General features: G+C 41.2%; 4 protein-coding genes across 5 annotated transcripts in view; 1 reads left to right on the top strand and 3 right to left on the bottom strand.

Annotated features, from left to right (window-relative positions):
* The window catches only part of camk2d1 (calcium/calmodulin-dependent protein kinase (CaM kinase) II delta 1), a 48,412-nt gene extending 46,687 nt beyond the window's left edge, over nt 1-1,725 (bottom strand). Inside the window, exon 1 of the mRNA XM_069721856.1 lies at nt 1,647-1,725. Coding sequence (XP_069577957.1) covers nt 1,647-1,708 — 62 coding nt within the window. The 5' untranslated portion in view covers nt 1,709-1,725. The remainder of the gene's footprint in view (nt 1-1,646) is intronic.
* Nucleotides 1,726-21,942: 20,217 nt separating this feature from the next.
* arsj (arylsulfatase family, member J) lies at nt 21,943-46,070 on the bottom strand. Its single transcript, XM_069721876.1, has 2 exons — nt 45,302-46,070; nt 21,943-23,937 (listed from the first exon to the last, which is right to left on the bottom strand). The coding sequence occupies exons 1-2, from the start codon at nt 45,604-45,606 to the stop codon at nt 22,539-22,541; spliced, it is 1,704 nt and encodes a 567-aa protein (XP_069577977.1). The 5' UTR covers nt 45,607-46,070; the 3' UTR covers nt 21,943-22,538.
* Nucleotides 46,071-76,478: 30,408 nt separating this feature from the next.
* On the top strand, nt 76,479-80,999 carry mad2l1 (MAD2 mitotic arrest deficient-like 1 (yeast)). The gene is made up of 5 exons (XM_069721858.1): nt 76,479-76,652; nt 77,684-77,830; nt 79,125-79,245; nt 80,403-80,506; nt 80,672-80,999. The coding sequence occupies exons 1-5, from the start codon at nt 76,589-76,591 to the stop codon at nt 80,842-80,844; spliced, it is 609 nt and encodes a 202-aa protein (XP_069577959.1). The 5' UTR covers nt 76,479-76,588; the 3' UTR covers nt 80,845-80,999.
* A 5,075-nt stretch (nt 81,000-86,074) lies between these two features.
* Nucleotides 86,075-143,429, bottom strand: pde5ab (phosphodiesterase 5A, cGMP-specific, b). Of its 2 annotated transcripts, none has more exons than XM_069721860.1 (22): nt 143,123-143,429; nt 138,309-138,822; nt 136,171-136,344; nt 130,845-130,934; nt 129,255-129,326; nt 128,829-128,918; nt 128,608-128,745; nt 119,096-119,163; nt 110,717-110,825; nt 110,477-110,561; nt 108,653-108,828; nt 104,282-104,332; nt 102,419-102,565; nt 98,189-98,314; nt 96,997-97,091; nt 96,679-96,766; nt 93,034-93,134; nt 91,615-91,692; nt 90,421-90,484; nt 87,448-87,522; nt 86,407-86,490; nt 86,075-86,329 (listed from the first exon to the last, which is right to left on the bottom strand). In XM_069721860.1, the coding sequence occupies exons 1-22, from the start codon at nt 143,218-143,220 to the stop codon at nt 86,210-86,212; spliced, it is 2,643 nt and encodes an 880-aa protein (XP_069577961.1). In that variant the 5' UTR covers nt 143,221-143,429; the 3' UTR covers nt 86,075-86,209. The 2 variants fall into 2 exon arrangements, with proteins under 2 accessions (XP_069577961.1, XP_069577960.1); XM_069721859.1 differs by having other exon boundaries at nt 104,273-104,332; nt 143,123-143,428.
* Nucleotides 143,430-144,179: the final 750 nt, after the last annotated feature.

Here is a 144,179-nt window from a genome sequence, read left to right as displayed (position 1 = left end):
TTTTCTGCGAGAAAAAGAGGCTTTGGCGTAGGAGTTCTTCCTTTCTTCGGCTGGCTGCGGTCATCCCGGTTAAACCTAATTACTGCAGATTGGATGGTCTGAATGACACAGTGTGGAAAGCAGCACAAAGTCTTGTGTGGCATTTTGTGGGAGCAATTCGGAAAATGGGCAAACACTAACCATTGGTGGTTTTTTTTTTTTAATTATCTTTTAAGGCCCATTTTGCGGCTGCTGGCTGAAAGCGTTCTCTTTCCATACCGGATCATTTTCAAAAGCCGCGGTACCCGTTACTCACCTGGATGCACAATGATAGCGTGGTGGATTGCGAGTGGTGCGAATGGACCAGGTCAGTTAGGCCACAGAATGTGTTTCGTTTTGTTTTGTTCTTTTAAAAATGAAGCCTGGGTTCCGAAAGTGCCCAACACGTCCCTTTAACACGGACATCCGTGAAAGGCGCAGGTCCCGTTTCGGGCTGCTTCTGAAATCCCTTCTGAACAGAACAGATTTGAACGATCAGCGTGACACTTTGATTGTACTTTTAAAACGCGCTCGGATGTCTTTTCTTGAAAAAAAATAGACAGACCCTCTTTAAGGGTTTACTCTGCCAGCTGAAAGGTACTCACCCTGGGATGTAAAGTACGCGAGCGATTGCACCCCTAGGGTCGGGCAAGACAGGAGAGCCACACCTTTTCAAACCTCACAGGGTTGTTGGTTTTTTGTTTTGTTTTTTTATTATCTGCCAAAGGCAGAATTCGACTGCGCCGTTTAACCGTGCCGCACAAGTAGCTGAAAACATACGGTCTCCGTCGCAGGAGAACCAAAATCGCTTTTATTTTGAAAGCGCCGTTGCGCGCACGAACCACAAACAGAACAGAAGAAGGGCCGTCGTCTAAAGCCGTTTGCATTTTTGTACAAACGGACAACGGAAAAGTGCGCGAACACTGCCCACTTTTCTTTTTTTCTTTTTTTTAACGTAACACATCAGTGTCACTTACAGTAAACCCGAGTTCACTTAACTATTTCCGACTGAGAGCGACGCGGTTGACCCACCTGTCCCAACACCCAAATTCCCTTCCCAAATTTCTGCTATTTTAAGTTGTTGTTTTTTCTCTCTCTCTCTCAGGTCGCCGGAGATTAATGTCGGGTGGAGCATAATTTAGACCCACTGACAAATTATCACGAGTCTTTCTAAAACAAAACAAAAAGAAACTTTTTTTTTTCCAATCGGTTCGTCGGGCGTTATGGAGACAGTCGGCCTCCGAAATTACGCACCGGCGGGCGGGGTAAACGAGTAGGGAGAGCCGATTGGAAAAAAAAAAAAAAAAAAGTTCAGATAGACGCGGCGGCGTAGAAAGAATGAAACATTAAAACCCGGGGTTAAATATAAAGATCCGGCGTTATTTTCGCGCTTGCTGTAATTTGTTAATAACCAGGAAAAAAAAAACAACAAAAAAAAAAACGGGAGGAATGTTGAACGGGATTTTCGCAGAAGTCCTGCCCGCACGCTTTCATCGAAAGGTGGGAGCAGGTAAGGCGGAGGTATCGGTGCAGGTTTCGGTCAATATAAACAGCAAGAGTATAAAAAAAAAAAAAAAAGCGGCGGGCAATTTAAGCTCCACTAACAATCAAAAAGGAAGACAACTTACTTCCCCAGCTCCTCGTACAGCTGGTACTCATCGGTAAACCTGGTGCAGGTTGTTGAAGCCATGTTAAGGGTGAGCAAAGGGAGACTCGGGGAAAACAAACACACAAAAAAACTCGGGAGCCTCGGCCGCTGTTAATACTCTCCGCAAATCCTTCCTTCTCCCCCCCACCCCCTGTGTTCAAAAGTGCCACTTGTCGCCTTTCAGAGAACCAAAAAAAATATATATATATATATATATATATATATATATATAAAAGCAAAGTCAGGTTCGGGTTCGGAATGAGTCCCGGATGTTGCGGAAGCTCGGCTTCGCTTCTTCCCTGCTCCTGTTCGCGCACACCGGTTAGTCCTGGACTTCTCAGGGACGTCGCGACCCGCCGTTGTGTTTGTCTCCCCCACTGACACTTACATTAAGTCGATCGCAGTCAAGACAGACTTAATGTACGATGTTGTACATCCGGTGGTGAAACTTCACAACGAAATCCTATTTGACGAGCGTTTAATAAACGCCGCCCTGATTGTCGATGTATTTTGGTTATTTGAAATGTATTTTAATGAAAAATAATTATTGATTAGGATAATAATAACAAAATATTATTTCATGTGTTTTAAGATGCTATTCCAATGTAATCTATTTTTTTTTTTTATCCTCGTTTTTATTTCATTCTAAAATTCATTAAGACACCTGAAGTTAAAATAGTTTCGCTAATTTTAATTTTTTTATTTTTTTATTTTTCCAAGTAATTGAAAATAGAAAAAAAAAACTGAAAGAAATAATCCAAATAAGATTCTGCTCCTCGTGGAGTAACGTTATTTGTTTTAATATCAGAATGTATCTTTTATCTTAAACTGTTGTTTTCACACGCAGCTAATCTTAACTGGTGAAACATAGATTATCATTCATTCATTCATCGTTATGAACAAACATTTATACACCTGTCAATGTGATCAAATAGTCAAAAGCAATCTCACACTCTGGGTCATTGAAACACGTTAAGTTCTTTGTTTTATTTTGGAGATAAAATAGCTTCACATCCGGTTATGTCTTGAAACGCGATATCCGTCTTGATAAAGGTGGATTTCTTCTGAGCGCTTCCTTGTTTAAAATGCTGCACAGGAACTCCATCTAGAGGCAGCACGGTTGCCCAGCCACAGTGCTTCTGCTCTGATGAACACAAGATGCAAAACAGAGTTCTGTATTTGGTTTTGCTGAATGGTCTACAGTGTAGACTTTACACTATGGTGTAGCTACATGCAAAATATAAAGAAAAAAAGAAATAAAAAAAGAAAAGAAAAGGAAACTCTTCTCAAGATTATTTTTCTGCAAAACGATCCCTTTCAAATGGCAAAATAAAACTACGCTGTTTCCATTGCTTTTACACCCAGTAGACATTGTATTGACTTCAGCTTCTCATGTGGTTTTGATTGTTTTGACTGACGAAAATGTACCTTTATTTCTAATAACTACAAGGGGACTTCATGCCCTACAGTTTGACAACCACAGAGTTGTGAAACTGACACTATCTTTTTGGGGATATTTTTCTTACCACACAGAATGTAATTCAATACTCATTTTAGGCTCATTTCAGTGAAAGTATGATTTTTGTCAGTACATCTCTGCTGTACTAATTAATCAATGTGACATGCAACTATATCATGTACTGATCACTGAACAGCCCAAGAAGACCAGAGCCTCAGAGGCTGTAAATATGTCTTTAAAAGTCAAAGAGCTCGGTAAACAGAACACCGATAATCCCAAAGACATACAAAATATCTCAAACTGGGTTTCTAATCCATCCATACCTGGTCTCAAAGCAGTAAAAAAAAAAAAATAATAATAATAATAATAATAATAATAGAAGGAATAAACAATTAGAAAACAACAACAAAAATAATTTATAACTTAAGTCTTTGCTAAAATCGACACTTTCAGTTCCATTATATGTCAGTGAGCTTCATAGCAACTAAAAGTTATGACTAATATTCCTCTCTACAGCATTCAAGATGAAATATTAAAGACCTTTTAACAGAGGGAACTGAATTTATTGCTTTGTAAGTTTTTTATTATTATTATTTATTTTAAGACATGTAGATACCCTCCTCAGAGGTATTTAAATGTATACAAAATCTTATTAACTAAGCATTTAACTCAGAAAACATGAAAGTACATTTTCCGCTTTTAATGACTAAAAGTACGATATCATCAGTTTTGTCATGCTTCTGTCTTTTAGTTTTTTTTAGGGTTTCCTATATTATTTTGAAATTACTTACCTCTTGGGTCTGTCCTGGTTACTTCCTGCCCTTGTGTTGTTGTTTTTTCCTGCCAGTTCTTGTGCTCCCCTGTCGCTATAGTTACCAATCAGCAGTCATTTATTTCTGTGTCAGATCGTCACATAACTGTATTCTACTATTCTGCCTGCTACTTGTGTTCAGATCGTGTAACATATTTTCCAGAGTGCTGTTGATGGGCTATTGCCCACATTGCAATGCACGGTGGAGTTGGGGAACAATGTGAAAACACATAGTATATAGTATATAGTATATAGTATATAGTATATAGTATAGCCAGGGCGATGCGGCTAAGTTTGATGTTTCGCCGTGACAGAGGAAGTTGATGTTTAAGGTCAAACGATGCTCCAAACCTCATGAAACTTGCGTCAGGCACCAACTTTCATGAGTTTTTGAAGATGTTAAAGCTGCCAAAAAAAAAAGCCTTTAAAAAAAAAAAAGAAGAAGAATAAGGAACAAGATCGAGAAAAAAAATAAAACTTCAAGCGGGAATATGCCGACCTTCGCGTGCTGCACGGCAGGGAGCCGGCGGCCCCGACCCGACGTGAAGCTGCGAGGGACCGCATACCACCACTTGCAGTTTTAATTTACACTTGTATCTCTCTATTGCATTGACATGCTGCGGGACGTGTTTATCAAATATCTGCTGGGCACTGTGGGTGGGACTCCGCTTACAAATGAGTCATCACTTTCTTTAGGTTACTACAGAATTAATCTTTTATTAATGAACAAAGCATTTTGAGATGAACTTCGTTGCAGTTGTGAGTTGCAGTAATACTGTGTCAATATTGTGTCAACAACAATTTATTTTAAAAAAAAACAAAAAAAAACTATACTGCAAGCCCCATTTTACATTTGGAGGTAAAGGTAGTTTTAATAGAGTTATGCTGTTTAGTCCATTGGTTTCCAACCAAGCGGTAGTTTCCTCCAAAGGGTCACAAAATAAATCTGAGCGGTCTTGAGATGATAATTTTGCATCCTTTGACCTCAAGTTGTTGTTATTTAAATGAAACCATGTGAGAAATTAAGAGGGGAAATCAACCCCAACAAACATCACAGGGATGCCAAGTACACAGGACCCTGCTTTTTTGTAAAATGGTTGGTTTGTGGTGCGCACACACACACACACACACACACACACACACACACACACACACTGGGGACATACTTGCTGTATTATAGGTCAGTCATTAGTTGGAAGCCACTGGATAATCAAAGTAATTAGGTCATGGTAGTTTTAAAATTGGAACAAATTTTGACGCTTTCAGCAAAACCAAATAAAGCAAAAGAACCTCTAAAAAAACACAAATTAATAAGACACCCTGAAAAAAAATCCACAATCCTTCCAGCACAGAACTCGTACATGCGTGTCTCAGTGTCCAGATCAGGTTCACCTTGCAGAGTCGCTGTTAACTGGATCTCTATTAATCCCTATTTAGCCTATAATCAGGTCTTATCCACCAACAAGGAGGTGGTGTTGTAAAGCAAACCACTGGCTCTGGATTCACTGTTATGGATTGTGTGTGTGTGTGTGTGTGTGTGTGTGTGTGTGTGTGTGTGTGTGTGTGTGTGTGTGTGTGTGTGTGTGTGTGTGTGTGTGTGTGTGTGTGTGTGTGTGTGTGTGTGTGTGTGTGTGTGTGTACATATCTTTGTGAGGACCAGTGTTAGGTTTAGGTTAGGGTAAAGGTTAGTTTTATGTACTGTAATTATTTAGGGTTGGGGTAAAAGGACCATGCATGCATATTGTTAATAAATAACTTCACAAAGATAGCCATAAACATGTTTGTGTGTGTGTGTGTGTGTGTGTGTGTGTGTGTGTGTGTGTGTGTGTGTGTGTGTGTGTGTGTGTGTGTGTGTGTGTGTGTGTGTGTGTGTGTGTGTGTGTGTGTGTGTGTGTGTGTGCGTGTTCACCATCATCATCATTAGTTGACTCACTGCTGTCTGCAGTGTGGTGATGAAGAATGACTTGAGGGTTGCATGTTGTTAGAGAAAAAACCTTAAGCTATCTAAATCTATTTGCATTTGTATCATCACCATGACGATGAGCTATTTTTAGAAGCACTCGATTGACTCCATAGTGGGGATTGTGATGCTGTCTGCTGCCCTCCAGTGACAAGATATCATCATTAACCATTGACATTGTCTGAGGCTTTTCCCTTAAGTTCGAGGTTTGGAGGTTTTCATTTACAGATGGAGGCCCAGAATGAAAACAGAAAAAAATAAATAAAAAAAAAAAAAATTACAGACTATCAATCAGAGTTTTGCAGGGACTCCCACCAGTGCTTATTCACTGAATATACGGTGTGAGAGCACTTTAATAATTCTAATTAAAGAGTAACATGAGTTTTCCTTTTACAATTACTTCACTTGTTTTGTATCTTTTGATCACTCATCTGGAATTTTGTATTGTTATTAATAAACCGTCAAGAGTAATATTTGGACATGAGGTCCTAAAAGTGCTCAGAATAAGAGGAAAGTTTGAACATGTGACAACCATGTGAATTTCATTGGCTGAAGACAAGATGATGTTTGTCAAAAGCTCCAAAACAAGCAAATAAGGGGTCTTGGTCCTATTTCTGAGATTTCTATATGCAAAACACTTTTTTTTTTACTCATGGACTGAAATCGTTTGAAGCCACAGAAAGTGATTTTGTCAGAAACCAAGGTTTATCTACAAACCTAACAAAGTTGGAGACTGCTTCCAGGCCCCAGTATAGAGGGGCCCTAAAATGTTCCAGGTTGTATGTCAGATGGTTTTGATAATTTGGTTGATTGCATGTGTATTACAATTAAAACCACAAAACTGTCAGATGTAGTGAGTAGTGAAAGCTTATGTCGTGGCTGTGTCAATGTCTGATTTTAGTTGTGTTGAATGAAATTAGCACATATTGCCACTTATGATACACCAATGCCACTTTCTAATAATAATAATAACCTTTATTTCTATAGCACCTTTCATAGGAGAAATGCAGCTCAAAGTGCTTTAAAGCAAGACAATTACATACAGTGTTTCACATAAAAACAGATATAAAGGAACATTTAAAAATATGAAAATATATAGAAAAGAAATAAGATGCATAAGAACAGATCAAATGTTTTATATTTAAACACAATAGAGTTGAAATATAATAAGCAATATGCATTTTAAAGGTGCAGTAGTTCAAAGTGCAGGAGAGCTTCAAGAGTAGCTAGATAAAGGCCAAAGTAAAGAGATATGTTTTGAGCTTTCTTTTAAAAGTATTAACTGAGCTAGCTTCCCTGATATCTAACAGGTAGTTTGTTCCACAGCTTTGGAGCAGAACTGACAAAAGCTGAATCCCCAATTTTCATTCAGCTGTTGCTGGGAACCTCCAATAAACCAGCAGGAGATGATCTCAGTATTCCGGAAGGCTCATAGTTGACCAGAGAGTTAGAGATGTAACTCGGTCCAAGCCCATTAAGAATTAATTAATTAATTTCTGTCGTATTAAATTTGGTGGAGTTGCAGTTGAAAACAGGTTCAATACTGCCCGATTGTTATTCACTGATATTTACTCTCTAATTTACAGATCGGTTCAGGCGGAAATTAAGAAAGTTTTTCAAATTTCTCTCTGGCCTGGTGATGAAGACTTATTGTACTTCAAACTTCTCCCTCGGTTATCCATGTAGAAACCAATGTTGTTCATTTTGGCTTCACAGTTGTGACTGACTGACTGAATTCGGGAATGTGTTTTTTATGGAAATTCAAAAGAAGCTGCTGCAGGTCAGACCAGGTTTAGCTCATCCCCCAACACACAGTGTTGGTAGGTAGGTTACTTAAAACTATTGACTGCATCGAGGTTTGCACCCATTTCACCTACATCCAACATACAGACTGCGAGAAATGAGTGAGTGAACTGCCTCAAAGCAATTAAGAAGTGGAAAATCATTGACTGGCCGAGTCAATCATTCCATTTGCTGAAGATCAGACTAAATGCAGAGAGAGAAGAGCTGAAGGTGTCTGCATCACGAAGGGTGATACAAAGCCTGTCCTGATGTATGTGGGTTTAAGTCTTCAGGCAGTTATTGACTGCAAAGGATTTTTCACAAAGTGTAAAAGGTGATTACTTTTGAAATGCCATGTTAAGAAGGATATATCTGTCACTCTGTTCTTTCTATAATGATGTAAACATACCTCAATTGTAGAAAAGACCTGGCACTTTAATGTCAGATCTATTACTTTATTTCAAATTAAATGTACTAAAGCACAGAGCCTGATGGACAGGACATTCACAACTGTCTGAATACTTTTAGAGTGCACTGTATATAAATACCAGGCTTTTTAAAATTCTCTCACTAACATTAGTATTATGTCTGGAGGTGACAGGGACCTACTGCACAGAGGATGGTTTGCCCAGCAGGCACATTTTCCCCAGGGGCCACTAAACAGGTTACTTCAGTCATGTCAAGGATGCCCTTTAGAGTCAATCTAGTTCAGACTTTATTATTTTTGAATCTTTGAAGAGCAAAATTAAAATGCTACAATAAAGAAACCGAAGACAACTATCCCGTTTCATCATCTAAATACTGTGGACCACCAGTTAGACATGAGGTCCCACTAGTAATGGGCCACTGGGGGTACAGTGATGGTCTAACAGACCACAGATTTAATAGAAACTACAGTCAAAAATACACAAATGACTTTATATTATCTAAAATATATTACATTATTTTATCAAATTATCTAATATTGTGATGCAAATATCATCCTGGTTGGATAAAAAAAATTAAAAAATACCGTCCTTTTAAAGTGAGACTTGCACTAATAACCCATCAAAATGATGACATATTAAGTCAAAAATTGATGGTAAATAGATGACTTTGTTGGAAAAGAGGGTAAAAGTCTCTACTTTACATTCTGTGTGCTAAATGGTCTGATTTGCCAAGAAATCAGGTGGATTACCTTATTGTACAAAACCAGAAGAGGGCAATGTTCTCCAGTTTAAGATAAACTGTCTCGGGCAGCAGGTGAAAGAGAGAACCCCTGGTGGGGAACACGTCCATATTCTGTTTTACTGTCTGTCTAGTTGAGTGAAGGAAGAGGGGAACACTGTGAAAGGGATGGAAACAGGTTCCTTTACACTTCCCTTACAAACCATCTGTTGTTACTGCTTCATTACAAGCTAGCCTTTTTAAGTGGTTTAAAAGTTGTAACTAATGACTTTATTAATATCTAATAAACAGTTTACTAGTGTTTTACTTGACAGAAGCTAAAGATGCTCTTCTTCTTAATCTTCTTTTTGTTTTTGTTTGTCAAAAAGTGTCCAAAGTCCCATCCACCCTAAACCATGTTTTGCTGGAGTATACAATAACGTTAACATTTTGGTAAAGAAAATTAAAAAAAAATTGAAACTCAGTTTAAACAGAAATGACCTGATAAAATTGAGTTTGCCATCCAACACAATTGCATATGCAGGAGTGTGAGATACACTCCGGCAGTATAAACCTCTTCTCCAGCCTTCCCTGCCTTACAGGTGGTCTCACATCACTCAGTGGCATTAAACACAACATAGCATCAGGACTGCGATTTTTTTTTTACTGTAACATACAGCTGGACATTTTTCCTCACTTAGTCTTGGCATGAGCTGCAAGCAGAACATGGAGTTCACACGAAGAGATGATCCAACATTCCCATCTGGTGGTGTGAGAGGCATGAACAGAAGGTTGACGTGAAAACACCCGGTAGGCCAAAGGAGAGAGCTGCAGTCGAGCTATTCTTCCACGGTGGAGTCCTGTAACACACAGCTACTGTCTGACACGTATGAGGATTTCGATAGCCAATAACAACAGCAATACCAGGGACTTTTTCCACAGTAAAATGAACATATGCGTTTGTTTATAATGTCTAACTGTGTATGACAACTGTGTGTATTGATTGTGACCTGATAATGTGCAGACTATGAATGCACATTTCTAATCCAGTCTGTCTAAAATATAATGTTTTTGGTTACGCTCTCAGGGAAATATTTGGTTATGAAGGAATACGGTTGATAATAATCAGAAGTTCACTAATTATTATCTTAAAGGCTTACAAACACTGCAGAAAACAAGAAAAAACCTTCACAGATGTGGTCTTATTTTCATAGTTTGATTCATTATTGGAGTGCCATCTCTCTGGTGCAGTCCTATTGGTTGTTTTCTCCTAAATCCTTATGAAGTCACATCTTTGCTTGATCTCATTAAGTTTTTACGACAGAGTATCAGGGCCGCATTGAAAAAAAAAAAAAAATGAAAGGAGGACGTTTTTTTTTTTTTTTTTTTTAAATGTGGCCTTTCGACAATAAAGTGAAAATGTCGAAAATAAAGTTGAAATTAGATTTTGTGAATAAAGTGGAATATTGTGAAGTAAGTCAAAATGTTGAGGAGCAAAGGAAGCATGTTTGGACCTCTGCTGCCTCTCAGATGCTCACCCGAGCTCCAAACCTTCAGGATCAAACAACTTGATATATTGTCTTATTTGTGATACAATCTCTTCAAAGTCCTAATACTTATTACCAAACTGTATTTATGCGCAAAAAGAGCCATAATATTCTTGTTACTAAAACTAAATCTGAAATACAATTGCACAAGTTCATCTCCACTAGGCATCTTGTATCACATGCACAAAGCAAGTAGTTTGGATTCATCTCCAAAATCCTACTTTAATCTTGGAATGTAATTTTATTCATTTCAACTTTATGCTCAACATTTCCACTTTTTTGTCGAAATTTTCATTTTCATTTTTCTCAAAATAGTATTTTGACTATATTCTTGAAATTCCCACTTTATTATTGACATTTAGATTTTTTTTTTTTTTTTCTGAAAACTAAACTCCTCTTCTCATCTTATTATTTTTCCCCCTTAAAGTGGCCCTAATGCTCCATTTTACATTTTACATCCAGGTTAAGGAAACATAGTTCGGAAAGGACCAGGACGCAATTACGTTAGCCTCTGCTAATGTCTGTACAGTCCAACCCTGCTGCTTAGATATTTCTTATATGCAATCAATATGTTTAAGGGAATTACGACATTATTGTGTTTTCTATCAATGTAATAATGAAAAGTTGGTATTTATTTATTTCCCAAGTTGCAAATACGTTGGTACATTGGCCGTTACTAATTATATTTTTCTTCATCAAAATATCCAACCTTTCCATACATTATTCACTTGTGACTACAGCAATATCTAATGTTTTTATGGTTGCGTTTAAGCGCTCACAACAATTACTTAAGCTTAGGAAGAGACAGTGGTCTTCTTTTTAATGGCAAACTTAACCAAATGTCTTTTATTGAACCACAGATGGGGTCTGGATGTAAACCCTGGTCTTTGGTGTAAGATTTGTGCATTTGTTACATCTACCATCCCTCTACCACCCCTGTTGACTCCAATGGACTTCACAAGTGTGGTACTCCATTCATATTTAAAAAAAAAAGTTGCCTCTGAGCATAATCCACAGTGAATGTTTCAATTAGTAAATGAGGCAGGGTTCACCCTATCACAGGGCCAACACAATAGAGACAGATGGAAACAAAGACCATTCCCACCTAAGGGCAATTTGTAGAACTACCAATTAACCCGAGACACATGTCTTTGGATGGTGGGAGGAAGCCAGAGTACCCAGAGAGAACATGCAGGCTCTGCACAGAAAGGCCCGGGCCTGGATTTGAACCGGGAACCTTTTTGCTGTGAGATGACCATGCTAACCACTGCACCACCCTAGGAAATGCATGTTATCAGTCAAATCATCACATCAGAGCCCATGATTGGCCAGTTATTTCCACCTTTAAAAAACAAAACAAAACAAAACCTAAAACCCCAATATTATTAGTTTTTAGTATAGTTCTTTTCTTCAATGTACAAACACGCACGCGCACGCACACACACACACACACACACACACACCCATTACCACACATTCCATATTCCTCCAAGAAGAAAAAAAAAGTGGAAAGGTGATCCTGAGGGTGAAGTCATGACATCATGAAACTGCAACACAGCATTGTCCAACCTTCCATTGCCTGTGATTTCCCTCACACACCCCGGCAAGTGACAGGTGGGGAGGTTTAAAGTCTGAAATACGTCCAGTCTTTTTTCTTCATTACTGGCAGCAGAGAAAAAGAAGGAGGAGACCTTGAAAGGCCTGTGGAGGACTGAGGAGGACTGGGGAAGACTGGGTTTCTGTCAGTGCAGCCAGCAGCTGAGTGACTTGGAGAGATGCCAAATGGGAGGAACAGAAAGAAACAATTCCTCTTCTTTATCCGGCCTGACCTCTCTGCAAGTACAACGAGAATCTTGCTCTTCCTCTTACTTTATCCTATTTATTTATTTATTTTTTTCATTTTCTTTGGCTGTTTTTCCCATCTGACCTTCTGCTCAATTTAACCCCCATCTGATGTGCGCATCATTTTGTTGTTATGACAACAAATACTTTTTTGCTTTATTACAGCATTTGTTGAGTTTTGGCCATTATTTCCATCCCTTTTAATATAATTAGATTCATAAATAGATTTGCTACTCCAATACTTTTCTTGTTCTGATTGTTCCCTGTCATGAGTCTCTGTCAGAGCGGTGTCTCCGTGAACTCCGTCCGTCTCCGGCGGAAGTTGGTGAAACAATCCGCCGTGAAACGGTCCCTGCAGACATGGCTGTTGGTGTTAATCCTAAAGTCTCTTTTAGCGAGGCTCTTCATGAAATCAATCCACCTCTTTTTCCTTTCTTCGTCAGTTGGACATTTAAACAGCGATGCAGCGCTTGCTTTGGAGGTTCTTGCTTCCAGGAAAGATGCACTTGCGGGTGGAGGGACACCTCCTTTAGCAGCCGGCTGATGTACAATCAACAATCTGACCACGGCAGGAGTAGCGGCTGATGTCGAGTCGGATGACCTCTTGTGCAAATGAGCTCCAGGCTTTTATAGCGTTTCACCGTGTGAGAGGAGGAGCCAACGCAGAAGGTTATATAAACCATCTGCGATCTGACGTAGCTAGGTTGCCGTGACGTAGATAGGTTGGCTTTTAGCTCCGCCTTAAAAAAACCTGAGCTGAAGACGGATGAGAAACTGTTCAACGGTCTAACCCCACATTTCAGTGCGACAAAGTTTTCTGGCTTTGCACATGCTTTCAGCAACTCATTTCGCACGTATATAATGTGCTGAGAAGCAAATCTTGGAATTTGCTTTACAGCATCTTTAAGAGAAACTAAATTCTCAAAAGAAGTACTGCGAACTGTGCAGTGGGGGCCTATAGAACAGTTTAATAGGATTGGGCTTCTTTAATTTAATGCAACACTGCGGCACAGCAAAATGAGTGCGGTAGGAGACATGTTGAAATTAAATTCATTGGAGTATTCTTAGCTTGTCATTTTAAGAACTGTAAATTTTTTTATGGACTAAAACATAGAAGACACCAAAGCAGAGAATTTTCTCTGAATCCTAAAACACATCTGGGTGGGACATTTAACAGTTCGTAACCTCTTTTACAGTTTCATTCTTCAACTTGTAAAACAGATTTTAGATAAGCACTGTATAAATAAACCTGATTATAATTGCCATTCAAATACCGAGTGAACTGTGTATTGTTCTTTTTTTTTTTTTCCGCACATCTCGTGTTCCCATGTGCGTTTCTTCACTTGGATTGTGTGTGTTATAAGGGCACTAGGATTTATGCATCAATCAATCGCGCTCCGGTGACGCGACCTAAGGTTTAAACCAGGTTGAAGAGAAGGTGAAGGTGCAGCTGTGGAGCGTCAACTCCAACTTCATCTGACACACAGGCCCCTGAACCTCCCCACTCCAAAGCAGACACGTAGAGAAGGGGCTTCATTTGTTACCGCCCCTTTCCTGACCCGGCAGACAAGTTTTCTTCAGCTGATGCTATGATGCTGCATTCAAACAGGCTGCCAAACTGATGTTGTCTAACAGTTAACTGCTGAAGTCTGGGAGCACGAGGACGAGGCTGAAAACATGGCCAACAAAGCAGGAAGCAGAAGCAGTTAGATGGTCAGACACAACAGAGATTAAACCGAATTGGACAAATTTAGGCGACTGAAAAATAAAAAAAATAAAAAGTCATCCAAATGTATATTCCCAAAAATTCATCATTAATGGGATTTGTTCAATCATTTTCACCTATTTGCCTTTTTCCCGCTTTTGAGAAGTGAACAGTAAGTAGGTGAAAAATCTGGGGGAAAAAAAGGAAAACAACAAAGAAGTGTGAAGACTGATTGTACAACACAGATACAGTACATAACAGCATACTCAGAAAATAGAAGAGAAAAAAAGAAGAAATCTCAAATTCTGAAATTTATTATACACAACTGATGACATCAGCTTATCATTAAAGCCAGGGCGGGATTCGATACCTTAATTGCTGCATAGTATTAATGAATTAAATTAAAAGTAAAAGAGCGAAACAGCAATTTGGACAGTTAATACAATACTGTCCACTCAGCAGGTGTCGTATGAGCCCATGTTTCCACTCTCATGCTCACTGTTTAAACATTAACGAAACAAGGACCTGATTGTGTTTATTCGAATAATGAGAAAGAACAAGATGAACTGAACATTACATCAGCGTCAATTAGTGAGGAAATTAGTGTTCTGTCTGCACCCAATGTCCTAACATCTAGTGTTTCTGATCGGACTGGTCCTTCATGGTCTCGGCCGTAAGACATATTTACACCAGGGAGAGGACCCAAAAGCACCATGAACAAAGGATGGAGGTACCAAGTAAACAAAAGGGTTTAATTAACAAAAGTAGGAGCTTTTAAAATAATAAAAAAAAAAAAACAAGCAAGCAAAACAAGAGATGTACTGTTTCATGAACAGGTAAACAAACTTAGAAAATAAGGTTGCTTATTCAGGCAGCTGGGAACGTCCTAGATGAGAGCGTTCACAAACAAAGAACATGTGCTGTTTATTCCTACTTGCAAACTTGATAGGCTAAGCTTGACTGGCTATTTTATTTTAGGTATATTATATTTTAGGTATATTATATTTTAGGTATATTTTATTTTAGGTATATTACTTCCTTTCACCACAAGCACTGTCAAGTGGAGTCAAACCGACTTCTTGTAGCTCTCAAAAACCTCCCAGAGGGACATTTCCAGTTTGACAGGCGATTAATCTGGACGGGTATGACATACAGGAAACATGCTGGAAAAGGGAAACGCTGGAAACAGAAGGGGTCATGATTGGGACCGTGAACTGTAAGTGAGATAGTAGTTCGTACTTCGTACTTAAATTCCAAGTTTATTTCAACCAGGCGTGTTTTCCATTAATGTGGCTTTGCATTCTCCGCCTTTGTTGTAGAAATTTTGTGAAATGAAGATTTATATAAAACCGCATGAATTTTTTTTTCCGATTAGATTAGATTAAACTTGATTATCATTGTACCAATTACAGATACAAAGCCATGCATATGCAGTTAACATCTAACTAGAAGTGCAAAGACATTGTTATTTACAGATAAGTGATGCTATTTGTCATAATATTTACAGTGGTGTACATACACCCAGGTGAGTATTGACATTTGTAGAGAGAAGAAGTGGGTATTTGGAGAGTGCATCTGTCGGTTTTATGTACTGTATGAACAAGCTATTTACATTTTGGTTGTATGTATGCAATGTTACTGAACAGTATACAACTACAAAGGCTTTTATGTCATACAGTAAACATTAACCCGAACATTTCCTAGCTCTCCCCTTACAGTTTTTGTCTCCACAGTGACACAAGTCCCCTCTCCAAATGAATGTTAATTTTGCTAAATATGGAAATATGCAAGTTTCCAAATATGTTCACTGTGACAAATACTTTGTTGCCCTCAAGTGGGCGAAAAAAGCAATTGAAGCAAATCTGAAGGTGTTGGAGACACATTCTGTTTCCTTTTATTTAAGTTGGATTTCCCATGCACAACTTTTAAATGTACAACATCGGGTCCCAAGCAGCACGCCCACAGAGTTGGAAGCCGAGTGGACGAACGGTTTGTGGAGCTATGCAAGGAACAAACAAACATACATACAGAGATTACTGAAATTAAATAGAACGATTTCATAGTGTGTTGCATCACAAGGGTTCAGTGATACAGTTGCTGCAGTGTGGCCCTCATGTGGCACAATAGAAAAACACTTCCTGGAAATATTTCAAAATGCTTGTTTTTGCTAGAGAGATAATGTTATTACTTACACATTTTGTCAAGTTATTTTTGGGTGTTTTCCGCCTTTGTTAGATATAGATGGTGAAAGACAGGCTGATAATGGCTGCTTTTACTTTTTCCACTATTTTTAATAGAATAGAATACCTTTATTGTCATTCACATATTCATGCAATGACATTATCTGTGCAGTGCCTAAAACGGTACATTTAACATTTCATACATCCACACTCACTCAAGCCTAATAAAACCAGGTCACATCCTGTCAAACACTATAAATATTGCACTTATGTCCCATTAATTATATTATCGTGTAACAGTTTGCATCTCTTTTGGGAAAATAAGTCATAAACACAAGTATTTGGTTTTCATCTGTGTCACACTGCGAGACTGAAGTTACACACATGACATAAACCCGCCTGCCTTATGTTTTATGGTTGAATGTACTGTTGTTGTTGATGGGCCCACAGGCCACTATTTGCCACTCACACTCTAAAAACATATATATTCTCTGTATCTCGTCCTAAGTGAAATCACACTGTGAACAGTTTCTAAAGTGAAGGGCCATACAGTAGGGCAGTTTTAGTCTTTATGTTTTATGGTGTCCATGTGAGCATTAAGACTTTGTTTTCTGTGCTTTAACTTATCAAACAAAAATATAAGGTGAATATTTTCCCACAGTTCTTTTACAATAATGTCATGATAGTTAAAGAATGAATTAGATGGTTGTTGGCTATTGTAAGCTGTTTTACAATCTTGAGAAGTCCGATCACATGATGACACTGCTCCACTGTTGCATCATCATTCTGGAGCTAAGACATCATAACACAAGCTGGTTGGAAGCCTGATTCTAGTTCACTGACAGATGGAATAATATTTATATATTCATACTATGTGAGTAATAACAGGACAAGTATGCTGTAAATAATGATATCGATCCCCAAATAATAAGGTTTTATTTCTGTGTGTATGTTGGAGGTACAATAGACCAGGTCCAACAAGAAGACCAGATTACAGTGCATCCAGAAAGTATTCACAGCGCTTCACTTTTTCCACATTTTGTTATGTTACAGCCTTATTCCAAAAATGGATGGATGAACAGCTTTTGCTCAATACTTTGTTGAAGCACCTTTGGCAGCAATTACAGCCTCAAGTATTTTTGAGTATGATGCACACCTATTTTTGTGCAGTTTTCTTTGCGCGTCGGTGCACAGCCATTTTCAGACCTCTCCAGAGATGTTCAATCGGGTTCAAGTCTGGGCTCTGGCTGGGCCTCTCGAGGACATTCACAGAGTTGTCCCGAAGCCATTCCTTTGTTATCTTGGCTGTGTGCTTCGGGTCGTTGTCCTGTTGGAAGATGAACCTTCGCCCCAGTCTGGAGGTCCAGAGCGCTCTGGAGCAGGTTTTCATCAAGGATGTCTCTGTACATTGCTGCATTCATCTTTCCCTCCATCCTGACTAGTCTCCCAGTTCCTGCCCCTGAAAAACATCCCCACAGCATGATGCTGCCACCACCATGCTTCACCGTAGAGATGGTATTGGCCAGGTGATGAGCGGTGCCTGGTTTCCTCCAGACATGACGCTTGGGATTCAGACCAAAGAGTTCAATCTTTGTTTCATCAGACCAGAGAATTTTGTTTCTCATGGTCTGACAGTCCTTCAGGTGCCTTTTGGTAAACTCCAGGTGGGCTGTCATGAGCCTTTTACTGAGGAGTGGCTTCCATCTGGTCACTCTACCATACAGGCCTGCTTGGTGGAGTGCTGCAGAGATGGTTGTCCTTCTGGAAGATTCTCCTCTCTTCACAGAGCAATGCTGGAGCTCTGTCAGAGTGACCATCGGGTTCTTGGTCACCTCCCTGACTAAGGCTCTTCTCCCCCGATTTCTCAGTTTGGCCGGGCGGCCAGCTCTAGGAAGAGTGCTGGTGGTTCCAAACTTCTTCCATTTACGGATGATGGAGGCCACTGTGCTCATTGGGACCTTCAATGCTGCAGAAGTTTTTCTGTACCCTTCCCCAGATCTGTGCCTCGATACAATCCTGTCTCGGAGGTCTACAGACAATTCCTTGGACTTCATGGCTTGGTTTGTGCTCTGATATGCACTGTCAACTGTGGGACCTTATATAGACTGGTGTGAGCCTTTTCAAATCAAAACTGAATTTACCACAGATGGACTCCAATCCAGTTGTAGAAACATCTCAAGGATGATCAGTGGAAACAGGATGCACCTGAGATCAATTTTGAGTCTCATGACAAAGGCTGTGAATACTTATGTACATGTGATTTTTTTTCATTTTTTATTTTTAATAGATTTGCAAAAATTTCCAAAACCCTTTTTTCACATTATCATTATGGGGTATTGCGTGTAGAGTTTTGAGGAAAAAAATTAATTTAATCAATTTTGGAATAAGGCTGTAACAACAAAATGTGGAAAAAGTGAAGCGCTGTGAATACTTTCCAGATGCACTGTATACAGGACTCTGATTTAGATTTTCTCTATGATGCCAACCTGCCACTATCTAACAATCTGCGTACCGCACTTCTGTGCTTAGAAAAAGTTGCTTTACAGTACAAAACATGGACAGAGACAAGGTTCTGATGCAGCAGCTCCAACACATGGTCTACATTTTAAGTGGTGTAAGGGTGGTGGCTGGCGTAAAGGAAAATGGTGCCAATTCTCCAGCGGCCTTTTGTTAACAATTATAATGACAATACAGTATAATATTCCTTTGCCAGTGAAATGTTGATGGTTTAAAATGTTAGATACAGCACAAAGTGTGAAACATGGAACAAGTCATGCTCCCCCACTGACTGTGTTGGATGGGAGTGTTGGTGAGTGATGTGGTGGGATGTTTTGACCTGAGTATACAGGATAGATTATCCTCTGCAGTGGACTATGAAAGGGGAAATTACCATCAGTGTTATGTGGTGAGGTGTAACGGGACCCAAACGCAGGCACACAGCCTCGGGTATAAGTTCAAAACACAGTCTTTATTGAACACAGGGGTACGGTACCTAAAGTCAAAGTCTTCCTAGCAGTGACTAGCAGGAACTCGCAGTATAGACCGACACCCGATGACTGCAGGGGCAGGGCAGATATAGTCTGGTGAGGTGATCAGTGGAATCAGCCACCTGCAGGTGGTGATTGGGGAGAGTGGTGGCAGCTGCTGAGACCAGTGAGGGGTGTGGTCATGGGAGGTGGCAGGAGGCGGGGAGAGGAGGACACAGAACACATGGGGACACAATAACAAACAGACAGGGAAAAGACAGAAAACATGAGGAGAGGTGATTGGGGACAAAACAGAGGAGCAAACAGTAGGAGCAGACAGGAATCCTGACAGACAGAAAGAAGAGTGATGGACAACAGAAGAGTTTTCTGAGGTGAACACGCCTGCAGGCCAACTTCTGCTCAGAGACGGACGACACAATGGTTTTGTGTTGGATCCTGGAGTTCCTATGAACGCAGCTGGGGTACCAACAAAACCCCACGGGTCTGGACTTGAGCAAAACCTTCAGAGGACTTCTACTGAGCAAAACGAGGAGTGAAAAGAGAGAAACTGAGCATGAACAAAGCATATAAAAAAAAAACCTCTTACAAGAATAATAATAGGGATGAAAAGAAAAGGAAGCAGTCTTAATGGCTGAGGGAATAAAGAGGAGAGGGTGAATACAGGCAAGCACTCAGCAAGATTAATGAAAGGAAGCAAGAAATAATACGATATTAAGGGAGTGGTCTGGGGGAAACGCACAATGAGGCCATATGTCACAAGCTAGATTAAGTGGGAATGCTGGACCACTGGTGCAGGCCAAGAGAGGTTTCAGTTGCGCATGGGTGAAATTGCTCATTACAGATAATCCCCATGTCTGGTGAGAGACCACAGAGGCTGCCCATTATGCTAATTCACTGTTCTATCTTCTCTCACACTTAAAATCTTCTCATGGGCCTCTATAAATGTCAAAGATGATCTAACTCACGTAGGTGGACCTGCAAGTACAATAGGAGGAATTATCCCGCATGTGCTGCTTGCACTGTGAACATGTCAACTCTTACACTTCTTCAAAAAACATGGATGTTGTCATTTTGACACGTTTTTTTTGTTGGACTTCCAATGACATCACATGACAGCAGCTGTCTCATATGGTTGTACAAGCACTTGAAAAAACTCTCAACTACCTCTTATGAATGGAATGTGACACTTTAGCCAAGTAGCTGGGGTGCTCAGCCCTGCGGTGAGTAATGCTCTGAGGCTGCTCTGCAAGCGTTAAATGGGTTTTGGAGTTTTGGGTGGTGTTCACAAGATATTCCGTGGATTCAGTATTAATTCCGATTCTTTTGGACAACAGCTGCTTGATATTTGTCTCGTTTTTCATCACTTGACTTTGGGAGAGATACTTTAGAGCCCAAGCCTTGCTGAGTCATGGTGTTTCACATGTAGGTCTTGGCAGCCAGGCGGTCAGTTCGTTCCAGTTGGCTCCACATAATTCGGCTAATTTTCACCTTGATCATACGAGAACTAAAACTATACATTTCACACGGTGCCATGGCTGAAAGGAAACCAACACAATCCAGCAAAGTCACACGGCCACACTTCAGTCACATCAAAGCTTTCTTACTATTCCATCCATCAGGTTTATTTTCTTATATCATTCTCAATGAGCACTAATGGGCATTCTTAATATGAGGTGGCAGGACGAGGAAGCATGATGTATTGCCTCTCGGCTAAGTTACAGGGAAAAAAAATACTCCAGCTTTTTCCCATAGGAGGGATGCTAATGCGTATAACTGAAAACAAATGTGAATTCCCAGAGAATCCAGGGTTTAAGTGCTCCTATCGCCCACAGGAAGGGAAAGTTAGCACGATGCAGCAAAATAAGAATGTGATGTTCTCTGCTGTAGCTCTTAATGCACAAGAGGGCATCCCGTGTTTTATAGTCAGGAATGAAAGAAAAAAAAACTCAGCAAGGTAAATTCGGTTCCCATGGGTAGGATCTAGCCTGTAGACACAAATCAAAGGTAAGAACCTGAGGAAAACCAGAACGATTAACCTAAATGGTTCTCACCTGTTTCAGATTTACAGAGGTTAAGTATCGAAAGAAACATTTTCTTTATCAGCAAATTCTGTTAACACAGAAAAAGTTGAGTCAGTGTCTGAATGATCTGAGGTCATAACTTGGCACTAAGTACAGTGCAGAGGCAGAGTAATTGAAGTCAGAGTGGATGGGAGGGATGTGCAGTGTGGCACTCTTTCCGTGCGAAGACCCTCTTTTGTTTAATTTGTATGTAACAACTTCCATCCCTTAGATTGGACAAGAGCCATGCAGTAGGCAACAGTAAATCTTTTAAGGGTACAATACATTTAGAAACCATGTTAGTGTCTTTAAAATAGCTAATTTGCCTGTAAAGTATGACAAACCTACGAATAAAACTCATGAACAGTTTAAGTCAGCCATCAGCATTTTGAGCTGGGGAATATGGGAGATTAAGTTCTGTTTCCATGGGTGCCAAGCAACAGATGCATATGGAAACATGCCTTTAAAGACAGTGAGCTATGTTCTCTCCTTGTGAATATAGTTCCATTTCTTTTTTTTTTCGCTCTTCCTCACAACGTCTTGTACAGTACACCATAACTGATGAGGCAGGCAACTTTTAAGGACTGCAGGAGAGCAATTAGATATTTATCAGCGGTGAGATCCAATTTTACTGTATTTTCCATGAATAAATGTGCTTAGTCGCCACGTGTCAGCTTCTAAACGTTTCCAGTTAAAAGAGTACTTATTGTCATCAGAATAAAGGAAATATGGCTACAATAAAATGCAAACCAGACAGAGCTTGAAAGATGGCAGGAGACAAAGAGCTTTGTGTCTGGGGCTTTTATTTTGTTAGTTTGTTTTACATTCAGGCTGGCCTGGTGCCGGACCAGACTTTATCTGAAAGACGGAACAAAATCTATTATTCTGAAGTTTAGACAGACTGTGCTTATAAAAACCAGCGTACATCAACTCACACATGACATAAAGCCTACATCTGTTTCCAAAATACTCTAGTGCTGCAATCCACAACATAATAGAACTATGTCTTACTTTATTTCTCTGTCACCAAAATTTATGGCAACTGTCAAGGGAGATTTATTTTCTGCTCTAAGGGAAACATGAATCTTAGACGAACAATCCAAGGGTGACAACAGTTCAAGCATGCAACAGAATCTAGAAAAATAAACATTCTTTAAATGCCCCTGACATTATCATGAGGTCTTAGTTGTGTCTGGGCATGGCAGTAGTCTTTGAACAAGTGATCTTTTCCTTATTCTCGAGGCATCCTCAAAGGCCCATCTGTATCTTTCATACAGTATATGCTGGAGTCAAGTTAAAACAACCTGGAGTTAAAACATCTAAAAAGACAATAATAGAAATATAATTGTCAATCCCTGAGAAAAGGTAACAAGTCTTTCACAAATGTGGTAGCCTACTCTTCTACTTTCCTCTTCAGCTTTCTGTTCTTTGATTTCTTTTTCCACCTTCTTTTACCAAGATGGTTGGTGTATAAGTTATCGTATCGCTCATCCTGCTCCTGCTCCTCCCTCTCATCTTTGTACCAGGGTCCCCACACGCCCCCGTTGTACTGAGGGTTAGAACGCAGGTCTTTAGCAGGGTAGCGTACTGGGACAGCAGTCTTGTTGTACTGTGATAGCCGCAGTAGCATCTTCTTCACGATATGCGGGTAACGCTGAGACAAGTCCACTCTCTCGTAAGGGTCAGCTGAGATGTTGAACAGCCAGATGGACTTACCACGGTCCCAGCGGACGCGCTCGTTATGCCAGCGATTGGTGAGTCGCTGGTTGGAGAACGTCTGCGGGGGCACCCAGTCACTGTAGCCAGGCACACCAGTTAGGAGCTTCCAGTGGCCCACCCGGAGCGCAGCCTGGACGGCTGTGTTCCACAGGCCATATCCAGCCTTCCATGAACCATTCTTGGCTTTGATGTAAATTGGGTCAATGTTATGAAGAATGTCCTGGCGAGGCGATGGGAGGCCTTCACTGATAGCCTCCCAGACGTCATACCCGTCCAGGCTTAGATCTTCGTCTAAAGTTCCCTCACCCAGGGTGACCAGTGTAGGGAACCAGTCGGTAATGTGGACCAATGACCGACATTTAGTCCCTTTGTTCACCAACAGGGGGCTGTGAACAAATCCCACTGCTCTGATGCCCCCCTCCCAGTAGGTAGCCTTACTCCCCCTCAAGGGCCAGTTGCTTCCACCAGCTAATGGCTGTCCACCATTGTCCGAGGAGTATATTATAACTGTGTTGTCATAGTAACCATAGCGTTTTAGCGCTAACGTGAGGTTGTGGATGGCTTCATCCAGGCAGGAAACCATGGCGGCGTATTTACGGCGGTGCAGGTTTGGAATGCCCTTGTAGCGATCGAGATAGCGGGCAGGAACTTGCAGCGGGGAATGAACCGCCTGGTAAGCTAAGTAGAGAAACAAGGGTTGTCTGTGAGGGTTGTGATTGGCTAAGATACTGATAGCCTTTCGAGTAAACATCACAGTAGAATACAACCCACGATCCTGTTCCCAAGCTGCCTCTTCCCCTTCATACAAGTCATAGCCACAGATACCAGGTCCTTCACATTTGTAGTGACTGTAATAATCCCCGCTTCCAAGCAAGGAGCCGAAGAAAGTGTCGAAGCCACGCTGCGTAGGAAGGCAGCCCCGTTTGTAGAAGCCCAGGTGCCACTTACCCACCATGTGGGTGGAGTAGCCAGCTTGCCTGAGCTTCTGGGGCAGGGTGACATTTTCCAGTGGCAGGCAGTTGGGCTGGGTAGCTCGAATGATGGAATGTTGAAGGCCCGTATGGATCTGATACCTACAAAAAAAAAAAAAAAAACGGATATCATCTCATTAGACACATTGTTGAAGACAAGATAATATTCAAAACAGTGACAGAAAGAACAAGGTCTTTATCATATGTTCAATTGATGTCCTTCTTCATTTCCACTTTTTCAATCAATGCTCAGCTACTGCAAATGCAATGTAACACTTCCAGCAGATTTTTCACATTTAAAGTCTTCCAGCTTACCTTTTACTGGCAGGCTTGGTATTTGAAATATCTGCAGTGAGGATTCAGTTTCATTTATGTCATCTTAATACTGATCAAGAAAAGTTCATGTGCAGAAAATCTGGATTTAATAGGTGTATTAAACCAGTATTTCTGTTAAAAACAGGAAGTCAGAGTGGGGAGTATGATATGACCCTGATGCTGTACTGGAATTATTGCTGTGGAAATCTACATGCTGAAAAATTGCTGAAAAGCCATCTTCTATATTGCTTGATCAAAATGTCAAAAGTCGCACAACCAGCTCACCAACTGGTCCAAATAGGATCATAGTGAGTTTATTTCTACAGTGTTCACATACGATTGTATGTGTATGGCATTTTAATAAAATAATCAAAACAATAATCGCTGCCAACATCATTTTATTGAGTTGAGGATTCTTCTTTTTCCCCCACAAAGGGCTCCTCTCACAGATTTTTTTTAAAAGGCAGTAAATCATCTAGTCCCAGACTACAGATTGATACATTATTCAGTGCAATTCTAATTACAGTGGACCCAGTTCAAAGCAAACACATCTGAGGTGACAGAAGAGGTCGTACAGACCAGCAAGCACAGGGTAATCTTCAACGGTCGAGCAGTGAAGTGAGAGGAGGTGGATGGATAATGGACCTGTCACTAAACACCAGACAGGAAACAAAGTTGTGAACTGGAGCTAATGATGCTGTGGCAGCCATCTTACGCAGCACTGTTGATAAATGAAGGACAGACACTTTTGAAAGGGATTTTGATATGGAGGGAAAATGTAAATTTGTACATTTACTATTACCATACTTGTTTTGTTATGATGGGGAGAATTTTATTCTTTTTTTTAAATTGGTGACATATTTGTCTTTGTTTGCTACTTGGCACAAAATAAGCATATTACATTATTTCTGCCCATATCTAATTGTTATGAGGTGGAGTTTATCTTTTTCCAGGACCCAAATGCAAGCACACAGACTCGAGGTATCAGTTCCAAAAATACTGTCTTTATTGTCCCAAAAAATAAACAAACAAAAACTACAAACCAAAAGGGTGGCACCGAGCGTGTCCACCTTACGTCCAGTCGGGAGGGCAACTCAACCGACAGCTCCTGCGGGGACACGGGTAACAGGGCAACCGGCAGACCAGCGGAAGGGACGGCGTCAACAATCCCCCTAGCCGGGAGGGCAACTCCACCGACTAGTGATTTTGACCGGGAATATCCGCAGGAGACACAGAGGCCGGAGGAACGGGAACAGGAACAGGACTGACCGGGAGCTGACGGGGAGCAGACGGAAGACGGACGGGCAGCAGACGGAAGACGGACGGGTGGCTAACAAAAACACACAATGAACCGACAACCAGAGTTGTGCAGGGGCAGGTTACATATAGTCTGGGGAGGTGATCAGGGAGATGCAGCACACCTGCAGGTGGTGATCAGGGATGAGTGGCTGCATCTGCTGGGACTGGTGAGGGGGCGTGGCCACGGGAGGTGAGTGGCGTGGCCACAGACAAAGACAGGGGACACAGGAGGAGAGGTGATCGGGGGCAAAATGGAGGACAAAACTGAACTCCTGACAGTACCCCCCCCTCAAAGGGAGCCTCTCGGCGACCAAAACTGGACCGGACCGGGTGGGAGGAGGGGGGACAGAGGACCACACTAACACAAGACCTGAGACAGGAAACCTAGGTGGACGGAAGAAGGCCACGGGGCAGGGAGGCCTGGGGTGACCGCGCCGGAGGACGGCCACGGGGCAGGTCAGGTTCAGGTGACCGCTCCGGAGGACGGCCACGGGGCAGGACGGACTGGGGTGACCGCGCCGGAGGACGGCCACGGGCCAGGACAGGTTCAGGTGACCGCTCCGGAGGACGGCCACGGGGCAGGGCGGACTGGGGTGACCGCTCCGGAGGACGGCCACGGGGCAGGGCGGACTGGGGTGACCGCTCCGGAGGACGGCCACGGGGCAGGACAGGTTCGGGGAATCTCTCCGCTCCGGCCACGGGGCAGGGCGGCCACGGGGCAGGACAGGTTCAGGGGATCTCTCCGGAGGACGGCCACGGGGCAGGGCAGACTGGGGTGACCGCTCCGGAGGACGGCCACGGGGCAGGACAGGTTCAGGGGATCTCTCCGGAGGACGGCCACGGGGCAGGACGGACTGGGGTGACCGCGCCGGAGGACGGCCACGGGGCAGGACAGGTTCGGGGGATCTCTCCGGAGGACGGCCATGGGGCAGGACGGGTTTGGGGGACCTCTCCGGAGGACGCCCACGGGGCAGGACGGGCTCGGGGGACCGCTCCGGAGGACAACGACGAGGCAGGGCTTCGACCACGAAGGAGGACGGAGCCGGAGGGACGACATTCCTGGAGGACGGAGCGGCGACCGCGTCGGAGGCCGGAGCGACGACCGAACAGGTGGACGGAGCAGGAGGCGAGGCGGCGTCCGCGCTTGAGGCCGGAGCCGGAGGCACGACCTCGCCGGAGGACGGGGCCGGAGGCGTGGCGCCAACCTCGCCGGAGGCCGGAGCGACGACCGAACAGGTGGACGGAGCAGGAGGCGGGGCGGCGTCCGTGCCTGAGGCCGGAGCCGGAGGCACGACCTCGCCGGAGGACGGGGCCGGAGGCGTGGCGCCAACCTCGCCGGAGGCCGGAGACGGAGCGATGACATCCCTGGAGGACGGAGCAGGAGGCGGGGCGGCGTCCTTGCCTGAGGCCGGAGCCGGAGGCACGACTTCGCCGGAGGCCGGAGGCGGGGCGCCGACCTCGCCGGAGGACGGAGACGGGGGCGTGGCGACGACCGTGCAGGAGGATGGAGCCGGAGGCGGGGCGTTGACCGCGCCGGAGGCAGCAGGGGCCGGTGGCGTGGCGACGACCGCATGGGAGGATGGAGCCGGAGGCGTGGCGACGACCACCCTGGAAGCAGCAGGAGCTGGAGGAGGGGCGTCGACCACCCTGGAGGACGGAGTCGGAGGCGTGGCGACGACCACGCCAGAGGACGGGGCCAGAGGCGTGGCGACGACCGCGCCGGAGAACGGAGACGGGGGCGTGGCGTCGACCGCGCCGGAGGCAGCAGGGGCCGGTGGCGGGGCGTCGACCACCCTGGAGGACGGAGTCGGAGGCGTGGCGACGACCACGCCAGAGGACGGGGCCAGAGACGTGGCGACGACCGCGCCGGAGAACGGAGACGGGGGCGTGGCGTCGACCACCCTGGAGGACGGAGTCGGAGGCGGGGCGACGACCACGCCAGAGGACGGGGCCAGAGGCGTGGCGACGACCGCGCCGGAGAACGGAGACGGGGGCGTGGCGTCGACCGCGCCGGAGGCAGCAGGGGCCGGTGGCGGGGCGTCGACCACCCTGGAGGACGGAGTCGGAGGCGTGGCGACGACCACGCCAGAGGACGGGGCCGGAGGCGTGGCGACGACCACGCCAGAGGACGGGGCCAGAGGCGTGGCGACGACCGCGCCGGAGAATGGAGACGGGGGCGTGGCGTCGACCGCGCCGGAGGCAGCAGGGGCCGGTGGCGGGGCGTCGACCACCCTGGAGGACGGAGTCGGAGGCGTGGCGACGACCACGCCAGAGGACGGGGCCAGAGACGTGGCGACGACCGCGCCGGAGAACGGAGACGGGGGCGTGGCGTCGACCACCCTGGAGGACGGAGTCGGAGGCGGGGCGACGATCACGCCAGAGGACGGGGCCAGAGGCGTGGCGACGACCGCGCCGGAGAACGGAGACGGGGGCGTGGCGTCGACCACCCTGGAGGACGGGGTCGGAAGCGTGGCGACGACCACGCCAGAGGACCGGGCCAGAGGCGTGGCGACGACCGCGCAGGAGAACGGAGACGGGGGCGTGGCGTCGACCGCGCCGTAGGCAGCAGGGGCCGGTGGCGTGGCGACGACCGCACAGGAGGACGGAGGAGGAGGCGGGGCGTCGACCCATCCGACGGCAGCAGGAGCTGGAGGCAGGACGTCGATGACCCGTCCAGCGACGGGGAACGAAGGAGCAGCATTACTGCCGCATAGGCCATGCTGCAGGTACTTGAGGGCCAACGCCCGGGCCCGGATGGCGTCCGGATCTCTCACCGGCGCTGCGGGGGTAGAGAGTTCGTAGTGGGGACCGACGGGGCTGTAGGCTCGCCCGTAGCGACCTACGGGGCTGTGAGCTCGCTCGTAGCGGCCGACGGGGCTGTAGGCTCGCTCGTAGCGACCGACGGGGCTGTGAGCTCGCTCGTAGCGGCCGACGGGGCTGTGAGCTCGCTCGTAGCGGCCGACGGGGCTGTGGGCTCGCTCGTAGCGGCCGACGGGGCTGTGGGCTCGCCCGTAGCGACCGACGGGGCTGCGGGCTCGCTCGTAGCGGCCGACGGGGCTGTGGGCTCGCCCGTAGCGACCGACGGGGCTGTGGGCTGTGGGCGCTCGTAGTGACCGACGGGGCTGTCGCTCGTAGCGGCCGACGGGGCTGTGGGCGCTCGTAGCGGCCGACGGGGCTGTGGGCTCGCCCGTAGCGACCGACGGGGCTTTGAGCTCGCTCGTAGCGACCGACGGGGCTTTGAGCTCGCTCGTAGCGGCCGACGGGGCTGTGGGCTCGCTCGTAGCGACGGACTGGACTGACGGCTACACGTCCAGAGATTAAGGGCGCAGCAGGACCGGATGGCCGGTGACCCCGGCGTCGCCGCCTCCTTCTGGGGGGGTCCCAGAAGGCCAGGCGGGTTCCCTCAAACCCAGTCCGGGGTTCAGCGGAAACCGTGTCATTCAGGCGGGCCTGATTGGAAAAATATTGAAATAAAGTCAGGTATTTTGGATTCGAGTCTGTGGCTGCTGGGTCCCTCCGTGGTCGGTTCATTCTGTTATGAGGTGGAGTTTATCTTTTTCCAGGACCCAAATGCAAGCACACAGACTCGAGGTATCAGTTCCAAAAATACTGTCTTTATTGTCCCAAAAAATAAACAAACAAAAACTACAAACCAAAAGGGTGGCACCGAGCGTGTCCACCTTACGTCCAGTCGGGAGGGCAACTCAACCGACAGCTCCTGCGGGGACACGGGTAACAGGGCAACCGGCAGACCAGCGGAAGGGACGGCGTCAACAATCCCCCTAGCCGGGAGGGCAACTCCACCGACTAGTGATTTTGACCGGGAATATCCGCAGGAGACACAGAGGCCGGAGGAACGGGAACAGGAACAGGACTGACCGGGAGCTGACGGGGAGCAGACGGAAGACGGACGGGCAGCAGACGGAAGACGGACGGGTGGCTAACAAAAACACACAATGAACCGACAACCAGAGTTGTGCAGGGGCAGGTTACATATAGTCTGGGGAGGTGATCAGGGAGATGCAGCACACCTGCAGGTGGTGATCAGGGATGAGTGGCTGCATCTGCTGGGACTGGTGAGGGGGCGTGGCCACGGGAGGTGAGTGGCGTGGCCACAGACAAAGACAGGGGACACAGGAGGAGAGGTGATCGGGGCAAAATGGAGGACAAAACTGAACTCCTGACACTAATAGAATCGTTAATGAGTTAAACCTCAGTGCAAACACTTTCCACCCACTGGAAATTCAAGAATCCCAATCCCATACCAACACATTGTCAGTTATTCTATAATTAAGATCACCAATGACAAACTTTGAAAAAAATGTCCAAACTCACATAACAGCTTCCCTGATAAGCTTGACAAAAGCAGTCAAAAACAAAATTACAATTGTAATATTATATAATGTAAAATATAAACATTTTAATAGATGAGTCTGCTAGACTACACCTCAAAGGAAAGCACTTTGCTTAATTTCTTAATGACCTAATGACTCTCAAAAAATTTATTTATTACTGGCTACTGAGCAGGCCTGGGTATTGAATCTAATCCAGTGAGACCATTTTGTTTGCTCATACAACCAAACGTCTGTGAAGTGTGGCATTACATTTTCATTGGTCTCACCAGTGCACCTGAAATGTAGACGCTCACATCCAGCAACTAGTGTGAAGACACCTTCTAGGTGCGTTTACTTAAGGACTGTCATGTGCCCTCTTGGATCGTTGAAACTGAGACCCGACCAGGAATCCTAATTTGGGAAAACATGCTTGTTTGTTTTCTGTCTAAGAGCTGGAATAGAAGATTGATTCCACTCCCACAGCTCTCTGCTCAATATAAGGCTAGTAAGCAAAGAGAGACGGTGTAAAATGTAAGATTTGTGCTTCTATGCTGCAGTAGATGAAACATTTGTGACCCAATGTTTTGATAAGTGAGCTTTAAAAGTGCTGTTAGGTGGATATTGTTAACTTCATACATAAACTGTCTGTGTCCCCTTGTTTTCAGGCTTTTTATTAAGATAAGCTAACAGGTAAAGAACAGGATGAGTATAATTGCCAAAACATCAAATTATATCTTTCAGTCTAATTGGGTCCTGTACTATTGTTATGAATGGTAAATGGTCGGCCCTCATATATCACCATAGCGATCTCATAGCGCTTTTACAGTTTTCCTCCCATTCACTCACTCACTCATACACACACACGACACACCTATAGCCGCTATTGGTGTGGGAATGTGTGAAAAGCTGCCATCCGGGGCATCTTGGGGTTCAGTGTCTTGTCCAGAGACACTTCAGCATGGGGGAATGAGGACTCAACCCAATGATTAGTGGGCAACCCACTCCACCATCTGAGCCATCATAGCAAAGTGGATCTAAGCTGGATGAGCTGGGGAGGTGGTAGTGATGGATCTGACTCAACCCCCAGGGACACTATGCTGGCCTCCCACCAATGGCTCAGATCATGTCATTATTATTGTAGAGGAGATATTCGTCTTTTTTGGGGAGCGTTAGTGGCTCTTTTCAAATTAAATGTTTGAGAATCTGTGATTTATCATGTTGCTAACAGTGCCTGTGTTCTGTTTGAGTAAACCACATTTTAGATCAAATGTAATTATCCCTGAGTCTTTTTGGACCAGGTCTGACTGTTCTCAGTCCTTTTGGCCTACCTTACGTATGTTTTGAATTACATCCAAACTTCTGGACTCGTACCTTTAATCAAATCAAACGTTTTCAGAGGAGATCCAGCTCTTGTCTAGTTATTGTAACTCCTGATGCAATTCATGAAAGCAGTGAGAAGCGGGATTATTGAAACATTTTTTTTGGCCTACAGAGAAGCAACCCAGCTGGTAGCATCTTTTAGATGAAAACATGATTTCATTTCTATGTGTGACTTCCTACGTCTGCTTTGAGGGAAAAAAAAGACCTGGGAGACAGGGAACTGACACAGACGGATGCTTCCTCACCTTCCTCCACTCCTTTCTGAGGTCGGTGGTGTTCAGTCGAACTGTCACCAGGGAGAGGCAGTGAAATTAAGTGTCTGGTTTAGGATTCCAGTAAGGAGGACTCGGTTGGAGCAGAACGTGGTCAGGCCCAGCAAGCCTCTACTCCCTATGGACAGGACAAGATTTACACCACCGTGTGGTGTGTGCAAAGTTCCAAACACAGCAATAAAGTAACTGATTTACAATCGTAATCCTACGCTCAACAAAAAACAGTACACTGAGAACATATCCCCAGACTGCAAGACAAGTCTACCAGTTGACGAGGCCATCAGCCTGTATTTGAACCATTTTATGAGGACTTTTATTTCAGTTTGTTGAAGTTGACTTAACCTTGTCATGAAGTAAAGAGATCTATGATACTATAATACGAATGGTCAATTTAAATGAAACAACAACAAAAACTTTGAAGTCACTGAACACACATCGCTGTGGTTCCACTCATAAAACAAAAAGACATAAACTTGATGTGTAAAAACACACTTCTGGTTGCTTAAAGTGCGAGTAGAACACAAGCAGTTATATGGTCCTTATTGGAGGCCGGACTAACTCAAATGGAAACATATGTGTGTGTGAGATGTGTGACTGAAAAAAGCATCTGAAACGCCTCCTGTCATTGTATTTTCTTTGGATATTGACAGTAAGAATCTGTCTATACACCAAAGTTTGAGTTTGGTGTCCAGTGCACAAAACTCCACCTGGTGTCATTTTTCAACAAATGCCTGGAACACTATTCCGTTTTTTCAGTATTTTCTTATCTTTAGAGCAATAAACTAAACCTGTTTTGGTAAAGACAATTTGTCCTCCCTCAAGACGAACTGTAAAACTTTGATGATTCTCAGACATCTAGCACCACCATCAGGTCAAACCTTCAAAAGTAATGACATTTTCTGACTGTTTTCTTTTTATAGTCAACAAATGAGAGCATGCTAACACGCTAAACACAAGCAGCAAGCATAGTAAACAGTTTACCTTCCACACAGCGTGTTGGCATTCTCATTGTGAGCATGTTAGCATACTGATGTTAACATTTAGCTTAAAGCAGCCTGAAAGAGTCTTTTAGTGTCACGGTCAACTGATCTGTTTGTAATGTGCTCCTGAAAGGTACATTTGAAGCAGTATTTTCAGTGCTTTAGTGAATTTCATCCCTCAGATTCAACTGTTCTGACATCTTTAAACTGCATTTCCCCCGTTATTTTCTTTTTATTTGATCATTTTAATATAAAGCATTCAGTAAACTTCACTACATATGAGTGCAGCCTGTAAGGCATTTGATGTGTGGTCGAGATGGAACTATCACTACCAATGGTTGTGCACATGTCTGAATAGTTCATGAGATTATGGGTGGCATACAAAGCCACAACAATACTCGAATACTGAATATGAAGAATACTGAATGATCATAGGTTGGATGACAGGCCGTTTCTGCATCTAGTTATTAAAGCCAAAAGACAATCTACTGACTCTACAGATGCAAAGAATTTAGTGCGTGTGGAGTGTGTCTGACAGCTCAGCCAATCACCACCCCTGCGGACCAGTTTCCTTAGGGAAACCCTGACCCCTCTCAGCACCACAGAGTTTCAGTGCTAGCTGCAGTTGGCCGAGAAGCTCTGAAAGATCATCAGGACAGAGCTGTTTTTGTTCTCTGGAGAAAAGAATTACACCGTCTTTCCTATATTGTGCTTTAAAAAAAAAAAAAAGTCATCCATGTTTGATGCCTTCAAAGCTTAGATATCAAATTAGGCAATTGTAATGTTTACAATTTGGCAAAACTCCCACAAAGTTTAAGCTGCTTCCCAGGACTTCTAAAATGTTTGACTTCACGGGATAATAACACTGCCCAATTCTGAATATGATACCTCTATTCAATGCATGTTTTTGAGGTCAGGTTGGTGAATTCAGAATGAGACCACACCGGCGCTGATGGGAGCCAAAGGAGTTTTGGTTTCAGATGGCAGTGGGAAGAATCTCTTGTCACTTGGTGGTCCGAGCAGAGGGAGCTCTGAAACCCAACTACAAACACGCATAGAGGGGATAGAGGAGGCATTGTTAGTCTGTCATTAGGCATTGAAATGTGAATGCAGTGAACTAAATAATGGATTGGAGAGAAGGGAATAAGTAAATGCAACATGTGTTTGTGGGTAAGACGACATCATCAAAAACAAGAAGTCAACCAAGCCTGGCAATAAAATGTGTTTCTTCAGAAAAAAGGCATAAAGAAACCCGTTTATCACAAAAATGACACATAATACACAATTACCTCAGTAAAGAGAGAGGACTTGTAAAACCTTGTTCTCCATAATATTACCAGAGTTTCCACAAGTACATGGTGAATATCGGCCTGTTATTTGCCCATAAATTTCATAAAATGTCTTATAATACGCTCGATTATCTTCAATCTACTTTTGTATTCATTTCATTTAAACAAGGGTAATTTTTCCACTTCTACCCTCCACTTATTTTTATTTCTCAAGGAGTTTTGCATTGAAGCCAAGTGAGCAAGGAAACTGAGAGAAAGAGGCCTCGTGGAAGTTAAAGGAGAAAAAAATGAAGGACATGATCCAGAAAGGGGGAAAAAAAAAAAAAAGAACAAAAATGGAGGGCACAGATACATGCAAATTTATCAAGATGTGTGTCTGTGTGTTAAGATACAACCCGTGAAGAGTTCCAACTCGGTGTTCACGTACCAAAAGGTTACAGCCGTGTAATGGGAATGTCACGCAAAATGCAGCCTGTGGCCCCTCCACAAATCAGTCAAACCAGCCTGAGGAAAGCGCTAAAAGGTGGAGCACAAAGACTTTAAAAGTATCCCTGCATAATTTCTCTTTGACATATGAGGGGGTTCACAAGAGAACTAAAACTTGACTTTGGAGGTTTTGGGACACTTGAAGGACACTTGAAGGTCTTTCGTATTTATGAGGCCTTTAAAATAATGACGGCAGTAGCTACTGCCCTCTGGAGGTCCTCCTTCCCTCTCTGTCACCCCTCCACATGGCCAACGTGACTGATTCATAGGTGCTTTTAAAACCAGGCAGGGAATGACGAGGCAGCCACAGCACAGGAGTCGAAGTTCTGGGGTCACATATCCCTGCATCCTTTATCGACTGTGGAGTCAAGACACGTACAGGCAGGAAAATACTTCGAGCAGGCAGTGGCTCACCTCCATATCTTATCACACTTGGAGCGCTGTTGCATTCGTGGAGTAAAATGCAGAGTTGTGCTCCCAAATGCTGCAGTAATCACGCTATCTCTGGTATATTTACACAACCACTGAGCCACAAGGCCAGCAAATCACACACATCATTACGCGCGATTCAACGAGCCAGGGGATCGCTCAAGTCCCACAAGACAAGTGCACTGGCCACTGCTGCAGCCACTGAGGTTGTGGAGGCTCCTGCTGCCCAGGCCGGGGCCTTCTCTTGTTTTTCTGCTCCACGTCCCCCTCACATATGGTTTAAATAAGCAGCCTCAGCCCAGCGCTCTGCATTCAATCAAAGTTAGTCCCGGAGTAGTTCATCTTACTTAGCTCTTCCTTTCAGCGGTCTCTTCATTTATTCGCTATCTCTGCAGTTTTACTCCTCCGTCGGCTTTTGTGCTCTGTGTAATGTGTTTTATTTGACTCTTAGAGGTAATGAACAAATTCTCTCCCGTAAAGACTTTCTATTTCAGAAATAAGAACCCCAATTTATGAAGAAATCTAGCTTATTAACAGATTAAACATTGACTTGCTCGGATCATTGTTGTGCAATTCAAGCTATAGTTCTAGAGTGTACAATGAAATCGGCTCCTGAAAGAGTGACAAGTCACTGAAACAACAAGAAAAGGGTAAGTGAGAGGCTCAGGTGAGGGTAAGTGTGGACAGATATAGTTTCAAGCAAATATACAACGCTGCTCCCATGGTACAGGACTCTACACTTAGATAGATGGATGGATGGATGGATGGATGGATGGATGGATGGATGGACCATAATCATTTGTACCAAACGTAACGAATCAGCTGTATACAAACAGCTGTGTTAAGTGAAGCTTTTACAGATAAAACCACCCATTTTTATCCGCATGTAAACATGTTGCATTTATTGCGGGCCTTATAAGAAGTGGTGCCAATTTTTTTTTTTTAAAGCTTTTTCAATGTGTCAAATTTTAAAAACATGTTTTAATAAAACAGCTTTGTCAGACCAATTCTTGATATCTGGTAAATACTAAGGTCTTCCACTTCTATAGTCCTCCACTGGTTTTCACATCATAATTGCACACAAGAAGACAGAGCATAAATCTACACGCACAGTATAAATATGTATCTCATAAGTTGTTTGTCAGTGAGCTCTGTGTTATTTGAAAATTTTTCACTGTGCTCTTAAATTTCTTTGTGTGTTCTTTGACGTTTTCATTTGGGAGTACATGCACGCCTGGGAAAACAGGTTAAAGAAGAGGTCTGTCCAGGTTTAGACCAGATTCAAATCCAAGGGTCTATAATATAAAGAGCCCAGTGTTCAAGAATGACAGAAGAGCTTTTTGGAATCCAGCCGATTTCCTTGCAAGTGGCCTGCTCTTAATTGTCCTGAGACCCCAGAGCACATTATTCAGCATTTGTTTGTTGATGGACAGTAGCTCATTCAGGGATGTAGGAGCCAGATAATAAAATGTAATTAAGTTTGAAATCAGGTTTTTCTTTGCTTGAGAAGAGTGTCTGCAGCTGTATCACCTGCGACCAATGGAAAAGCTGGGTGGGCTGACCATGAAGACAAGATTAAGACCATCTGTATGGTATATGTAACCCTTTCTGAAATGTAGGGAGAAATGTTAAACCAGCTCTAATTTGCTGGCATTACACCACAGCTGACCAAAAGTCAAATGAAAGGGTGGAAAGGCTTAGAGATCTAGCTGAAAGAGCTGAAAGATATGCTGGATTTGCCTGACATGGCTTACTAGACCTGGGACTGTCAATCTTCAAAGGAGTTCACTAAATTACAAAGGAGCTCCATCATCCCAAACAAGTGGAAAAACTTCAGAAATATTGGTTTTACCATGTCATGTGTACATTCCTCCAACATATTTAACATTTTTCAAATTGAGTGGCTGGCCTTGGAGCTCTCTCTGCCCCTGCCTTGGGCAATCCACTCATCTTGATCGGGAAGGATCAGTGCGGGGAGTGGGAGGGGGTTGGGGTGAAGGGGTTGAAGAGTGAACTTGAAAGAAAGCTCTGACTTTAAGCCTCTAATCTCATTAGTGCAGCTTATAGAAAACCAGACAAGATGACATTTTTCTGATGCCACGCTGGGGGCTGACAGCATGAAAATCTTTTCTCAAGCTCTTGTTACTGAAAGGTTAAAGTGATTTGCTATGGCTCCAACAGCAGCTGTGCACAACTGCTCCAATAAATCTGCCAGGTCTTCACTTTCTCTGGTTTGGTAACCCCATCAATTCATAAAGGTCACATTTCCATAAGTTTCTAAATACTGACTGAAACTGTTTTCCCTGATGGTTTACTTGTGACCAGAATCTTACCAAAGACCACATAATGTACAATACTGGATGACCCACCGGTGCTTCTCAAGCTGCGTTGTCAGTGCTCGGGAAGCCACCCAAAAATATACTGCCACAAAGTTAAAAACATGTCTTACTCAACTGACACGACAATAAAAGTATGTGCCAAAGCAACTATTAACTAGTTCCTATTTACTGTGTACACATAATGAGCCAAAACATTATCACCACTCACAGACAGCACATTGTCACGGTCTGGAACAGATTAGACATAAGTGAACAATCATTTCTCTGCGTCAACGTGAGCAGGACCTGAGACTTTGTCAAGGACATAATTATTCTGGTTAGACAATTGGACTGGAGCTTTTCCACAACACCAGGGCTTTGTGGGTTGCTCCCAGTCAGGAGTGGTTAGTACTTGTCGATAGGGGTCCAAAGAGGAACAAGACATGAAGCAGCCACAGTTTTTGAGGGATATGTTGGAAAAAGTCTGATCCACGATGGCTCTAAGTTGCGTATAAGACGTTATGGTCCTGCTGCTAACTTCTCGGTGCCACCTACTGTATCCCAGGGCCCTTTTAAGGGCACTATTTAAAGGGCCGACAACATAATAGGCAGTGATGGTCAGAATAATTTGGCACATCAAGGAATATGGAGCTTCATGTCTTAGATAACAAACCCTGTGCATAAACATGGTCCAGGATCAGTTTATTTACTCAGCACCAATTTGATTTGTAGGTCAAATCTGATAAAAAAAATTTGCAAGAAAAGGTTTATAGATAATACTGTACTGACTATATTATAAAAGACCTAAATCAGTTCTTCCAGGAAATCTTGCGATTGCAATAATTAACGCTGATTCAACGGATACCAACGGTGATATCAATACAAACGGGCTAATGGTTATTTTCCATTATTCAAGGATGTTGATGACATGCTATGATTTGATTGGTGTCATGCCAAGTGGCGACTGGCTTCCCTTGACATGGTCCTGACTAATCCCAATTTCTTTAACCAAAGGAAGCAAACTCAGCCTGCTCCCCCCCCCCCCAGACCGTAGACTTTATATAAAAGTGGACGCAGCTTCCTGCTCTGAAAAATGACGCAGATGCGGGAGTGCCTTAATCCTCAATACCACAGAGTACCGTTAGAGGTTGGCTCAAAAAAACCTCCACAGACAGAAATATGAAGTCAATAAATTTTGTGTTTTGTCCTAATCAGCAAAGGTTCGCATGTTAAACCATAAATAAGTATATTTATTTATGCAAAATATATTCAATAATGTTCAAAGCTTTAGTGTTTTTAAAATCATAACCAACAGTCAATGTGTTGTGCAGTTTTTAGTTTAGTCTTTATTTTATTATGTTTATACAGAGATCCAAAAAGTGATTTTTTTTTTTTTATTTTTTTTTTATTTAGGTTTAATTTTGTGGGTGTTAATTCAGAGTTGGATAACGGGTGAATTGGGGAAGGGTGAGGGTGATAAGCATAACTGGGAAAGGGTGGAGATGAGGGTGACAGGATATAGAGGTAATACGGGATGGGTGGAGATGAGGGTGACATGGTAAATAGGTAATACGGGATGGGTGGGGGTGACAGGGTAGGTAATACGGGATGGGTGGGGGTGATAGAGGGAAGGTAAAGAAGTCTTAGAGGACGGATGGGCATGGAGCAGGTAGAGGGAAAGGTGGAGGGGTAAGGGTGGAAAGAAGTGGGTAGGGGTGGAAGAAGAGTAAGGGATGATGAATGATGATTTAAGACAAGAGGTGTAATAGAGAGGGGGTGGAGAGTTGGGAAAAAGAGGGGAGGGCGGGGAAGCCACTACTGTCCAGCCTGAGCTCAACAAGCAGTGGCATCCTCCGCCTCACTGTCGTCGTCGTCGTCGTCGTCGTCGTCATCATATTTATTCTTGTGCATCCAGCCAAACAAACAACAGATGTTCCCCTTTTCTTTCCTCTTCTTCTTCTTCTTGTCTTTTGCTTTCTTTTTGGGTTCCTCTCTTTCTTTTTCGCTCTCCTTCTTCACCTCTGTCTGTCCAGCCTCCAGCTTTTCCTTTGCGTCTTCGAGATCTTTACTTTTTGCCTCCATTTTGATGTTTTTCTTCTCAAGCTCCTGATCTTTTTCTTCATTTTTTTTTTAAAATTTGCCTTCTTCACATCTTCGTTCTTCTCCTTCAAGTCCTTGTTTTTCTGCACCAGGATTTTCTTTGCTTCATCCAGTTCTTTATTCTTGTCCTCCAAGTCCTTGTTTGTCTGCAACAGGATTTTCTTTGCTTCATCCAGTTCTTTATTCTCGTCTTCGTCCAGTTCTTTGTTTTTCTGCACCAGGATTTTCTTTGTCTCGTCCAGTTCTTTATTCTTGTCCTCCAAGTCCTTTGTTTTTCTGCACCAGGTTTGTCTTTGTCTCATCCACTTCTATGTTCTTGTCATGCAGTTCCTTTTTGTTCCCCTCCAGTTCGTTCTTTGCCACCTCCAATTCTTTCTTTACATCCAGTTGTGTCTGTTCCTCTTTCTTCTTTTCCTTCTTCAATTCATCCTTTTCCTCGTTCAGTTTTTTAGATTCCTCCTTAATTTTTTTCCATTAACTCCTCCACTTTTTATTTTTGCCTCCTCAAGATCTTTGTTCTTCTCATTGACGTCTGGCTTTGCATCCTTCTTTTCTTCTTTCAGTGGAGGGGCTTTGTTCTCTGGAGCCACATATTTTGGCAGCCACAGGTCATCTCTCTGAAAGTTTTTGAGTTTCAGAGAGTCCCTCTCTTTCTTGAGTCTCAGGATTTCATTATCCTTTCAGCAGAGCTGCTCTTTCAGTTTACTAAGCTCCTGTTGGTGGCTGGTGGATTGGGTTTTGAACCGGCCTTGTCCAGCTTGTTTCTAGCAAGACGGCTTGTTACTGTCTTGTGAGAAACTTGAGGAGACAAACTTGTGGTCTTCACAAGTTTCTCCAGCTCGCCTATTCTATCTCTGGACTCATTCAGATCTTCTCTTTGATCCAGCAGATCTTGGATGTCCCTGTTTGATCTGTCGACTTCATGTCTTAAGCAGGAGACTTCGCAGACCATTTAGGTCTGTGGATGCAGTCTGCTGAGCAGTCTGGTGAAAATTCCTCATAAATTGGGCCATGGCACTGAGCTTTAAAAGAGTGTTGAGAAGTGAAGCAGTAGATGTTGGTGCTAGTCTGTAAGAAACTGAGGCTTTGTGCACAGATTTGTTGTTGTCTGTTGACTGTATGTGCTCCTGTCGTGGATCTCGCTTGACTGTAGATACTTGTGTGAAGTAGCTCTGTGTCTCGAAGTAATGACTTGGTGTGAGTCAGTGTGTTGACATTCTGAGAGACAAACACTGTGACATCACAATTGTAGAACCCTGATCAAATGATGTGCGGGTGGGGCAATTGTTGTGGGTGGAGCCGCACATGATGCCCCACCCACAAATCATTCTAAAACTGTGATGTCATATTTGTCGATTCTATTTCCTCCTATCAGAGAAATGCCCTGCCATTTGAGGCCACGCCCACAAAGAACAAGAGCAGACAGTTATACAATTATAATTTATTTATAATTATTTATTTATTCATAAAATTAACTATAATTGATCTTGTTTTCCCCTGAAAGGTATGAAAGTGACCATTCTTTCTTCATTTATTAATTTAACATTTGACGTGATTACTCGTATCGCGACTGTTTATTCATCCAATACTTTTTTTTAAACTGTGATCTCAGAGAGAGATGCAAAAAAAGATTGAACATGAGTTAAAAGTTCAATAAGGTATTTGGTTATAACGTGACAAAAACAGGTGTTTTAATGGCTTGAAACCAGATCCAAAATGGAGGCCACTATTGCAACCCATCCCAAGTCAGGACCGCCAAAGGGGTTGAAGGATACATCCAATGGTTTCATAAAATGATTAACAAGAAATGAGCGAAGAGGTGGATTCTGCTTCCGACACAGACACACACTTGCCCACACACACACACACACACACACACACACACACACACACACACACACACACACACACACACACACACACACACACACACACACACACACACACACACACACACACACACACACACACACACACACACACACACACACACACACACACACACTTTTCTCTTAGTATTCCTTCTTTATTATGAAGTACTGGATAGTTTCTCTCTCTATGCTTCTAACAACTATTCAAATCTCAAAAAGAAAAAAAAAAAAAAATCAATGAAGGGAAGAAATGTCTCAGTTAACCTGCGAGCAATTCATAGACATATATAACCTGACACGAAGCCAAAGCGTTACAGGCCAGCATGTCCCCTTTTAATGTATTAGACATGTACAGATTTTCATACATTTCAGACATCTTTTGGCTTATTGCTCCTGGCTTCACAACCACCTGAAGCCATAAGACCTATTGCCGTCTGACAGTCTGGTCACCTGCCTCTAAGCATATTCATTCTGGGTTATTTTACAGCATGTATAGATCCATCTTCATGACCATGAATGGGAAAACAGGTGTGGAAGCTGAATGTATGAATTATTTGAGCATAACTGAGCTGTCAAAGCTTCTCCCTGGTGCAAGTGATGACCTTCATATGGATCATTCATCAAGATCACATGTTATTTTTCAGAGTTTCTACATTGTATTATGTGGTCTCCTTAGGAACATTCGGAGTTACAATTTCTTCTCTACAATGAGAACAGTGACATTTATAGCTATGACAGCTGGCAGGAATGACACTATATCTACAATATAAAGCTTTTTAGTTGACACATTTTAAACACAGATTAAAGGATACTGTAAACATTATAGTGTCATACTGTGCAATCAAATATCCCATGTTGGCTATTTCATGCTGCAGATAACACTGGTTTTCCCCTAGTTTTCCCATGTTTCCTCATGTGGAAATTACTTTTCACTCCACAGTGCAGGCGTTGGTTTGTAGTTGAGGTGGAAGTGTTAGGGCAAGTCACTAATCTGTCTTTACCGGATTTGGATTTTATTTAATCCACGTTCATTTAATACCCGTTTTGCCCCACAAAAATATTCTTGCTGAAATTATTGATTGTAGACAACTGGCCTCAGTTACGTTTATGTTGACCCTATATTCTGCTGTAGGATTATTTACTATGTTATGGAGCGAGACAACCTGTCCATCGAAAGAGCAGACCATTGCGAAGATCTTCAGCAAGCATCAGAAAAGAAATTATAAAATCTGATACTTTGTAGTGAGCATGCAACTGGGTTCAGATGGAGGTGGTTACTTTGGTAACCAGTCTAAACAGTCTTTAAAAACTTAATCAGAGTCTTATGGAGCGCTTATGTTTTGGATTCGGTCCTTTACTGAGTCTCATATTTTGTCCTGACAAGTCTTTGCGAGTGTGCCAGAAGGACTTGAACTTTGTTGCTGGAGCTTTAGTGAGCATCCAGCTGACACAGACAGCTGATGTTTAAAAGCTAACAGACGGACGGATGCCTTTCTTTCAACTCAACCACACACACACTCCTTTGCAATCATCAATTGAGGAACACATGCCTGGAAAGATGAATTAATCTACACCTACATATCCACATGGATGGTAGTTGGGTTTCAGGCTCCATTTAGAGATTGGAGCAGTTTAAAAAGGGCAGAGAAACTGGGGGCTCTGATTGCACTTTTCTCATTATTTTCTCGGAGGCCTGCCAAAAAACTTTGGTGCCCAGGAAGCCTCCTTCTTTTTTTTTTTTTTTCAAGAAAGTGTAACAGATGGTGGAGCTGGTGGAGGAGAAGCCCTGTAGAGTTGCATGTACAAAGGGGAAAGCTGCTGTGAAACATTCTGTAAGAAAACTACTAAGCCGGACCATCTCTTTATAGGTTCCTGCTGCCCATTGAAACATTTAGTGGTTGCTAAGGCAACACTGCTGCTCCCTAATTTGGAAACACTTAAAAATTTGTTTGACAAAAAAAAAAATCTTAACTCAAGGCCCACTCAGTAGGTTGTCTGAGTCAGGGTCTTTTACCAGTTTTAAAGCTTCACATCCTATAATGTCTAGGCTACAATTTAGGGCCTTGTTTTTGTGTATTGTATATTTGTTAACATTTTGTCTAACTAGCACCATTAAAAGTATGCAGCATTAGCTTTTTCTGTTTGCTGTGTACACATGGCTGCACAGACAAATATCACTGGATTACTGTGATGTTGGAGAAGAAAATATTATGATTCTCAGGCTGTTTCTGAAGTTATATGAAGCAAAGTCCTGGATGTTTTAGTCACAATGGACATCATAAATCATGACATCACGTGAAAGTTTAGGTCATGCTGAATGGAAAAGTAGGTTCTTCATATGTAGTTTTTTTTTATGTTTAACAACCTGCAGTAAGGAAGCTCAGAGTTTGAGAACATCTAATGTGGAGCAGTACAATGTGTTTCATAGAAGAAAAAAAAAACCTCTCTTCTTTAAAGGTGGTGACTTGCAGTTTAAAGCCTTACAAAAAGCAGTTGACTGGACCTTGAGTTAAGATTTAAAAAAGTCACCTCATGTTGAACAGTTGGGTTTATGTGTGTAATATTGCAAGGTTGTTGCCTAACTATGTAAAGTGCCCTGAGATGACACATCGTTGAGATTTGGAAGATGGACACTTCTGCTCCTCTGCCACCTGTAGTTATTAGTGACAACTTCTGTGTGTAGTTTCACAGAGAAGTTTTAATGGATCATCAGGAAAATCTTGCTTCAGACATCCTCTACTGACTACGTTGATAACAGGATCATTAGGATGTCTAATACGACCATTCGACAACGACCACGGCCTGACGCTGAAGCTAGTGAAAGAAGGAGCTTAAAGTGTGATGCCACTGATGGCCACCAGGCGCTGGCTCCAATTGACGTCCCTTCAAAAATCAACTTCTCCATAGAAACACTTGCGTTTCAACACATCATTATGATCTTAACTTTTAAATCTGGGCCCTGGAATAAGTGTGCTGAGGGTCATTTTGGAAGTCATTCCTCTATTACTAAGATCTGAGGGCTTTAGAGGGCTTTGATGTCTTCTATGTGGCTAATGGAGCCAAACATAAGCTGCAACTTCAGACGTCTCCACTCAGCAGGTGACAGAGTGACCAACCACGTCGTGCATTCACTTTACAACATCTAATCAGAGCACCACAATGCAATGTCAGTAAAAATAAGGGAAAATCGGATGAGTTATTAGGAGTTGGAAAAAGTAAAGACAAACAAAGACAGTAGGTGCTTAGTTAACCAGTCTCTAAGGGGCAAAACACTGATTTCATGAGTACATTGTTATCTCAAGTTACAGCAAATAAAGCCAGGTACTACAGAAAAGATGACTCACACTGCAACCGGGCAATGACATAATCTATTTCAGATTTTAATTTTGTGTCCTATATGCATATATCCAACTACCAAGTTCCCAGTACAGCTTTGATCTTCATTACCGTAGCATTAAATTAAGCACCAAATTATACTTTCTCATATGGCCTGGACTTCTGGTGACTACCACATCACTGAGTTGAGCAATACACTTTACTCCGTGCCCTATGTTGAGTGGATATCCCTATTAACTGCATACCTTTCTCACTATAACTTTAAAACACAACAATAACCCACAACTAAAACTCTTCAATAGGGGAAAAAAAAAAACTACACCACCGAACGGCATTCTCGGTACACATTGAATTGTCATTGTTATATTGTAGTTGTTATTAAAATGTTGTTATTCTATGTACTCCTGACAGTTGAATAAGCCAATATAACCAATATAAAAGCTCAACCATGCACCTACGCCTGATCCTCCTTGCAGGATCACAGAAGGCGGGTGTCCTAATCCTCAATTTATCACAGGCCGAAAATACATTATTTATCACATAACTTTGCTCCAGTGCGTTTTAAAATGAAATATTTGGGGATGAATACACCTAAACTTGCATGATCAAATGTACCTGCGTTTTTTTGTTTGCATCCAGTTGAATGAACTTCCGGATATTGCTTTGCATTATTTTTTTTAACGGTTATTTTTTTAAATGTTTCAAAATAAAACCTTTTTTGAATGAACATTTTTGCAGCCTTCGCATTTTTAAAGCTGCATGCACGATTCACATATTAATGACTTTAATTAGACTTGAAGTGTAGACACATGACGAAACCACAACAACTGTCTCACCTGGCAATAAATAACACATCTGGATTTGAAGTAATCCTGATCACATGAAACGTCAGGTATAAAAGCTTGTACCGTTGCAGCTGATTAGCACAAAGCAAAGAGAGTCTTATAGTTTTTCCTTTCATTTAAAGACCCCTTCTGTACCTTTATACGGTAGTTTACCGACTAAATTCCAGAGAGACTGACAGGAGGACCAGACCAGGGGCTCTAATGCACTTTACCTGCCGGTCATGAGTTGGCTCCTGGACGGGCTGCACAGCGGCTGCACATAGTAATTCTCCAGTTTGACTCCCTGAGCTGCCAGCCGGTCCAGAGTCGGGGTTTTGATCTCGGAGCCGTGGTACCCAACATCCCGGAAGCCTTGATCGTCCACCAGGATAAAAACGATGTGCGGCCGAGAGCTCGACTTTTCAAACTCATTTCTCCGCAGCTCGGCGTTCCAGTTTTCCCACGACATCTGAACGCTCCACGTCTGAGAAACGATGAAGCTCAGGAATAAACTCACCGGGACCCACAAGATGAACATGTTTGGACAGTTTTAGAGCCACTGGAGCGGTTACTCTCGGTCCGTGTGACGGTGGGTTCGGCCGGCGGCGTGTTGCACATGTTCGGGGGGAACAGCAACATTTGGAAATCGGGTTTGCATTGTGTTCAGTCTGTTTTCTAACCACACAAGTCCTCTGACAGCTTCGCGGTTTGCGGGGGAAAAAAAAAAAAAAAAAAAAAAAAAAAAAATCAGAAGCGAGAACGCAGTCGGTGAATCCACGTGGAAAGAAAATACACCTCTCAAAACTGCTGTTTGACTTTTCACTCTGCAAAATGTTCACAGCATCATAGAAACACAAGCTCCTGAGGAGATTTGTCACTGCAGACAGTCACTCATTCTTCCGGTTGTGTAGTTTGTGTCAGATGACGTGCGGCAGTTGCAGAGCGCACACAGTGAAGCAGCTGGTTCACAGCAGATGTCCTCCATCCTGTCACTGCAGTACCTCCGGGCTCACAGCGGCACTGAGGACTGACTCCAAACTTCACGTCCTCTGAAGGAGGCTGGACCTGTCAGGGCTCCGTCACGGGCAGATCGTAACCCCCTCCTTCTTGGCTTTGGTGGAAGTGAGGTGTAGCTGCAACTAGATGCCAAAAAAAAAGGTTATATTTCGTCACGCTTCTCATGCTCAAATCACATTAGTTTAAAATTGTGGATTTAGGCGATTCCTTAAAATCTCCTTCCACTCAAACATTTGTTTTTGTCAATTTTACTGATCTTGGATGTTTGAGTTTTAAAGCTCAATGGGCTTGGGCAATTGCCATGTAAACGCATTGTGTTAACGTTAGCAAATAAATCCAGAAAACGATCGTGTCTTTTGAGATTGGAGTTGTGAATATAAAACAACTCATATAAAGAAAACTGCAGTTGCAGAATTCAGACTGTTGGGCAAATTAAGACCTGTGTTATAACGGAGGACAACATTTTCAAATGCATCACTTCTATTGACACTGCCATCGTGTTATTCTTACATTTGTCAGTAACGACATGTAAAATACATTTTTCCTACATCCCTTCAAGGCTATTTGACCAGTCATCAATCTCACACACTGACCGCATGCGTCATCACTGATTACCTTATAGATGGTGCTGGTCGAATGTCTTTACAGAACTAATCTGTTTTCACTGTAGCTCCTTGGAGAATTGAACAATTTGTTTTTCTTCTCTGGATTTACACTCCTGAATCTGGGCATTTGATTTATGTGTTGGCTCAGGAGAGCAGGCACAGAAATGACAAAAACAGAGCTTGAGAGATATATTTCCTGTTCTCCCTGCTGAAATATATATATACAGGGATTATTGATGCATTATGGTAAGGTTTCAAGGACAATACATTTCCCCCAAAAAACACAGGCAGCTTTTTAAGGACATTTTTGAGGATATACTCAGAAAAGAAGAAGCAGCAGGACTGTTTTATGACTTACGAATCCAATTAATGTTATTATCTAACTACCAGTTGTATTTCCCACGCATTTAGAAAGAACAAGCTGCTGCTCCATCATATTTAAGGCGGCAGGTTTGGATTGGACATCTATGGAGCACCTCTTTATAGAATATTCCTGGTGTGACTAGCAGTGCAGGGATCAGAGCAAACTGATTCCCTATGTGGAGTAATACAGCTCAGGGGAAGGACATCCACTACTGGACCTGGATAATCATGCTCTAAGCATGACCAGGATCTGGATTAATAGCAGAAATAACACGTAAATTGGCAAATTAGTGTATAAGAAAAAAAGTTCACAGCTTTGTGAACTAATGGTAGAGTACCATCAAAAAGGTTTATGTGTAGCGTGTGCAAATATTGAAACATCTTAAAAAGTCAATTTAGATCAAAAAGTAGTCTAATGAACATGTCTAAGTGTTTTTAAAACATTTTTTTTTTTTTTTTTTTAAATATCAGGCTATGTTTCATTCAAGGTGTTTGTTGACTGTCAGCTCTCAAACCTCGTGCTGATCTATAACTGACCGTGATCCCCGGCTGCTGCATAAAGAGGCCTGCTGTGAGCCGCTGAATTGGGCTGGAGGTGTCTGGGGTCCCGTACTTTGCTGCTGTGAGAGACCCTCACATGCTACAACTCTAGAGATCCTGGAAAGTGGATGCACCACAGCACATGCACCAAACACACCCAACAAGCCAGAGGTATGAAGACCTAAATACATTTTCTGGTTAGAAAACATAGTTTACTGATTGTAGCAAACAGCACGAAGGAGGGTGTCTCCAGCATGTCTACGCACGCTTCTTAGAATGGGCATCATTTCATGAGTCCTTACAGAGCACGGTGGATTCATTTCCTCCTACGTCTCTGGGACAGTAAATGAGTCAAATCCAGTTCACAAAATGAATGTTCAGCATTGCAAAAGAGGTATAATTTTCCTAGTCATGCTGTTACAAAGGGGTGGATATGACTCAGAAACAATTTGGCAAACTCCAAGATGTGACCTCAAGTTCTGACATCCCTCGGGAGGTGGGTGAGCTCATCATAAGTCACTACTCATTATTACAATGTGGTGGCACAGTATACAAGGAGCCAGGCATGAATTTAGTGTGAGTTTGTTCCTCAGAGCACCCCTGGAACCCCTCCCCTCCCCTCCCCTCCCCTCCCCTCCCTCCCTCCCTCCCTCTCTCTCTCTCCTTCCAAGAAACCCTTTGTTTTTTGGGATGGTTGCATAAAACAGCAGGAAAAATGCCCGCACAGGCTGGTGCCAGACCCCCACCCTACCGGTCTACCCACAAGACTCTTGGTAGAGGTAATGCTCTGGCTGCATACCTGAGAGCTGTCCTCCACTGTAAATGCTGTGTTTTTACTTCGATGTGGGGGTGGTGGGGGATACTCAAATTGCTTATGGATAGCTTAATTAAATTCCAGACATTGCGGTTTTACAAGGAATCTTTTTGATGCTTTGTGAAACTGTATCAGGTTACTACAGTGATACGGCAAATTGTGTCTACAAAGATTATTACCTGGTCTGGGGTTTGTAGGTTTTTTTGGAACAAAGTCTTTATGGTCCTCTGATAATGAATCCTTTTGGTGATCTCTACGATTGAAGCAGATCATAGATTTAGCAGATTTAATGAATTTGTATATCTTTAGCACAAAATCCCAACATAAGTCATCCCAGAACACATAACATAGGAAGATCGAGATCCTACAGCAATGTAGAGGAAAGTCAAATTTAGTCACGATTAATGCTAACATTCACAAGTTAGGCTTTATCTTATGCTTTCCAAGTTAATGATGCCCCAGCTTACTATCCTCCACTTTGTGGTTTACATTGTGCTTGAATGCCAATGCTGTGTCAGCTTATGGAAAAAGAAGAAAAAAAGACTTTGCATTAACCTGGCATGGTGTGTTATCACTTAATTGCTGCAAAGGGAAACAACCAACCCTGAAGTCATTTGTTTCCACAAATGTCCATAAACTGGATTTTTAGTTTTCCTTGTACAAAACGTGAGGATAATTCCATTTTCAGTTCAATAAATTATTGCGCTGACCTGAAGGTCATGCAGCGGAGCAGTTTGAAGCCCAGTGTGAAAAAGCTGGGATGAGAGTCAACACCTCCAAGTATGAGGCCATGGATCTCGGCTGGAAAATGGTGGATGCTTCCTTTGGGTTGGGACGGAGTCCCTGCCCAAAGTGGAGGAGTTCCCTTTGGGTCTTATTTACAAGTGAGATTAGGATGGAGCGGGTGTTTGACAGCCGGATTGGTGCCGCATCAGCAGTAAAGCATGTATTGAGAGCTGAGCTGGAAGCTAAAGCATTTGATTTACCAGTTGACGGATATGATAGTGGAAAGAAATGGCTGAAATGAGTTTCCTCTGCAGGGTGGCAGGGCTCAGCCTTAGAGATAGGGTAAGGAGCTCTGATATTCAGATGGAGCTCGGAGTATAGCCGCTGCTTCTTTGTGTAGAAAGGAGCCAGTTGAGGCGCCTCCTGGGGGCTCCTTCCATTGGAGGTTCCGGCATGTCCGAGTGGAAGGAGGCCACTGGGTAGACCCAGAACACACTGGAGGGATTATAAGTCTCACCTGGCTTGGCAAGATCCCCCAGAAGGGGCTGGAAAAATTTTGCCGAGGCGAAGGATGTCTGGGTAAACTTGCTCAACCGGCTGCCACTGTGATCGCGGATAGGCGTTAGAAAATGGGTATAAAGTATTGTATTTCACCAGAAGCTGCAGACTTCCTTCCGTTCGTGCAAGTATGAACTACAATAATATTTCCTCTCAAAATAAACTTCCTGCCATTGTAAGAACTTGAACCCTTTTGGCTGCGTAATTCAATGTTTCCACGCACTCCTGAATTTTAAACCAGTGTAGCAGAATGACCCCTCAGTGTAAGAGGAGTCCAGGCTGAAGCGTCAACGTGAAGATTATAGATTACCCCATGATCTCTAGCACTCACCCGGGCTATGTTATTGTGTCAGACATTCCAGAGAGAGTTAACAGGTGGAGCAGGGCAGGTGGAGTCTACAGAGCTGCAGTATCTCTGTGGAGATAACTCCTGATTACCTGATAGAAGGAGAATGTCTGCTATGCTGAGATTTGATTGTTGGGATGCATTAGTCCTGGTTTGTATATAAAGCTATGTAAGACGTTATTACCCATTTAAAAACAATCCCCTGTTCAGAAAACGCCAACCAACCCTTAAATTTGTTTCTCCGGGAATTCCATCTCATAAACCATGTCTGATCTAATACCTAATGCTAACCGTGTGCTTTATGGAGGTTGCTGGTGGTGCTACACAGCATGGAAGCAAGCACTACAAGGTTATGTATGCACAAAACAATCTGGCTAGCATAATGTATAAGAGCCTTTCAGCCAATAATTTTATTTTAAGCATACTGAGGCTTTAAACATGCATTTAAACCTGCATATATATATATATATATTGGCCTCTGCGGGAGCAGCTATATTACACGTATATAACACTAGCAAATCATCTTAAAAAGATAGCGTGACAAACCTCTCTTAACAAACATTTGCACACATCTAACAGACCCTGAACATAATATCATTCACTTCAAGTTGTGTTTCTGGCCAGTTGATGATTCCAACATTCCCTATGTCTTTTAACTCCTTTTTCGTCTTCACCAATTTGTGAGAAACACGTGGGTTTTTAACAAGATTATGTTCCACCAGCTAGTTTCTATGTTTTGTCAACTTTTTTGGTGCTGGAAAACTGCAGCCCAAAAACACAACTATGAGTAAAAGTACTGTTTTGACTACCTTCAGTACAACAGGAATTACTGAAACAACATGATCAAGGCAGCTACTCACTGGTATTTAGGAGATGGTTTAGTTTAGGTAATCTACAATAATCTCGGTGAGGAAAGACACTTTCTGCAAACACTGTTTAGTGTAACTTTTTATGCTCTCTTCCTCTTCTCTGCATTACACCATTTCATCCAGAAACACATTTAGTCGAGAAGGCCATCTGGAAACAACTTATTCCTCCTTTATTCCGATCTTGTGAGTCAGCTGATCTTCTTAACTGAAGGCTATGCGATCTTTTAACCTTTCAGCAGATCCACTCAAAACAAAACGTGTGGTGGGTGTTAAAAAGTTCTAATGAGCAGCTGGTGGTGCCAACGCAAAGTGATTAGGAAAAACAACAGCAGAGAGCTCCACATTAAATTAGCAGCCAGCTCCGGCTCCTGGGTTTTATAGGCCCAACTGGGCAGAAAGAAGCTGTTTTGCTAACATTTCATGTTTACCAGCAATAACTTACACAGTTTTAGACAAAGGAAAGCTTTGTTGAAAGAATTACCCATGTCAGCATGTGTTGGATAGATTCGACTGTTTTTATGAAGTAGATAAAGTAACATCAGGGAGTGAGAGGCTGCTGCTTGATGGTTGAAACATGATCTTAAAATGATATACGCTCTGTCGTCTCCATCGCATCCACGATCCTAACGTGGTGCTGACTGCTTGGTCTGCCCGTCAGACATGCCCCGACACACAGACTCACCGAGCTAAGAGAATAGGCCCTGTTTGTTCCTGCTTGGCTGAGTTCAAGCATGCTGTTCTCTCCAGATAGGATCACTGTCTGCTTGGCTTCGATCATGCTGCTGAGGCGAATGAGAACAAGCATTCTCACCTGTCACCACGTAGTTGATGCCTCACAAAAAGCAGGGTTTTAAACAGCTTCAAGATGTGCAGACACAAATTAAAAGGTTGGAATGTAATAAACTGAGGGACTAAAGAACTATAAAAAACAATTCACAACATAAAAATAAGCTTCTTTTTTTGGTTTTGGTTTTCAGGGTGGGGTTCTGCTAAAGTGAGAGTAGTCAATGAGCAGGGGATTCCACCTTTCCACCTTTTGTCTTTTTGTCTTCTTTTCATCCCATTTTCCTTTTGTTTTCCTCTGCAGGACTGAAGCCCCTCAACAGCCTCAGACATGATGGTTGTGTCTATTTGACTGGTTTGGACAGTGATAATAAAGATCCACATGTAAAAGAAAACAAAAAGATACAAAAAAGGCGAATATTAAACAATAGGAATTCCCCATTTTGTAATTTTTGACATCATTTTGTCAATTGGTGTCTTCTAATGCATGATTTTGGTGAATATGTGAACACTATTGTATCAAATATAGCAAGGGTTAAATCAGGATGTATATCCTAAAGTTTTCATGCACTTTTAGTTATTTCTCTGGACCCTTTCCTAACCGGACCAGTGATGATATGTCTTCACTTCACCGCTGGTTGTCGAGGTGGTGTCCCGCTAACAATGTCGAGGTGGCGTCCCACTAACAATGTGGGCTTCATTGACAATTGGAATACTTCCTGGGGAAAACCTGGTCTGATCCGGAGAGACGGCATCCATCCTACTTTGGATGGTGCAGCTCTTCTTTCTAGAAATATGGCCATGTCTCTTAACAGCCCTAAAACCTGACATCCAGGGTTGAGGCCAGGACGCACAGCTGCAGACTTACACGCTCCTCTGCAGCTTCTTTAGAGCTGTCACTCACCCAAAACCTTTAACATCCTATAGAGGGTTAGAAAAGATGTATCAATAAAAATGTAATAAAAATTGATCCCACCAAATTAATGGACAAAAAAAATCTGACAATTAAAAGCGGACTATTAAATATGAGATCTCTCTCGTCTAAATCTCTGTTAGTAAATGACTTGATAACTGATCATCAGATTGATTTACTCTGTCTCACAGAGACCTGGCTGCAACAGGAAGAATATGTTAGTATTAATGAAGCAACTCCTCCCAGTCATATTAATTATCATATTCCTAGAGATTCAGGCTGAGGAGGAGGAGTGGCAGCAATCTTCCACTCAAGTTTATCAATTAATCCAAAGCCGAAACTTAGTTATAAGTCCTTTGAGAGTCTGACTCTTTGTCTCTCGCACCCAAACTGGAAAGCACAGAAACCTACTCTATTTGTTGTTGTTTATCGCCCCACCTGGTCCTTATTCAGAGTTTCTAACTGAATTCTCTGACTTTTTATCAGATTTAGTGCTGAGTTCAGATAAAGTGATGATAGTGGGAGACTTTAACATTCATGTTGACGTGGACAACGACAGCCTCAGTTCTACTTTTAGCTCATTATTAGATTCTACAGGCTTTTCTCAGAATGTAAATAAACCCCGTCACCGTGGTAACCACACCCTCGATCTGGTTCTGTCGTGTGGCATGGAAACTGAAAATTTAATTGTATTTCCTCAAAACCCTGTTTTGTCGGACCACTTCTTATTAACATCTAAAGTTACAATAATGGACTACACAGCATGTGGGAATAAATCCCACTACAGTAGATGTCTGACAGATAATGCCGTGGACAAGTTTAAGGAAGCAGTTACATGTTTATCCTCTTCGATGCCGTGTGTTAAAGCAGTGGAAGGCATCTACGTTGATCTTAGTCCCACACAAGTGGATCACCTGGTAGAAAACACTGCAGTATCTCTGCGCACAACTCCAGGTGATGTTGCCCCTCTGAAGAAGAGAGTAATGAACCAGAGGAAGTTGTCTCCGTGGTACAACTCAGACTTACGCTCTGCTAGGCGGGCGACTAGAAAGCTGGAAAGGAAATGGCGTTCCACTAATTTAGAAGAATTTCACCTGGCCTGGAAGACTATCGTCTAATATTATATAAGAAAGCTCTTCGTAAGGCCAGAACTTTATATTATTCATCATTAATAGAGGACAACAAGAACAACCCCAGGTTTTTTTCAGCACTGTAGCAGGCTGACAAAGAGTCACAGTTCTGTTGAGCCCTCTATTCCTTCAGCTCTCAGCAGTAATGACTTCATCAACTTCTTCACTAATAAAATTCGTATTATTAGGGAAAGAATGGGGCGGACCCTTCCTGCCACCATCACTGATGTGATGTTAAGCACAGCAGCCCTGGAAGCAACTGTGGGACCAGATGTAAACTTAGAAAATGTCTCTCCTGTTGAGCTCTCTGAGTTAACTAGAGTTATTTCTTCATCTGGATCCTCTAGCTGTCTGTTAGATCTCATCCCAACTAAACTTTTTAAGGAAGTCTTCCCTTTAATTAATACTTCCATATTAGATCAGATCAACCCACCTATTGTAACCGGCTAAGTACCGCAGGCTTTTAAAGTAGCTGTAATTAAACCTTTACTTAAAAAGCCGACTCTTGATCCAGGTGTTTTAGGAAACTACATACCAATTTCCAACGTGATGTTTATTTCTAAAATCCTTGAAAATGTTGTTGCAAATCAACTTTTGGAACATTTACAAAGGAATGATCTGTTTGAAGATTTTCAGTCAGGCTTTTGAGTTTACCATAGCACAGAAACAACACTGGTGAAAGTTACTAACGACCTTTTGTTAGCCTCAGAAAATGGACTTGTCTCTGTACTTGTTCTTCTAGACCTCAGTGCTGCTTTTGATACGATTGATCATACGATCATATTACAGAGATTAGAAGACGTTGCGAAGATCAAAGGAACTGCATTAGACTGGTTCAAATCCTGCTTATCAGATAGATTCCAGTTTGTCCATGTCAACAATGAGTCTTCCAGACAAAAAATAGTTAGTTATGGAGTTCAACAAGGCTCAGTGTTAGGCCCAATACTTTTGACTTTGTACATGCTTCCATTAGATGTCATCAGGAAGCACTGCATAAACTACCATTGTTATGCAGATGACACGCTATATCTTTCTATAAAACCAAATTAAACCAATCAGTTTTCAGGCTCTTCTCCTGTTGAGCCAGCTCCCAGTTTGTGTTCGAGGGGCAGAAACCCTCTCTAGCTTTAAGATTAGACTCAAAATGTTCCTTTTTAATAAAGCCTATAGTTAGGCCCTTAGTTATGCTGTTATAGGCCGAGGCTGCTGGGGGCTGCTGGGGGCCGAGGCTGCTGGGGGACCTCGTTACATGCTGAGCTTCTTTTCTTTCCTCCTACTCTTTAACTGACTCATACCTCACCATCTTTTTCTCTCCCATAGCTTTTTCTTATTGTGTGTTGTCTCCATTCAGCTCCTTCGCTCGCGTAGTTTCTCTTCTTTCTTCTGCAGATGTCCCGTCATGGAGCTGCATGTCTCTGCCCTGCGCTTGTCATCTCCACCAACAGTTCTTCTCTTCTATATCTATGCTGTCCTTTTCTCTCTCTGCTCTCCAGATGGCCGCCCACCTCTGAGCCTGATTCTGTCGGTGGTTTCTTCCTGTTAAGAGGGAGTTTTTCCTTCCCTCTGTTGGAGGTTTTTCTCCCTTAAAGAGGAGTTTTTTTTCCCTCCTAGCTTATGTGGGAATTTTTGAATTGTTGGGTTTCTCTGTATACTATTGTAACATCTTGTTGTAAGGACTTTAATGTGTTAAGTGCCATAAAATAACCCATGTTGTGATTTGGCGCTATATAAATAAAATTGGATTGAATAAGTGAAACAAATTTTATAAATGCAATATTGTTATGGATTTTTGAGATTCTGGGAGCACAGGGTGCGTTTTTTTTTTTTTTTTATCGTCTCTGGGTCAAATCAGTACAATTCGAAGCAAGATGAAAGATCTGTGCCCCTGACACCCTGCCTCTATCTCCGAGCAAATACCGAAAATGAAATAAAAATTCCAAGCCACAGAAGCAAGTCACGGAGATAAACGTGACGATAGCCATGATGGCAGCCTTGACACCCTGAGTGCAGATGAGGGGAAGATAAGCACAAAGTGTTGAGAAAAGTAAAACCCTCCAGTCAAACTGGTTGCCCCCTCAGGTGGCGAGTGTTGAAGCAAAGGTATGCGTGCAAAGTGGACACCCTCGTTTCATGCTTGACTCCCAGATACAAAACACAGCTGGAGCAAGAGAGCCTGCAACACAAGCCACTGAGACCAGGGAAAGGCAGACAAAAACAGATTGTGAGGTAGATAGAGCATTTCAAAATTGAATAGCTAAGGTTCATCCAAACGTGGGATGTTATGAGACCACGTTTGGATGACGTGTGGGTTTTGGCTACGTGGCTTAGAAAGCTTTGATGGGGTACAAGAAGGGGAAGCACAGGAAGATAGAAGTCCATTGTGATACTGATTAAAGGGTCTTCAATTACATCTAGTGGTTTTATGCAGCATGTCCAGGTTTAGAGATATAGATAGAGTTTTCAGCCTCCTAACTTAGAGCAAAATTGATATGAACATAGATGGGCCCACAGGAGGAAATGTTTTTGTATAATACTTTGGTAGGTACATTTCTGTATTGTGCATTATGCTAATATGATAATTTGATTCATGCTAACTCTGACATTTTCTCCTTTGAAAATGTTGCACTTATAAAGACAATTATTGGCCTCTGACTGAGTGAACACAAATATCCTGTCTGTAATTTGAGTTCACTCTTTATAAGTGCAACATTTTCAAAGAAAAGTATTTCTTCAGTTGAAAATTGTTCCATTAAACTTTCCTTCAATGAGCCAGTCTGGAAGATGTTTAAATTGACTAAATTTATCCACAAAATGTGTAGAAATAGTGTTGACATTTTCTCAAAGACATCTGTGTATTGTGTTGCTAAGACAGCGACTGAAGTTATCATGTTGTAGCAAGGTGTGTGTGCTACCTGGGTTTCTCCTGGACACAGATGACTCGCTCAGTCACACATTCAGGTATACATGCTTTTATTCGCCCTGACCCCAGACCAATGTCTCCGTGCCAACGCTCTCCTTTCAGCCTCCTTCTCCCTGCTCACTTTACAGGGGAGAGCTCATCAGCCCACATTCGGCTCAGGTGTGCTCATTACAACTTCCCGGCACCGTTTCCTGAACCAGTCCTCCCACTCTCTACCCTCTGCAGCTGAGCTAACCACACCCCGCCACCGCATGTGTCAACCAGCTTGTCCAATGAGAGGAAGACGTACTGCATTCAAACTGCTTGTTATGATGAATGAAACTGTAAACACGATGGCTGAAACAGTGATTTTGCTTCCCACTGATGGAGACATCTTTTAGCAAATAAAGGAATGAAATTTAATGCTGAACTCACTATGTTTCTGCTGATGAATAAACAGCTGTTAATGCAAACAGTAGCACTCTTGTTTGAATGTGAATAAGCGAAGGATGATCAGAAGAAGAAAGTACAAGAGAGATAGCATGATACATACATATATATTGGGTACGGAAAGTATTCAGACCCCTTTAAAATTTTCACTCTTTGTTTCATTGCAGCCATTTGCTAAAATCAAAAAAGTTCATTTGATTTCTCATTAATGTACACTCAGCACCCCATCTTGACAGAAAAAACAGAAATGTAGAAATTTGTGCAAATTTATTAAAAAAGAAAAACTGAAATATCACATGGTCATAAGTATTCAGACCCTTTGCTCAGTATTGAGTAGAAGCACCCTTTTGAGCTGGTACAGCCATGAGTCTTCTTGGGAATGATGCAACAAGCTTTTCACACCTGGATTTGAGGATCTTCTGCCATTCTTCCTTGCAGATCCTCTCCAGTTCCGTCAGGTTGGATGGTGAACGTTGGTGGACAGCCATTTTCAGGTCTCTCCAGAGATGCTCAATTGGGTTTAGGTCAGGGCTCTGGCTGGGCCAGTCAAGAATGGTCACAGAGTTGTTCCGAAGCCACTCCTTTGTTATTTTAGCTGTGTGCTTAGGGTCATTGTCTTGTTGGAAGGTGAACCTTCGGCCCAGTCTGAGGTCCAGAGCACTCTGGAAGAGGTTTTCTTCCAGGATATCTCTGTACTTGGCCGCATTCATCTTTCCTTCAATTGCAACCAGTCGTCCTGTCCCTGCAGCTGAAAAACACCCCCATAGCATGATGCTGCCACCACCATGTTTCACTGTTGGGATTGTATTGGGCAGGTGATGAGCAGTGCCTGGTTTTCTCCACACATACCGCTTAGAATTAACGCCAAAAGTTCAATCTTGGTCTCATCAGACCAGAGAATCTTATTTCTCATAGTCTGGGAGTCCTTCATGTGTTTTTTGGCAAACTCTATGCGGGCTTTCATATGTCTTGCACTGAGGAGAGGCTTCCGTCGGGCCACTCTGCCATAAATCCCCGACTGGTGGAGGGCTGCAGTGATAGTTGACTTTGTGGGACTTTGTCCCATCTCCCTACTGCATCTCTGGAGCTCAGCCACAGTGATCTTTGGGTTCTTCTTTACCTCTCTCACCAAGGCTCTTCTCCCACGATTGCTCAGTTTGGCTGGACGGCCAGGTCTAGGAAGAGTTCTGGTCGTCCCAAACTTCTTCCATTTAAGGATTATGGAGGCCACTGTGCTCTTAGGAACCTTGAGTGCTGCAGAAATTATTTTGTAACCGTGGCCAGATCTGTGCCTTGCCACAATTCTGTCTCTGAGCTCCTTGGACAGTTCCTTCGACCTCATGATTCTCATTTGCTCTGACATGCACTGTGAGCTGTAAGGTCTTATATAGACAGGTGTGTGCCTTTCCTAATCAAGTCCAATCAGTTTAATTAAACACAGCTGGACTCCAATGAAGGAGTAGAACCATCTCAAGGAGGATCAGAAGAAATGGACAGCATGTGAGTTAAATATGAGTGTCACAGCAAAGGGTCTGAATACTTATGACCATGTGATATTTCAGTTTTTCTTTTTTAATAAATTTGCACAAATTTCTACATTTCTGTTTTTTTCTGCCAAGATGGGGTGCTGAGTGTACATTAATGAGAAATAAAATGAACTTTTCTGATTTTAGCAAATGGCTGCAATGAAACAAAGAGTGAAAAATGTAAAGGGGTCTGAATACTTTCTGTACCCACTGTACATATATATACCTTGTCAGGGAGAAGTCAACAGAGGTCTGACTCAAGAACCAACCTAAAGCTAACCTTTAACCCCAATATGTCTGGCCAGACATTCACACAGAATGGCTCGCTTGTGTCAAAGATAAACACAGGTGAGCTAACATTCGCACCAAACACCTTTTCAGAGCTACATTATGTCACGACCAAGCAGCTGCAACTCAACACCACTGACCTAGCAGCATAGCACTAATAATTTCAAACTGAGATGACTGGATAATGAATAAGTTAGTGCCTCGGTCAGGTAAATCACTTCCACCCAGGCAATGTAATATCTATTAGTGTTAGCTTCTGCTGTTATTCCACTGAGGTCTCTGTTGGCCACGTGCACAGCTGGTCCCCAGTGCACTGCTCAGATAGCCACGCTGCTGCTTAATGTGTTATCCAGCTGGCTCAGATGACTGTATCAACAAGACATGTTTTTGCATGGCACACTTTCAGTTAGCATGCCCCCCCCCCCCCCACTTCCACCAAAACAGGCCCCTTCAGCACAAGGGAAAGCTATCGAAAGTCCCCGAGTCAGGCGCCTCAGTGGCTTAAACGTCCTCATGGTATTATAACATTTTAACATTCACCAGAAGAATAAAAGCATGACATAAATTGTCAGATAAAGCTCACTCTTGAGGCTTGAGTGATGATTCTGGCATCAGGTCTGTGTTTTCATTATGTCAAAGGTCAAACTCTGGTGGCCTCTGCTGAAGCTCTTAAAACTTATAGGGGCTTTCTTTTTTAACTTGATTTCACTTCTGGCATGAAAGAACAAATATATATGAAACAAAGCGACTGGTGAAGGACAAAACAGAAGCAGGATACTGGGTTCATTCTGGAACTGGGAAGCCTGCTGCAGCTCCGGGTGGGTCTGGGGGTCCCGATTTAAGTCTTGCGGGGTGAACAAGTCTGTACATTTGTGTGACAATTCTGTGTGTATGCATACAATGTGCAAATACATTGTGCATTCATATATCTGCTCTGAGCGCTGTCAGTTTATTTTCATATTTGCTAATCTCCAAGTAGGTCTCTGATTTCCTTCCACTGACAACATTTGGAGACAATACAAAAAGTAGCGTTCTCTTTATGTGGTGAGGTGAAAATTAAGGGTGTAAAGGTTAACCTTAACCCGATACCTAACCATAAGGTTCACCTGGTATTGATTCTAGTTGTTCTGGGTTTTGTACCCTCATGGTTGAAATGCACTTATTGTAAGTCGCTTTGGATAAAAGCGTCAGCTAAATGAAATGTAATGTATTCATCTAAATTCATTTTAACTGCATCCACTTTCCCTTACTTGTGTCTTTTCTTGTGAACAATTATCTGAAATCACAGTTACCTTCAACCGTTCTGTCTTTTGCTGTCTTTGGCTTCTTTCATAGCTGTAGTTTACCCGGCTTACTGTTTACACGTGGTTTTGAACTTGCCGATTGCCTGTGCTGCTGTTTTCAACCAATCAGTGTACACTTACATCACCACCTATTGTATAGGTATGGGTACCTACCCAGGGGCAGGAACTAAAAAAGTAAACAGAGTTGGAACTTAAAAGGGTTTAAGTTCCCCCGGTCCACACGCAAAGCAGGGGAAGTCCCTCCCACTGTTCCTAGTCTGCCCAAGTCTGACATAATTATGTCATAGCCTACAGGTTTGTAGGCGATGATCCATAAAGGCCTCATGTGGTATACATCATTACAAATAGTTTAGCAAGCTCCAATACCTCACTAATGAAAAATTAACCTATTTTCCTCAACTGGCTGTTGCAGAAAAGTGGCTGTTTCTCTCTAAGTCTCTAACCCGGTTGTAGTACAGCTGGTTGGAAACATTTAAAGGCAATTGGTGCACTGGCCAAACTGTACCTAAAATTCCCTCCTTGGGTCCAAGCAGATGGCACAAGTTTTCTTGTAGCAATGCTGGTTGATGTCTTCGATGTCCTCTCTCAGGTCTTGTGCTGTCATTGACTGCAGGTCATCGCCACCCTCACTGACAGTCACAGCCGGGTCACAACACTTTTCACACCACAGCATTTGGACGGCTAACAGATCCAGACATTTAGACTGCATTATATCTTTTGTGCATCACAGATGCATCACTGAGTGTACTGGATTTCCTCTTTGAACAGTTTACACAGGGCAATCGAGTACTGTTATGAATGCAGAACACACGGCAGATGATTTGAACAATATTTGACAACACGGGACAGATAATAAGTCCCGGGTTTAGTGGGTGAGCACAGAGCCAAATCCAGCATGGCTGAAAGCCAACACCAGTCTCTACAGACCCGGGCTCCTCCCGGGGTCAGAGCAGGAACACAGACAGAGTCTGGAGAGGGAGAATATCTGAGGGTTTGTGCAGGCTGGCGAGAGAGAGTCCCCGTAATTCTCACCGGGGCTGCTCAGGCCTGATCAGGACAGGTGGGCGACCGGAGCAGAGGCAGGCTGATCCAAGAGGGGTGGTGTGAGCAAACTCTACAAACTGTCAGTGAGGGGCAAATCAGAATTACATCGGTGTAGTGTAAAGTCAGCATAAAGAGTACTGTCTGTGCTCAGCGTGTGATCCAGGTGCAGCACACAGAGATTTGTGGTAATGAGCCACATGTTAGCTGCAGCTCAGTTGGTGTGCTGTGACACTGTCTCTGACTTCAGTGTATCTAAATAATTTGCAAAAAATGAAAAGGTCTGAATACTTTTGGATGCTACGTTGTACAAATTGAATGTCTGTCTGCTGGTCAGAAATCATCAAGCGTCTATTTTTGAACAAACAAACTTCATGAAGCATATCGTTAAATGTTATGCTGATTGCATCAATAAAAAAACATCATAATATTAGTTTCTTGGGAAGGAGGGGATGCCTTTGGTGTCTTGTGGCTCCACCCACTGCGATTTTACTCCACCAGTGAGATTACATCTGTTCTGCCTCAGAGAAATGTTTGAATAACTCCAGTCTGCCAGCAGCCCTCATCCCCAACCTTGCAAAAATAGAGGCACATTGAAGTTGGTTTATGTAAACGCTGTTACCACATTGTGCATTTCTATCATTCCTGTGGGCCAGTGTGAAGTCGTTAGCGTTACAGCTCAACTGTGATGCATGCCTGCAAATAGTACTTTGAGGCTGTCGGCAGATGTCATTCTCACTGACGGCGTTGACATGTGGGAGAAAAGTCTTTTTTAAAGTCCTCATTTTCCTCCTTTCCTCTTTGTTTCTTTTGAAATTTCACTCCATGTTCGCACTTTTGCAGCTTCGGCATTTTAAATCTAGTTTTGCGTCCGATCCTTTCTGTTTTTCCAGGCTCAACAACACAGGTAGCTACATATGTGTTGCAGTTTTCATCGTCAACTCCACACCATTGGTTCCCCGCACACTTCCTGTCAGTGACCCAGAGTGCCCTCTGTGTGTCAAAGGTCCCACCCCTGGACAGATGTGTTGTGTTCCTGCTGCACACGCACACACACACACACACACACACACACACACACACACACACACACACACACACACACACACACACACACACACACACACACACACACACACACACACACACACACACACACACACACACACACATTCATTCTTCATCTCTACAGTTCATCTAGATCCTCCTTCTGTCAGTGAGCCTAAACATGAACCTGGTCTCCATCTTACAACAGAAACTGGATCAGGGTGCACATGGTAAACAAGGGTGGTCGGAAGAAAACTACAATTCTCTGTCAAAGTCCATTATATCAAGACAACGTGAAATAATGCAGGATCTATAGGGCTGCAGCTAATGATTATTTTCATCATCCATTAATCTCACTGTTATTTGCTTTATTAAGAGATTAAGGCTATGATTGTCAGGTATGACAAGGGAAAAGGATCATTTCAGAGGTGGAAGCCGCAAATGTTGGCTGTTCTGCTTTACTTTGTTTGATGATTAAGATAATTGCAGGTTAATTTACCATCCTTGTAGCTGTAATGAATACAGTCCAAAGGCATGATCACGTTCTTTTATCGCGGTTCAGTAGTGATCGAGTAGTTTGCAATGCTGAATGAACTGCTCAGACGTCAGTGGCTTCATTTGCGCAATCTAACTGTAGCTAAAATATTTTCTAAGAATACAGTTTGTCAACCACAGTTGGGACCACAGATTGCAGTACAAAAATGCCTTGTCGTGGGCGTGCAAACATTTTCTTGGCTCATAGATTAGCGTATACCTTTGCAAAACAATACCAACCACGTGAGGTGGTGATTCGGATTCTGAGAGTATGAACCATCTTGTGCTTGTGTAGGTCTTAAAAAGGTTTATCGCAGTTACCAATAAAAAGAGGGTGCCAAGAGCACAAATAATTAATGCTTCAGTAGGCATATGCTTAGACTTATGTAGAAGGGAAAAATACCAACTCTTTTGGGGTGTGATTAGTATAGGCCTGGAAGTAAAAACTCCCTTTGACCAGGAAGAAAAGCTCTGACAGTGCCGGGCTCAGAGGTGGGTGGGTGGCTCTCTATCTAGACCGGTTGTGGTGACAGGAGAGTGGAGCGAAAGAAGAACAACATAGAAAGATAGCAGACAACAAACATTGGGTAGGTTGGTGGTGCCAGTAACTACAGACCAGAGACATGCAGCTCATAGACGAAGAGATAACTGCAAAAAAAAAAGCACCAAAAACGCAAAACTACAGTAGAGGGAAGGCATAAAGAAAGTGAGATGCAATGGTGGCATAGAAGTGCATGGAGAGTGAAATCAATAGTGGATGGCCAAAGGTCACCTAAGTCAGCCCTAACTATAAGCTTTATCAAAAAGTAAAGTTTTCAGCCTAATCTCAAAAATAAACAGGGTATCTGCCTCCAGAACCCAAACTGGGAGCTGGCTCTACAGAAGAGGGGCGTGAAAGCTGAAGGCTGTGCCTCCCATTTTACTTTTGGAAACTCAAAGGAGCTGTAAGCAAGCCTGTACAGGGAGCAGAGTGTTCTGTGATGATAACAGGATACTAACAGACATTTAATATAAGACGGAGCTTGATTAATGAGGGCTTTACCTGTTAGAAGAAGAATTTTAAATTTAATTCTTGATTGAACAGGAGCCAGTGGGAATCTAGTAATAATGATAACTAATAATAATAGTGATAATAAATCATATTTTGCATGTTGCTATTCAGAATACCTCATTCATTTAAGAAGGTCTGTCTTTAAAAAAATGTATAAGCAGTGTTCTTCCTACAAATGTATGAAGTCCAGCCTAGAGAACATCAGGAGGATTTCTGATTGGCCAGCAGTTAAGTGTAGGAGGAAGGCATGTGTAGGGAGCTCATTTAGGATTAGACAGGCTCAACTGAATTAAAGAATTATACTTTTTTTTTAACGTGACAATAATTAAAAACCAAAGATATGTATATTTATTGTGACAGAACATTTAAGACTCCATATATGAAAGTAATGGCATCTTTGGGGCATGCAAACTCACCTGAATTCTGGATACTGCTTAATTTCAGAAATGAGGTTGTATAATTTAGTCATTTTCTGCTCAGTGAGCTGTTTCCCTCTGGTTTTTGCCCCTGTCTTGGTAGCTTCCTCAAATAAACTTAAAGCACAATCATGCCGCGTAACTGCAAAGTATGACTCGCAGCTTGATCTTGCCAAAGTGGAAGCATTATAGCAGATGCACTTTTACCCAAATTTGAGTTGCCAAGAGTAAAACTATACGTGTTTATCCTTTTAAGAACTGTGTCTAAGGCTGCGATTTCCCTAAATGCTGAGAGGATTCTTCTTTTTTAACGTAAGACCTGGACTCAGTTGCTTATTTCCTTCCAATGTCTGTTACTATCATTTATGTATGTTAAATTCCAGTGCTGTTACAGTTGAAGTTGGTTAACCTTGCAAAATTGCAGCACTAATATCAGACTTTACAGCTATGACAACAGATTAGAGAAGGTTAAAGCTTTTTTATAGTTACACATACAGTATATCACAGCGACTGTTGCCAGAAAGTGAATCAGTGACTCTTTCAGTGCTGGTTGAGACCAGCCAGTCGGGTGAATCTCACCGCTGCTGGACATTAGAGATCACGGTGTCCACAGCAGCAGCTCGCTCCCTGAGGAAGCATCTATTTTCACCTCCTCCACTCCTGCCAGAGCTGCACAGAGACGTTGTTGTGTTGCACTAAAACAAGTCCTGCTGCTCCAGCTTTGACAGTGAAGAGAGGTGGAGGAGGGACATACACAGAAAGCTGAATTTGGTTATAAAGATAAGTCTTCTGTTATCGGACTTAAAACTGAGAATAATTTGATTGAGGTGATGGAAGTCTTCTCCTTACAAAGAAAAACTAGAATTTAAGTAATCAAATGCACCCCTGATCAATTCAATACTCAGTAGTTTTGCTACAAAAGCCTAATTTGGTCTGCTAGTGGCTCACGTGGCTAATGTTAGCTCCCTTTATATTTTGGCATTCCTGAGGCAGTTAGCTGATTTTTTTTGCTTTAGGACTCTTCTATACTCATTCTGCAACACATCGTTACGTTGCAGCCTATAAATGGCACTTTTGACACCAGAAGCTGCGGTGAAGCAAAACGTTCTCATTTCAGCTAAACAAAAATGAAAGTAAAAATAATCTTGACACATTCTGCAGCTGATAATTAACAACTGCAGGAGTAGATGTGAAAATAAACAACAAATTAGCAGTGTCTGCAAAAGTAAATTAACAAAGACAATGATCTGTATTATATTTTTCCGTTATATTTTCCATGACTTTATGTGTTTTCTTCTTTTGCATATAAAACCATAAATGTTTTACACAAACACAGAAAATTGGTCTGTCATTTGTAATGTGTAATGTTATTGAACGTTAGTTTGAAATCATTGTAAATATATTGTGAATAAAATAGGTTGATAACTCGGAAAAATGCAATTATTTCATCAGAACGTACTGTAGTTCGGTTTATCTGCTGTATTCACCCTGTCATTGCAGCGGTGAACTATTTCCATGTTCAGCTTTTCATACTGCCATTTATCTTTTATGTTGATTCAATGTCTCTCAAAGTCCTTAAAAACATGTTTTCAATGAGCATTTTAAAACAAACAGTTTTAAGTCAAGTTTTCAGAGACTTTATACACTTAAATTATACACGTAAATACGCATATAACGTTCTTTTCCATCCTATTTGGATTATTTTGTATATCTAATTGCAACAAAACTATAAACATAACAAGTCCTATTTAAAATGCTATGCTGTCATGTCAGTTAAAGAAGTGGGTCAGTTAAGTGCTGGTGGTGCTGTTGTGGGTTGACTGAGTCTTGGGCTTGGGATCCGGGGTTTGGGGTGGTGGGGGATAATTACACCTTCCCTCTTTTTAATAACATCCCAACCAACCTCACACAAAGGAAGCCCATAGTGGACCTGCCCAGCTATTTTGAGCCACCACAGTGCATGCTGGTCCAGGTTGGAGATGTGTGAGGTGGTCTTAGGGCTGCTCTGTGTGTGTGTGTGTGTGTGTGTGTGTGTGTGTGTGTGTGTGTGTGTGTGTGTGTGTGTGTGTGTGTGTGTGTGTGTGTGTGTGTGTGTGTGTGTGTGTGTGTGTGTGTGTGTGTGTGTGTGTGTGTGTGTGTTTCTGCATGGCACACTGACTTTCTTTCACCATACATGAACTGTGCTGAAAAGGGCTTTTTCACTGCCGCTCGCTCTCAGTGGATACACAACCCTGCTATGCTAACATGGCTCTGTATGTGTGCACGTGTGTGTCTGTGTGTGATTATGATGGATCTATGGATATGTGGTTGAGCCACTGGTCTGAAATTAGTCTGACATATCACTGAAAACACACAGAGCCTCCTGTAAACAAACACATATAGACACCTTTTTGGTTGGGATACATGGAGCTAAACTTTATCCCACACTAGATTTAGATCTGTGGTCAGTTCACTTCATCTTATTTATAGAATTAAATGTTTTTCATGATCTTCTGTGTTTCTGCAAATATGTTTAGTGTCACATGCATGTGGTTTCTGGTGGTTTATTTAATAAGAAAAAACCGCTGAGGAAAACTCAAATCAATTGGATCTATTTAATGCTGGAAAAAGAAATCAAAAATATTATAGATCATTGATAAGCATTGAGCTATTTACACATAATTAGTGTATGTATTTGTTTTTGTTTTTATTGTATTCTTTGTCCTGAAACTTTGTGCCACTGATATAAAAATAGTTTTAACTGTGCACCTAAGGCCGACAAAACAGTTGTTGTTTTTTAACGACAGAGAGAAAACCAATGAAACAGCAACAAGAATGTAATAAAAGTGATAATTGCGTCATGATAATTTTCAGCATTTTACCACCACTCAGCTTTGGTCTCCTGCGCCTTCTCTTTGGTCTTGATAGTGTAAAGTTTCTAAAAATGCAGGGAAATAACTTCCATTTTATTCTCTTCTGTTTTATTTCAGATTTGTTTCTGTATGTATTTTTGTATGTCTAACAATCCAAACATTTTGTCACTGAATCTGAACCAATGACAGTTATGCATGCAGCATACAGGGCTGCCAGTGACAGTCTCTGTTGTTTTTGATAATTCCTCTCATGTCCCAAAACTCAGATGGTGTCTTATTGATGCTAAAACGCAACATATAACTTTATTAAACCAGAGACGAAGTCTCCGATGACCTTAACAGCCTTCAACAGTTCAGTTTTTCTATAGCAGTTAATGCTAAAAATGTGTGTTGTAGTGGAACCAGATGTTATACATTATGTCTAGTGGTACAACTGAGAACAGATGTATGACCCTGTTGAGTCCTCACACTGTCCAACCCGGAAATAATAAGCAAGATAACAAGTCATGTCACAGTGGTATACGTCTATTTGTCTGAGTGTTTGATGCTTTGTAAAGTGATTATGGATAAACTGCTCATTTACAACAGGTTTTGTATCCATCAAATGGCGCTTATTATGCAGCTAAACTTTTTTTCACACCCACAAAGCATCAAACCCAGTCTCACAGCAAAGCGTGAAATATACACACCGGTCCACTGTTCCAAAATGGGAAACAGCCACACTTTGATCTGTGTAGGTGTGAAACTTACATGCACGTAAATGTCATGTGACCAAGGCACTGCAACAGAGGCAACACAAATATTTTGGTGGTATTAGGAGGCAGGATGGGCGGCATGGTGACATTAGTTGACGTTCGAATCTAGAAGGTGACAATGCTTTGTTGAGTTGTTTTTTTGTTTCCTAACCCCAACCATGTTTTTTTCTCCTGACCCCAACCACATGTTTTAGTTATACATTTCATTTTCTTGTAAATCACATGTTTGTACGCACGCAGTAGGTTTAATTTTTGTCCGCTACAGGAAAACATAAATTGTCACGCCTAGATAGCTCAAAGCTTGGCTATTTCATATTTTGCTAAATGAACCGGCGTGTTTATTTCATATTTTGCTGTGATAGCGAGCTGAAGCGACAGAGAATGCTGCGACCATGAGACCAACAGAAGCTGGCTACAGAAGTCAGTTGTTGTATGATTGTCAGTATTTCCCCATGAACCTGTTTTTTTAATTAGGCCTGATGTTACGAAGCCAAAAAGAAATGTAAGTCTAAACAGACAGAAAACACAAGATGGCATATTGCAGCAACTATCTTCAGTCAAATAATGTGGCAGGAGATCCACAATTTATATTTGCACACACAATTTTGTTCACATGGTAGATTGCATGTTTGTGACTGCTCTGTCACAAACATCCACACACGTACATGAAAGAAACTCAGGGTATAAGGCACCTTCTCACGCAACTGGAACTATATGGTTTATTTACTAAAAAGCTCATTGTTTTGTTTGGGAAACTAATAGGGTGTTAAAGATCAGGACAATTAAGTGCAATTAGAAATAAAGTTGTTAAAACCTGAGATTTAGTTTTCAGTTAATCATATACAGATGCCTGTGTTCAGAATTACTTTCAGCTGGTGATGTCTCTTTCGTAGGTGTGATATTATCCAGCAGTTTCTTCACCCAGCACCTCATCAGTGTAAGACATTTTCATGAAGAATTGTTCCCAAAAGACAGCGTTAAGTTTCCAAAATACAACGCTTGAAACAACAATCACATGTTGGACAAGGCCAAGCTCTAAACATAAGTGCTCCTCCACCATGAGAATAGTGAGTTCAGGGTTTGCAGTGGTGCAGTGCCGTTGTGTTAATTTTTTTTATGGAGAACATGATTCTCATCATCATATAACTAAAGAACAGCCAAACCTAAAGGTGCTTCTTTATTTTGAAGAGGATCAAGACCTTTCTTGAGAAACACCGTGACACAGGGCGGCCTTCATGCTCTGTACATGAAGAAGAAATTCCTGAGTTCACTGAGAAGGTCAGACAGATGTTTGCCACTCAGAGGGAGAGCGGAGCAAATTTTCTCTGTAAATAAGCTGTTAAAAAAGAGAAGGGTTTCTCATTAATTTTGTCATGGAGGTATCAGCTTTTAACTGAAACTGTCAAATTAACAATGAAAACTCCTCAGAGCTGTTTTTATGAATAACCAGATGACAACGTTAGTGTCCATTTGTTCATGTCTGGCCACAGTGTTGTGTTTGTGTGTATACTTGACATTTATTGTTAATTTAATAATAAAACAAATCTTAAATAATTCCATGTGGGTGAGGCTAATTGATTTCCAAGATTATTTATGTTTATTATCCTTCTGTTAACTGTTTTGTTATACTTCACTTTAATCATGTAAAGCCCCTATACAGAGTATACATATGAAATTTGTGTCAACCAATAGAAATTGTTTGGATGTGGCACAGCCCTACATGGAAAACTTCCCACTAGCTGCCACTGAAGCCACAGACAGGCAGCGTGGCTAAACAGAGCCAGCTGAGTGTGTTTTTGTGAGTGTGTTTGTGTGCCCTCACGGTTGCGTCAGTGCTGCAGCAACGGAAGAAGGACAGATGTGCCAGAGGACCTGAGAAACTCCATCTTTCTGAAGTTCCTCCCCCCTTCTGCCCGTCCTTCTTCCTCCCACCCGGTCCATCCTCCGTTTGTCCATCAGACCTCAACAGATGCGTTTGTCATGAAACATTTATCGCAGTCGTTAACAGAGCAGAGCGCCGCATGTATAAATACGTTTTGTTAGCCTCAGGAACTGTGTCGATATTAAAGTATGACTATGTATGGGAAATATGACGACCAGGGCTAGTGGAAAAGTCTTCCAAAGCCAAGGTGTACAATGAATAGCTTGATTTGTTTTTGGAGCAAGAGAAGGAAGAAAGAAATATTCCTACACAAACTGGGAAAACAATACATTGAGATGTGATGAAAGAGAGAAGATCAAGAAGAGAGAGACAGGAAGCGAAGTATCCCCCTCTTGCAGCGGTGGTACACAAGGCCCTTGATAATACCCTGTGGAAACTCTTAGAACGTATAAAGTAATTTCACTGCTGCTGGCTGAGACAATAGCAGCTGCTAAACAGGGGCGGTTCTCAGGTCAGCAGGGACCAGGGGCCCAACCCTGAAATATTGGACTGAGTCAGGGACTCCATCACGATCAGTAAATATTGCAGTATAAAAAAAAGTTATACAATACAGATGGAAGAACCCCTTATTGTTATTTGTGGCAGAGTTTGATGCTGGTAAATATGACTGGGCAAAGAAGATTTACAATAAACCAAAGTGGATTTTTTTTTTTTAAGTTTATGTGCTTTTTGATTTATCAAAGAAAAAAATATCTTATTCTTCCCAAATAATAGCTGGTTTTGTGACTCTTTTTATAAAAATATGTCTGTGCGCAATTTTGGAAGAAGAAAATCGAAAAATAACTTATCTACTGACATTAAATTAACATCTGAACAGTTGTTATCAGTTGTCACTAAATAAAAAACATGCACACCCGTATAGGGCTCTTTTATCCAACCGTAATGTTGCTCAGGGTTTGGGGAGGTGACGAGTTAATTGCACTGCAGGTTGGAACGAACCTTACTGCTTTACTATCATCATTTTCATTTTCATTAGGGTTGAGGCAGCACCTGTTACATTTTTCAGCTTTCTAAGATACTTTCAATGTTCAGGACTTGCTCTCTTACATAGTGTTTATGTTTGTGTCCATGTGGCATGCAAACAAAATGTCCAACTAAAGTGACCAAGTGGATTGAACCCTTTGACATGACTATGGTGCAATCGGATTTCCAGTGGGTGGGTGTGCATCGTGTGCTTCGGTTCCCACTCAGATCCACTGTTCTTTCCTCCAGCTCATCCAAATATGGTCTCCTCCGGCTCCAAAAACAAATTTCTGATTTAGACCTACTTGTATGACCAATAAATAATCCCCTAAAAAGTCTTTCTTTCCCTGCCGCCTCGCTCAGCATCCAGGGTGGCAGATGTACTGCCATTTACCTTCAACTCAGACTAAGTGCTGCTTATGTTTAAATGTGCTTGGTGCAGCTTTAAGACTGCATCACCATAATAAATAAAGCCAGTCACCAACCTTCCATGGTGGTGCGTGTGCACACTTTGTTAATGTTACATTCTAAACACATCTCTGAACGCTAATCATCCTTGGAGAGATGTATACATGTACAGGGAGGAGTTAATGCATGTGGATGTAGTGCAGGTGGCTGTACATGCTCTCATCCCTCCACCCATCAATTAGACCTCGTTTACTCTGGAGGGCGATCTGGCCACGGCTGGAGCCTCCATGTTTAGATTGTCTCTGATTGGGGCTGTAGACCATCACATAAACTCTTGTTGTAAAGGGAAGGAACTCTGTGTCTTCATGAGACAAACACAGCCGGGGAGTTTACAAGGAAGGACTTTTTATAGGTTCAGTGTGATTAACTTGAGGTGCTTTAAATAAATACACATGCTGAGGCTCCACTTTTGAGATCAATTTTCAACAAAAGATAATAAAAATGTTTCATTTTGACACAAAAGGGCGTAACCATTTGTCAAAAGGCTGTAAATGGTCCTAAATAAACTTACACACCCAGTGCAAGGTCTTATCTTCAACAATAGCATCATGAATACAATGTGTTTGTGCATGTCGTGAGAATACAGTGTACTTGCATTTGGTTTGTGTATCTACAAGATTGCAGGAATGTGTGTGTGTGTGTGTGTGTGTGTGTGTGTGTGTGTGTGTGTGTGTGTGTGTGTGTGTGTGTGTGTGTGTGTGTGTGTGTGTGTGTGTGTGTGTGTGCGTGTGCGTGCTTGCATGTGAATGAGACATGCAAAAATCATTTTCAGAGCTCCAGCTGTTGCACATGAAGTTTCAGGGAACAGGAGGCGCGGTGCCAGGCGACACCCATCACTGCAGCCAGTCAGCTCCAAGTAGATTGAACACAGGACAGGAATGTGCAACAAACATCTCATTACACTGTATAGGGACGACATGTTATCATATTCCGTGCTGTCGATGCAGTCTGCATACCTTCCCAGGCTACGAGTTGGCACTGAAGGAGAAGTTTGCATGTCGCAGTGGGAGAGCTGACCCAGATGTGCAGATGAACCAAATGTCTGTAAACTGTTGGACCATCTGATAAGTCTGCACACATATGCCTATCAGAGATTTCACGTAGGAAGTCCAGAGACTAAACCCGCATCAATTTAGTTTTGCTGTTGATTTCACCTCTCGGTCTATACTCCTATAACAGCTGGGGGCCTTCTGATTGTTTGAGCCTGTTGGGGAAGTTTACCAGGAAGATCTGCAGGGCTGTAAAACTACATGGTAACATTTCTGTGGTGAATAATGTCATCTATATTTTTGTATTGACGGCTAATACCAAAGGACGGGGCCTTTAAAAAAAAAAAAAAAAATTTATAATGTTACATCTACCATTAATACAGGATTTTTTAAAACTGTCATTCGGGAAAGCCTGACAACCAGCATGCCCCCTCACTTTTGACATCAAACCCACACCTTTAGTACCACAGTACTTGTAGTGTGAAAACTTTACTATGTGCTTTTGTGACCTCTGTGAGGCGTCTCCTGCCTAAATGAGTCTCTTGGAGCTGCTCAGGTTTGAAGAGACAGCAGGTTCATTCCATACCTGCATTTATGATAGTAAGTCAATCTAAGACAAATAATATCCAAACAAATAAAGCCAGCTTAGCTTTCACGTACTTGGCCAACATTAATTTGTCTATGGACACTTAAGGACATGTTTCTTTAGCAGCTTTTTCGGATTACCCATATAATCCTTATCTATTATAACTCAATGCAGGTACAAATTTATGACAGCAGATAGATAGTGTAGTTTAGCCTGGTGTGTCTAGACCCAAATTTACTGTGTGTTTATAATACATCTGGCCACCCTCCATAGGGAATCCTTTCCAGTCATTGCACTCTGGGCCTAGAAATCAACTTTATTTTGAAACTGTTCTAGCAGCCAACCAATCGGCACTGACCACCAAAAAACACGCTTGATTTTAACATCATAGCATACTAGTCACTAATTGGTCCTCCCATCAGAGTTGCCAAGCAAATGTTAATGTAAACAGTTTCCAGACCACAATCACAGCAAAGAAAACTGAAGTTGTGAGCAGTAGCCTGGTGGAGCCGGGCTCGATGTAGTCATCCTGTTTAGTGTGATTTAACCCGAACCTTCTCAACTATGTTGCACTTTGGTAATAACGTGAAATGTATGTGGTTGCAACATATAAGTAACATAGTTGTTACTATGTGATTAACGTTTCTACAATGACCAGACAGTAAACAGACAGCATCTGGCAGATTCAAATCTCATTTGTGTTTTTGAAAGGTTGGGCAAAATATTTCAGGATATAATATAAGATATTAGATAACATTTTATTCCAGGCTTGCCAAAAGGCTTCATATCAGAGGTAGACAGGTAGAGTATCTGTTGGTTCCTTCATTCTCCGAGAGAGCCATACTTGAGGTTTGATCAACTTCATAAGAGCAGTGAACAAGCAGGGGATGTATCATTTTCATGATGGCAGACCAATTTTCGACCGGGCCAGATGCCAGCACCCACAGTCTCTGTTATGAAACATGACTGTGGCGCTGAGGTCTCTCGATATAAAACTATAGAGATGTAAGTTCAGACCAGCAGAGGCTTGTTGAAGTGAGACACTGGGATCCAAACACTTGGCTCTGGAAATTGTCGGCTAAACCGAAATAAAAAAATGACCACAAAACCAACCGACAGTATTTGAGGGATTACAATTTGCATGACTTTCTGGGAATTCATTCGATTACTGTTTGCACGTCAGTACATTTACTGCCTGTATTTATGGTCTGTTACATTCATTGTACCATGTACAATTCAGAGCAGGCATATAAATTGAAGGGTCATCCTACAATGTCCCACTGCAGCAGATTAAAGTCACTTAATAAAGGTGTTGTACAGGAATAAAAGTGAAAATAAACTAGAAGAGTTGAATTTCTTGTCCCCACCAGCGTCTTAACAATTGATTGATCTTATTTCCATATTGTAAATAGGATTTGTGACTTTGGAAATATAAGTCCACTTCTGGAAGTAGGGGAAAATGAGTGGGGTAAGTTTCTTTGAGGTAAATCCTGCTGATGCAGAGACATGGAGGTTGCCAGATTGTGTCATGCAGTGGAGATGTGTTTTTGGGGATTTTGGAGAGTCCAGGGTTGAATGGCAACATGCCTGTAATAAGGAAAAAAGACCTGTCAGACTATGAAATACATTCTGTACGCTGAATTCACTGCAGTGGGTTTATACACTCATCACTTCCTTCAGTTGGCAGACAGGCAAGGTGGTTTCCACTGAGAAGAGCTGTGGAATATCTGCAGGTGATTTGAAGAGCTAATTTAAAGAATGATGGGACATGTTTCCTGTACGGATCCATTCCATGTGTTTAACCCACATCATTTCCTCTGAGTATGCAGAGTAGGATGTTCAGCCCCCGGTGTATGACCAGCCTTCATGCTGAGACATTTAGTAGAAGTCTTCTCTTCTTAAGGAGTGTGCAGTGTGTTTCTAAACTGATCAACTGATCGGTCGAGGCAGATGGCTCCGCCCACCTCTGAGTCTGGTTATGTCAGAGGTTTCTCCCTGTTAAGGGAGTTTTTCCTTCCCTCTGTTGGAGGTTTTTCTCCCTTAAAGAGGAGTTTTTTTCCCCTCCTAGCTTATGTGGGAATTGTTGAATTGTTGGGTTTCTCTGTATAATATTGTAACGTCTTGTTGTAAGGACTTTAATGTGTTAAGTGCCATGAAATAACCTATGTTGTGACTTGGCGCTATATAAATAAAGTTGAATTGAATTGAATCAAACTAAATTATTCTGATTCAAAAAGTTATTTATCGTTAATTTCTTTGTCCGTGTCATTACATATATTATAGGTTTGACTGTGATCACAGTTCGACTGAAGATCTGATGTAATTTAAACAAGTTCCCTGATGCATTTTTACCTACAAGAAATTTGCCTGGAAAAAAATATACAAAATATGAGAAAATATAAGTTCCACAAAAGTCAAGAAAACGCTCGAGACTTCAAATAATATGTGTCGTGTGAACTAGTAATCCCAGAATGTGTTAATGTAACAAGCAACTTGACGTGAAGATATGAAGGGTTCACGCAGATGTGCAAATGGCAAGGCCTTATGACAATGTGACGTGTCGTGTCCATGGAGAGATTCTGTGAGTGGGAGCTTGAGGGATTTGTTGATGAGACCAGGTGCAGCCAGGAAGAAACTGTTCTTGATGGATGACGACGATGGTGTGAGAAGTTATTCCAGTGTCCGGGAGAAGTGCAGGTCCTGGATGAATGGCAGACTGTCGGACAACAGCAGCACTCAGGGTGTCTCAGACATTGAAAAAGCTCACGTTGAGCTGAAAAAAAATGATTATTATGTCAAAGACATCCTTTTACGGTATAGGGAGACTGGAGCTACTTGTCACACTTTTCACTCTCGCTTATATATTTTGGGATCCATAAATCAAAAAGTTATAAATTATATGCCAAATGAAAGAGGGAAGTCTCTGTCATATTTTGTGTATTCATCACATTTTAAGATCTTACTTCAGAACAGAGTTATAGGGAGTCAAATAGCTAATGTGCACTTGTGTCAATTTGCCCCATCAGTGGGTAAATTGTCACACTATGTGGGGTAAGATGTTACACTGGATATTGCAAGAAATAAACCTATGACAAATACAAATTCAAGATTTGTTTTTTTTAACAACAGCAAATCTGAACTAAATCAGCTGGAGGAAAATCTCAAACAACCTTTAAACAGAACCATATCTGACTATGAGGATGTCAGGTGGTGTGCTGCCATTTTCTGTTTTTCTTTTAGAATTTCTTATAAATTAACTAATTCCAGTGTTGTGAAAAACAGTTAATTTGCATTGCTGACTGCTCCAAGACTAACTAACTATATATCTATCTATCTATCTACCTACCTACCTACCTACCTAACTTGTAGTGTTCAGTTTAGTCAATTTGCACATTCCTACAATAAGGTTTTAAAGTTATGTGTAGTCAACGATGAGATTAAAAAAAAAGAGCATTTCAACTTGAATCAGGAATCCAATTTAAAATGTCTGTGACAGATGCAGAGCGTTGAGTTCATTAACTAGTTGAGTAATTATGCACTGCCCCCTTACGTCACGCATTTGTAGGCGCATCCATACACGTCACCACGGGGCGTAATCTTTCACGCATGCGCAAGAGTGTGCAGCTGACGAATTTCAAACCGGACGGCGGGTAGTTGAAGCTCGCAAGAAAAAAAAAAAAAAAAAAAAAGAAGCACAACAAAGGTTTACTGTCGAGGAAAAAGTTACCCACTATTATCGAGAAAAATGACCAGCACATTGAAAGGAATTACACTCAAGGGAAGCGCGGAGTTGGTGGCTGACTTTTTCTGTAAGTATTCGTGTTTGTTTCTTCTTTCGGCGCCCCGTTTTTGAACGACTTCGACACGCAGACATTGGAGCGCTTAATGCGCTACTAGGCCCGTGTGTCGTGGAGCTCCAGTAATAAAGACATTATATGAAAAATAACAACACCTCGGTGTGTTATATATGCCGAATTCACCAGAAGACTATAACGTTTCAGTCGATATTTTTGTTCACAGTCTCCGAGTTGTATCTTTTATTAATAAGCGTGGTTTCGTTTCTACATCGTGAGTTTGTGGACCAGGTTCGGTTACTTGCTGTCGATTGAGACTGCGTTTATAAATACTAAGCGGAAAAGGAGCTGCAACGATGAACTCCTTGCTAAATGATCCTCCACTTTAAAACTAAAAACAGTATACTAGACAACAGAAAACGGGCACTGTTCATGATAAGTTTATATTCATCTGCTCGTGTTAACAACTCTTTTTTTTTTTTTTTAGGTAGGTAGGTAGGTAGGTATATACTTTATTAATCCCCGAGGGGAAATTTTTTCGCCACAGCAGCATACATACAGGAGCAATAATAGAAACAATAGAATAAAATAATAATAGAATAGAATAATATAATAGAAAAGCAATAAAATATAAATATAAAATGCACAGTATATACAGTATGTACTGTGCATTTTATATTTTATATTTTTAATCACACCCCGGGATGCACGTATTTGCACAGTTATTGCTGTATACAGTGTAATCAAATTGATTTTTGGATACAATATCTTTTCAGTCACTCTCATACTTTTTTTTTTATATAAGTGGCTGTTTTTTGTTTGTTTAATCTTCTCATTCCTACTTTCCCCGTCTCTGTGCTGCAGTGACATCAGCTGTATGTTTGTGTCCATCCTTTTTAAAAAAAAAAAAAAAAAAAAAAAAAAATCGATCTCCCTTTGTATCCTCTCAGCTCCTCCACCGACTCATTTTGCCTTTGATAAACAAAGTTCTATCTGCTCTATACCATTCAATTTCCTTTTTTCTTTTCTTTTTTTCTCTCCCACAGCATTCGGCATCAACAGCATCCTGTACCAGCGGGGCATCTATCCCCCGGAGACGTTCGCCAAAGTCACACACTACGACATGAGCCTTCAAGTATCCACCGATTCCAAGCTGAAGAACTACATGACCAACGTGGTGTCTCAGCTCAAAGGTGCTACCTTTTTAGTAGTGTGCGTTCGGGGCTTCCTGAAGCTTCGCAGGATTTGTACTTGAAGGTGACACAAAGGAGAAAGGAAAGGCGTTCGAACCGAATGAGTTGTCTCGCTGGAGTTCGCCGAGATATAAACAAAGGACGGTTGTGTCCTTGCCCTTGTGCGGTTGAAGGATGGTTGTTTTGTGCCTTTAAGACGGGACATGCACTGTTGTGGAATTTCAGAGCGGATCATCATCTTCGCTGTTGCTGATACCAAACTAGACTGTCACAATTATGATGTAACCGGCTCAACGTCGACTTAAGTTTTCACGGCTGTGACAGCCGTGACGCCATATTTAGAGTTAGAAATGTGTTCATTTATCATTAAACTTGACTTTAATAACCATGATTTTCATATATACAAGAATGACCGGACCATATCTCCTTCACGACAAAGCCATTCGAAGACAAAAAAAAAAAAAAAATCACTATTCAGATGCAGGGTTGTAGTGACATTCGCTGTCTGCACCACGATCAGCGTTATTCTGCTACAATTATTGACATAAATTCTTTCATCGGAACAATAATTCAATATTATAAATAATATATAAATGTTGTGCCTTCAACATAACACTTTGTGTTATTCGTTAACGTGCTAAAAATGTTCCATCTGTGTCGACGAAGTGTTCAAAGATAGTGGAAAAACTGGGCATTGCAATTTTCATTGCTCGAGGTGATGCCTTCACATTGCTTGTTTTGTTCAAAATCCAAAGATATTAGGTTTAATTGAAATTAATGTGACAAAGCAATACATTGGACTAATAATTGTCAGAATAGTTGCCAGTTAATAATCTGTCACTGAACAAATCCACTCGTTCTTTCAGCTCCGCTTGCGACATGAACTTCACTTTCATTTCAGACGAGATCAGTTGATGCAACTTTTCATTTCAAGCAACGAAGCTGTTAATTTCATAATTTTACAAAATTATTCAGAATTCTACTAAAAAAAAAACTGTTATAGCTTCAAAATGTGTAAAAAAAAAAAAGTGACTCGGCAAGGTGTTTACCAGTAAGCTCAAACTGAACTGTTACATTGTCATTGTATTGTATGTTTTATTCTCTTTTGTCGATTTATTTTGTGTAGGCTATTTTCCCCGTCATCCGACTACCAAGCAGTTTTTAAAGGAGCGGGCAACAACGCTCCCCGACGTGTGTTTTTTTTTTTTATTTTTTTTTAACTCAACTTTTCTCAGATAGTGAAAAGGAACCGCGTCGCGTTTGATCCCATTCCGGACTGTTCTCTGCGTTGCAGAGTGGCTGTTCGAGTGCACGGTGCAGAAGCTGGTGCTGGTGATCACGTGTCTGGAAACCAACGAGGTGCTGGAGAGATGGCAGTTTGACATAGAGTGTGACAAGTCGGCCAAGGCGAGCAGGTCAGGTCCCGTACTCCCCGTTAAGTCCTGTGCATGTCTTGAGGACAATGACGAAAAGTTTTCGCGTTTTACAATGACGACCCGTTTCTTCGGATTCGATGACATTTGGATTCCAGTCTGCGCTGGTTCCACACACACTTGTCAGCTTTGAGTGCAAAAATATTTGTTGCGTTCTCCCTGCCAACAAATGCCACGTGCCAAAAGCACTCACTTGTGTCTAAATAACAAGTAATGAGTGCTATTTAAAGCGAGTTTTTATTCCACAAGATGTTGGGGGAGAAAAAAAATTCCTTTAAGATTCTGCTCTTAAGTTGACATTCAACACGTGATTTCTGCACATTTTATCGGCTGCGCATTCACGCTACAAACCTCCGCGTCCCGAAGGTGTACGAATTGATCTGACGACCGGAGAGGTCCAGTTACGTCCTTTTAACTCATTGTGTCGTTCACGACACTAGTCTGAGATGACTTTTTCTTTGAGACGTGGTGCGTTACCATGCTGTCTTAGGAGGTCGTAAAATGTGGTCATTAAAGGGAGGCACGTTGCATTCAAAGCATGATTTAGTGGTATTAAGCGGCACCAAAGTGTACCCAGAAAAACATACTCCTCGCCAATACATCACTACCGCCAGTCTGGACTGTCGACCGCAGGCTGTATATAAAAGTGGACTCGGGCTTCCGGGTCCAAAAAAATAAAGCCCGTGCAATAGTGCCTTAAGCTGCAATAATACCGCGTGCTGCCAGAGGCGGGCTCTAAAAAGCCTGCGGCTCCATAGACTCCCATTCAACTTGTCTCATGAGATTAAATAAAAAAAAAAAAAAAAGTCAATACATTTTTATTTCCACAAGTTATTTCGGCGTTGCTAGTTAAAGTCGCTCTTTGTGGTCCGTCTGAAAAAAATAATCCTGCCATTTAATTACGTTTTCATAAGGAACTACAAACCGAGAGCCAGAAGACAAACTGTTTGAATTTGTTTGGGGTATTTTGATGTCTTAAAGAATAGAGAATAGTTGCCGGTCTTGTCCCAAACATCTGTAAAGAAGACATTTGGCGGGACGGCTTCTTACCACGGAACCAAATTCGTTGATTTTTTTATTGAGAATAAATTAAGGATGGAAGGCAGCCAATTTTAACAGAACAAACTTGTGTTCCCCAGTGCTCCCAGAGAGAAGTCCATCAAGACCATTCAGGATGAGATCCGCTCTGTCATCAGACAGATTACAGCCACAGTTACTTTCTTGCCTCTGCTAGAGACGCCTTGTGAGTAACCTCTGTGTTTTGTCTACGTTCCAGACCTTTTTTTTTTTTTTTTTTTTAAACGAGCTTAAATTTGTTCAGTTCTGGATTCGGATCCAGGAGATCAGTGTGTAAACTGGCAGTTCATTAATCAGTTCTACCCCTGACCTTTGCCCCCCTCAACTCCAGGTGCATTTGACCTCCTGGTTTACACTGACAAAGACCTGGTGGTTCCAGACAAGTGGGAGGAGTCTGGGCCGAAAATTATCAACCAATCAGAAGAGGTGCGCCTGCGTTCCTTCACCACCTCCATCCACAAGGTGAACAGCATGGTGGCCTACAAGAGGACCGACTCAGTTTAAACCTTTGTTCTGTCCACACTGGTGTAAATATATTTCTCACAGTAAAACAACTTGTCTTTAGTGTCTGTCTTTCCCTCAAGTCATCAACTTCTGTTTTAGAAGATAGCGGTTCATGTGTTTTAAAAGATGTCGTAAATAAATGAGTTTGTTTTCTCCTTTCTTGTTGTGGTCGTACTGCTTTTGACCAGAAGGTGGCAGTGCAGCCTAAAGCTCACCGAGTGACAGGTTGGCTGAGGTGAAGATGTTGCAGCACACGCGATATATTACAGAAGAATACACAGAAGACAGAAAGTAAGCGTTATTCTTCGATGGGACGTACCATTTATTTGGCTCACAGTGTTCTGTTCAGTGGTGTCGACAGGTTGCAGATGTGGAACACCTTCATATCGGTGCTCTTGTCAGCAAATGACATTCCATCAGCTGCAGGAGACACCCACAAAGTCTGTTATCTAAAAAAAACAACAACAAAAAAAAAACCCAGCTCTGGTGTAATGCCCTCTCATGCAAGAAAAGCAAATAGACGAACCACAGAGCCAAGCAGTGAGGAAATAATAGATCTGTTAAGAAGCACAGAGGTCCTGGAGACTTATTCAAAGTACAAAACACAACCACAGATACAAATGAGCTTTCTGAGCATGTGCGTCTACAAAAGTGCTTCAGTTAAGACGAGGCGGTCGTGCCCGCTTGGTGCCGTTAACACGAAGCGTTAAATTTCTTTTGTTCTGCGAGACTTGGTTGAGAAAGCACCTGCTGTGCACAGCAGCGGGTCCCGGTCCGGTTTGGTTTGTGACCCCCCCCCTCATCACCCGGGTATCGCCACTGTGCTGCTTTTAGAGTACCAAAAACTGGTTAGACTCATAATCTCCCACACTCATTTTCTTCATCTGATATTTAGTGATTTTTTTTTTTTTTTTTTAATTGTAATTTGGTCAATTTGAAACAATTTCATTTACAAAAAGACCCTAAACGGCTCACATTTTAGAAATTTGACTTCTTTCATTAAAATAGGGCTTTGCTGAAAAAAAAAAAAAAAAAAAAAAGCTCGAAGCCGGGTAACGTTAGACAAAAACAATGTTCCTCAAAGCTGGTTATTAAAAAAAAAAAAATCTGTTTGTTTTTACAAGGTTACAGAAAAGCTTGAATTGGTGCTGTGATCGCATCGAAAGAGATTCTAATGATACTCATTCCTAATGTGGACGTGCTGAGAGCAGTTCTACTGAGGAGTGACTGTTCCCTCCCTGATCATTTAATTTATGGAGAACTGCATTTTACAAGACAAAAGCAAAAAATATTAGTCAAAAGTAAAAAAAATATATATATATATGTATATAAAATCTTAACAGATTTTTTTTTTTTGAAGGTCTTTAATCATCTGGTGGTGGTGACTTCACCAGAACTGCATTATACTCCCGATCAGCGGACAGCAGCGATTTCTGCTACATGTGACTGACTTAAAGAAAAATCATACTCCAGCACAAAAAAAAAGTTCCCACATTAGCAGATATTTCCTTTTATTCTAAACTTTTCCCACATTTTATCCAGCGTTAACTCATTACCGGTACAGGTGCACTAAGTGTCTCCCTGTAATGAGAGGTGTCCTCCGATTTGCCTCACGGAAAACCTCGCGAAGCCTCTTTCCAACATTTGCTTCCGTACGTTTTACAGCAAAAACCCTTTTTCTACAGCGACGCAGGAAACAGATTGCTGATTTTATCTTCGCCGATTTTTTTAAAAGATTTTTTTTTTTTTTTAAAGATTTAATCGCAACCTATTTTCCACGCGTAGATTTTTGGGGCGCCAAATGACGATCTCCCATCTGGCAGATTATATGTGACGTCGTGTGAAAATCGTCACCCGGTTTGTGAAGTGAAACCGTTTTCATTAAAGTGTCGCATTTCACGTCCTCGTCCTGCTCTCAGCTGTAATGTCGTTTATCAGATTCCTTAATGCTTTCTTCAGGATCTGACGGTTCTCTTTTTGGAAAAGGTAAATATGATCACGTGTGGGGAAATCTTTAAAGGAGACGCATGTAACTGTATTTTTTTTTTTTTACTACCAATGTTAATTCGCTGTGGAGTTCTTGTTTTTGCGATCCATAATGGTTAGTAGATATATATATATATATATACATATTCAGAGTATATGGAGTTTGATTTTAGGTAGTTTAACGTGCAGGTTTTAATGTTGGAAAGGGACTTTGTGGAATTTTGAGTCGAGCAAATCTGAAGACGCGTCTAGTGACAGCAGAGCTGTTCGAAATGCTGCATTCCTTTTACCTCGGACGTCAGAGCTGAGAGTCACATCGCCCTCAAGCTGACCGCGTTCCGGTGCAAGTAGGGAAAAACAGGTCAGCCGACCTTAGCAATACCAGTTGACCACAACATGTGCTGTACTTGGCGCATGCAAACACTGCAGCACTGTAGACTGCGACTGATGGAAATACGCGAGCGTGCGAACCCTTTTTGCATTTTGAGTGCGCTTTCAATAACTTGCCGGCACGCAGGATACATTTAGTTATTTTATGTAGAGGGAACTTTTTGCCAAATTACATTGTACAATCAAGATTAACAGTGGAAACAAACTGCTCCGAATGTGGTTAATACATTTATTTTTTTTTGTTTTGTTTTTTGAGCCAGGCTTCCTGGCTTTTGGTTACCTTTTCAACCCCAATTTAATCCGACAAGTTTTCCGATTGACAAAAGGTCTGTGTGGATTTAAAGTAGCGGTGCGGAAGATTTAGCGGCATCTAGTGGGGAGGTTGCATCAGCTCGGCCCTACTCTATTCTACTTCCTTTTTTTTTTAAATTAAAATTGTACCTGTTACCAGATACTATTTTCTGTAACACCTCCATTGAGGGTCCAAGCAAGCTGAGCAGATCATGAAAAATGATGTGAAAACACTGCAGACGAGTGATTGGCCAGAGAGACACAATCACTACGTCATTGCTTGACTGCACGTGCGCCGACGTCATTCAGCCAAGCTGCATTGCTTTTATTCATTGGGTGACTTAAGTAATGACGTTGAAGATGATGTCGCTGCAGGTTCATGCGATGTTGCTAGAGCAACGTCACTACTTGAAGGGGTACCGTTTTCATTGGAAAACGAAATCCAGAAAAGTACCCCGATAACAAAAGCAATTCGAGTTGAATGGCGGTGAAACTGTGGCTTAATCAAATTTACTTGTGAGCATTGTAAATGACCCTCTCCCGAGCCAGTGTTTAGTTTGTCCCCTCTAGGCTGCTGTAGAAACATTGTGATGCAATATGGTGTGCTCCATGGAAGAGGACCGGCTCCTAAAGTACATATGAAGGATGTATACCAAGGTAACAAAAACAAAACGATTCTTAGTTTCAGTTGAAATCCAAATCTGATGAACACTGATAAAAAAAAAAAAAACAGAATTATGAATATAATATTCCATATCTGCCAATAAGTCCCCCAAAATCCTACACAGTGAACCTTTAAGTAATGTATATTCACCGCCCCCCAAAAAGTCAAACTTACAGAAATACAAATCATGTGTGGTGGCAGAGAACGTGTTGGAGATAGATGACGTCCTCATTGAACTCTTGTCGGGTTTTTTTTTTTTTAAAGTTAATTGTATTTCATGTTCTGTTGACGTGACATGAAATGGATGAATCACAACGCTGTCAGGTCAGACTGCCCTCCATTCAGCAAAAAAAAATGTGAGATCATCAGTCCGTTCATAAAAACTCTGATGTAAACAGCCATTTGTCGGGGAAAGGTGTTGTAGGTGCAGAGAGATGTGGATGAATAAAAAAAATAGGCTCATTATTTTAATTGTGGATTGGTCCTATTTTATCACAAGGCAGTGGAAACATCTAAACCCATTTCCATTTGAAATTGAAGGTCTAGTCTTTGGCTCTTTTACATTTGAAGAAAAAAAAAAAAAATCTAAATTTCAGATAACACAATACAGTACATTTCCAAACGTCATCTGAAAGAGTTGTTCCTAAAGAAAAGTCCTTCAAAAAAAAAAAAAAGCAGAGTTTGGATTATTTTAAGTATGAAAACTACATTTCCTCGAAAGAATTCTGTGATCTTGACAAAAGGATGACCTTACAATATAGAGACTCTAATAAATATATAAAACAAAAAATAAATATGCAATAGTTAAGACAATGAGTGAAAAATATGTACGAAAGACAAACCCATGTAGTGTGTGTGCTGTGAATATTTAACACGCTTATTGTGTCACTATGTGAAGTACTGTATAAAGTGAGTAAAATATCGCAATCCCACTGAAACGGCGCTGATCTCTACGGATCTGTGTGTAACCTTTCAGAGCTCGCCTGTATTCACTACCTGTGATAGATAGTGACGGTGAGACTTCAAGATGAAAGCCACTCTGTGCAAAAATTTTAAAAAAAATTAAAAAAAAATGGCTATGGTAATAAATATAGCTTAGTGCTGACTGTTCTTATCTCTGGTGGGTGACAGAAATAAAAATGAATGACAAGAGAGAGGTCTTTTCAAACTTTGATGAAATGAGCGTGACCTCTGACCCAATGGTTTCTTGTTGCGGGCGCAACACGTCACTCCCTCCTGTTTGTTGTGGGAGTTGGCAGTTTAACAAGTTAAATTAAGATAACGCACACATGCGTTAAAACGTTTTTGTATTGAGGGATGTTTAAACTTGGGCCTCGTCTTTGTAGTTTTGTTTGTTCTTTTATGATACGTACTCACCGAAATTATTTAGACCTGGGAAAATGACAAAATTGCTTCAACGGCGTCTGGGTAGCCTGCCGACATACCGGGACTGCTCCTCCCTTGTTCCATTGTAAATTCTTAGCCATGCTCGTCGCTCATTGGATGGCAATGCGGGGAAGTCAGTCCACCGCCTTCGTCCGGATTGAAACATCTGAGCATGTGCGTGATGGATTGCCGTGACATGTGTACATTCATGGTTCCCAGAGGATGAATTAAATAATCCTCTGATTCTCCATGGCGCAATGATTTGGTTAATGACTATACTATACCCTGTACTTTGTTTTGTGTTAGCATGCAGCATGGCACATTCCCAGATCTGAGCAACTCCTTGCTTGGTGAATACCCGATTATTACAAATAGGAAGGATGGACAAGCCAATGAAACCTGACCGCGGGACCTGAATCTGCTTCAAGACTGCTAAAGGCATCATACCTTTAACTATCAGACAAAATCTCATGTTTCGTTAGACCACCATCTTTTCGGGTAAGGAAAGTACAATTTTTATGTCACTCAGTGCACACAGCATGTTATTTGTCCATTCTGGATATCATGTTCATGAAATATTGTGAGACCTGGTTGGATAGGGAGAACCCAGGAAATGTGTGTTAGTTGAAAGCCAAAGTGGCGTTAGGATCACACCAAGCCGTTGCCCAGCCCCTTCTCGCACTCCTCGGCCAGGCGCTTCCAATGACGCCGGTTTTTCTGACATCCTTCCAGCAATGGGGAGCAAAACTCGGACATGCCAGCCAAGGTCTGCGACAGGGAAATAATCGGATGAACTGAATGTTGTGTTATTCATCAGGTACGCTTGTGTGCAGAAACCTCCTTACCTCATATAACTGAATGCAAATGGCATCAATGAAGGACACCTGCATACTGGGTATCTTATCTCTTTTCTCACGATTCATCAGGTCCTTAAGTTAAAAGGACAGAAAAAAAAATGACACGTTAACTACATATCTGTTGTGAGGTTCTGTTGTAATGACCTCACTCTACCTTGCTCTATATTCATAAAACTAAATTGAATTGTATATATTTTTTTCATCTATCATTAACCAATTGTATTAGTTCTAAACATTGACAGATTCTACAGAAAGCTCAAACTATGTAAACATTTACAATTTCAGAATTATTAAACAAATTTAGCTGTAAGCAATGCAGCAAGTTTGAAAATGATTCCCTCTGATTCTACTCGACAATAGGGCTGTCGCTTTTTTATTTGAAATTTGCTGTTCGAATCTAATTGTTGGAAAAAGTGACAGCTGTACTTGACAGTCTGGAGGCAGAATTTTTGACTATTTATTTTGCTTTCTGCAGAGACCACGCAAGAACATATTTAAGTAATAAAGCCAAATAAATCCATGCTTAGTTTTGTTTTTGTAACCAGTGAGAGACACACCAAACTGGAAATATGCTTTAAATGATCAAAACTAGTCTGTGTAACACTGCTAATATAAGATTTAGTATTCAATTCGAAATCAAAAATTATAGATTGTTATTATAGTGTGGTGTAAGAAAGAAGAAAAAAAGTCTCAATTCTGGTTGAAGAGTCAGTAACAAATACCTGAATTTGGAGTCTAAATAACCCAAAGGGGATCCATAATTGTATATCCAACATGCTATTAAAATAGAAAATAATATACCTTAAGTGATTAAACAACACGAAAAGATACAGTTGAGTATCATCAACAATAAATTGATAAATAATGAATTGCAGTGTTGTCTGATTTGAGGAGGAAGCACATTTAGATTAAAGGCTAGAGGACCAAAAACAGACCCCTGAGGCACACCACAGTGTATGCTGTACTTCTTAAAGGAGGATCTGTCCCATACCAGGCAAAATAACCCCTTGAGTGATAAACAGTACTTACAATCGGCTCAATATTCAACTCTTGCCTCTCCTTATCCCCCTGCTCAAAGAACTCAGTGGCCACCAGCTCCGCAATCTGCATCAGAGAGAAGAGGCCAAATACTTTGTATGGAATCTTTAACCAAAAGCAGACATGTTGATCTAAAATTCTATGAGGTTTTAGTTCATAAAAGACAAATATTATAACAACAAAGAGCACTTTACATACAAGGACAAAGGCAAAGTATTTCAAAGTAAGTTTTCATATTTTTTTCGGTCAACATCACTATTAAATTCTCAGTTTAATTTGGACGCAGCTCCATCTCAGGTGGGTGTATGACATTTGAGCTATGCAAATCATAATGTTGCGCCAAGTTTAACTTGGAACTCTGGCGTATGTGGTAGTTTAGATTGATATGGAGGCATTTTAATGAACATTAAAGGCCGAGCATGGATACCAGGTTGAGAAATCCCACCATGGAGATGACAAAGTGCTTCTCCTGCTGCTGCAGTAAACATTTTCAAACTGTAGTATTGAGGAAGTGACTTGGAAAGAACAAACTGGACTGAGAACACATACAAATACGGCACGTGTGACAGCTTGAAGGGAAAAGGAAACGCGTAAAAACAAATGCATGGCAGAAGCAACAAGAAGTCCGCCAAAAGAGACACGCTACGTTAACGGACTCTGTCAGTTTACAGGGAGGTAAATGAGATCTGACTGCAGCCTCAGGCTCCAATCAGTATCATACCCTGTGTGTATGTGTGTGTTGGAGCCATCTGCAGCTCTTGATTGAGTCAGTAATCAAGCCTCACTACTCTGGCGCTGCAGAGGGACTTAGCCAGAGAGAGAGCTTATTATAGCTAACTAAAACCAACATTAAGCAGGAGGCAAATGTTAACCACTGAAGCAGCTTTGTCTTTATTTACTAAACCTCTTTTTGGTCGAAACAACACATCTTCACTCAGCAGAGCAAGTTAACTCCCAAGTTAAAATAGCTGTAGTTGTCCAGGAGTGCTTTATTATTCTTCCAACAACAGCCACGAAGACCTGCCACTGCATTTATGAAAGTATTTCCAACTGTTGGTTTTGTAGGATGCTTACACGCACTCATGCCAAGCGTTCAAAGTCAGCATGTTCTCAAATAGACCAAAGACAACATGTCCAGTGTTGAAACGGAGAAATGTTATTATTTTATGTAAAATAAATGCTTATTTTGAATTTGATGACAGCACCACGTCTCAACAAAGTTGGGACATGGACTTCAAAAGACTGGAAAAGATGTGTAAAGCTAAAAAAAAAAAAAACAAAAAAAAAAACACCTGATCGAAGGTCTCACAACTAATTAGGTTACCTGGCAACTGACCAGTAACATGATTGAGTATAAAAAGAGAGTTTCAGAGAGGCAGAGTCTCTCAGCAGTGGAGATGGGGAGAGGTTCACCACTCTGTGAAAGACTGTGTGGGAAAATAGTGCAACAATTTAAAAATAATGTTTCATCATCTATGGTTCATAATATCATTAAAAGATGTAGAGAATCTGGGTAAATCTGTGTACACAAGGGACAAGGCTGAAAAACAATATTGGATGGTGGCGATCTTCAGGGCCTCAGGCAGCACTGCATTAAAAACAACAACAAAAAAAGACCTACTCTTTAGTGAAAATCATTGCCTGGACTAAGAAAAACCTAAATAATTTGTGTGATCACAGTCCACATCCAAATCCACAAATGCAGGCTAAAACTCGACCATGCAACGGAGAAACCATCAATAAACATGATCCAGAAACACTGCAGCCTTCTCTGGGCCTTGAAATTCTTTTTTGGAAATCATGGACGTCCTCCAGGTTAAAGCGCTCAGTTAAAAAGCCAGCATATGTGACGTTTAGGGATGCATTAGTGAACATAGCAGGGGTAGCTTGCACATCTGGGAAGGCACCATTAATGCCGAATGATATGTAGCAACATATGCTGCCACCCAAACAACGTCCCTTTCAGTGCAGGTGCAAAACTGGCCTGCCTGCAGTTTCCAATTTAAAAAGAGGTGAACATTTCCTTTGGCTTTGTCAGTATGTGGAAACATTGAATAGTGCTTTAACCATCCGCAATTATTCAACCTTCCATTATGTATTAGCATGCATTCGCAGTAGAACTATCCACTTAACACATTGCTTTGGTGCCTGGTGAACTGGTCCAACTCTTAAAAAGTTAGCTGTCTATAGCGGAGTATGAACTTATTAAAAAAAAAAGTGTGTTTTTGTAGAGGATATGAAGACAAAGAACAAATTATTTTCCTTTTAGTTCTGGGAGATGAAAGCACCGTTTGTTGAGGTGTCAGCGTGTGTTCATGAAAGTGAGAGAACATATTTGCATGTGTGTTCATGTTTACTGCCCTGGATGTTTTTTTTTTTTTTAGAGGTGTCATCTGAGGACTGGGGCACAGCTGTTTGTGTTAATGAGCTCTCACTTATCAAAGCACACACACACACACACACACACACACACACACACACACACACACACACACACACACACACACACACACACACACACACACACACACACACACACACACACAAAATACGTGCCGGCCTGATGCTCCCTATGAGCCTGTGGTTCCTATTAAGATGAGGACTAACGAAGGTCACTGGGGACATGAAACAGCGGGAACACAGTGCTCAGATGGGTGAGGAAAACAAAGAAACAAATGTGTGTGTGTGTGTGTGTGTGTGAGAGAGAGAGAGAGAGAAATAGAAGGAGGGAGAGTCCAGGTACAAAGTGAAAATGGCAAAATCAAAGAGAGACGGACACATGATAAATGAGGGTGACTAGGATTCTACTGTTTGTGATGGAGAAAAACAAGCTGTCATATCTCCTCTAGAGACAAACTTTTGACAGAAAGCAGAGAGATATGGACACGGTGAGGGAGCTGTACAACAGAGAGAACAATGAATGAAGCAGATACAGAACAACAAGTGAGTTTTTTTTTTTTTTACCCTCTTTTGAACAGGCCAGGGCTTCGTGATGGCTGAGATATCACATGCAGTCATCAGCATTGACCTGAAGGGGGGGACACAGTGACACACATTAATCTCCACACACCCACTCCAATGTTACGGTCAACAGTAGCAGTTTCACCATGATGGGTGCATTTGTGGTGCTTGAAATTAAGCATGGGTGTACTTTGTGTGTTTAAAATGATTAACTTCATCTCCGAATTTTAAGCTTAAATTCGGACTCATTTCATGTGAAGGGAATTCTGGAAAATTAAAGGTACAGTTAATGCAGCTTTAATGTTGCATTTAAAATTCAAGTTAATGTTTGTCAATAATAGAACTACTGTGACCTCGTGTGCCCCCATCCACTATCTAGAGTAAGCCATCGGGGAATTTTTTTTTCAAAATTGATGCAAACGTTCATTTCGACTGAAGGACTGTTGGGAGGTCGGGGCTACTGAGATCAACATTAGGAGCTCATGCTGCACACAAGCATGAAGTCTTGTGTGTTTCTCATAAGGGGGTAACGTGCTTTTTATCTTTCCTCTCCAAAGTGATGTAGTGGACAGTCACTTAACTGTGACTGTCCACTACATCACTGTTGTCGTCTTTATGTCCTACGTGACCATTTTTATTCAAAAATACAAACCTTTGTTTTGTTTACAACAATCAGACAACCTATTCTTTTCTATTAAGATAATTAATAAGGACGTTCCTTATGTTCTTGGCCAAAAAGTTGTTCCGTTTTTGTTTTTTTTGGTACATGAAAAGCAATGTTTATCAAAAATGTAATGAACTGAACCAAAAACCGTCACCAAGAAACTGCGATATGAACCAAACAGTGAATTTTGTGAACTGTTCCAAAAATTTGGAACACAATAGACCCCTCCCTGAAGTTAGAGTGATGTTTCCTGGTTTGGTACCACTGTGATTGTACAGATAGAGCCTAAACATGTGACAGCATGCACACACTGCAACAAATTCCTTTTTGGATGACTACATTCATGTTCATCATCATCATCATCATTTTCTGAGATTTGGACAGGCAGGATGCTTCCCCCTGATTCCAGTCTTGATGCTAGACTATGCTGACACGTCCTGACTCTATAAGTGTCCTAAAATGTTGAACTACTCCTTTAAAATCAAAGAACGTAACCTGCTGTTAATGTGCAGTGTTGGAGATTTCATACTCACCTCAGTAGGTCTCTGTGATGCTCGTCCTCCCAAACAAACTGGCTGTTCTTGGTGAGTTCAAAGAACTCTCCTCGCCTCCTGACAACACACGCAGACACGCACACGTACAATGACACAGCAGGTAGTTATCGTCATGTATAGCCCACTTTGACTCCGAACCACCCACTGTCTAGACTAAAAGAGGGAAGAGATAAGAGCTGTAATCACTGAAGTAGATAATTGAAATGAAGTAAAAAAAAAAAAGTGAAAGAAGAAAAAAAGTGAAATTAAATGTAGAAAGAGTTATGTGTGTAGACATCTGATAATCCACTGAACATTTTTTTAGCCCTTTTTTTTTTTTTTTTTAGAAGTGTATACACCACAACACGACTGTGAACATTACACTTAAAAGTTACATGAATCTTTAAAGAATAGTGTAATACCAATATTAAGGTGTGAGCACAGCAACAATTATCCTAAATGCACACAGTTTGACAACTGGTAGATGGTTTTTCAATCGTCTTTGAGAATAATACAATCAATAAAACATGTACTTTTGTGTAGTGTTGCACACAAGCGGCAACCAAGAGTGATGTCACCCATTCATTGGTTTGTGAACGGCCACTATGAAACATTAAGTTGGGGTTTTGGCCAGCGCCATCTTGCTAGTGTGAGGCAGTTTGGAGCAGGAAATGACCATATTTGGAAGAGCTGGAAGAGGAGCGAGCGGGCGACCTGACTCAATCTGATTGGAAACCTGATGACACTACGTCCCGCCCATCAATAGCCGTAACCTGACTGCACCACAGGCCTGTCAATCAAACAGACACTGCTTCTTGAGGCTTAATTTCTAATTAATGACGGGATTTTTTTTTTTTCCCCCGAGCAACTTCAGATATCAATACAGAAATAACTTGCAGGAATTTTTTATTGACTCTGTATTCAATGAGACAAGTTGAATGAGACCCGATGGAGCGGGAGGCTTTTTGGAGACAAGCTCTAGTGGCACTCGGTGGTATTGCAGTATAAGGCACTTCCGCATCTGACTAATTTTTCAAACCCGGAAGCTATGTCCATTTTTATATACAGTCAGAGGATGTGCATCATTGCAAAAATTGCGAACTACCCTGGGACTTCATATGTAAATTAGCTCCAAGCTATCCGTGTTATTAATAAACAATTTCAGACTTTACATTGCACAAAATGCCTTAGAAAAACAAGGTTTGAGCAAGCTGTAGAATCGATGCTGTACTCCACAGATGAAAGAAGTAAGAACGAAACACTTTGGCGAGATGATGATTGAATGCTTCTGTCAAACTACTCCCCCACTCTGCCCTGACTGCCTTTTCTTTCTTCCATTTTCCTCCTCTCTCTCTCTCTCTCTCTCTCTCTACGCCTCACCAGCCGGAGTTCCATCTGGGCTTGACATTTGGTACCTACTTCATGTACAGGGCGAGGTCGGTGGCCAGAATAGACCTCTCGATCATCTTCAGAGTGGTCTTGTACTCGTCTAGGGAGAGACCGCTCAGGATCTGGTTTCCCTGGAGAGAGACACGGGAGAGAGGATAAGTGTGTAACTGCAGAAATAGCTCTCCACGATTTACACATTCAGAGTTCATACATGGGACTTGCACAGGATGAAATAGCAACCCTCAGAGGACTAGATACTATGCACTGATACCGTTGACTGCTGTTTGCACTGTAATAGGCCACCCAGGCGTTGCCATGACAACACTAGACTGCAAAGCACATGCAAATGAATTAAACAATTGAATCCAGTCCACAAGTCTTGAGTGTTTATATGCATGTGTTGACTTATGACTCTGTGTCCCTTCCACTTAAGAGTGCCTTTTTAAAGGGAGTACTTGCGTTAATGCTTCTCAGCCCGCATGTGAGAAGGTTTGCAATGTGGAATGTGATGTCATTCTATCTGTGTTCATGTGTGCAGCAGCAAAGTGGTACTTTGGTGTCAGAAGTGTATTTAGAGTTTGTTTTGAGGCCATAAAGATCAAAGCAGGCTGTAAGTCACTGGCATCCGAGTTCTGTCGCAGGAAAGCAGCTGGAAAACGAGTGGAATAGGTGCAATTGAATGAGACACAGAGATCCAGGACACTGCAGCAAGTGGGAAACAACATTAAGTCCTGGCAACCTCAGACTGAAATCATTTGAGCTGTGCTTTTAGCCTGATTGCAGTTTAATGTACCATCGACATCCCTGATAACACTGTTTATGTGGAGGCCTACATTGTAAAACCTTTGTTATAAGGTATTAGACATGATTAAAGGTTTGGTTTACCCAGTTATAAATATGCAGATAGTTTTGTTTGGTTGGATTGGCTGTTGAGATATTTGTCTCAGAGATTTCTGGCTGGAAGTAAATGCAATTTAATTTGTGTACTGCAGCTAGCAGGCTGACTACTAGCCGGACAGGATCATCCTAATACTAGCTTATACTTAGCTGGCTTGTTAACTTTAAACGGTAACAGTAAAATCCACGGTCGCCAACTAGACAATAGACTCCTGTCTTGAGACTACAATGGTTTTGTGCAGTAGTTCATTTTCTGTCAGAGCTGGAACACAGAATTCGCAACAAAATTTAGTATTGAATGTTGAAACCTTTGTTATTTTTAAAAAGATAATAACAATTACTGTGTGAACAGAAAAAGAACACAACAAAAAACTACAACTCCCACGAATGTTTTTGCCGAATTGTAAGTACATGGCGGTTGGTTCAAAGTTGCATTTTCGGTGTTTCTTAAGCTAATATTTTTTTTTAACTTTTAGTCACAGACTATAGTGTTTTTTTTAAAATGTTGATGGTCTTAGCTGCCTCATATGATGTATAAACTGTTGCGGAATTGTTAGCCTCTGGCTTCTAGACGCCTTCATGTTGCTGTTGCCTGGCAATGGTGTTCTCAAAACCTAACCACGAACACCTAGCCAGGCATATAGTACAAATGACTTCCCATTTCATAAACACAAACTCACGAGTTTCATTAGAAGGAAGCATTTCATCATCATCGACATCATCGAGCTATACTGCGACCTCTTGACACGATTATGGACTTGACTTTTTTGCTTAGTTGTGTTACTGAGTTGTTTATAGTACTAATATTTAATATACTTAATACTTAATATAATAATACTTGCAATAAGTCTGGGATTATGGGAAATGCAGTTTGTTATAACAATATTAGATTGTTTAAAAGATATCGTTCTTATCTAAGTACACAGAGCGAAATATATTTAAAAGTGATGTCAGTTTTATAAGTAAGTTCAGTTATCTACTAAAATAAAATAAGAACTGGTGTTGTGGTGCAGGAAGTTCCAATCTCCATTTAGTAAACACCTGCATTAACACAATATAACTCAAACCATAACTACTGGTTCCACTGGGAGCTGGGTTCAGCTGTTGGTAAGAGGGCCTACAGCTCATTATTGCATCATTACATCATTATTATTTGTGCAGTACCAGCTTTTATACATTTTTTAATACCAATAATGGCCATTCTTAAATTAACAGTTTCTACGTGGATCTTTTGGCATATCAAATTACACAGTCTTAGACAAAGAAGCACAACCCATTTGTAAACTAGAGCTTGTAACATAAACAGGAGAATATGGACTCTAATACTTGCTGTTGTACGACACAACACTTTGAAATGACTTCTGAAGCAGGCAGGAGGCCATGTGAGGACACTGTCAGCGGGTGGAGATGGAGCATCTTGATTGAGCCTGCTAAGAGCTCAGCTGCTGCATAAAGAATCAGCTGCAGCTGTGAAAGGCAAACTCATGCCATGTTTTGCATAACAGTAATGAGGTTAAAATCCGGGTGTGATGAGATGCTTTTCCGGATACTTTTGTTCCCTCTGTCTCCCTGCTACTACACTTACATCAATGATGATAGTGACAGCCCTTCCCTTGCCTGTCACAGAAACTACAGAGCAGACATTAAAAGCAGCATCAATACTGTATGTAAGCATTGTATCTAGTGGTTTGTACTTGTGATCAAATTTGTGGACTTTTTTTGGCAGAAAATGGCTCCCTGTGGGGGTCGATGAGAGCGCCTCAAAGTCTGTGATTCTGTAAATGGGCAGTAAAACCAAACGATACACTCCAGGATGCTAAAAGATCAGTGGAGCTGCAGAACTTGACAATCATTTTCTGTGAAAGACACAATAAATTCCCTATTATGTAGCATTTTAGAGTCATCTGGTTCAGAGTCATCTAAAAACTACAAAAATTTAATTAAATTCATATATATAAATTGAAAGAGTTTACTGACAATGACAAACCCACAGAGATTTGAATGAGTAAATATTGGTCGCCAGCCCAACTCCCTAATACATTTGAATGCGGCTTTGTACATAGCTGCACAGACATTTAATGTTGCTCAATAGCTCAAATTGGATATTTCTTTGATCATTGCGACACATTTTAAATTAACGCTCTGTGTATGTTATATACGCTACATGTACTGGTAGAAGAGAAAGAGGTAGAACTTGTGAGTGTAACATTTTAAAAGTTTGAACTTTGTAATCCCTGGATGGAATATCAAAATATTCCCTTTGTTCTGGTTTTTTTTTCCAGTCAACCACATGTGGTTTGTTTTGATGACGAGAGGAGAGGTTTAAGAGCTTTGAAGAGTTATTTTTGTTGATCAAGATAGTTTTATTTGGAAAAGCTTACTTTATGCTGCACTACCTTCAGCAGAGCTCTAATTGAGTACATATTGGGCTGAATAATTGCGTGAATTTTGCGAAATTTAAAGCTCACGCAAATATTGCGGAGAATGGCTGAATTTGCATCACAGCAAATATTGTGATCACAAAATCCTTCTGGAGGGACTGATTAGCGGAGCTCTGAAAGGATACAAAGACAGGTGTTGAAATAGAAACCAAAATTTCAACAACAAAGTCCATCTGCTGCTATCATCAATCACCAAATAAGATCAACTGTTTGTTAGACAAAGTAAGAAACCTTTTTAGGAAAATGCCTCTTTATGTTTGTTGGTGAGTGGAGGGATGGTGCACAGAGAAGAATAATGGCTGGATTGGTGTGTGTGTGTGTGAGTGAATGCACCTACAGGGCTGTTGAGGATCATGAGGCACTGGTCAAAGTGGTGATGCTCCATGGTGGAGTGGCAGTAGAGCTGGGCCAGTGGGTGGTCACTCCTGGACAACACAGAAGCCACAGGCTGAGTACAGTGTGCGCCCACACATGCATATACAATCACACACACACACACACACACACGCACACACGCGCACACACACGCACGCACACACACACACACACACACACACACACACACACACACACACACACACACACACACACACACACACACACACACACACACACACACACACACACCTCTGTGAGTCACGCTCTCTGGCTTTACCTCTGAATGTAGGAGTTGTTGACTCCTCTGTGGTCCAGGTCGTGGCTTAGGGTTGCAATCATCAGAGCAAGGACCTCCAGATCACCAAGATTATTCTGTCAGGAGATGGATGGACAGATTGAGAAGTGGAAGGACAGTGGAAGGTTAAAAATAAATAAATAAAAAAAAATCATCCACATGAAAGCAGCTGGTCAACAGATGAAAATCTGTGACCACAATCAAACCAAACAAATTGCCTGTGTACACACTGTGCTGCGGTAACTCTCCACACATTGTTGGCAGTGTGGGCGCTCAGCACACAGCCCGGAGTGGACATCAAGCATGTTTATGCATATGACACAACAGCTTTCATATCAGAGCTGCAAGTAGTGCTCATACTGATAATGCTCAAGTAGCTGCCAATATTTTATGCAAAAATTATTGTTTTGTATCATGGAAACCACAACTGTACAGCGTTTTCCAAACAATTTTGTTATTGATGGTGTAGGAGATCCTTCGAATCACGTTAACCTTCCATAACAGGTGTTGTATAATTCAGCCCTTTAGCCGCCCACTGCCAACCATTTTCCAAAACACACCATCCCATGGCTTTATTTAATTCTTCTTATGTTGTTGTGCCAATTTTTCAGGAGTCAATAAATGACTCGATGAACAGTGTCTTCGTTAAAAACACTCAGTTTGTTTTTCCAGTTAATCTCCAGGTTTTGTCAAAAGAGAAGTAATTCACATGATTTTTCATTCGCAAAGTTTCTTGGACACAAGGGTTTGCTTGTGTGCACTGATAAGGAAAGACTGACAGAAAGATTAAGATAAATGATGCAAATGCCATATGCAAGTCCCCGGTTTAATTCCCAGCTGGCTGGCCCTTTGCTACTCTTTCTCTGTTTTCCCACATTTCTTGTCTGTCTGCACTACATCTGAAAAAGGAGGATAATTGTTTACTGTAAAGCATTTTCTGCAACGAACTAAAGCCTATGGCTGCATGGAAGGTAGAAAATCAATCAAATGTGTCAGTAAAGCATGTTGGACTTGTAGATCCTGAAAAAAAAAAAGTGTGTGGTGTCCTTGTAATATGCAAACATAGTAAAAGAACATTATGTTTGCCTGTATTGAATCTAATCATTGTCCCTATTTTAACAAAAAATGTTTTTTCAACAAATCAGACCACCATAACATGACTAGCTGCACTCACCTGCAGGCGTCCAGACTTGAGGAGTGCAAACATGCATTGCGCTGTGTTGAAGGCATGTCTCCAGTTGTGATAGGCCACATTCTTCCTGTAGTTCTTCTTCACACTCAGAACCCACTGACATAAACTCTGGAGGAGAAAACACGCAGAAAAAGATTTATTGAGCCCCTTGAAGACACTTTGCACAGGGCTGTAGGGTGACGGGGAAAAAAAAACCCAGATGTGAGCTCTCATTATGTGTTACAAATTAACCTGTGGTAATTGAATTGTGTAAACATATTTTGTAAATTACACCATGCACTTTACTTGTAAAATGAACTGAATCTATAAGGCCCTTGAATATACATTTTGAACTTGGAGCCCTCTGTGAGACGGAGCCTCCAGATTACATAACAATGCAGCTGCTGCCTTTAAGGAAATTCCAGCATTGTTCAAACTGCTTCTTGCGTCATGTGTGTCCATTAAGTCATGCAAACTTTAACCTCCCCACCATTATCGTAAATACTTATGAATGTGACTCACTTAAGAATTTCCACTTGAACTTTAATTTTACAGGTCATTTAAAATATGTGTCTCAGAGTCTGACACACTTCATCTACTTCTGCAACTCACCAGTTAGCCAAACTAGCAAATGTAATAGCAAACAGCTCCTTATTTACAGATGAACAAATACAAACTAACATTACAGCCTTCATCTGCTAACTTTGTTCGACTGGCGTGCGGGGAAGGGGGTGTGTTCATCAGAGCTTTATTTGCCGAAAACAGCTGCCTGTAATAACTGGAAAGCAACCTGATGAAAGTAGTGAGACTGAACTACAACAATAACACATCTGTGAGTCAAAAACCAAAACAGCTGGAGGAGGTTAAAAACCTCCATATGATGAGGAGACCTGCAGTGTCACTTTCTTTGGTTTTGTCAATGTCTGTTATCATTCACATTACACAGTCATTTGATTCATTATTAATACGCAATATTGATCGGTGAAGCTTGAAGTCCCCATATAACCTAGGTTTACAATATTATTTGTTTTAGTTGTCAATACAATATTAAGCAAATGTGCCAATAGTTATTTGCCCAAACTGCCACACACAGTGATTCTATGCACTTAAGTAACAGGTTACAGCCTGCATTCTCCAGTAAGTTGATACCTCAACTGCCTTATAAATGAGAAACCTGCAACTGCAATACTGTATAAATAAGAAGAAAACAATAACAACAACAACAAAAAACTCCTGTGAGTGGGTATAAAGTAACAGCAGTAGAAAGAAAAAGCAAACGTGATGAGTTCAGGGACTTGACTCTCAGGATGTTTCCCCTTTCTGAAAGTTCAAACTTAGCACCCTGCCAGCAAATCAAAACTCTCTGCTTTGTTAATCTGTGCTTTGCTACATGCTCATCAAAACACACAGTGAGTGAACCTAATTCAATCTCAGGCACCACAAGAACCTAAAACCATTATTCAGCTAATCAAATTAGAGCTCATTTTCTCCATAGGGATCATCATCATTGGATATCATTATCATTATCATTGAATTAGAATGAATGAGTGTACAACATTAAATATGTTAGAATAGTAATTAAATAATAACATGTTGCGCAGTTCAGCTCACAGAGCGTGATGCTCTCGGGTGGTCAGTGTGTCAGCTCTCGGCGTGAATGTCAAACTGACAGTTTGCGCTGCAGGAGGGCTTTAATTTCCTCCATTCAAAGCTTCTCTTTGTGAGCCCTCTCCCCGCAGGCACTCTGGAGGTCAGCCACCAACATACAAGGACCTCTTCACGAGGAGAGTGCGCGGAGGAGAGCCAAACCCACCAACAACTGGGCGTTGCTGGCGCCGAGGGGGAGCCAGATGAGGAACGCTTTAAGGTCTGAGCGACGACGGCAATGGAGGGAGAGTGTGGGAGTGATTTTTGGAGGGGAAGTGTTTTAGGTGCTGCTGCTGTGTGTGTGTGTGTGTGTGTGTGTGTGTGTGTGTGTGTGTGTGTGTGTGTGTGTGTGTGTGTGTGTGTGTGTGTGTGTGTGTGTGTGTGTGTGTGTGTGTGTGTGTGTGTGTGTGTGTGTGTGTGTGTGCGCGCGCGCGCGCGTGGTCTATAAGTTAAGGATGCAGACAAACACACAAATAATAACTTAGTTGTAAATGCATTCACTCATCATCATGTTCAAATGGTTTAATGCTACTAATGAGAAGCAGCCTGTTTTCTACAATTCATGAAACAGGAAGCTGCTCTTCTATTATTCAATGAAATGCACTGAAGACGATGAGAAAAAGTGTAAGTGTGTTGCTTGTTGTAACTTTCGTGGTTTCTGTGTTGCTACGATACCCTTCAGGAAAATAAAGCCTGTGCTAATGTAGTAATCTGTAACATTTTCTTACGGCCGTTTTGCATCATTTTATGAATTTGTCCTGAAGTGTATGTAGTCCTGACTCAAGGTTTATTGTACTTCTAAAAACGGTAGGTCCTTTACACTTTTGCCAAAAGCACAAAACAATTATATGGGAACTAAATTGAAAACATGAAGGAAAAAAAAAGTCAGTATTTAAAAAAAAATATACTTTTTTTTATTTATTTTTTTATTTTCTTCCTTCTGCTTATTCGAAGCATACAGCTACTCCTGATGAACAGAAATGTGTTTGAACCTCTTTTTGTCACAAAACTTGAGGCCCAGTTCTAAGCTTCTTTGAACGGATAAAATTCTAGACAGCAGCTGTAAGCTGCTTTGCATTTTCGGCTCAGTCCTCACTCAATCTGGTTTCCTTAGATTTAGTTACAAGTTTAGTTATTAGTATTCATATCCTTTAGTGAAGTAAAAATACCAATACAGCAAAGTATAATACTCATTTATAAGTAACATTCCTGCATGAAGTAAAAAATACATACAGTACATATCAGCAGCAAAATGTAATTGTAGTATTAAAGTTACAAGTCCCGTTTTGGTCCCTCTGCCGCATGACATCATTAGATTATTCATATTGAAGCATCAGTGTTCAAGCAGCGTGTTGCTGTTGGAACTGCAGCAGGTGGACTTTGTTTAAACCACTTTATATCCAGTTTTATACCCAGGGACAGCAGATAAATCTGAAGGGTTTGAAATGATTACTGGGAGAACAAAGAAGAAAAAACAAAGACCTCAAACACAAATCTGTTTTCAGTTTTCTTAGATTTTCGGTGAGATACCGGATCACATTTATTGAAATGAAAGCCACATTAGAAATTTAGATGGGAAAAACTATTTGGAGGAGCTGTTAGCAAGTCATAGCCAACTGTGGAAACTATGTATTTTAAAATACCTCATCTTTTTAGAACTGCTTCTGGGTCGTTTTCTTTTTATTTATACAGAATGGAAGCGGGCATAAACCTGTGTATCAAATTTGTTGAATATGTGTTGAAACAGAAATGTAAAAGTACCATACGTAAAGGGGCGATATGCAAGATATTTAGTTTAAAACATTAAAAAGATAAATAGAATTATCCCTGCAATGTGAAGAAATAGCCAGTGCTACTTTTCTTCTAGATTGGTGAGTAAACAGCAGTTCATTCTAACGTGGCGATGTAGTGATAGCTTATAAGGGGCAGCTGTTTGTTTAACGACAGGGTGGTCTGACCATCGGTCATACTGGGATAGATCCAGGTGGGCCGCTGCATGGCACGCCTTTAGAAAATCCATCGGGTTTTTTTTTTTCCAACACCGTCCGTCTCTGTGTGTCTGTCACTCAGGACGAACACGAGAACGGGCTGCCCAGTCTCTGCTGGAATTTCTTTACACAGTACACCTCTGTATAACTTTTCTGCCTGTGTTTATAGGTTTTGTTTGCCGTTTGTTGATACATGGTTTACACCAGTTCGAATATCTGTATGGGAGGCTCTAAATTAGCTCGTTATCTAGCTGGGAAACTTCATGTAGCAAACAAACCAGGCGTACTGATCTTGTATGGACAATTTGGACAACACAAACCATAGCAAATACCATTTAAATGGCGCCAATATATGGTTTGGCTGTGGCTGTTTTCTTGCGACCAGGGTCTTGCTAAAAATGGAGATAAACAAGCTGTAGTTGTAAATTATAGGTTTAACTGATTTTGTAATCTATGCCCCACTGGGTGTATATAATCTAACTGCAGTCATTAGTTACAGAAAAATCCACCTCGTAACAAATGGCGGGGAAAGAATATGTGAATTCTATCAAACCGCAGAGACTCTAAGAGCCAGAATCTGTGACCCATCAATTCTTACCGTGTACTTCATCTGGAAGTTCTGTACCAGGTTGAGATCGACAAACATTCGGATGGTAGCCAGTGTGGTTTCGGTGTCAGACAAGTCAAAGTCACTGAAGCTGAACTCCTGCAGACGCAGGGATTGGGCTGACGGAACTGTGGCTACCTTCAAACCCACACAACACAAACATACACACGTTAGGAAATGCAGAGAGCTGCGGATTCGACGACATACACAGACATATAACTACGCCTCCTCATTTATTAGCTGGACTGATGACTAGTAATCACACGACAGTCACTTCCCAGATTCTTAATTTCTGCTCCTGTAACATAATCAGTTTTAACTACAGCACTGAGTGACCTCATCCTACAATGTGCTGCACATACTATAAGTAGAGGCCTCTTGGGTAGAACGAACCCGAAAAAAATAAAGCCCGTGTCCTAGATACCGAGTGACACATCCTCTTCGGAGCACACGAGGGAGGCCACTTAATCAGGCTATGTTGTTAGTTGATCCACTTTGCCATAAGGAGAGGAAAACAGAACAGGACCTTTCCAGTCATGTGGTGGTATTGTTAAGGCTGGTGGGAAGGCTGCACTGATTGGTTAATATTAGGAGAGGTGCCTCAGTGTTCTGGTAGCAAACCATTAAGATCAGACGTTCCTAAACTTCTCAGATCATATCAAACTATGTCCCAAAGTAAATATCCCAAGTCCAACTGCCCACTGCAGAATCCAGCAGTTTATTTCATTAAATAAAATTAACTGATTTAACCATGTAATACCGTCAGAACGCCTTCATAACAACAACTTAAGGCTGCTGTTTAAAAATCAAAAAATACATTCATCAACCTGACTGGATGGACATACAGGAGGCTATAACTTCGATTTTGAACAGTTATTTTATCTAACAGTATAGGTAATAGTTAGTTTGGGTGAACTGACCCAATACTGCTGGGCTATCTCCTATGTTGGGCTTTAAAATAGCCCACACAATAATAAATGATTTCATATGAATAAATAATCTTAATAAATAAATCATTTTAATCAGCTCAAATCTGATGTCAAAGTAGCTGAAAACACGTTTTTATCATATTATTTATGATATTCTTAATAATGGATCATCTGTGGTGTGTGATGATAATTTATGCAACTCATACTGAAATGTGTTTTCATTGTTACTCGGCTACCAATTGCCATACTTTGGTAGGTTACTATATTGATTAGAGAAGTCGTTTCCGACTGTATGTTATTAATGGAACACATCTGTACGCACAATAATGTCACTGCTCCATATATCCTTCAATAAAGAAAAGTTCTCGATTATTTTATTTTTTGACATGACAGAGAAATACTTTTAGCAAACAGATCAAACTTTTACTGATAGTAAAATCTAAATATCAAGAAGAAACATCAAGAACACTATCTTCTTAAGTGTAAATTTTTTTTTTTTTTTTTTTTTTTAGGTTTTCTTTCTTCTCTTTCTCTAAGACTTTATTCTGTTGCCTGAAATCTTTTCTGTTTTATCAATTTAAGTATTTTTTTCTTTTTCTGAAACATCGTTTCTGAAATGTTGTTTTCTGTTTATTTTGTTGTTTTTTTTTAATTTCTTTATTTTGACATGTGGTGTTTTGTACTACCAGGCCACCACAGAATGTCCTGAAAAAAATAAATGTGTAAATTGGAGCTTGTTATATTCATGAGGGCGATACCTTGTTTATGCCTCATCTGCACTGACTGCTTCCTCTGACCCTAAAGGACATCTGCCTGTGTTTGTGTGTCAGTGTGTGTTTATAGGTGGGTACTGGATAGTCTTTGTGTGTGTGAGTATGGAAGTGTGTATTGTAGAATAAATACAATGTTGATTTACCGCGGTTACCTGGAGTTCCCGCGATTCTTCCTCCGTGGCAGAGGCATGATACGACAACACCTGGAAGACACATATGAGAAAAACTATGAGGAATGCAGACACATGAGGTTTCCTGTATAAACCACACGTACGATGTGCATACAGTTGCTCTCTGACACATATTTAGAGACATATTGACACTTTAGAGCAGCCTTTTGCTTTGCGGAAACAGTCAGTTGGTGATCATTTGATTAAACCCATTTTTAACTGGACTGGGGACATTATTGATGGCATTAGTTCTACCTGTGGTCCTCCTGTTGTGATAAATCTTTTAATGTCTGCTGTGATTCTGAGACTTTTGGGATAAATAATGGCAATAATGAAACAACAATGCCCTGATACTGGCAAGGCTGTCCAACTGACGTGCAAAGCTCAGGATGAACATTCGAGAAATAAAAAGGTGTTGTTGCTTATCAACCATGTCAGTCAAATTCTCAATATGAAGAATCCATCACAGTCTATAGCATGAAAGCCTTGTATCTTTTGAGTCTAAAAAAAGAAAACACAAAACAAAGAGAAAAAGCACAGATCAGGTTCATGATAATGTTGCTTCAATTAAACCCTGCTATGCTCAGTTTGATACTGTTTGGCCAAAACTGTTACCAGCCAATTAAAATGCGATACTTTTTTTTAAACATTTTCTTAATATGCACACTACAGAAAAATGAAGGTGACCTCCCGGCAGCAAGAAGTACAGCTTCTTTGTTGTATTTGGCTGAAAAGTGTTTGACCGCTGAATGAAAATGAAACAAAGGATGAAATAGCATACAAACCAAGTGGCAACCCACTGTGATGTCACCCATTGGTTTGTGAACTGTTGTTTTGATGCCTTGAGTCTGGCATTTTACCCATCACCATCTTGTATTATGGAGCCAAAAGTGACCATATTTGGACGAGCTGGGTAGGAGCGAGTGGTGGATTGGACTCAATCTGACAGAGAAACCGTGGACCTTATGCCACCCACCTATACCAAAAACCTGACTGCACCCCAAGCATGTCAATCAAACCAAACAAATCCCAAAACACTCCACTCTTTGAGGTATAATATCTAATTAATTCTTGAATGAACAATTCATTCTCAATTAAATTCTCAATTAATTGTGGAATTATTTTCAGAAGGATCACCAGAACACTAGTCAGAAGGAGTGAATTTAGCAAATGAAACTGTAATGACTTCTGGAAAACATTTATTAACGTTTGTTTTTAATGAGAGGAGTTAAATGGAAGTCTATTGGAGTCACAGGTTTTTGAAGCCATCCCCTAGTGGCCTTCAATGGTATTGTACTTTACGGCACTTCCGCATTGGCTTCACTTTTCAGACCCACAGCCTACGTCCAGCTTTATATAGGCTACAATCTATGGTGCATGAGACGAGCATCCAGCCTGCTTTTCCGGTGCAGGTGCAGTCATATGGACAGTCCAAGCAGTCATAAATTTTGGGCTTCACATAGACGCCTACACAGGGGTCCATTAGGACCACCACAGGCTTGAACAGATGCCAAAACTTATGTCAAACTGCCTTTGCAGCTATGTCGACATGACATGAATTGGCCTTACATCATCCACGTGTACAGGAAAATATAATGTTGTCAACCATTATCAGTTTCACCTGGTTGCACTGGGTGAGTAGGAACAGTTGAGCAAAGTTTAAAGCAGCATCTGATTTTCCAGAAAATGTATAGGACTATATTTCTACACCATCATATACCATTCTCTTCTCTCCTCCTGATGCCCTGTCAGGAAGCGTTACATGATACATGATTGCCTTTTAAATACTTCTATAACTGTCTACGTAAATGTGTTGTGTGTTCAAAGCCTCCCCACAGTGGCAGTGATCTCAGTTTGTTACTTTCAGTCTAAAAAGCATATTTTGGCCCAGTTTCATCAGTCTGATGTCAGTCTTTGAAGTACTGAAGAAACGCTCCAAGAACTATTTATATCGATGGGTTAAGATGAAGCTAGCAATTTGGTGTCATAAATGATTAAACTGGCCACTTCATCAACCCAATTCTTACTCTGTAGGATACTACATCCACATTCAGCTCAGCTTAGACCTCAGTCAGAATGAAATTAACAGTACAGCTTTTGGATTGGTCAAGTCTTCTGAAAATGTAGTTTCAAATTTGAGTCAATTGAAGACATTTTAGTCTTTCCTTTTGTCCTAAGCCAGGGGTCTCCAAACAGTCTCTCGGAAGCTACCGGGTAGCTTGCGTGCTACTGGGTAAGTATGTGCGTGTTGAGTATCAATTTGTCATTGTTCACATGAAAGAAGCTTATTCAGCTGGTTTGGTGGAGCTCAGCTATGTGAATAAATGTTACAGTATCCAAGAACTACATTTGTAGGAAAAAGTCTGAGCGTTCAGTGCCTTGTCATGCTGCTGCCGTTCATTAAAAACAATGTAACAATTACGCTGTGCTCAGGAAAAAAAACAGTGGTTGCAGATTGAGTAAAATGAACCCGAGGTCCACGCCCATTGAACGACGGCAAACGATTCCCTATTGAATGTGGCCTGACCCATATTCATGCAGTGAAAATGGGTCACCAGGCTACTGTCTTAAGCCCTTTGAGGGTACAACTGTGGCAAGCTTTCATATCATTTTCCAAATACACCTGAAAGCCTGTCGAACTGAAAATATTGCTCGAGGAAAGTGGGAGGTTTTAGAGCGCTCTGAGAAGTAGGTTTGACATCACTTGACCAAAGGAGGAAATGCAGGCTGCTTGGAAAATAAGGTGAAGCCAGACTTGGTTAGCCGAGCCAACATCAAAACGTGTAGAAATGTATGGTACCGTCTGAGTTAATTTCGCTGTTCTCAAATGGGAACTTTACCAATTTGGGGAATTTTCCCATTTCCCGGCTGCCTGAGTATGCAATAAACTTCATTAATGTCAGCTGCTGAGTCACACAGCAGCCATTTTGGTGAACAAATTCAGTGCACAATCTAGTATATATCATCATTAGGGAATGATTTCAGATACAGCTGCTGTTTACTTTCACTGCTTTGAAGTGAAACGGTGTAATCCAGTTCTCTTAAGAAACTCTGAGCGGCTCTCTGTCTGTTGTTCATGGTCACCAACATTGGCATTAGTTAGCATTAGATGTCACAGCTAGATTGTTGCATAAGGAATTCGTTCATTCGGCCCTCTTTCACGCCATCATTTAACTTTCACAAGTTGTCGAAAAAGCCATTTCGTCTCACGATTATGACTTTTTATTTCTAGTATTTGTTGACAGAAATAACACAGTGATCTGAAGTGGGTAAAGTGGTGTAGGAGGAGCTGCATCCAGAGGAGACGTCACATCTGACACCCTGAAGCTGACAGCTCCACCAGCGGAGTGTACGGTGTGTGTTCACATGTGTGACTGAGAGAACTGACTGAAGAGTGTCACAGTGGATTGTGAGTGTGTGGGCTTGGTTATAATGACAATGCTTTGCAGTCTGTCACGCACAGAGGCTGAAGGCAGGAGAGTGTCAAGAAGCAGCTTGAAAAATCATTTTACTGCACCTCATCACTGTCAATCACACACACACACACACACACACACACACACACACACACACACACACACACACACACACACACACACACACACACACACACACACACACACACACACACACACACACACACGATGCTATCTCTTGCTCTTCATCTTGTCCATCACATCTATACACCTGAATCCAACCATTACGCTAATTGTAACCAAAATAAAACTAAATCTTTAAAGAGGTTTGGACTGAACAAAATATCTTCAATTTCTAAAAATCTTCCCACACAATATGTCAAAGAAGCAAGCGGAATATGAGCAGAAACTAGAACCACTGATGGAAAGCAAAGAAAGGAAGAAAGACAATAAGAGAGAAAAAAAAAAGACCATTACAAATACAACAGAAAACACACCTCAAACAAACTATCCTCAAAACTTAACCAAGCATTTTGTGTTGGATTGTGTTAGGTACCTGATCAATTGGTTAGTCAGTGAGTAGTTGGAGGGAGGGGGCTGACATTTCATGCTGTGCTTTTAGCTTCCTGTACAGTCCTGTATTTGATCAGAAAACTGAGTGTCCTCTCATTAAAATATGAGAGAAAACAATCTAATAATCTCGAATTATAGCCTGTCTTAAATCCAGGGATGGGTCTCTAAATTGAGATAAAGTCAGCTTTGAGATCTTAGCTTTACACTAAAAAACTCACTGATGCTATCTGTAACGATGATGAATATAATGACCTTGGTTTGGTACCTTGTAGAGAAGGTACTGATATCAAACTCTAAGAGGCATTCTCAGCAGTCATTTATACAGTCATATATATATATATATATATATATACACATAGCTGACCTCCAGAGTGACCTCCTGCTTGGCCATGGCTCTCTCCATGGTTTCGTACATCTGTGTGTTCTGGATGCCAAGACCACAGAAGATGGCGAATGCCTCCAGGAACTGCTCGTCGTTTCTGTTGAAGGCCTTCACGCTGCCTGATGCTTCGTCCATTTTGTTTACCAATTGACATACACCTGCGAGCACACAAACAAACATGCATTGCAACTTTTTATTGCCAACTCTGACTTGGTGCACTTTTAAAATATCTCATGAGCCCTGATGTAAACCTTCCAGAACAAGTGAGATGGTGAGTTTCTGAAAGGTTTGACTAAACAAAAAAAAACACGTATGACATTGTGAGTACTACGGATGGTTAATTCATCTTGACAATTGTAAAACAAAAGGTAGCAAACATGTCTTTGGTAAATTATGAGTTTTATGAGTATTAAGAGATTATGCAACACAGTGGTAAACATGACCCTGTCCCAACTTTTTTGAGATGTGTTGCTGCCAACAAATTCAAAATGAGCATATATCTTACATAAAACTATAAAACTTCTCAGTTCCAACATTTGATAAGTTGTCTTCGGTCTATTTGCAATGAAATATGGGGTTATATGATTTACAAATCATGACATTCTGTTTTTATTTACATTGTACACGTTCCAACTTTTTGGGAACCGGGGTTGTAGTTATTTGCTACTGCATATTGAATTATTTGATGGAAACAAAAAATCACAGCAAATCTGGGGCTATGTAGTATTCTTGCTTTGATAAAACATTTTCTCATTTCTATAGACTTAATTTAGAATTATTGTAAAAATAAGAACATTATAGTTAAATGATCAGCAACATGCATCCAGCAATCAGATTGATGTAAGTGACTGGTTACGTTACCATGAGACATTATCAGTATTTGTTTACACTTGGGACACAAACCTGTGCCTTATGGAACAGAATATTACACCTGTAATGATAGTGATAATATATTCATGAAGTAAAACCGAATCTGGTCTGAATGAATCTGTCAGAGAGAAAAGACGAAGAACATTTCATTGTACAAAACTCAGCTCGAGCTTTTGATCTTGCTCATCACCACGACTATAAGATTCAAGGAGAGGCTATGAGGACCTATTTTCTTTGATCACCGAGGGACATCCACAGACATTAGTCATCTTCACAGCCAACTAACAGAGCTGCTATCAGCTAATTATGCTGATGATAATCACTGTGATGGATGGAGTGACAGGACTATTCATGGATGTATAATAAAAGTGGTAATGCTATGCTTGTTTGGATGGTTAAATTCTCTGGCTCCATATGCTAATGTACCATCACAGCATTGAAAAGTAACAGGAAAGACCACAGAGACAGCTGGAGTACTGAAGACATCCTGGGATCAGTGCGTGCACCTCTGACTGATGTATACTAATGTTTGTTGATACGTAAGGGTGATATAGACTGCCTCTCCCAGACTACTGCTCACAGTTTCAGTTTATTCTGTGATTATAGTCTGGAAATCCTGTTAACATTAACGTTTGCACAGCCACTCAGAAGTGTGATAAAGTTAAATGTTTTCTTTTCTGAATGTAGTTGCAGCTTTGCTTAATTTTCAATGTATATGGTGGTCGATACTGATTGGTAAAAGGCTGCTACAATAGTTTTGAATTAACCCGAAGTCTACGCCCAGTAGGATGCGGTGACTGCAGTGTTTTTTTTTGTTTTTTGCAGGAAAGTCACAGTAATGCAAAATTGAAAGAGATGAGATTTAAGCCTAGAGTCAGTGCTTTTAAGGCTGCTCTACCAATGAGAGGGAGAGAGAGAAACAGAGACAGAACCCACCTATGACTTTGTCTTTCTTGCCGTTCCTAATGGGAGTGCAGAGCAAACTCTTTATCTGGTTGCTGGTGTGATCTGGGTTTTCACTCTGTCAGAAATAAAGAGGGATAATTACTGATTGGATAAATGAAAGAAAAGAAAAGAAAAGAAAAGAAAAGAAAAGAAAAGAAAAGAAAAGAAAAGAAAAGAAAAGAAAAGAAAAGAAAAAAAAAAAAGAAAGAAAGAAAAGAACAGTGTACACACCGTCCAGGGGAAGCGTTGGTCCTTGGTGACATCGGTGATGTTGAGGGGCTGCATGGTGTTTTTAACATACTGCGCGTACATGTAGTTAATCTGACTGGCATCACAGTCCCTGAGGGAAAACATACCACAGAACAGACAGAGCTTCATAACTAACCATGCATAATTAGCAAAAAACATCAACCTCACCTGGATTAACCTCTTAAATCCTTCTGGCCACAGTGGTGGCTCCATCCATGCAAATTCACATTTGATATATTCCTATTTTGTGAACTGATGGAAGCACGTGTTTGCAGTTTATTTTACATAGTACAAGCATCATCAATCTTGAAAGAAACTGCAACTCATAATGCTTCACGAAGTAAAACTATAGTAAAAGAGGCAACACGACCATAACAGCAGCTGAAAAGTTGAAACATATTCACACACATTTTGTGGCTGGGCCGTTGGCACTATGCGACTGTTCCCGTTTGCCTCCGCCCATGTTGAATTGCATTGCCTTTATTAGCTCCAAATTGGAGCTGGCTCGGTTCAAAATGTCGGTTCAAAAATACACTCACCAACAAGTTCACTAATGTTGGCGGTTTGTTCACTGCACAAGCAGAAAAGTAAAAACAAACACCACTTGTTGTTTTGAGGGGAGTATATACATACAGTTGCCAGGTTTGCCACCACCCATAGCTGGCAGCCTGTTGGATGGATGGATAAACTGGTGCTTGTAAAAAAAAAAAAAAAAATTCAAGTTTTAAACTGTTTGTTTAAGCTTAAACAAGACACGTTATTTAGTGGGCTTTAGAGATGTTTTTTTTTTTTTTTTTTTAACTTGCCCCCAGAGTAAGGCTAGCTGTCTCTTCCTGCAACCACTTTTTATGCTAAGCAAGGCTAACACATCCTGAATTTAGCTCTGTAGTTAACTCATAAACAGGAGTGGGACTTAGGTTTGAAAAGAAGGTCGCAGCTTCTTAAACCACTTCTTTAAAACTGCAAAAAAAATGAAATTAGAGGTTTGCTTCTGGCTTTTTTGTTTGTTTGTTTGTTTGTTTTATTGTTACATAATTATGCAAAGTAAAACACATTATAAAGTAATTTTTGCTTACCCCACTGGCAGATTTCTGCTTGAAATGAGCGATTTTCAGCAGTTAACAGAACAGTTTCTTTTGTTTCAATTGTTTCTTACAAGTGATTTATAGGCCTTCCGGGAAACCACATTTAAACGGACTGATAGTGCCATCTGTTGCTGCCGAGGTTAAATTGGTTGGGACATTTGTGAGAAAGTCCTTGGCACAATCACGACAAAATCAGTCAAAAGTCACATGATGCATTTTTTTGGTGTCTTTTTAAGATCTTTTTGTTGTATTTGTGACATAAGTTGTATTTGATTCTGAAGCATGATGTATTATAAAAAAAAAAAAATTGTGTATTTGTATGATTGGTAAAGTTTGTATTTGCAAACCACACTGGTTAATGAAGTGCGGTGCATTTGTAAAACATGTTTTGTTTTCTTGTTAGGTTTTGGCAGGAAATTAGCTCCATATGAACCTGCTTCTTTCAGCTGCAGACCAAAAGCATTGAATAAAACACAATAAAACATCTGCTGGGGAGAGTGTGGAGAGTGGAGAGAACTGCAGCCTGGGAGCTGCACCTGAGGCCACTGCGCCCTGAGACTGAGGTCTGAGAGCTAAAACAGTCAGTCACGTCTGTCAGCGCTTAATAAGCCTGTTTGTTATCTTTAGTCACTCCAAGTCCAACCACAGAGTCAGCTATGATACTGCAGATAAATGATGGAAAATGGATATATAAACATAACATGAGGTTAAAGTAAAAGCCAGTGGATTTTGGCTGCAGTGCTGTGGTGCGGTGGTATGTGTGTGTTTGTGTGTGTGCGTGTGTGACGGAGAGAGCGAGGGAATACGAGAGTGTGTTAGTGGATGACATAAAGGACGTCAAATAGGAAACATGTGTTTTGATGGGTGTGTGTTAGAGGGGGAAAAAACCGGCGAGGCAAATAAGTAGTGGTGAAATATAACTGAGTGAATGTACATTTTTTAGGTATGTGGTCTTTACTTTTTACTTGGTATTTTTGAACCAAGAACAGCTCAAGTTACAAGATACCTTACAGGTTATGATTTTACGTGCAAAGCGTATGAGAAGAATATGAGTGTTTCAATGGTTGCTGGTTAAAGGGGTACTGCATTGCCATCCAACAGAAAAAGCCTACTTTAACATGTATTTCAAATAATAATGTGAATACATCTACTTCCAGCATCAGCAGCACTGGCCAAATTTGTAGATTCTTCATCTTGAGGCTACTTTCTGATTGGTTTCTTCAGTTATTTTTATACAGTATAGTGCTCTGTGTCCTGGAAGCTCCCAATTTAATTGGTGTGTTGTTTGTATTGTTGTTTTTTTTCTTCATATTTTAGTTCGTTTGTTTTGACACGTGATGAGACAAGTCTTGATGTTGTCTCTCTCTTTCACACCTACCATTAACTACATGTAGACCTACTACCTACATACTGCAGCCGAGTTCATTCCAAATGGATCCATCGAGTTTCAGGTTGGTGCAGCCAAATAAAAGGGCTTCACCTTGACAAAACTAATATTGTTGATAATAAAATCCCATTGAACTAGAAGTCACTGATTGCCGGTACCTTATCGCTTGCTTTAACGGTTATAACAGTAGTGCTACAGCATACCTCGCTGGTGATAAAAGGTGATTTATTAAATGGCTTTTTACAATTTAATTCAATCACAAATGCATTATTGATTGTGCAATTTTCAGCTTTTTTTTGTGCCTTTTCAATATGTGGATAAAAAGCTGAGCTAAGGAAAATGTCTAAATACACCAAACAAGTTTTTCAATGGGCTTTTTTTTAAGGGTTAAGACTTTGTTTCAGGGTTAATTTTAGAACTATGTTTAGATTAAAGTTAGGGTTTGTAGGTTAGTCTAATTATAACAATATGTTCTGTCCAGACTGGCCTCAACACAGACACACACCCTTCAGATGGACATGCTGCACAGTCCGTGTAGTTGTGCTTGAGTTCAATCACCCAAACTCACTCAAATTCACATTTCCAAAATGAGGCCGCAAAATTGCCGCCAGGAACACACGCGCACACACACACAAAAAGAAGAAACATGACAGCATAACTCTGGCTTTCCGTTCAGGACCACAAATTCTTGATCCAGAATAACTTAATTGCCTCACTTTGTCTTTTTAAAATGCTCTGCCTGCCGTTCCTGTGGGCTGGATCAACATCGGTTCAGCCTGACTGAGCTTCCTGCTTCAGCGAAACAAACGCTGTGTCGTTGGGAAGCCACAGCCCGCGGTTAATGTCACTATAAAAAGCCTCCTGTGGTTCCAGCTGGTCAAAGCTAACATCCTGCAGGGCCCCTCCCCTCCTACGTTGGCCCAGTTGGAGATGCACGGGGGTGCAATATTGCAGCTCTCCCAGAGGAAATCCAACACATACACATATTTAAAGACTTATTAAATTCGAAGAAACTGCAATGAGAGCAGGCTGTTAAAAAAACGAGAACCTGGTTTGTGTCTGGTTCATCGACTACTGTGTGGGGTATTTACACAAAAAACTTGTTTCTGTCTTCTGTCTACTGACTTCCATAATGAGTTGTTTGCACACACAGAAATAATATCTTAAATTTGGAGAATATCCAGTCACTGGGTTTAAACTGTTCAGATCAAGGACCACCACATTAAATCTCCTTTAAAAAAAAACCAGACTAGATCTGACTAGTCCATTTGCTTCACCACTGAAACGAGGGTCACAAGTTTTATTGACTTCATGTCTCTTAGCTGTATCTCTGCCAGGAGAAGGTATTAGTGCTTCAATAAAACCTGACAGAGCACATGGTTTTCCTCAGGACACTGTATAACAGAAAGATAAATCAGATCTAACTGTGAGCTGGTCTTAAAGTCAAGTTTTCCTGGCTTCGAAAGCCTGATGGTTTGCCTGTTTGGACTGTGTTTAAAGGATAAGGCTGGAATTATTATAATCATGATGGATTCTCATTTCATGGGAGCTTTCATATCAATTTAAAAAGCATGGAATTTCTTGAAATTCATTAAATATCCAGTAAATATTCCGTCCTTTGTTTATTAAAGAACATTACACTTAAACATCTAGCTTTGACTAGATGTATTTATTTTAATGTTTAACTGTGGATGTGTCCTGACGTACAAGGTTAAATCCAAAAGTTTGAGATTGCTCCTGTTGCTCGTGAACAGTAAGTAGCACCGTGACGTGAATTAAGCACACAGCAGCTATAACCTTTGAGAGTAAATATTCCACGTTTTGTTGTTTGATCATCAAACAGTTACACATGTTTTTGTGAGTCTGGTGCATCTGTGATTTCGCCACAGACCTGACCAAATGTTTCAGAATTTTTTTTCAAAAAGCCAACAGTGATGAACCAATGAGCCAAGCAAGGTGTTTTGAGTGACATTTAGGTGTGAAAAGGGGCAGAATGTCATCAAAGGTGCATCAGGTCAGGAGCGCAACCATAGTTTGTGAGTTTTTCCCCAACAACACAATCGTAACTCAAACTTTTCTTCATTCAATTATAAATAAATGTTTGTCTGCCAATATACATCTGTATCTCCTAATTACCGTCAGTTGGTCCTCCGATAAATAATGCAGTCACTTAACTCATTTAGGAGGTTTTGATCAATATTAGTTTTCTGGGTCAACAGCAAGATGCCTTGACTGTAGCAGCTGCAAGCTGGAATTTTGTCCCACTAGTAAATATTTGTGAATTTCAGCATGTCTGTGACAAGTGTTATTTTGAGGAGTTCTGTGTTGTCTGAATTTTTATTCTTGGCAGGGTGGAGATACAACTCAGTAACAGAGGTCAAATCATATCTGGTCTCCTTAGTATCGAATCCAATTGAGGTGCTCTACACCTTGCGTATTAATAATAAATATTGCTACAGTTGGATCCATTAGGTCGTAGCACATCTCTTCTATGTTATTATATGTATATATCTTATATATATATTATTGTGGTGATGAGCCAATTTCAAATAAAAGACCAATAGAGTCTTTTATTGATTGAATGCACAGTTGACCCTGTATATTGGTAAATTGAGTCGCAATATGGACTACATAACATACACACACACACACACACACAAACAGCCTGAGGATAAGGGAGGAGGGAGGGAGGAAGGGGGAAGGATTTCTATCTCATTGCGTCTTAAATCAGATTAGAGCTTATTCTCTCCTCCTGGCTGGAGCACGAGTTGATGTCAGGAAGCTCTGCAGCTGGAGCCTCGTTCAGTCCTCTTCTTCTTATCCTGACCTTCTTCTCATCATCTGACTCTGTGATGGACCACTCTGCTCTTTCCTTTAGTTCTCTCTTCAGCCGTTCTGAAACAGATCTATTATTTTTATGCTTGGCAACTAAAACAGCTTCTACAATTAAACACTGACATTTCCATGATTAGGCAACACAAAGTATTTGATTAAAGCATGAAAATGACCTTTACTGTTGAATTTTTCAATGTTTAACCCACACTGCAACCTTTTCCCAACTTTAACCAGGAGTTTTAGTATCCCAAATATCAGCACAGAGGACACAGGAGGTTCAGCCTCATCTCTTGTGTCCAAGTCCTTTGTTTTTTACAGCCAACTGGTGACCCCTTCCTATGACTTCAGTTCCATATTTTATCCATATTTTCATGCACTAAACACAATAGTTTAAATGTAGTGTCTCTGAAAACTGATAAAGTTGCTGAAAACTATTTATAGTTCTGCTGAATGACCTAACTTAAAGGACATAATCAGTCGTACGAATTGGGATAAAGGCCAACACTTTCTGGTAGTCTCTCCTCTATAAAATTTTATCGGGCCATTTTTTATGTTTAGAGGTGATAATGAGTCACTGTAGTGTCCAGACAGTCTGCCCTCATCCCAGCAGCCTTTACATATTCCTATATTGTTATAGATGGTATAAATGGTTGTCTCCAGTTTTTAGCAAGACCACAGTAGCAAGAAAACAGCCCCTGCAAAATGATATATTTGTGTTATTATTAACTGCATAAAGGATCGGTTTGAATTGTCCAAATTTATTTGCGTCATTAAATTACCTCAGTTTGGTAAAAAAAAAAAACTGGATAAAGAGTAAAATAAGGTCATTACATACAGTTGTTCTGACTGCTCTGTGTTGCAATGGTGTGCTGACAGCTGATCCCAAGTGGTTTGTCTCTTTCCCGTGTGCTGTGTCTGTCGTTGTCCGTGTGTCTGTGTGTATGTGTTAAAGCTGATCTGGCTGTGGTTTTCCTCACTCCCAGTTCACCGGTTCCTGATCACCTGTTTGGTTCATTGACAGCATGCCTGCAGGAAATCATCTAATCATCTGACCAATGCCTGTGCAGACACACCCCAGTCTCTCATACAGTCTGCAAGATTATTCATTCTACCTGTGTGGTATAATTTGTTATCATATGATTACTGGGAAAGGAAAGAAAAATAAAACTAAGTTCTGATTTAAAAATCAGTTGGGTTTTTTTGTGTGTTTTTTCAATGTTGGATTTTGGCTGAGATATTGGAATATTCGAACATTTGTTGAAATTAACCGGCTGAGAAGTTTCTAGGTAAAATCACTGGTGGCGCTGTTAACAACTCATAGACATTTGAAATGTGAACCTGAGTACAAACTGCTTTTTGCAAGACGTCAGAAGCCCAAAGAGTTGGAAACCACTGGTTTAATATTTAACAGTGTGTTGTATTTTAAAACCTTGTTATACCACCCATCTTGTCAAATCTTCATCTTAAAGTTATAAAAGCTGTTAAATAAATGTAGAGGGGTGAAAGTATAAAGTAGCGTCAAATAGAAATACGTAAGTAAAATACAATTACCTCAAAACGTGACTTAATTGTAGCACTTGGGAACATAAATTAGTTACCTTCCATCCAAGAAGGAGACAGGATTGTCACTGCAAAAGCAAAACTTAATTACATTATAATTATTTTGATGACCAAAACTGGGTTTTAGAGATTATGTCTTTGTGATTGAAAGTGCTAGTCTGGTGCTAACCAGGCCCAATTTCACGCAATGAATCTGGCCCCGCTTCATAGAGAATGGTTTGCAGTCCTTTCATCCTACTAGGCGTAGACCTCGGGTTCATTTTAACCAATCAGCATCTGCCAAAACTGGCCGCCACCACGGCAAGTAGATACAGTCTGTGTCCAACAAAGCATAGAAACGCTTTTGTACAGCATATTTTTTTTTAGTATTTTTAATGAACGGCAGCATCGTGACGAGGTGCTGAGCCTTTATTCTGCGCTGAGCACTCAATGTTCTGCGTTTTGTTGCGGTCACAGAGAGTTAAAAAATGTTAACGCTGCGCTCGTCACAGTCACAAGCCGTTCAATCACAGTGAAAGAGAGGCGGAACAAATGCGGTTAACCACGGACAGTGCTCGGTGATCGGCCTGCCCTTCAGAGTGGCCGTACAACTGCTTAATGTGAGCCGAGATACCAGACGGTTATCACAGCAAAGGAAGCGACAGTCGGCACAGCCAGGCTAAGGAAGTGCAGCCTTCATTTTAAATAACACACCAGCAATGATTTCAACGACTCTTCACATATAGACTTTGAGTTGCCTAGTAAGATGTAACATAAAGCACAAACACATACACACACACATCTGGCAAAAAAGGACTATAACACACATCCACTGCATTGGAACGACTGCACATGTGCAACTAATAGAGTTGTCACATGCAATAAGAGTGCATGCTGACCTCAAAACAACTGTGTCTGTGCGTGACAGACGATGGTTGGGAAGGTCTCGGACCGCCTCCAAGACAGTAAAAGGGCCCACTTCATCATGATAAACAGGTTGTGATTGAAGAGCTGTCAACTTGACCCAAAAGACAGCGTACTGAGGCAAGAGGGTCCAACTAATGAGAACAAGAGCTTTGTGTCGAAAGTCTGCGATTGAACGTCTGGGAATTTGGCAGGTAAAGGCTGCGGATTACCTCAAGAAGATCCCAAGAGGCTACAAATCAGCTCAGCAAACTTATGAGTATTGGACTGAGCCACCCCGTCTCGTCTTTTCTGTTTCAATTCAAAGTGTCTGAATGGGCACAATAAGACTTTCATTACTGCCAAAACATTGCCTTGCATTTCTCTTTTTTGTTGTTTTTCCTTCTATGTGATGATAATGAATCCTTGTGCGAGTGCCCATTACAAAAACGTCATCTGAGGGCCTCTGAGGGAAAGGAAAAGGGTAGTTTGCAAATTCAAGGAAACATTAACGGTAATAACCGGTGGAAACAGCTGGAGTGCGTTTCGAGGCCAATCTGCAGGATTTTTTTTTATTTAATAAGAAGCTTCAGATGAGGGCGATCTTCTTACCTTTTGGGGGCATCTTGGACTTCACTCAGCTCCTCGTATTCCATATGAAAGACACTGGAGAAAGAGTTCTGCAAAAAGAATAAAAGCTGGTTTATTTGTCTGATATATTAAAGACGCAGAGATGCGGTTAGGACTTGATGGGGGGTGACATGAACTTAGAAATAGCTCTTGGGAACAAGAATACATACAGGGTCTTGGTACTGTCAAGTTTAATATAGGAAAAAGGTCTTCCTTTCTTTGCCAAAGGTCAACCCTGTCTAGCCGTATGAACTTCCTCATTCACTCCAATTAAGCCATTACAGCTAAACCCAAAGTCCAAATACCCTAAATTAAACTGTAGTACTGTGCACCTAAAACACATCTCCAAACATGAAAAAAGGGACGTTGATCTATTACTTATCAAGTCTTGCCAGAAGGAGAGTTTATTTTGACATTCCAGTCCTCCTTTCGCCTTCCCCCCCTTATACGGACTTGTTTTCTCTCAACCTGCACTTCCAACCCCTCGCAAAGGATCATTTTTCCATTTTTAAGAGGTGGGGACAGGATGTTAAAGATGGACGAAGCTTCTTCGTTTTGAAAAAAATTGCCCCCCCTACCACTCCGCACACATACACACACACCTTCGTTCTGTGGCATTAGTTCACCCTGATCTATCTAGGTGAAGGTAATAAAACTGTTTTAAACAGAAAAAGGACCCAGCAATGTTATGACATTTATTGGTGCCTCTGGCAACGGGGATAGTTTATAACAGGATGAAACGGGATGATGGAATTTATTTCCTGTGTGGAGGAATACTGAAATAAATCAGGTTTGTCTTATATTCTTCGAAGGCACCAGCCAAGGCTGTACATGTCAAGGAAGGACAGAGGAACAGTTTAGTGTGAGTCAGTGGCAGATATACGAATCTCAACTGTCTGCTCAAGTTATAAAATTAAAATCACTAAATCTATGACACCGTGTGTGAGCTGAGCACTGGAGAGAGACAACTAAAGGAAACAAATCGGAGACTATCCTCACCAGAAAACGAACTGCATCAACGGCTGAAATGCATTTCTAGGAGGTGACCTCTTGCAGCCTTACATGTAAATGCAGTCCTCTGCAGAATAATTTGAACCATGAACGAGACCACTCTTTAACCAAGTAATCTTAGTCAATGATGTGACTCTAGGGATGGCAATGCTGGTTGATTGGTCAGTTGGTTCACTCCTTTGTTACAAACAGGAACATCTCAGTAACTACAGGATGGATAACCATGAAATTTGGTAAACACTTTTATGGTTATTCTTCATAAAATACATGTTGCTGAAGTATTTACCCATTAAAACATTTCATGTTAGGTATGTCATGTCACTATTTACGGAATTTTGTTTCTATTTTTTTTTTTTTTTTTTTTATTGGAGGGTGACACAAAATGGTCTATATTGTTGTTCATGTAGGAGGGCTTGTTTAGAAATACAAAGAAAAGTACACTGGGTGGCTTTGAAGAAGCGAGATAAAGAGAAACAGTGGGTGTTGTAACAGAATGTTAAATGGACTCCAATTATAGCGCCTTTTTACTCAGGCAGTTTACCAAGCGCTTTGCAATTTTGGGCTATCTTTTACAAACCAATGGCAACACAGAGGCAATGCTGTCCTGCAATCAGGAGCAACTTGGGGTTCAATGTTTTGCCCAAGGACACTTTAGCATGTAGACAGGGGGAGCCAGGGATTGAACCCCCAGCCTGCTGGTCAACCTGCTCTAGAGATAAGTACAACATGTACACAAAAGAAATACACTTATATACACTTATAAACACTTTGCAATACCTTAAAATAAAAAAAAAAAAAAAAAAAAAAAACTGTATTCAATTGCAGATTCATTTTTAGTAGGGGAAGTTTAAACTACAAAGAAAAACAAAACACTGAGCCAAAGGTCAAATACCATCACTTATCATTCACACACAGCATACACAAAAAGCAATTCACACAAATGCAGCACACTCTGACATCATGCGTAACATGCAAACAAATGCTATATATGTTGCATGTGTCATACACAACTATGCATGCAAAGTGCCACACACCATACAGATGCTAACAAAGCACAAACACTGCATTGACCATACATATGCATATACCAATATACCACGCCCTTAGTATAGGTAAGGTGTGATGGTGTATTGGAAACAAACATACACACATACAAACAGACACACACACACACACCACTTTTTCCAAACAGATGCCACACTGCAGTAAAAGGAAGTGAGCCAATGCAGTCCATCGTCTTAAAACCTTGTGTTATTGTTGATGCAATCAGCGTTAAAGCCCAGCACGGGCATTTACTTCATACAGGAGAGCTCCTTTCCTGGAGGAAAGGTTGCGGTGAAGTACACAAACCTGTGGGTCCTGCTTAAGAAACTACAGACATGTAAAGCTGACACCTGTATACAGATGGCCGTTTGGCAGATAAGGCCAGTAAAAGTCTCTAATCTCAGAGTAAATGTTTGGTAAGGAAAGACAGAGAGGAGAGAGACAGAGGAGGGGTATTAAAGAATAGGAGACATCTGGTCTGAGAACCCTGAGGTCATGAGAGGGACACACACATGCACAGAGACTATATGCAGCTTAGTTTCAGAGGCTGTATATAAAAGTGGACGTAGCTTCCGGCTCTGAAAAATGAGGCTGTTGCGAAATTGCCTTAAACTGGGGGGGGGCAAGTCAGTTTGATTGACAGGCTTGTGGTGCAGTCTGGTTATAGCTATCGGTGGGAAGGACGAAGTATCGCCAGGTTTCCAATCAGATTGAGTCAGGCCATTCACAAACCAACGGGTGACTTCACTGCTGCTCTCTCTGAGACACACTTCTCACAAACCAACCCCTCTTTCTATGTAGAATTTCTGCCTGCCCAGAATCGCTGAACGCTATTTGTTTATGAAAACTTTGTCAAAACCTATTTGAGTCTACAGCCGTGCTAGTAGCTCCGTGAGGGTGCACAGAAGCACGGTGGTGCACAATGGCAATTCTAACAGGAACATTTTTAGCAGGCGGAATGATCTATATCCTAGATTATTAGCATGCTAACAATTGCTAATTTAGTAATTTACTAATAATGGAGATGTCATTAGTTTTGCAGGTATTCGGTCACAAACCAAAGAATTGGACAAGTTGGAAATGCTGAACTGCCGGTGCTGGTGAAAAACAAATGGACTAAGTTCTGTGAAATAATTCCAAGGAGGACATGAATATTCGCAGCAATCAAACCAAGACACTTCACTAAAAACTTCAGATGTTAACCGGCTGGTAGCGCCAGAGGGTTTGGCAGGGGATTGGCAGATTTATCCTCTGAGCATCATGAAAGTCTGAAACGACTTTCATTTCAATCAGCATATCAGTGATAGACTGACCAATTGGTCATCAGGCTGATACTGCCATACGCCTCTACGCACACAATTAGTGAGGCACTTTAGTGGTACATTTTACCAAATCGATGTATACGTAATCAAATTACAACAGGATTCTTATCACACTCACAACCTAAGGCCTCAAGGTGCCCATGAGGTTTGGGACCAAGTAGGCTTTCCATCATTCTGTGGGAAGTATTTTCAATGTAAACTCCTCACGGTCAAGTCCAACCTGAACAGAGCTTCACTTTAAACCATTCAGCTCCATCAAACTTAAGTTCGGGCCAAATAATAAGTATCTCAAAACAAGACATAAATCCAAAACTATCTGCTGACTGCATACCATCCATCCATCCATCCATCCATTATCTATACTAGAGCTGTCCAATTTGGGGCTTATTTTCCCAAAAGGAATCATATGGGTGCTTTATTTTTTTTTGACAATCATTTCTGAAGAATGATAAAATTACTATGAAGATGATTAAAGAATAGTGTTTTAATTAATCTAATGTTACGCTGTAAAAAACTACAACGTAAACATGTATTTTTGGCCCACTGACCTCCATCAAGTTAAATTGTTGGCCCTTCATGGTAAATAGTTTGGGCACCTCTATCTATACCCATTTTATCCAGTACAAGGTGACGGGGTGGCTGGAGCCTAGCTGACTTTGGGTAAAGGCGAGGTACACCCTGGACAGGTCGCCGCTCCATCATATGCCCAACACAGAAAGACAGACAATCACTTACACTCACATGCAGCCAATTTAGAATTTGGCTGAATACCACTGGACATATGACATATGTAAAATAATGTTTTACAGATCAGTTGATGTTCTGTAACTTATATGAAAGCTGTTTTTACAGCCTGGACCATGTTTTAAACAAGAGCCCTCATCTCATTTGGGCAAAGTGGGTCATAATAAATTCCACAGAAAGTTAAACATCAATGTTTTGTAATCTAATCCAAACCACTTCAATGGCATAGCAGTTCCCATGCAGTGAACCCAGACCTAAACACAAATATTAAACGGTGAACTGCCTCTTTAGTTGATACTTTGTGAAACCATTATTTACAATAACTTGGCATTCAGAACAGTTATCCAGCAGCCCAGTGGAACGAATTAGAAAACGGATCTCTGGTTGTTGGGATTGTTGGCAAGGTTGGAAATGACTGAGAGCAGCACTGTGAGCCAAGTGCACTGATGTAGGTAAGTGAATATAAACGTCCACTCAATCATGTTTGCTGGACAATATTTTGAATTCCAGAAAAATAGGACATACTGCATGTTTGGATCTTAGCTGAATAAAATATCGATGAAAACAAAGTTAACAAAAGATATCATCTTTGCACATTGAAACATTTAACTACAGCCCATGTCCACCCAACACCCACACTACAGCTGGTAAATAGACAGAAATGTGCATTGAAGTTGACATTTAATGGCACCATTACTCACAATAACATACCATTCACTGACAGTGTTTATGATAAGTTGACAGTCAGAACACCAGACCTGTCTGATCCATTATTTTTTGTTGAATGGCTCATAGTTGTGGGTAGTAAATGTGTTGAAGTGTTAGTCAAACTATTTTTACGGACAGCCTGTTGGTATGTTCAAGCATGTGGAGTGTAAGTGTGTGCAGGACATGTGTTCTTAAGCAGATGTACATACACATACCAGGCCTGACGTAAGCACTACAGTTTGAGAAACAAAGGTTCCTCAGAGGTCTACATACAATGATGACTTTAAATAGGACACACTTGGATCGCTTTTTGTCCCACTATGATGACATGACAAAAGGCAGAGGCCCACCTCTGACCCTTGTTCTATCTGAGGTTTTTCTTACTGTTAAAGTGAAGTTTCTTTCTCCCTCACGTGAGAATTGTTAAATTGTTGGGTTCCTCTGTATAATGTTGTAAAGTTCTTTTGAAGGGACTTTACTGTGTGCCCTGAAATAACCAGCTGTGTTGTGCTATATAAATAAAATACAATTGAATAGAATTTTAAAAAGACGCACGCTCACAATTTTAGCAGTTGGTCGTGAAGAATTAAATATATAAATTTATCCAGATTAAATTTTACGCAGCACACTAGAATCTAACCACAAACTCCATATTGGATACCTGTGGTGTAAGCATGCCATTTTTGCTACTGCGTTGACACAACACCAGCATGGCAACATGGTATGGCATGTATGATGGTGATGGGTATATCGGTGTACCAAATTGTCCTACTTTGGTCCTACTTTAAAAGTCACTTCACTACTGCTTGTCTTCAGTGTTTTATTCATGTTTTCACTAACTTTACCTGAAGTTTTTCACATCAATTAAAAATAGTTTTTCACCATTTTTACAACTATTTCACAGACACTGCTTAAATAACCATACTCCTAATGCTCTCAGAGACACACTAAACCTTGTGTTGTTGCAGTCTGTTCTTTATACAGGCAATTTCCTATTCAAGATATAAACAATCTTCAAAGCGTTAGCTGACACCACTTAAATGAGTGGAATGGATTTCTTTAAGACAACCAGTCATTGGTTGCCATTGGTGGGATAGGGTTTGAGAAAATGAATATTTTCCTTCAGTTAAAAAAAAAAGGTCTGCTCTGGTGGCGAGCCCTACTTTAGTCTGAAATACTAAACCCTAATAGTTTCTTTTTCAATAACAAAGTCAGAGATGTCTTAGATTAGCTCTGCTCTAACCAATAAAGCCTCGTGGAACCCTCCATTTCCTGGGTGGACAGTCTCATTACATGTATATTAGCTCTGTCGTTTTCACCCCGAATCACCGACTTCCTTTCTAAGTACTGCTTGTAGGCCAAAATTATGAGCTCTTAACTTGCTGTCGTCATCTTGACCGCCTCGCACTCTGACTCCACTCAATCCATAAATACAGCGAGCTCAGAGAGACGGAGAGGAGGTGTTCTGTTTTTCCTCTGATGTGTTTAAAGTGGTACTTGCCCTCGGTTGAGGAAAAGCCCATTTTAAACCCTCAAACTATGTTAAAATAGATTGTGTTAAAAGTCGGTGTTGCTTTTTGTTATGCTAACCATTTCCCAGTTCAAATTTAATAAAAATTAACCCATTTCTCACCAAATGAATGTGAAAAACCAAAGTAATATTTTATATATCAAGACCAAAATTGTAACTTTGGACATGCCTTACCAAAAAAATAACTAAAAGCATTTGACAAAAAAAGAAAAAAGAAATCCAAACTCAATATCTATCTATTAGCTTTTTTGAGCTTTCAACTGTAATCCATCTCCTTTATCGACAAGTGAGGAAAGACAGCTTTAATGACCAACAACACCAAATGAACTGAGACTAATTTGACCAGGTTCACGTGTCATCTTTTGTTGATGAAGTAGCAGATGTGGTTGAAAGCTCAGGGTAAGTCAACCTTGCACTAAACAAAAACAAACAAAGTGTTTGACAAAATACCAAACAGATAATTTAAAACTTTAAATACAAATATTACTCAAATTACTAGCTTTAACTGAAAATTCCTGAACTGAACCAAATTGGAAATGATTCAGCAGTCATCATTTGCTGATGAGGGCTGTAAGATGCAGTTCTACGCAAAAAGCTCCAAAGTCGACCTTGAGTGCAGGTTATTGTCTGCACTTGAGATTTATATTGTTATTTTTTTCAGGTTTGCAGTGCATATACATTTTTTTGACAGTGAATTCTGCTGGGAGAACACGTACATTAACTTAAAAAATTACAGAAATTTTAGCTCATAAGGAGTTTCTCAATTTCCAGAAGTGTACAGTCACAAACTGGCTTTATATCAAAACAGAAAAATAAACCATTTTCTTTGAGAATTATCAGTATTCAGATGCAGCTATTGGGTTTATTACAAAAACACTGCAACATTCAGATTGTAGTTTAAGTGGCAGTGTTCACTAATGCTGCACCGGTCAATGTGGCGTGCAGCGCAAAAAAAACTTTTTTTCTGCTGTAGTGTGATTCTGCCTTTAATCTAGAAAGACAGAGCTTTGAAAACTTGTTTCATTAACCGAGAGCAACACGGACCCGTGGCAGCCAGAATTCTCCTGATGTTTACAATGTTTGGCTCAAAATGTGTCTGCTGGTGATTACAAAAATTGTGGTATGGAGTTTCTCCGTGACCACGATTTGGGATTTGATGTCCTTGCACCTACTGAGATGTGGAAATGTTGTAACCAAGCTCGTCTATAACTCTCCCATGGTGTATTCCAGTTAATTTGCATTTGATTTCCCTCTGTGCTTCCTTTCTCTCTCTGTGTGTGTGTGTGTGTGTGTGTGTGTGTGTGTGTGTGTGTGTGTGTGTGTGTGTGTGTGTGTGTGTGTGTGTGTGTGTGTGTGTGTGTGTGTGTGTGTGTGTGTGTGTGTGTGTGTGTGTGTGTGTGTGTGTGTGTGTGTGTGTGTGTGTGTGTGTGTGTGTGTGTGTGTGAAATGTCTCAGTGTGTGTTTTTCAGGCAGTGGATGCCCCTGAGGAGGACAAGCCAAAACAAATGTTAATGCCCACAGAGGACTCTTAAAACTGCGCTGTGTGTGAGTCAGTAAAATGAAACAGAAAGTATTAACTGTATGAAACAAAGCCAACCACTGATCCTTCTCCTCTGAATTAGAATTAGAAAGACTCTGCATTTCCACTCTCTGTCAGAGGTGCTGGAGGTCTGTCTGACAAAGCTAAAAAAAAAAAAAAAAAAAAAAAATGCTTCTAAAAGCTGCAATTCATTTCCTTCCACCTGAAGTTTGTCAAACTTCATTTTCTTTTTTTTAAACGAGTGAAGCAGAACAGCCCTCCTTTGTCGTAGCCTTTTCTATTAAGCTATTTGACCAGCCATTATTTTGAAAAGAGCTGTTCTTTGCTCAAGTGTCAACTGGTTTCTGTCTTGTCTAGTTTCTGAAATAAGAAATTAAACAAAATTTGCTAAAAGAAATCTTTGTTTTGGTGTTTTACTGTTTAAAAAAAAATGTGTTGTTTTATTGTGAAATTCTTGAATTAATTGTCTTGCTCCAGACTGTGACTGTATTAACACGTCTGGCATCTTTGCCTGTTTGTTACAGGTCCCGTAACCATGATGACATTACTATTTGGCTCAAAGTGCTGCTACCACGACTAAAGTAAAAATAGCCATCAGTGAACCTTATGTCCATTTCAACTATACCGTCCAGGTAAGCTTGGAGACGCACACACGGTCCGTGTGCCAAAGACTTGCTGCTATGCAGTTGTCATTTCTCTTGTGAAATTAAAATAGTCGCATGAGGCTTAAAAAGTGGCTAAAGCATTACTTGTTTACTTCATGGTATTAAATTGGGTGCTTACAGGATTAAAGTTTTTAATTTTTGGCAGGAATGCAGCAGCAGAGCCAGCCCTCCAAATGCAGATGTCAGTCAATGAGTTACTGAGTGAGTGACTGACTGACTGATAAAAGAACACTGGTTGGCCGAATGCCATAACTTCCTATATTTGTTTTAAATAAAAGGCTATTTTTTTTTTTTAAATGAAAAGCGTTGTAGAGTTTAAGCGGTCCAGATAAACATTAGGTTTTGACCTTGTCTTGTTTATTAATATTACAAATGTTTAATGATATATAAAATATCTGAAATCTATATAATCTAGTCACTGACACTGGAAACAATTAATCATTAAAACTACAGGGCTCATGTCTGATGTCTGACCATGTGATCTGATTATGGTCATTGTTAACTCACAAATCCATCCTACAAAATAAACAAATGAGAAAGTCCCCAAAAGATAAGGTAACTCGGGGTCAGTAATAAATGTCATTGTTTGCTCGTGAAAAAATCATTTACACACATTATGAAACAGAAGTGGATGTTACACGTTTATATTTAGCCTTGACCTGAGCACTGTTTGCAAGTCATCAATCATGTGTTGTAAATGAACACATAAACTCCTCATGGAACTGTGTTGTTTCCATTTGAGTCCACTAAGTCTATTTCTATTAACTCAATGTAACTGATTTAGTTCAAAATCCTCCTGTAGGCCCACCGTGCTGATGATTTACTGCATTCAAGCAGTTTGTAGTCGTTGAAGTTGGATTTGAAGCACTAAATCCACAAGTATGAGCGTGTGTGTGTGTGTGTGCGTGTGCGTGTGCGTGTGCGCTGACCATGGAGTCTTCGTCAGCGTTGAAGACGGTACAAGCCTGGGCCTGCATGAAGGACAGGATGGTTCCTGCGATCTTCCTCAGTAAGACCTCCAGACACTGCTGTTCCTCAAAGATCAGACTGGCCAGGTCCAACAGCACCTGCAAACGCACACATACACACATTATGTACAAAGTCGCGCCTGTGTGTACACAGACCTCCAGAAACACACATTAACACCCACCTGATTGCGTCTGTTTTCCAGCTGCGATGTCTCGTATAGCTGCGCGTTGTGCAGCACGATGCCCGAAAAGGCCAAATAAGATGAGAAGTCCTGTTGGGGAGGAACAGAACAACATCTGAGCACCAGGTAGAAAGAGCACAGACGGAGGGGAAAAGACTGGACTATGGACAAAAGACAAATCAGTGAAGAGGGGAGCTAAAAGAGAATAAATTAATGTGGAGAGATAACCGATGATACGAGGAATAAAGAGACTGACGGATTAAGATAAAGGAATACAGTTTTATATGCAGCATATCTGAAGTCTTTGGGATCACATACGGTCAACCAGTTCAGAGTAACCTTCTGTTAATAGTCAGGTGTACAATTTATTGAAGTTTCTAATAAAAAAAAAAAAAACTTTTGAATGAAACAGTAGACTTTACAAACCTTTTCATCCTGCTCAGTGAAGGTACCTTCCTCCCCACATTTCTTGTTGATGGCCTGAGCCACTCCAACTACCTGCGATAGGTCAGATTAATAAAGCAAAAAGAGTCAAAACAGTAATTCTGAGTGATGTCAGTAGCTGGGTTTCATCCATATGTGATGCAAATTTTGAGTAAAACTGCTGAAGACAATTTTTTTATTTGATCTATCTACAACTGTTATACAAACATAAGTAGGTTTGTTCAGATACAGTAAACAGCTAGTGGTGCACATTTTCCAGTCCAGCATGTAGAATGTGAAAAAGATCGTAGAAAACATGATGAAAATATCGCATTTCTGTTTGTTTCATTTTTTGTATCTTCAGATTGCTGTATATTGGTATTTTTACTCTTCCACCTAAAACACTTTTTTTTTTTTTCATTTTCAAAACAAATGGAAAGCAGACATGAATTGTAATAACTTTAGAGCATTAATTAAGTTATTACTTTGTTTACTTTGCTTTATGATCAAATATCTGCAAACTGATTAATAACATTTCCATCAGCCTCAGCTGTATTTTATTTTTAGGTTGAATTAGCAAATGTTAGCGAGTTAATATCCTAAACAAAGATATAATAATGGTAAACATAATACATAGGCCGAGGTTGCTGGGGGAGCTTCTTTCCTCTCAATATTTAACTCTCTATACACTCGTGTCTCACTGTTACGTGCTTTTTCTCTCCCATAGTTTTTGTTTATTGTCTGTTGTCTCCATTCAGTTCCCTCGCTCGCGTAGTTTCTGTTCTTTCTTTTGCAGATGTCCCGCTATGGAGCTGCATGTCTCTGCTCTGTGATTGTCGGCCCAACCAACAGTTCATGTCTTGTATCTCTATGCTGTCCTTTTCTCTCTCTGCTCTCCTCTCGCCCCAACCAATCAAGGCAGATGCCCGCCCACCTCTGAGCCTGGTTCTGTTTGAGGTTTCTTCCTGTTAAGAGGGAGTTTTTCCTTCTCTTTAAGGGAGGTAAGGGAGGTTTTTCTCCCTTAAAGAGGAGTTTTTCCCACCTGGCTTATGAGAATTGTTAAATTATTGGGATTCCCTGTATGAGGCTGTAAAGTTCTGTTGTAAGGACTTTAATGTGTTAAGTGCCATGAAATAAGCTATGTTGTGATTTGGCACTATATAAATGAAATTGAATTGAATTGAATTGAATAAATGCTTAACATCAGCATGTTAGCGATGTCATTGTGACCATTGTTAACATGCTGATGTTAGCATTTAGCTCAAAGCGCCACTGTACCAAAATACAGCCTGACAGAGCTGTAAGGTCTAGTTCCACCAGCTGGTTTTTTGCTTAATACTAAAAGATTATAAAACAACAGAAGAGTTATCATCAAGCAGGCTGCAGCTTCCAGCCACAGCTGCAATATGATAATCATACAACGCATCTCATGCATGAATCATCTTCTCCAAAAGAAGTGAAGAAGAGCTTGTACTTGGGGTTGAGATAGGCTAAAAAAAAACACCTTTTAAAAGAACTGTGCAAAATAAAATGTAACAAAACGGCCACCGAAGTGCATATGGTATGTGGTAATGCTGTGGTGGGTTGTCTCACCTCTTCTCTGTGGTTCTTGATGGGCAGACAGAGGATGCTCTGGGTTTTGTAGCCTGTGATGAGGTCGACCTCTGCGTTGAACCTGGGGTCCTGAGCAAGCAGAGAACAAACACAGAATCCTGTTTCAACAACAGCTGTTTACAGAAGGGTCAGATATTTTGGATCGAATATTAGCGTTTATAAAAAAAAAAAAATACTGATGATACCAGTAGCTTTCACCAGTGACAAATTAGACCTATTTCATGTTTCAGTAACTTCACTAAAAATAGTTAGTGAAGTTACTGAAACATGAAATACATGTAATTTGTATGTATTTGAATTTCTCCACGTGTTGAATCTGTGTTCAGAGTTTGGAAGGGGGTCGTTTTTTAATCCAAAACCCAAAACACAAGTGTAGCAGAACAAGTAAATGGATCAAACACTGGAAAAAACTTCAGCTGCAATTGTTGTGTCGTTATCAAACTAGCATAGCCTATACTATCTACACAAGCTGGTAACCTAGTGTTACTTTGAAGGCCAGGAGTTAGCATATTATTTAATGACATTAGTTTGTCTTTACGGGTTACATTAAATATGAAAAAGTTCATGACCATATCATATTTGAACACAGTGTAGATGCCATTCCTGATATAAAACTGTTCTATCAGGAAACATTAGCAGCTCTGTCCTGCTTGGTTGGAGTTGGGGAACTTTACACCTCAGACTAGATCTGTCATAGACTGCATACGTGTTGTCAAAGAAAAGAAAGCTTGAGATGTAAAGCAGCATCAGACCTCCTTTGCACTCAAACCCTTAACAAGCAGTTCAACCACCTACAGTCACAGCAGCTGTCCAATTCTGTAGTGGCTAAGCACATACAGCTTTAAGCATTACGCAACACTAAATACCCCTCTTCTCCAAAAGAAAGGGCTCACATTGTGTTTGTGTTTGGTATCAGTCACAAGAAGACAAATGCCTTCATTGGTTTAACCCTCGTGTTGTCCTCGGGTCAAAATGACCCGCAGCTGTGTTCAACAAAGTTCTATTTTATTTCTATATTTTTATATATTTTTTGGGGATCATTGGTCATCATTCTTTAAAGAAACCCTCACAGCATCCTCGTCACCAATGATCCCAAAAAAATATGAAAATAAAATAGAACTTGGTTGAACACAGCTGCGGGTCATTTTGACCCGAGGACAACAGGAGGGTTACGAGGGAGAAGAGGCTTCTGAAGGCACATTATTAAGGACCAGTGGATGAAGATGTTTTGTTTTTTGAGGACTATTCCCCGAATGGCAATCCTCCCACCCACCGGCTGACCTTTAAACACTCAGCTTCTCTCTGTCCATTCCCATTATCTTCTCCACTCAAGGAACTGTGTTTGTGTGTGGATAAAACGATGACTAGAAGAGAAACACAACACCAGTGTCACAGCCACACAAACACAACCTGTTTTTGGATTGTATCATAAAATGGTTGCTTGTGTCACAACACGATTTCTGTAAACATCCTAGGGTTCTCACCAGCTGCAGACTGTACACAAAGAGCATGGGCTCTCAGTCATTCCACTCCTGCACAGCACATATGGCGCACAACGATAGAAATTGAACAACATAATCGCAGGATTTCTTTCAAATCGTCAAATAAATGTTTAATTCTTCCCTAAACAATATTAAATACCAAAAGGCACAAATAAATGCCACACTTCTGGTAGACTACAGTCTACATGTAAACATACAGTATGTTGCAGTTTAAGAGCTGTTTTGTATCTGAAGACTTTTGCCCGATGTTCCTTTGTTCTACAAGGTTCCATAGACTGTTTGAAAAAAAAAAAAAAAAAAAACTCAACAAAGTGATCTTGATTCAGAAAATATACAGTTCCAAAGCCCTTATTCCATCATTAAAATGGAGTCATGCTTGTCATTCTCAATCTGTTCTGTTATATTATATTACGAATATAAAGTTGGTTTGCCATTTTGTTTGTTTGCAGCAAAGCTGCAGACGGTGAAAAACAACACTTTTTTAAGATGTTCCAAAGATGTTTCGCATTAAATGTCCACCAGTGGCTCAAATGGCATAATCTGTCTTTTTTTTTCCTACACTAGGTTTTTAGTGAAACATTTGTCATTCCTGACATGTTAAAACGACATTCCTGACATGTTAAAACGTTCAGATTTACTCTCGAAACGTGCATATGAAAAAATCACAACTTTTGTCAAATTGATTGTTTTCCTTAATACAAAATGTCCAAAGGTTAAAATAACAAATTACAAAATATCAGAAGCACAAGTACAAACACCACTAATGTTAAATACCTAATTTGAAAATATTCCAACCTTGTAGTTTATAGAGCCTTCAAATATCATGTGGCAACAAAAGGATTTCTGTGAAAATATGTAGAAAATGATTAACTGTAGAAACTTGATTATTTGAATACTATCTTTAGCCAGTTACAAGTATACAGAGAATAATTGTAAAATGGAAATTTCTTTTCTACTCAGTTTTTAACCAAAGTGCCTTTTCAAAAAAAACAATCTAAACCCAGCCACTAAACTATCACCTGCTCCACTGTGACTAACTGGAACAATCTACAACAACCTTTAACTGCAGCACACCACAGTCCAGAGCCAGAAGTTTTTTTTTTTTCCTGCAACGTTTACACACACAATCATCCGTCAAAATCCAAGAAATATGCGGCTGGATGGGGGGGGGAATTCAAAACAGAACTCAAGGAGAGATAGATAAATCCTGTATTTCATTCCCACAAGATTACAGTTTGGATGCGGCACAGTGAAGGCATTTATAAGGTCATCACCCCCCGTGCTTGTCTGTGGATTGGTTTGGCCCAGGCGGTTGCCAGACACTCAGTTAGTCCAGCCCACAGAGGGCTGTACTAATATAAACAGTCAGAGGAAGGATTGTTTTTCACTGTGCTGCTGAAATCAATGTAATCCTGAGCAGACTAATGGGTAGTTAAACATCCAATCAGAGGGCCCGGGGAGTCCCTCAGATGACGCAGATGGACTTCCTGGAAGCAGTATCAGGTTCTGTAGCAGTACAAATGCACACATATACACACACACATAGACACATGCACATACACACATATACATGCGCACAAATAGCATGCAGCATATACACTCAGATAATCTAGAGTAACGCTGTGCATGAACTGAGGCTGTTTGCACAGAGCATGAAACACACACACCTCGATTTTGATTCACACACACACACACACACACACACACACACACACACACACACACACACACACACACACACACACACACACACACATTTGTATGTGTGCGCACACAAACAGAATGTGCACACACACAATCAAGGTAAGTCGTTGCAGAATACTAACACACACCAACACAAACTAAAGCAGTGCACTCACCTGGAAGCAAAGAACACACACACACACACACACACACACACACACACACACACACACACACACACACACACACACACACACACACACACACACTCAAAACCCCTAATGTGCACCCCCTCAGCAGGTGTACAAACACACACATTACTAATTAGACACAGGTGGACCATCACATCAGCCACTCTTGTTCTCCATTTGTCAATTTCTCACCCCGTCTCCTTTCTCTCTCTCTCTCTCTCTCTCTCTCTCTCTCTCTCTCTCTCTCTCTCTCTCATCCAGTCACATTAACATCACCTTCTGGTTGGCAGGCAACCAGATGACAGAGCTGTCAAAGGAGGAAGGTACACAACAGGAAGTCTCTCTCTCACACACACAAGATGAATGATGCCAGTTGCTGATGCTGATTTTGTGTGTTCTGTGAAGTACAAAGACAGTGATGTTTCATAATCAGTCTAAAATCTTTCTCTGGAAGATACTTTCAAGGATGCAGTGCAGCAGAAACTCGAACCACCTTATTTTATGTTTTCAAAGAAAGGGTGGTACTTTGAAGAATAGTCAAGGATGCATGAAGCAGGAGGCGTCTGCCCACAGATACAAGTACCAGACCAAACTCAAGGTGTCTGTCCAAAACAGTGGTCCATCATACAGTATATATGTCCACCAAGAGCCAATGACAAGCTTTCACATTGTCAGAATTTAAGACCAACTGATGTTTCAGCCCAAATCCACAAACCAGCAATTTGGAATATGGTATGAAATGACGTTTAATGTACCGGTCGATGCTCACAATCATTCCATCTTCTATTAGCAGCGATTCATTTCATGACATATGTGACACGTAATGTTGTTCCGTGCAGGTGGATCATCGCTAAAGAGAACAAGATGCAGCGCTGGTCTACAGTCTCTAAAACAGCCAGAGCACAAACATATAAAGATGACTTCAGTTATTTTAACTGCAGACACACCTGAGCAACATCAGGTTAGAGACACACTCATGTAGAGGTAGTCACCAGGTTACCACAGTGTATGTCAGCTGTTATTAGTCAGTCTGCACGCAGCCAAAAGCTGTGTGTGTGTGTGTGTGTGTGTGTGTGTGTGTGTGTGTGTGTGTGTGTGTGTGTGTGTGTGTGTGTGTGTGTGTGTGTGTGTGTGTGTGTGTGTGTGTGTGTGTGTGTGTGTGTGTGTGTGTGTGTGTGTGTGTGTGTGAATAAGAGGTAAACATTGTAAAGCTCTTTGTGAACTGTCAAGGTAAAAAAAAAATGTGCTATAAGAGTGCAGAACAATGAACATTTACACTCACACACTTACATCTATGTCCACATGCATTCCTCACCATCCTTCCACAAATACCCCCATCATCAGTCTATTACCAGTTAACAGAAGTAACCAGGGAGCACAGTTATGAATAAAAGCGGAGAAGTAGATGGAGCAGTTAAAGGTCAGGAGCTCAAGCTTTACAGGTATGAGTGCTAAAATTCTGAACACAATCACGAGCTCAGGTTCTGGTGTCTTTACAGGCACAGTGGTAGCAAACCTGCTAATGTCACTGTGACAAAAGTCCCAGAGGCTGTGCACAGTCACCTCCGCTGGCTGTTTCCATCTTTATTCTGTACCAATGTGGCATAACCACTTACTGAATAAAGTAATATTAAATCAAAGGCAAGAGCTTTTTTTAATTTTTTTTATTAAACTCCCTCTTGGACAGCAGGAGAACTTTGACCAGCTTGCTCTTCTTCGGTTCCTCTCCTACCCAGTCAAGTGTGTGCTGTGTCAGCAAGAATCATCACATATACCCAAAGCAAACACAAGCTTGTTACAGCACACACACACACACACACACACACACACACACACACACACTTCAGCAGCATCCATGCTGACCCTGGTTAAAAAAAAAAAAAAAAAAAAAAAAAAAAAAGGAGATGTATAACAGTGTTAAATCCTCACCTCATAAGCGTTCCTGATATTGAGCGGTTGTCCTGTGGCAGCTACGTGTCCCACAATGCCCTTATTCCACTCCAGTCGGATGCAGCTACTGGACGATTCCTCGAGTGTGGATCCCTCGGCCACGTCGAAAAGCCGGCTGACCAAGAACTTCCTGTTGCAGCTGTCCTCGCCAACCTGACATCACACACACATACACAAATTATAAACACTGGGAAGGATGATGGGGTCAATAACCACAGATCAGAAACATGTACCTCAAGAGCCAGAAAGTACAAACTACAAACTGCAGGAGACTGAAGACACAAAGTCATTGACATGTATGGAGGCATATCAATGCATGGGGAGTGAAAGAGAGAGGAGAGTAGAGGTGAGGAGAGGTGCTCAGTGCCTCATGGGAGGGCCCCCAGCAGATTATACGCATATGTTAACAAAACTAAAGGGACAGTTCAGGGTCACCTGAGTCAGCCTTAACTCAAAGTCTTATCAAATAGGAAAGTATTAAGATGTTAAAAGTAGAGACGGTGTCTGCCCTCCAAATCTAAACTGGGAGCTGGTTCCATAGGAGAGGAGTCTGAACCACTGAAGGTTCTGTCTCCCATTCTTCTTTTGGAAACTCTAGGAACCACAGGTAAGCCAGCACTCTGAGAAGGAAATGTTGCGATGGGATAGTAGGATGCTATGGCGTTTTGAAGATATGAAGGAGCTTGGTCACAGAGTTTTGTGTGTGAGAGGAAAGATTTTAAATCCTATTTTTGACTTGACAGGGGAGCCTTTGAAGAGAAGCTAATAAGCAAGAAATGTGATCTCTTTTGCTAAATCCTGTCATCATTTTGGATCCATCGGAGGCTTTTCAGGGAGTTACTGGGACATCATGAACAGAAGGGATTATCATAGTCAAACCTACAGGTAACAGATGTATGGACTTGTTTTTCAGCACAGCTCTAAGACACGATACTCTTAGTATTAACAATATTTTTTTAGGTGAAAGAAAGCAGTCCTGCAGACTTGAATACATCATTTGTCATAATTTTTTTGTCATTTAACGTCTTTCTTTTCTTTATTTGCATGGCTTCAATCACAGATCGCAACTACACATGTGTTTATTGGTTTGTGCATGTTAATCACAAGCCTCTTGCTCATCATGAGAATGAATGTGTATAAGTGCAGCAAGAAATACTTTTTACCATTCATTTTTGAAACTGCTGGGATACATCATAACGGAGACACGAGCTGATCACAGCCTCTGTTCTTGTTGTTAGAGGGTGAAACAAGGTGATATATAAAGAATATACAGTGGAATTATTTCCTTACGTTCCAAGAATGTGACAAAAATAACAGTACAGAGCGAGAGCCATGAGGTAATTAGCTGAGCTTAGAATAGAGGTTTGTAGTAGGGAAAAACAGAAAGTCGTGCGGTGTTCAAATTAAAATGTTCAGTTTCGACAAAGTTAATAAATGAATTGATTTCATTTTATTTGTTTAACTTGTAGACCACGTCTCCAACCCATCGCTCCAAAGCTACCAGTAGCTCGCCACTCGTTTCTGAGGAGATCGCAGAAGGTTCGAACAATCTGTAACATAGACCTAGGCGGGTGGGTGGGCCAGATATACAGTACTGACAGCCACCTATGTATATTAGGAAACACTGGATTTTCCTCTTAAATCTTATATTAGAACACTTTATTTGACACTTTTCAAACCAGTTTGGCCACAAAAGAGTTGTGCCCTCACCCAATTGGAAATGTAAAGAAATGTATACTGAAAAAAGCATGTACGTACTGTTGAATTTAAGCTGTTGTGATACCAAATGTGTGCGAATTGTATCCATTTGCGATTGATTACATAAAAGAAGCTTATTCGGCTGGTTTGGGTGGAGCTCAGGTATGTGAATAAATGGTACTAAACATGAGGAGCTCTCAGACATTTTGTCAAAATAGCTCACAGAGGGAAAAAAGGCTGGAGACCCCGGCAGTGGCAGTTACGAGCAACTCACTTGTACCTCTGTTACACAAACACCTGAGAATAATATTGTTTCATTTAACTCTGAAAAAGAAGGCTAATAAGCATATTTCTTCATTTGTTATACTATTGCATCATTACTATTACAGAGTGAGAGAGAGGGACAGAGAGATTCGTACCAGAAACAGTGAGTAGCGGTCTGCAGCAATCAGCTCGTTGATGTGGAGGAAGATTTTATGGCAGAGTGCTGTCACATCCAGATGACTCGACACGTCCTTCACCAGCTCCAGCAGCCTGGCGCAGCGGTCACCCCTGCTGCCACTACCACCTCCGTTACCACCTCCCCCACCTTCACCCATCACTGAGCCCCGGAGAGGGACGCTTTCACGGTCAGCGTCGCTCAGAAACGTCAGAGAGCCCTCAGAGTCTTTAACCACGATGGGCCGGAGCGGCCTGTCGAATTCTGACGCTGAGATTTTGCGAGTCGGGGTGCCGGGCGCCGGGCTGGGGACCGTGGCCGGGGAGGGGCAGCGGTTTTCCAGGAGGCTGAGGGTGGACGGGAGGATGTTTAAGGCAGAGGTGGGGCAAGGGTCTGCGAAGGACTGGTGGGCCCGCTGCTGTGGAGGATTTTCTTTGGAAGCAGATGGTTGAATAGTGTGGACGCGCTCAGCGAACCAGGCATTCACCATCTCTCTGTGAAATGGGAAGAAAAAAAAACACAAAAAAAACTTGTAACAGTTTCTTTGACATACTGGGCATTCTATATCTGAGGAAGTGTTTCAGAGGTACTGTAAGTCAGACATGATAATACCACTTGAAATAATCACCAATGACAAAAAAAAAAAAAGGACCACTGCATGTGAATGTGTCATTGGTTATTGCATGCCACCAAAACAGCTCTGACCCGCTGAGGCATGGACTCTACAAGACGTCTGAAGGTTCCCTGTGGTATGTAGCAGTAAGAAATTTGCAGCAGTTACTTGAAACTTGATATTTTAAGTCACAGGTCGGCGCTGCTGTGAATCCGATTTGTTTCAGCCCATCCTGCAACACCTTGTGGCCAGTTCATGGTCTGTCCCTCCTCGGAGTACTGTCAGCAGGTACGCACCAGTTCTTCACTCGGAGAACCAAACACGCCTTGGAGTTCTAAGATGCTCAGACCCGCTCATCAGGCCACAAGCACTAGACTCTTGTCAAACGCACTCAAGCCTTTATACCTGAACATTTCTTCCATATTCAACAAAGTGACCAGGAAAACCAACTGTACACTTAACATCTAACATCCAGACCCGAACAGTTTGTTGCAAGAGAATCAACATTATTCCCTTTATCCGTGAGTAGTATTAATGTTTTGGTTCTTTTGGTGTAGATCAGCTGTAGTTCATACACAGATGTTATATTCTTGTCAGCTTAAAACAAAGCACACATCAAAGGAATGAGTTGATACATAAGACACGACATTGGTTGACATGTAGACAACGATCAGAGTGGCATCACTTATCATCCACCTCAATCCTGCAAGAACACAGATTCTCCCCAGTTCCTGTACCAAAACATAAACAGACATCCATCACAAGCTCTTTGTCTAGAAAATTCATGCTACCACAAGAACTGAAAAGACAACACAGAGCAAATATGGCATATTTGGAAGAAGGGCACTTTTTTAGTGCACTGTATAGTTGTTGTTGTTTTGTTTTTTTAAAACATCGATTTCCAGATCGAGATGCTTAAAAACGCTGTTTTTAATTTCTTCAATTTTATTTTTGTAGTTTGTCTTTAAATGGTTTAAAATATTTAAATATATCTGACGGTTTAATCTGTTTGGTTCCGTGCAGCACTTTGGTCAAACTTTGTTGAAATTAAATATGCGATATAAATAAATCTGATTTGACTTAAATATGATTTTTTTTTTTTTTAAATATCAAATTGTTTCAAACACCACAGGTGGTTTGAATATTCAAATAAATTGTCTGCAATGTTTAAAGTGTTTTTGCCCACATATGCATTTATCCACTGCTTTCCTCTAATTCCACCAACAAGACCCAAACACACTCACACCATCTTCCAATCCGTCATGAAACCAAATTCCTGACTACAGTCAGCAAAAATATTATAGTGTTTGTCATGACGTTAAATAGAAACACAGAGGATGTTTTTACATGTCAATCCCATAAAATGACTCAGAAATCTTTGGTACCCAAACAAAAACCTTTTCTATGAGATTTGGCATCAAATGTTGTGGTCAGGATTACAGAGCTTTCACAAAAAGTCCATATTCAGCATTACTCATAGTGAGTACTAACTAGTGGGTTACACTGGTTTTCCACAAAATTATGTGGCTAAAACTCAAGCAGACTGAAATATAACAGCAAAATTCCCTCAACTGACCAAAGTTGGCCAGGTACACTTTTCCTGAAGAGAATAGGAGCAGAAAAAAAATGGCAGAATATGAAAGAAGACACCAAATTAGAAAACTACTACTGATTATTTACATTCCTGGTTACCCTCTGTCATTCATTCTCTGTATAAACCTGTGCAAACGCTTCCTTCTGGCATGTTGGCTCTGAAACTGATGTTGAGTTTTAAGTGGGAATATGTAACTTTTGCTGAGCAACATCAATGAGAAGGAGTGAAATGGGACCAAAAGAAGGAAAAGAAAACATGTTGGGAGGTAGCCATGCTGGTGGTTAGCGAGGCTACTTCTTGTTTTACTTTATATAAAGCCACTAAAATGTTATCCATGACAAACTAAAATGTAGCCACACGCTTACACAATTAGTCAATAAACTGCATAATGTCTGATAATATTAGCTCCCAATAGCACCACAAGCGGCTGGTCATACTAAACCAAGTGAGGATGTAGCAACAAAACCAATGAGAAGTTGTGTTTAATTGCTTGTCAATTCAAATTTTCATTTGTGAGAGGGAGAATGTGTTATTCATTCTTTCAGTATTTCCACACGGTGTTTTTACCTTCAGTACAATAAGTAACAATCAGCTTGAGCTACTATAAATTAATCTTTAAACTTAACAGAAGAAAGCCATAAAGGATTTTTAGAACGAGCTTTGCTTGCTGGAGTTGAAAGTATAATGTGTCAGCATGTCCTTCAACCAAATCAAATCCAAAGTATTTTTTTTAAACATCATACATCTGAAAACGTTTTTTTTTCATAAGTATATGAGAGCTGTCTGCCAGCTACAGTCAAACTATGAAATAGAACAGCAAATAAGAGCAGTTCTTAGCAGTGACAACAGAAACAATAAAGCAAAACTGACCTCAAAATAAACGTAAGGTAAGTGAGCATGCTGGGGGAAATTAATGCTGGTAGCCTGTTGTGGATATATGCTCTGGGCACACACTGAGGAAAAAGAGCTCTCTTTTACAAGCTGACTTTATGTGTAATCAGACAGAAGATAACAATGTCTAACACCAGTGATAAGGGAGACAAACATGCAATAATAATATTAGTAATGAACAGTATCCTATTATTATAAAGGCAAAATCAAAGCACACTTTGTCTTTAGTCTGTGTGTGTGTGTGTGTTTTGTCACAGAGGGTGTATGTGTGTGTGTGTGAACAGTACATTGTAAGGGATTATGGAGAATCTCTCGAATCAGCCGGCACATTGTCTAATCAACCCACTCACATTTCAAGCATTCACATCTGCTTCAGCTTTTCTGACACACTGAAGGTCGAGTGACTCATTCTGTTTTCAGGCCAGTCAAAGGCCCTGTTCACCTGAAGGCCAAAACCTGGAGAAGATGATTTAAATGAGGAAAAAGTGCTGGCCGTGACATTAACCTGGTATCTTGGATCCAGATGACCATGTGTCTGCGTTGTGTCAAAGGTGATCCGGTTCAGTCCTTCTTACTCTGTCTCCCACTGAGCTGGCTGCCTCCCCACGGAGACGACCCTAATGTATCCAGGGGAGGTGTGGCTGAATCAATACCTCTCTAAGAAATGCCTCTCAACCAGAACCGCGAAATGGCTGATGTGTGCAAAACTCTTGCGCAGCGCTGGTCAACTTTTGTTTTTGCTTTCATAATGTGGTCAAAAACAGCAGGAGAGGTGAAAGAAATAAGTCTTCTAACAATGCTTTTTATGGAAAATGTTTCAAGATGAATTGGGATGTTTTGCTGTTGCAGAATGAGGAGAAAACTGCGCAAAGTTACCATGATGGTTTAAGTGGATAAATGGTTTTGAAGGGGTTTGTCACGAAAACAAACACAGCCTCAGTGTCCTGATGAAGTGCCGCCAGATTGATCAAATGTCCAGATATGCTTGTTGCAGAAGTGCCGTAAAACGACTGTCTGCTACCGCTCCAGAAAAACTGATCCGGAATCTGTTTGCGTAAAAAAAAAAAAAATTAAATGGATAATTTGAGCCGAGCCGCGCGCCTGAGGTCTAAAACAGAAATAAGGTACTTTCATGTGGAAGGCTTGTATAATTATCACGAAGGGGTCTAATCAACAATAAGCACTTGGAATTAAACGGAATAACTGGCAGCAGTAAAAGTTAATGATTACGTTACATACGTGTAACTCTCAGAGCTGTTACTGATTGTGAAGTGGATGGTGAAATAAAAAAATAATGGTGAGCCGTGAGACGGTGCGAATCACCGCAGCTCTGTGACATCCACAGCTCTGCAGGTAGCACCTGAGTGGAGACGCGCGGTTTCTCGCAGACCCCCCCCCCCCCCCATTCTCCTCCACTGGGGAGGATGTTCACTGTTAGATTAGATCAGTGCACGGTTAAATTGTCGACAGGTAAAGTGACACCTATAACAATAAAAAAATAATAATAATAATAATAATAATAAAAAAACCATTCTAAACTAACAAAGGCAATTTAACGGATCCTGATTGGTTGCGGGGCTGCACACGAAAAGCAAAAATAGTTTATTCCCGCAGGAAACTACACTCCCGTTCTGCAGGCTGCACATAAACGGACCCCTCCACGCTGTCCCCATTTTTTTTTTTTTTTTTTTTTTACCTTGACGCCTTCCTGATAAAGTAGGAGTGCGTGAACTCCAAGTGGTCGTCCAGCCACGCTTCCATCCTCTCGTTTTCCTGGGAACAGCAGTCCTCCATGGCGCAAAGGCGACAAGAGTGTCCCCCACTGTGAGCTGCGGTTACCGTTTACATCTATACGTGGGACACCGGGTACCGAATAATGTGAACGGAGAACGAGAGAGAGAGAGAGGGGGGGGGGGATGGGGTGGGGGGGGGGAGGGAGGAGAGCGCGAGGGGGGGGGAGCTCGAAAAGAGAGCTACTCGCGGCCCGGTCGGTCGGTCGGTCGGTGCGCGCGGATCATAAAGCGGTGACTGTGTGCTTCCCAGCTGGTGAAGCGACTATGGGAGAATTAGAGAGAGAGAGAGAGAGAGAGAGAGAGAGAGAGAGAGAGAGAGAGAGAGAGAGAGAGAGAGAGCAGCTCACAAATACAAAAGTGTTACAAATATGAAAAAAATATAGAAACAATGTAGGCTATAGGTTTCCAATATTTACATAATGTAATACTATAATAATACTTAGGACACTATAAACACACTGGAAAAGTATAAAGAACATTACATTGTCTTATGGTCCAAATTAAAACATAAGATTAAATTGCCTAAAAAAAAAATTAAACTAGTCTGAATTAAATAGTTCCAAGTGGTGGTGTTTCATTATCTATACTGTATTGACATTACACGTTGATACATATTTTATATTGAATATTAAAGAGGAATTACAGTGACTTAATATATCAACATCTGTTTAATACCCCATTAACAAGATGAACTCTGAATTCAATGAAAAATAAACACTGTGTAAATGCATGCAGAACGCATGGATCGGAACCCATATGCTCAGCCATATGTGGCCGGGCTGGCGCTTTGATTGGATCTAAACCAGGTGAAATTGCAATCTGTAAATCAGGACCACATTCTGAGAAAAGACTGTCTCTCAGCCTTAAAGGCCGCCTAACTCGCCTCTTTCTGCTAACTCAAGCAAGCCCAACAAAAGCTACAGGAAGTAGCAGCAACTGTAACTCCAACAGCGTTGCTTC

This window comes from Brachyistius frenatus, unplaced genomic scaffold (genome assembly GCF_029030835.1).
Source record: "Brachyistius frenatus isolate BFR_SWC_R1_liver_20210118 unplaced genomic scaffold, ASM2903083v1 Contig_275, whole genome shotgun sequence".
NCBI lineage: Eukaryota > Metazoa > Chordata > Actinopteri > Embiotocidae > Brachyistius > Brachyistius frenatus.
Note: the sequence above shows the minus strand (reverse complement) of the source record. Positions and strands in the feature narration are given on the sequence as shown.

Bases quoted from the DNA above. Each gene is read 5' to 3' on its own strand.
- arsj (XM_069721876.1), bottom strand. From the start codon at position 45,606: ATGTTCATCTTGTGGGTCCCGGTGAGTTTATTCCTGAGCTTCATCGTT. The intron at 23,938-45,301 runs GTAAAGTGCATT...TTTTTTTTGTAG, and splicing joins AGCCAACTCATGACCGGCAG to GTATCAGATCCATACGGGCC.
- mad2l1 (XM_069721858.1), top strand. From the start codon at position 76,589: ATGACCAGCACATTGAAAGGAATTACACTCAAGGGAAGCGCGGAGTTG. The intron at 76,653-77,683 runs GTAAGTATTCGT...TCTCTCCCACAG, and splicing joins GTTGGTGGCTGACTTTTTCT to CATTCGGCATCAACAGCATC. The intron at 79,246-80,402 runs GTCAGGTCCCGT...TGTGTTCCCCAG, and splicing joins AAGTCGGCCAAGGCGAGCAG to TGCTCCCAGAGAGAAGTCCA.
- pde5ab (XM_069721859.1), bottom strand. From the start codon at position 143,220: ATGGAGGACTGCTGTTCCCAGGAAAACGAGAGGATGGAAGCGTGGCTG. The intron at 91,693-93,033 runs GTAGGTACCAAA...GTGTGTTGTCAG, and splicing joins GACCTCGCCCTGTACATGAA to GAGGCGAGGAGAGTTCTTTG. The intron at 86,491-87,447 runs GTAAGTACTGTT...TTTTAACTTAAG, and splicing joins AGTTGAATATTGAGCCGATT to GACCTGATGAATCGTGAGAA.